A 144,179-nucleotide genomic window follows, 5' to 3' on the forward strand; every position below is an offset into this window, starting at 1 on the left:
AGGGAAACAAATACCGAAGCTTTACCAAATTTACAAAACAATCACATCCATAATCATCCAATTAAACCCCCAAAGACACATATATATTAACTTTTTCTTATTTAAATCGCAAACTCCACACCAGTAATCGGACACAAAATCATAGAATACATTCACATGCTATCCGAAACCCTAACTAAAGCAAATCCATTCAACAGAGAAAGCACCAAAAAACGAAGAAAAAATAAATAAATAAATAAAGATCAAAACTTTATACCTTGGCAGGCCAGGCAGGGAAGCCCTTGACTTTAGCGAGCACAAGATCACCGACCTTCCATTGCCGGCGAGCCGCCGCCGCCGCCGCCGCTTTACTCGAGCCTTTTCTCCTGCTTGGCGCCATCGGACTCGAAAACCTTACCCAATCAAAATCGAATCGGGTAGGCCAAACCAATAGCCAACACAACAATGAAGAAGAAGAAGAAGATTCTAGATTCACGCCCAAACAGCCCTTGGAATTGAGCGGTTCGGCACACTGTACGGAATTCCGGGAATGGATTCCCAGGCATTGAAATCACACAAAGCTCTCAGAGAGAAAGAGAGAGAGATAGAGAGACTCTCAGTCTGTGACGAAACCCTAATTTGTCTCAGAGAGAGAGAGAGTTTTTTTTTTTTTAATGTATTTTTGTGGAAGAAGCGGATTCACAGAGAGAGAGAGAGAGAGAGAGAGAGAAAGGGATATGAGAGAGTTGGTTAGGTAGGGAGCAAGTTAAAGTGCGCTAGGGGGTGTAGGATAATGATTTGAATTGAGGACAGGAATTGTGGGGTTAACGTGCGCACTCCGTGTTGTGTAGATGAATCTATCAATCTACGGCTTTTAGATACTGTATGTGTGTGTGTGTGTCTGTGTTGTGTGCAATGTACGTGTGACCTACTTATCACTTACCTGTCTCTTTTTTTCAAAATCTAAGAGCCCCCCCACCCCTCGTGCTTCTAGTGGAGTGGGCTTTCAAACTCAAAATAACTTACACCTTTGACTCAGCTTTAAATGTTGTATAATTTACTTTTCACATATGTGGGCTTGGTCCTTGGGCCCGATTATAAGGTTCATATGCGTGGGCCAGTGTGTATATTGTGTGGCCTATATGCTCTTCTTTGTTTCACTACTAACATTTGGGCCCTTTGTGTGTGGAAATATGATTCTAGGCTTGCTTTGGAACTTTGGGCCCAATTAAATAGTAGGGGATGGGGGAGATGAGGTTTGAAGTTCGAACCACACATACGATATATCACAAATGAGATTATTAACCCTAGATTATCACTTGGATCTCATTTTTTTCTACTAAGAGCCTAATTCTGGCTATGTGTATTCTTCATAAGGTGTCTAGAAGATAAGGGAACCATGAGTGCTCCTAATAATAGTTGAGTCTTAACCTAATCTCAATTTCACCTAATGATGTGTGAATTATACGTGTGGGTAAGAATCTTAATTCTATAAATGTCACACTTAGAGCATTCACATTAGCCTATGTAAATTTTTTTGTCTATTTTAGTATAAAAATTTATTTTTTCTATTTTACATAATCACTTTTTAAAAACACACATTAAGTCATATATTATATACACTATTTTATTTAAATAATCATTTTTATTCTATATATGGATTTGATGACTTTGGGATCTTACTTTAGGATGTGTTTGACAAAGAAATAGTTAGGGAAGAGGGTAAGCGAAGAGAAAGAACCAGGTGGGAGAAGTGAAGAGAGAATCTGGTGGAAGAGGTGAGAGAAAAAATTATTTAAAAAATAAGATATAAAGCTACAATAACCCTAAAAATATGCACAATTAGAGTATTCACATAAGTTCGTCTAAAGCTTTTCGTTTATTTTACCATAACAACCTACTTTTTCTATTTGATACAACTACTATGTAAAAACACTCACATTAGATTATCTGTTGGACAAAATTTAGTTACAAAATTAATTGTACCCTAAGGTTACAAGTTTACTCAATAAAATAAATATTACTACATATTTTGAAAATCTAACCGTTGAATTGCATGTTCTTTACACTATACGCATGTCAAATTTTGTGTCAATTTTTATGGTTACGTTTGGGATTAGAGGTTAAAGTTAACTTATTTTACTATTTAGCTTATTTTTGCTATTATTCATAGGTCCTATTGCACTTTTTGGTACTATTCATGAGTCCTATTGTACTATTTCAGTTAGTTTTACTTTTATTTACAGTACTTTCAGTAAAAAGTTTTCAGTTTTAGCTAAAAAAGTTTTCAGTTTTAGCTAAATAAGTTGTTCTCAAACGGATCTTATATACTATATGATCTATAAACTTATATTTTATGCATGATTTTAAACTACATAAAATAACAATTTAAACTATTTATTGATGGCATAGCTATTGATTTTTAATTTTTTAGAAATTTTGCAAGTATGGAGGATATAAAAAGAAAATGTAATCCAATGGTGGAATTTTCAAAATTCACATTCAATAAGAAGATATTGAATAAGATTGTAACCTTAGGCTATAACTAATTTTATAATTAAACTTTATCTATTATACACCATTTTTTATTTAAATTATATTTTTCTCACTATTCTTTATTATTTCACACCTACCCCATGAGCCCCACCCACCTTATTAACACACTCCAAGTCCACTCTTTATTTCTCTTAACACTCTCGTTTTCTCATTCTCTCCTTTTCCTTCTTCTTTCTTTGATGAGAGGGTTTGATGAATTTGAGATCTAAATTTAGAATAAGTTTGAAGAATTTGATGATTTGTATAGATTTGTTGTTGGATTCAAGAGAAGAAAGAGGAGAATGAGAGTAGAGGAAGAGAGAGAATTGGATGAGAGAAAATAGAGGAGAGAGAAAAAAAATAGAAAGTTACCGTAATTATGTAAATATACAAGATTACTGTCGCAATTTTGAAAATGAGAGGGACTGGTGCAAGTGCTCTTACTATAGCAGAAATGTATATAAACAGTGCTATAAAGAGATTGATGTGGATAGTTTTTGAATAAAAATATGTAAAACTTACCACTTTATTTATTTTTGCAGTATGATTGCTCTTATGGTGTATCTAAGAGGCCCCGTGCTTGTAGGGGGCTTTTAAACTCAAAAGAACTCACGGCTTTGAATTTAATGAAAATGTTATAGAATATACTTTTTCAGGAGTGTGGGCTTAGTCCTTGGGTTTACTTGGCCCACTTAAGGTTCATAATGGGACCTGCACTTGTGGGCTACGGTGTAGATTGTGTGGCTCAAATGAAACGTGGGTGGCAATTGGCAAAAGAACTTTTGTTTCACTAGCAAGTTTTGGGCCCTTTATGTGTGGCAATGGGAATCTGGGCTTGATTTGGAAAAGTGCTTAATTTTTAAAGTGGGTTGGACCCAATTGAATTTCTCATGTCCATGCGTATTCCTCCTAAGGTGTCTAGACGATGAGGGAGCTACGAGCGCTCCTTTCAGTGGTTGAGCCATAACCTAGTCTCAACCTCACCCAAGGTCCCAAAGGATACACACATATATCCCATAAATAAATAAAAGTGCTACATTTACAATATTTTTACAACAAATTATAAATGTTAAATTGTTATTGGTTCTAATTTAAATTTAGAAATTAAATTACATTTTTATCCATGCTTAGCAACATATGATTTGTTGTAAAAGTATTGTGAAAATATTGTGAACATAACATTTCTTATAAATAAACATATAGCAGAATTTTCATTCCTATAAATGTGTGGCTATAGGAATCTTAGCCTAGGAATAGAAATAGGACTAAGTTAAATGATAATTTGTACAGTATAACAAATTATGTGTGGCAACAAGAATCTTGGTTTGATGATAAAAACTTAAAAACCAACCATTATAAAGTGAATACTATAGATTTAAATTTTATCGTATGACAATGCTATATTTATTTCTTTTAGAATCAATACCCATATTATCTAATCGAGAATGATTTAACAATAAGATAAATTAAGGTTATAAAGATAAATTGAGAAATCTAAAATTTAAATTCTATAAAATTAAGACACATATTTTATACTTAAACTATTAGTATTAACCTCATCACACACGCTTTGCACGTGTAACATGAGGGTAGTTTTTTGGTTGTTACATGGGATAGTGGGAAGTTTTATAGAACATGGGGTAGTTTTCTTTTTTAATCAATTTACGATTTTAACCTCATTTTTATGTTTTAGGAATAAGGATAAATTAATTAAATTATGGGTATTTTTGAAATAAAAAAGATAATAACTAACTTTCTAATTCCTCTTAATATATAGAGAAGATTACTTGCTATTATTGTTTAAATTTGTATTGTTTTATTAAAAAAAAGCAGAAGAACATTTGCATTGTGTGTGTGAAGAAGACTAGTATACTTATTAGCCTCTTGACAAAAAGATTTTATGCAAAGTGAAATCTGGATACAATGACTTTGGAAAATATGTAAATTGTTCTACTTCTTCACGTTTTGCGGTTTTTTTTTTTTTTTTTTTGGTTTGGATGGTTTCCTTCTTTTTTTTCATCTCTTCCGATAACCCCTATATATGGGCTATGCGTAATGGTTGCATGCAGAGGGTGACAGTTCAAATGTTCAATCCTACCAAGTTTTATTCAAACAACAATAACAATCAGATAAAGCCAAAGAATAAGTAGTAAGAGAATGTAAGCCAAGAGAAGTGAGATCAGAGTTTCTAACAATCCAAACACTCATCCTCAACTGATTCAACTCAAAGTCACATGCACTTGCATATATATATAATAATAATAATAATAATAATTGAGAAATATTTTTTTCAAACAAATAAAAATGATAAACTTTAGAGATAAGCAGTAACTGTAATTATTATTTTTTAATGTGAAGGAAAAAAATCCTAAATTTTAGGAATTCGCTTTTTGAATTTAAAATGAAAATTTTTATTTGACATTTATGACTCTATTTCTAAATGAAGTTACCTTTCATTAATGAGGGTATTTTTTAATCACATAAAAGTCCAATTGAAAAAGGGGAATCCTCTTATATATAGTCTAGAGTCATGACACGTGCTTTGCAAGTGCAATAAGGCTCTTTTTTATTTAGAGGATGCTACGTCCACAATATTTTTACAACATTTTGACAACAAATCACTGGTGATTAGTTGTTATTGGTTCAAATTTGAACCTAACACTAAGATTACTTTTTTGCCCAAACAATAATAACCAGTAACAACCTGCCACTTAGGATTTGTTATAAAAATGTTGTGAACATAACATTTCTCTTTTATTTTTTATTTTAGGTTTAGTGAAATAATGTATAAAAGTGAGATAGAAATAATGTCCTAATTTTTAGGATTTTGATAAAAATTTGAAAGCCTAAAAGTTATAAACTCTTTTAAAAATAGTAAATTACTCTTTTAACCAGTTTATGCTTTTAATTTTAAAATTATTTAACTAAAAGATAGGAGTATTGGAGTACTTTAGAGAGTTTAAGAATTTGTGTGAGAATAATTTATTACGTAAAATGTTGAAAACCAAACAATTCACTTGCATAGCTGGTAACATTATTATTATTATTATTATTTAGAAGAACCCTGGTAACATTATTAATTGCACTCAAAACAGAGTGTTTGAAAAAATTGATAATAGGATAATTTTAATTCATTTGAATCAAATTTGCCAAAAACCAAAAAGTCTCCTACCTATATATGAATTGTGTTTGATTAGAGGTTTTGGAAGTCTAAAGTTATATTTTTAAAACTCAAAACTTTATTTTCGCGACAACTCTTTATTACTTTTTTATAGATGTTCATTTAAATATAAAAAAAAATTGTTTTTCAATTATACAAAGTCATACTGAGTCATATATATATATATTTAAGGACATAATTTGAGCCCGAACCCACGGACGGAAGGGGATGGACCTGAAAGACCTTTTACAATAAAATTTGTAGAGAGTGGGCTTGAAATCTAGGTTCTAGTGATGTTAGATAACAAAAATGATAGGCTTTGATCACAATAATACACACAATGAACTGTTTACAAGAAAGAATCCTCTCCTCGGACACCAGCCGAGGATGATTTCTATTATTTCTACTCAAGATAGGATACAGTTATGGATAGTGAGGTATACAGTGTTTTTTCTCTCTTTCTTCCGATCCCTCTTCCTGAAGGTCCCTTTTTCCTTTTATATCCCATCTTTCCTCTCTTCTTCATGCTCCACATAAGGGTTAGATTGCTGATTTAGATACTTGTCTCATCCACCCCCCTCCTGAAGTCTTTGGAGATAAGAGTAAGGCTCAACTCTGACGCTTAGGTCTCACTTTCCCATTAATGCGGCCAGAATAATAGTTTACAGAGCTTTTTATGCAGGGGCGGTGGTAACAGCTTTATCTGAGATATTCCACCGCATTTCTTCTTATCTTCCACGTTTACCATGTTTATCCTTGCCTATAGGATTTTCTAGCATATTGCCTGTGGGTGTTTAACCAGCCCTTCTCCTACCTCGGCTTTACATAGCCGATGACATAATCTTCCTCAGACTATATTCTTGGACATACTTGTTCAAGTATCACCTCTTTATTTATTAGCATTGCTTTATGAGTTGACATTCTTACATCCTTGGACCAGTTAGTGTCCTCGGATTGGGTCTTTAGCCCAAAAAATACTCTTTGGGCCAACCCCACACATATTCTTGGGCCCAATAACCCTATAATATATATATATATATATAGAATTTTTTTCTCATAGGGTGTGAAAGATTATAAAGATCCCTATATTCCCTCTAAACGATTTTTTCTTACCTCCCCCCCCCCCCCAAAATCCTCTAAACGAGGAATCGAGAATGTAGAGGTGTGCATGGGTCGGGTCGGGTTAATGGAATTTTTTGACCTAACCCACCATGGTGGGCTAAAAAAAATTTAACCCAACTCAATCTATCACGTAAGTCCAACCCAACCCAACCCACATGGGTCAGGTTAAACCCATGAGTTGGACAATTTTTTTTATTACTATTATTAATAAATTGAGAAAAAAATATAAATATAAATATATTTAAAAACCCAAATATTAGTATCAATGTAACTATTTAAAGGCAGACAACACTATTGACTAAATAACAATAGTAATTTACTAGGTTTGTGTGAACTAATTAGTTTTTATATAGGATAGGAAGAGCTGGTTATTTTAAAAAAATGATTAATTATATAATATATTTTAAATATATGGGTGAGTCGGGTTAGGTTTAGCGGGTTTGAAATTTTATGACCCAAACCCAACTCAACTCGCTATAAAAAAAATTTTGTGACCCAACCCAACCCAACTCAAAAGCTCTAAAAACCGACTCAACTCGGCGGGTTGGGTTGGGTCGGGTCGGTTTTAGCTGGTGGGTGGGTTGACTGCACACCCTTACGAGAATGTAGATCTCCTTAATTTGAATGCTCTATGAAGGTCATACTTTTAAACGCTTGTAAATAAAGCTCAACTAAACGATATACTATAGTATTTGATTACATATTCGGATATTCCAAAAAGAAATTAATGAACATGATACTATTCAAATTTGTGACTTTGTACCTAACCAAAAAGAAAAAAAAAAAATTTGTGACTTTGTAAAAGGCAACTGGCTCACGAGATTTGCTTTTCATTTAGCAAGGTTTTTTTTGACTGCATGGCTGGGCTGACTGCGTCTACGTACTGTAAGTATGTCTATTTCTATTTCTATTAACTATATAAATAGAGCCAATAGCTCATGAATAGTATTTTTGATTTCTTCAATTAGTGAGATGCACCTTTTTTTTCTTTTTCTTTTTCTTTTTCTTTTTTTCCTTCAAGTACGCTGTTGGTTTGAGCTTTGTTTTTTTGTTTTTTGTTTTTTAAGTATCTTTATAGGTTTACATTGCAGATATACAAAAAGTGACATATTTATACATAGTTAAACAAAAAAAGTAAATATTGTACAAAATTTACAAATGTGTACAAAATTTTCCAATTTTTATATGTCTACAATATAAATTTACATTGTAAATACAATGTATACATAAAGATATTGTGAAAATGTTGTGATGCATATGTTAATTCCTTATGGTCATAATAAAATAATAAAATATCATGCTGAGATCTAACACAACTAAAAATAAAGGTATTGTATTGTGAAAATGTCGTGATATTTTTTTTGTTATTACAATATTTTTACAACTATTGAGGAGTAAGTTCCTTATAGGTCAAAATGAGATAATAAAATATTAGACTAGGACCCAACATGATTGAAAATAGAGGTATTGTAAAAACGTGGTAATATTTTGCTGTATTCATAGACTTTTTTTTTTTTTTTGTTGGTTTAGTCAAATTTAGTAATCTATATATAAAAAAAGTGAATGGAAAAAGTTATTGTAGCTTCGTTACAGTAATTACGGCTTGTTCAATTTTCAATGTTTTGCTGGCCGTTTTTTTTTTGTGAATGCGTAAAGCTATAGTAGATTTGCTACATTATTTTTGGTTTGTCCAATTTGCACTGTTTCACATTATAATAAAATATTAACACAACAAATTGACACAATATTTTCACAATTGTTAAGGTGTTAATTCCTTACAGGCCGAAACAAAATAATAAAATATCATACTACAACTAACCACAACTAAGAATAAAGATATTGTGAAAAAAGAAGTGTTACATCTACAATATTTTTTACAATACTTTAATAACAAAATAAAGGTGGTAAATTATTTTTAGTTCTAATTTAAACCTACTCATGAAACTATTTTTTTACCCACCAATAACAGTACTACTTATGATTTGTTGTAAAAATTTTGTGGACAATGCATTTTTTTTTTTTTGAAAATGTTAAGATATCTTGTTGTCATTACGATATTTTCAAAATTGTTAATCTGTCAATTCTTTATGAGTTAAAATAAAATAGAACAAAATTATAAAGGTATTCCGAAAATGTTATGTCATTCTATTGTGTTTTTATAAATTTTTTGTTGGTTTAATTAGTTTTGTTGAGTCAAAATTCACTGTTTCACATACAATTTTCTTAGGTTAACTTTTTTTTTTAAAAAAATTTTTGCACACCATTTTAAGTAAATCCACATAGTTTTACACATAAAAACAAAAACAAAAACTCAGGATAAAAACATTTTTCATTCTTTATGTTTAGGGTAGTTTACAATTCTTCTTTAAACTTTAAAACCAAGCAATTTTTCCCTTAATATTTTGGAAAAGAGCAAATATGTTATATTGTTATTCTTTCAGCTAAACCTTAATGAAAGCTTATGATTTTTAAAATATTTGATTGTGTAATGTCTAAAATATTCCCATTAAATTTTAATATCCCAAAAAAAAAATTTCACGTATTTTGAGTTTTAGATGATAGTAATTCTTGGAAAATTGGAATGATGATATAAGGTATTTTATTTGCTATCTAAAGAACATTGATTTTCTAGGTTTAAATTTTTGAAACTTATAATTTATTTAATGGAAAATTCAATAACACATGCCTTTTGTTATCTTTTTTATTTTTATTTTTATTTTCTTAACAAAACTCAATTGTTTATTGTTGAAAGATGATAATATTTGTTATCATTCTTAAAAGTTTTTAGTGAGTAGATATATTGACTTTAGCAAATAAGTACTAAAAAACTATTATAGTAAAATAGATATTTATATGTTAAATAGTTATCCTAATTTTGTGGTTGATCAAAATTCTTATACGAATGAAATTAATTATTTATGTCATAATTATTAAAATTAATGTTTCTTTTGATTGATGTAAATCTCTATGTACTATAAAAATTAAATGATTTATATCTTTATTTTGTGATACATGTAAAATCTATAATTGACCTTAATTACTACTTTTTTTTCACAGTAAGCACGTGCCTTGCACGTGATGCCTTCACTAGTTAACTATATAAAAAGAGTCAATAAGCTTAAGAATAGTCTTAGGAATAGTATTTTGTTTTATTCAAGTTTTCGGACTCATTCTAATACTACTAAAAAAAACCTTTCATATTTATCCAAGGCATTTGGCCAATTTGGTGAGATGATTTTTTTTTTTCTCAAGCACACCAGTTTGTTTTTGTTTTATATTATATTATCTATATAGCCTTGAAGTTACCGTATTTTTTGTTTGTTCAATTCGCAATGTTTCTCAAAATAATAAAATATTAACACAACAAATTGGTACAATATTTTTACAATTGTTAAGGTGTTAATTTCTTATAGATCAAAATAAAATAATAAAATATCACATTGGAACCAACCACTACTAAAAATAAAGTTATTGTGCAAATAAATACTACATCTACAACATTTTTCACAATACATTCATAAAAAACTATAGGTGGTAAATTGATATTGGTTCTAATTTAAACTCGCTAATGAAATTACTTAATTATCTACCAATAATAACTTGTAACAACTTACTACTTATAATTATTTTATGAAAATTTCGTGGACATAACATTTCTTTTGTGAAAATGTTAAGACATCTTATTGTTGTCACAACATTTTAAAACTACTGAGCTATAAATTTTTTACAAGTCAAAATTAAATATTACAAAATTATAAAGGTATTATGAAATAGTTGTGCCATTTTGTTGTGTTTCTAGAAATTTTTTATTAGTTTAATCAACATTCTTGAGCCAAAATTCACAATTTTACATACAATTTTCTTGAGTTGACTTTTTGTTTTTTTTTCTTCTTTACACACCATTTTAAGTAAAAACACATAGTTTTACAAAAAAAAAAAAAAAAAAACTTATGATAAAAATACTTTTTATCCTTTATGTTTGGGGCAGTTTACAATTCATCCTTTAACTTTAAAATCAAACAATTTTTCCTTTAATATTTTGGAAAATAGCAAATATGTCACATTGTGATTCTCTCAACTAAACCCTAATGAAAGTTTATGATTTTTAATTTTTTTTTTTGTGTAATGTCTAAAATACTCCCACTAAATTTTAACATCCCAAAAATTTTCTTCACATATTTTGAATTTTATATGGTAGTAATGCTTGGAAAGTTGGAATGATAATATAAGGTGTTTTATTTGTTATCCAAAGAACATTGATTTTCTAGGTTTAAATTTTCGAAACTTTAAATTTATCTAATGGAAAATTCGATGACATGTGCCTTTTGTTTTTTGAATTTCTTAGCAAAAATTAGTTGCTTATTGTTGGAAGATGATAATATTCGTTATCAGTCTTAGAAGTTTTTACTAAGTGGATATATTGCCTTTAGCAAGTAGGTACTAAAAAACTATTATAGTAAAATAGATTTTTATATATTAAAAAGCTACCCTAACTTTGTGTGTGATCAAAATTCTTATACAAATGAGATTAACTTTTTATGACATAATTATCAAAAATTTTAAAATTAATGTCTCTTTTGATTCATGTAAATTTTTGTACGTGCAAGTTAAATTTAAACTTATATGGGAGAGTAAATAAGTTATCTAACAGTACATCTCGATGAGAAAGCTCATGAGTGACAAAAATGCAAACTTTGATATCATAATGTCTAGAGAAAAAGAAAGTGATTGCAAGAATGTAAAGTGGACACAAGATGTATGTGAAAAAACCCTAAGAAATGGATGAAAAACCACAGTTTGAGCAAGAGAGAATTACTCTTGCTTTGTTTCAGCTTTGTATATGTATGGAAAAAAAAGTATCTCTTGTATAATAAGGACGTTCTTTCTTAAAAGAGAAACCTTGTTTTCTTCCTCACATTTTTATCAACTTTCTACTCTTTTATCAAAAGATCTACTTGGGTTCTTCCCTTAAAGTCTAGTTGCATGTTCCTCTTATAATTTGAGGAATATGGTTGAGTACAAAGACAAGTGTCAAATCATCATTTTCTTATTTTAGACTTACTACAGCTGGGGTACTATTTGGTGACTGGAGGAGAGTAAGAGTATGCCAACATTAGCACTGTGGCACGAGGGTAGGTGACTTTGCCACTGCCTGGGGAACAACTCTTGAGCAATGAGAGGGACATCTAGTGATGCACATGTCCCTGAAGTAGTCCAACATGCACTCAGTCAATAAGGGTGTTTCTATAGTTGTTTACCCTAGGAGGTCACTATCTCCTTTTTGTGAGTGCTTCAGTACCCATGTCAGATGTATATCTTACTTTTTTTCCAAGGCAGTCACGCCCTTGGCATGAACTAATGATAAAATCTTGTAGTCAATGTTTTTTCTCCTTTGCTCACATCCACTCCACGTGTAAGGTCCAAATCCAGTCACATTGACACTCTCCTATGCCTTGGTTGGTCTACTGTACAATCTTTATGTACTTTAAAAATCAAATGATTTATTTATTTGTTTTGTGATATAAATAAAATTTAGAATTGACCTTAATCATTGCTCTTATTTCACAGTAAGCTTGTGCCTTGCGCGTGCTATCCTAACTAGTATAACTAAATGGTTCAAATCCATACTACACCAAACAAAAGTACAGAAGTTGTACTAGGTAGTACCCTTTTTTCAACTTTTTTTTTTTTCTATAAAAAGCAGTGTGTAGTGGACTAATTTGGAGCTAAAACAAGATATGCGTTAGATGCATTTACTAATCTATCTTAAGTTGTAATGAACAGTAGTTGGATTAGCCTTTTATTTAGTAATGTTAGGAATGCAATAATTTTTTCATTTATATATTGAAATATTATTTTTATTAGTCACAGACCGTGTGTTGTGCGTGATAATTTTTTAAGTAAAATATTATTTTAGTCTCTAGACTTTATAAAGAGTTTTTTTTTTTTTTTTTATATATAAATATTTTTATCATATTTTTTATAATCTTATCTATAACGTTTTTTTTACCATTATCATATGTTTATTGGTTGATGATTTGCATAATATAGACATTAAACAAGAGGTAGAACTATTCATTAATTTTTTTTTTAAATCATGGTGCATGAAGATGATGATGATGATGATGATTATTATTATTATTATTATTATTATTATTATTATTATTATTATTATTATTATTATTATTATTATTATTAAGGTTAAATGAAATTTTAAAAAATGAGATTATAAAATTTTCCAACTTTATTTTTAATATAATTTCTAAATTACTAAATAACATCTCATTTTTAGCTATGATAGGAAATATAATTTCCCTAATTAGAGTTTGATTAGTTTTAAGGTTAAATTTTTTATTATTAAATTTTTTTTAGAAAGAGTTTCAACCTATTATCATCAGACCTATACACCAACCTATGACGTCCGCTTCTGATGATAACTCTTTATCATCAGACCAATACACCAATCGGGTTTTTGTGTAAGCGGAGATTGAACTCCATATCTCTTATTATATTTCATTGTTGATTATTGATTTAATTAAGTGAATGTAATGGTTGATTTTATTGCGCTATAAAGTTTTCAATGTCCTATGTATAGCCATCCATATTTTATTTCTTAATCCTCTTGGCCACCTTTTTATTTTCCAAATAACGATTATTAATTGATGTTTGATTTCATTTCTTTTTTTCTTCCTTCATATTTTCTTTATTATTTTGTATATTCCTTCGCTAGTTGTAAATTTTATGGTTATCAATAAAAAATAGATATCATGGATGATTTAAATAGTTATAGATGTAGTTATGTTAATGGTATGTCAAAGGTTTTTTTTTTTTTTTTTTTCCTTCTGAATTTTCAAGGAAATATGAAAGATTATATATATATATATATATATATATATATATATATATATATATATATATAGAAAAATGCTAACGAATGCCTTTAGGGCATTGGTTAACAATTCATTTAAAGAAAGTTTTTATGGAAAAAAAAAACAATTAATGTCTTGATAGCTTTTTTCATTTCCCATAAAAGTGATATCAAAACTTTCTTAAAATGATTTTTTTTTTTTGAGAATCTCCTAAAATGAATTGTTAATCATTACCCTAAAGATACTCATTAGCATGACCCATATATATACACATATACACACCGGCGCACATTTGATCATTTTTGTGGTCTAAAAAGTCAGACAATGGACCACTCTTAAAAATCAAAATCCAATGTCCAAACACGTATGTACCCGGTCAACAAACTCAATTAATTTCTTGTATATATATATACACGCGCACACACACACACACATTTGATCATTTTTGTGGTCTAAAAATTCAGACAATGGACCACTCTTAAAAATCAAAATCCAAAGTCCAAACGCGTACATACCCGGTCAACAAACTCAATTAATTTCTTGTGTATATATATATATACCTAGAACCATTTTCTCTTCACAATCACATTAATTCTTCCCCTCCTTTGCATTCAAAAAAAGCTATTGTTCAACTTCAAAAAGTTCAAACCCCTATAATCTCCTCAACTGATTCTGCTCCGCACATTGCATTAGAATTTAAATCAAGAAGTGCCATTGCAAAGAAGTAATTAATTAAAGCAAGTTAATGGCAGTCTTGCCCATGCCATATTCTATCAAGTTGCATCCAAATATGCCAGTTTCCAAGGCTAGTTTGGTCATTACAGGGAGAAGAAGCCTAGCTCATGTCAATGTAGCTTCAACAACCAAAAATCTTCAGCTAGTCAGCAACTCATTTAGAAGCATCACGTTCCAAGAATTCTCTGAGAGGCAAATTAAGTTGGTTGCAAACCCAACTTTGACGAAAGATACCAGTGAGAGTGATTGTCAAAGCTGGTTTTCTGATCCAAATGGTGGGAATGAAAGTCACGAAGGGCTAGAGAAAAAGGTAGGTCACGTAATTCAGAGGTTGGAAACAGTTGTAGAGAGTGTCATGGAATTGGAGATACAAAAGTTCAATAGAAAAATCAAAGGAGATGTAACATGTGAGCAAAGCATATTGGTGGAAAACATGAGCAGGGATATTGTTAGCAAGTTCTTGGAAAAACCCATTAAGTATTTGAGAAGTAATGGTGGAAATTTGGATGAGAAGTTGAAGGAGATGAATTTTCTTGCCGGCGTTCTTGAAGAATAATCATGTTTGACAAAGGACGAATTCAATGCTTAATTAGATTTTTTGTTATTCTTCAATTATTTTTAGGATGAATTAGTACATTTAAGTCCCACATTTTAGAACTAGTTTTAAATTAAATTATTCATTTTCCAAAGTTTCAAACTAAACTTATAGTGCCAAAAAGGCTCATTCAAACTATAAATTAATTTCACATCAAGCTGTTTGTAGAAATGTTTAAACAAAGCGACGTTGTACCGCTTATTGAGTGAAATCATTTTTATATATATATATATATATATATATATATATATATATATATATATATATATATATATATATCCATGTCAGATCATTTTGTTTAAGTATTTTTGGTTAACATATTCTATTACTATGGTAAGGATACAGAAACTGGCCCCCAAGGTAGACCCTTCAAAATTATCTTACAATAATTCACACAATTTAAATATAAGCAAACAACAGGGAATAAATACTCCACAATGGGAAACACAAGTACTGGGTTCCTTCAACCATAAACCTTTCAATTACAATTTCAGATGTGACTCTTAGGAAATTTCTTTATTCCCATGGTGTCACCCTTGACCTCTCTCTCTCTCTCTCTCTCTCTCTCTCTTTCTCTCATTCTATTTCTTTTTCTCCTTTCTTTTCTGCATGCCTTTTCTTTTGCCTCCTCCCCTCTTTTATAGTTTTAGTCCTTGTACTTATCACTACAACTGTCTAGCACCCATCCAGAGTCTCAGAGACATTTTCCCTTACTTTATCGGTTTCCTCTCCTTCTTATCCTGGAATTCTGACTTCCAGGGGTTGGGTGTACTGTTCAAATTGTCTTATGTGCATTCAATGCGACAGAGATTAGGTAAGAACCTCATTAATGCGGGCAAAAATCTTCTCCCTTATTGGGTATTCTAGAAGCTTCCCGTGATTACCAATGTCTTCCAAAAGTCATACATTGATTATCTGTGCTCCACGCCTAGGATAGATTAGTGCTTTCTCTTTTCCATGGGAATTGGTTTATATCTTTTCGAGCATTCCTTTCAGTACACAGGCTAGTATTAGAATTAGTGCTCTTAAATCCTATTGTATGATGTTATGTATGACATTATGTATAACTTAATGTTGTGATTAACAAAATTGTTTTATTATTATCTAAAGTCCAAACGCGTATGTACCCGGTCAACAAACTCAATTAATTTCTTGTATATATATATATACCTAGAACCATTCTCTCTTCACAATGTGAGGGTAAAGAATGCTAAATTTTAGGAGTTCTCATAGTTTTTTATTTTATATTTTTTAAATCTGGGGTGTTTTACTTGTATTCCGATGAAAAATGAATAAAAATGGCTAAATTTTAGGGAACAAAAAATTCATAAATTTTAGGAGTTATTTTTTTGAATTCAAAATGAAATTTGTTTGAGCTTGGTGAGAGAGTGTAATTGTGTGTGTGTGTGTGTGTTTAACAGTTTGTTTCTTAAAAAAAATTGAAAATTTTTATTTGACATCTATGATCCAATTTTTAAGATAAATTACCCTTAATTAATGAAGTTATTTTTTAACCACAAAAAAATCCAGTTCAAAGAGAGGAATTCTCTTATAGATAGTACAGATCTCTAAATAGTACTTATTTTCTCTCTCTCTTTCTCTGTCTTTTAGCATCCTCTTGATTGTCCCCTTCCATTTCTCTTTCATTTTTATTTTATTAATGTTGAAGCCACCTTAATTATATATTAGGAAACCAAAATACATCTAACCTACCTTGCCCTTGACTTGTCTTGCACCTTTTTTTTCCCCCTTTTTTTTTTTGAAAGAAGGGATGGAGCACCCCAAATCCAATCTCCCCCCGCTAATTGAATTTGTGGTTTGAATTTTAAAGATTATTTAATTAAAAACTTTTGAAAATGTGAGGTTTAAGTTTTTTTTTTTTTTTTTTTTTGAGAAAGATGTGAGGTTTAAGTTGAAACAACATCTAAACTATTAATTTTATTTATCTTTGTGTGTGTATATATATATTTTTAATTTAGTTCTATTAATTTTATTTATCTTTGTGTGTGTGTGTGTGTGTATATATATATATATTTAATTTAGTTCTTTTCATAGTTATTAATTGGAAATTTAAACAACATTAAATGTTTTTTTTTGTGTTGTTATTTTTTTAAGTCTCACAATTACTCAACCTGCATTTAGCATCTACTACTGCCTAAATAGTGCCCCCACAAGGTTTTGGTGTCTCTATTAGGAAGATCCAAAGCTTGATTCCCCAATAGAAAATTGTTTTAATTGAATTATATATAGTCGCATTTTGTTAATTTTTTGTTGAGAAAGAAAGTTTTTTTTTTTTGAGAAAGCTTCAACCTATGATGTTCGCTTTTGATGATAGCTCTTTATCATCAGACTAAGACACCAATTGGTTTTTGGTATAGGCGAGGATTGAACCCCAAATTTCTTATTCAACCATTAGAGTCTTTACCAATTGAGTTAATTGAGTTATAAGACTCTTGAAAATAATATGTACAATTAAAACACGTGATTTTCTTATATAATGATTATGCCTTTACCACAATAGAAAGAGAGTTGAGACAACAAAATTGAGAGCAGGGAGACTATTTGCACACATGTAGGAATTGAGGCAAAAATGAATAAGCCCATTTTTTTTTTTTTTTTTTGAGAAAGAAGTTCATGAATATTATTAATAGGCAAATCCGCCTGATAAGCAACAAGAATTTGGATAGGAGCATCTTCCATCTAAATAGAAAAACTAGTGACATGACGTGCATGTCTAGCTAGGTTATGAGCTATAGAATTACCATCCCTACCAACATGTAAAAAGCAAATACAATTAAATAAGCCTGCCAAACTTTGAGCATCTCGAACTAGAAGACCAAAAGAAGCCAGAGATGCTGAGTCATCCTTAAGAGCAGTCAAAGAGTCACCTTCTAGAATTGCTTTGTCCAATCCAAGCTCTAAAGCAAATTCAAGAGCTCTGCAGGCCGCCAATGATTCTAGTTCTTCAACCGAGTTCTGGAAAGGTATATTATGAGAAAGGGATGCCATTACCAAGCCACTGCTATCACGGACAATCATGCCAATACCTGCTATGTTATCTTCATGGAATACAGCTGCATCGAAGTTTATTTTGTAGAATTCATCAGGTGGAGGAGACCACCTAACCCGAGGTCTGACTGGAGCTGAAACTTGGCTGGACTGATCGAAAGTCCATTAGAGATTCAAAGCTCGCTGAGGAACCAAGTTTAAAGGCATAGCTGGTGGAAAGGTTCTGGCCTTGTTTCGTCTATACTATATTGTCCATACCAGCATTGAGAAAAATTTCACATTGCAGTCTGACTCTAGAACATGATGCAGAAGTTGTGAGAAATGTTAAAACCTGATTGTGTTCTTGAAATTCCATTGTGGATCATCATCCCAAACTTGCGCCAGACTTGGACATGACCACAAGGCGTGAAGGACATCTTCTTGATGGTGGGAGCATGGAGAATAGGTTGAATCCTCAATCACACAGCAACGGACCAGGTTGGACTTGGTGGGAATTGCATTTCGGCAGGCCTTCCACAGAAAATTTTGCACCTTGCAAGGCAGTGCTATCTTCCAAATACTTTTCCATAGAGAGTTTGTTAGTCCTATCTGCTGTTGTCTCAGTGTAGTATTATTCCGAGCTTCAGTTTTGAGGAAAAAATAACCTGACTTTGCTGAGCATTGTTCGGATTGAACAAAGGGCCAGGTGAGGACATCTTCACATGTGTTTTAGCTTAGAGGTATTTTCTGAATTTGCTCAGATACTTCTTGGCTGAACACATTAGGCAGAATAGAAATATCCCAAGCACGAGTGAAAGGATTTTTGAGTGAACTTACAGTGGCATTTTGCAATTCAGTTGGCAAAGGGCCTTGCAAACTTGGGGCAGTAAGTGAGGGCAGCCATTTTTCACCCCAAAGCTTAATAGAGCTCCCATTTCCCACTCTCCATTTGACCCCTCATTTGATGACCTCTCCATCCTTCAATATACTCTTCCATGCATAAGATCCCCCATGACCCTCCTTAGCTTCCATAATAGTGTAGTTTGGGAAAAATTTAGCTTTGAAAACTCTATAGAACAAAGAGTTTTTATTGTCTAAGAGTCGCCAAGTCTGTTTTGCAAGAAGTGCGTCATTAAAGAGAGGAAGCTCCTTCAAACCCATACCACCATTAGATTTTGGCTCACACATATCCTCCCATCTAACCCAATGAATCTTCCTTCAATCGCCTCTTTGCCCCCACCAGAATTTGCGAATAAGCCCTTAAATTTCATTGCAAAGACCAAGTAGAAGTTTAAAGCAACACATTATATAGGTTGGAATTGCTCGGACCACCACCTTGATCAAGATTTCTCTTCTAGCTTGTGACAATAATTTTTCTTCCTACCCTTGCAATTTTCTCCAAACTCTTTCTTTGATATAATCAAAGCTTGGTTTTTTGTGCCTCCTTATGAGTGATGGCAAGCCCAAATACTTGTCATAGAGTTTTATTTCTTCCATTCCTAATGCTTCCTTTATTTCTGCCCTGACAATATTTGCGGTGGATTTGCTAAAAAAGATGGAAGTTTTGCCTCAATTAAGTTTTTGGCTCGACATACTTTCATAGGACTCCAGAATTTGCAAAACTTTTTGGCATTCACTCCTGCTAGACCTGCAAATCAGTAAGCTATCATCTACAAATAGCAAATGAGTTAGTTTTGGACTCCTTCTACTTAAGCCAAATCCATGGATAGTCCCCTCCCGTGCTGCCTTAGATATAAGGCTATGAAGACCTTTTGTACAAAGTAAAAAGAGGAAGGGAGATAAGGGGTCTCCTTGGCGAATTCCCTTTGAAGGCCTTATCATCCCCTTTGGTTCACCATTCACTAGAACCGAATATGAGACTGATTTTACACAAATCATCATGAGGGTTATCCATTGTTTATTAAACTCCAATTTTCTCATAACCTCCTCCAAGAAAGACCACTACACCCTATCATATGCTTTACTCATGTTTAATTTCACTGCCATATAACCATATTTGCTAGATTTATGATTGTTCATACTATGAATGGTTCCAAAGGCTACAAGAATATTGTCAAAAATCAACCTAATTTTTGTGAAAGCACTTTGGTGTTCTGAAATAATGGACGGTAAAATATTTATGAGTCTATTAGCTAAAACTTTTGAAAAAATTTTGTAAAGGACATTACAAAGGCTTATAGGTCAGTAGTCAGAAACGGAGGTTGGGTTTTTTATTTTGGGGATTAGGGAGATGAAAGTATGATTCAATGGGTGAGAGAGAGTTGCTGAATTGAGATAAGATAAAATAGTATTTGTCACATCTTCACCAACAAGAGTTCAATAATTTTGATAAAAGAGGGGCGGCATACCATCAGGACTTGGAGCCTTAAGAGGAGGCATTTGTTTAAGCGCTGCTTGCACTTCCCACTCCATAAATTCCTGTGACAATTGGCTGTTCATCTCGGTTGTGACAAGTGTTGGAATTGAGTTTATATCATTGTCTCCAAGAACTAGATTTGATGAGGTAAAGAGATTTTGATAAAACTCAATGAAAGCTTCGGCTATCTCCTCAGAATGATGAACCCATCTTCCAAGTGAATTGTTGATGCCTGTGATTCTACTTTGACGGTGCCTTTGTGTTGCTCTGCTATGAAAATATTTGGAATTCTTGTCGCCCCCAACCAGCCAGAAACTTTTTGCTCTGTCCACATTTTGTTTTCTTTTATCATCAACTCGTTGATCTCCATTGAAAGCTCTCTAACTTTGAAATTGACACTAGATTGGATGGCCTCCTTTTCGGACCTAGCAAGTAGTTTCCTCTTCTTAAGTAACTCTCTTCTTCCATTCCCAAAATCCTTCCGGCTCCATTGAGTTAATTCGAGACCACATTTATCAATTTTTCTCATCACTTTGATGTTGGGATCACATGGAAGTGAGCCTCTCCATACTGCTTCTACAGTTCTTCCACAACCCTTATTCGTTAGCCACATTTCTTCAAAGTGGAAGGGTCTTGAGATTGGAGGGGGTTCAAGACCATCGGGCACTATCTATATTGGGATATGATCCAAAGTAGTACAAGTTAAGTGATGGAGATGGACCTTAGTACCTGCAAAATTTTGGAGCCACTCATTTGTGCAAAAGGCTCTGTCTAACCTCTCCCAAATTGACCTACCATTAGCGAAGTGCTTGCTCCAAGTATATTTTGAACCCAAGTAGCCAAGGTCCATAGAGCCACAGGCATTCAACCGCTTCCCGAAAGTGTTGCATCTGACTATGACTCCTCCTACTCCCCCTCAAATTTTCATCGCTTCTAATTAACTCATTAAAATCACCTGCACATAGCCATGTAATTTAAAACTTCTGATTTAGACTTCGAAGAAGGTTCCAAGACTCAATTCTTTTGAAAGTTTTTGGTTCACCATAAAAGCCAGTGAAACGCCACTCATCTTCCATATCCTTATTGATTATCACATCAATATGACTTTTATCAAACCCCTCAACTGTAACAACTATTAATAATCTCCAAAACAGCACCAAACCGCCGCCTCTATTTGTTCTTGGGACTATAAACATATTCTCTAATTGTATCTTCCTTTTCACATCTTTTAGTCTTGCATCTGCCCATGCTTTTGCTATAAACACGACAGATGGATCTTTTGCCAGCACAATCTCAGCAAGCTCATTTTCTGTACATGGTTTCTCAAGCCCATAACAATTCCATATTAAGCAACTCATTGCGATTGGCGGGGCTGAACCATAGTCTCCACCATTGAATAAGAAAAATTCTCATCATCTTTCGAAACCAATCTACGTTTGCCAGGTAACTCCAGATGATCATCTCAGTTTTGCTTGCCACAAATAGGTATGCTATTGGTGCTGCCAACACTAACCCCTGCACTATTTTGTTTCTTGAATCTCCCTTTAACACTCAAGTTGATGTTGGAGGTAGGGTTAATTTTTGGAGAATCCTTCAGGTTTTTCCCACATGTATTTTCTGATTGTGGCTCACGTGTTACTTGCTTACTCCCCTCACGTGACTTGCTTCCTTCAAGGATTGCATCACGATGAGATTGAAGATTTATTTTCCCACTTATTGATGACAGCGGTTTCATCACCTCACCAGTATGCCGACCATATTTAATCAGGTTGTCGTCAATTTCCTTTGTTTGAATTTCAAATAATTCTGCCGATGTAACTGAAGTAAGGAATGAGGTCTCAGCCTTTGAATGTACCACCGAATTAATTGGAGATAAATTAGGAGTGGATCCATTGAAGATAGAGTCCCTATTTGGAAAGGAATCAATTTTGGGTGGTAACGCATTCTCCAATTTATTGGTTTCAGAATTTTCCAGATCACCAACTTTAATGCCTTCCCCTCCTTCCTCATCGGTTTTAGTTTCCATGTCTAACAGAATCACCTCCAATGGACCACTCATCGGTGTTCCCACCACCGATTCAGATTGTGCCCGAGCTTCCTGTGGTTTATATGTGTTAGTATGGAGTGAATAATAAATTGACTACTATTGTGACCACTTGAACATGATATTAAAGTGGGGAAAATCCTTGAGTCTCACATTGAAAATGATAGAGAATATGAGTTTTGGGCTAGATATTGGGTTGGGCTTTAGGCATGTGTATATTTGGCCCACTTATCCAATTAATAATAATATTTTATTATTTTATTTTTGAGTCAGTAAGTTTATATACAACAGTTAACTCTGAAACAGTGTTTCAGTTTTAAGTTATGTATAATTTTTCATAGTCCCTCATTTATAAATAAACTACCTTTCAGAAAACTCTCTCAGTGAGAATATTTTTGTTCATTTCATTTTGTGTCAAAGAGAGAGAAAGGGACATTGAGTAGTTCGCAGAACACGACCTTGTGTGCTTCGTTTTCATACTATAGATCATTTTATCCTGGGAGGCAGAAGTCCGTGAGTTTCAAAGCACTACAGTGATTGTGCGAGGGCGAAATCTGCTTTAAGGAGATTGTGTCAAACACAAAACTTGATCTGAATCATCCATCCTTCACGCATTTGGTCTGTGAGTTTTTAATTATTTGCAGATTTCTTCTTAAATATATTTAGTATTTGTTTATTGCTTTTGTCTATCACATCTATTTGTGTTATTGTTTTTTTTCTTAGATTTGTGTATTGTTCTTTTTGCTTTATTACAAAAATAAATTGTTGAAATATATCTAACAATCTTAAAGAAAACTTTCTTTAATTTATTTTTGTGTTTTACGGTGAAAGGGATTTTTGTGTTTGTTGAAAAAACGCTAAATCGGCAGTTGTTTGTATTCCTGCGCAAAACTGGGTTTGTGTTTATCTTATCGTGAATATCTATCTTCTTTGTTTTTCTATAAAGTTATTAGTCTTTGTCTTCCATTATGTTTTGGTGTCGGTTTGACCATTGTTATTGTTCGTAGATTTTTGTTTTTGTGGGTTCACTGTAGATATTTGTATAGCTTCATTGGTTTAGTGTTTTTGATATTATTATAAGCATTGGATAAAGTTGATTTCATGCTTGACAGTGTTGGTGGTTTTGATTATATTATATAATATTAAGCTTTTTTGCCTTATTTGCTTGGCTGGGCATTATATAGATTCTGTAGTTTAGTGTGTATGTATTGTGCTGCTCTTTTTCTGCAATTTGGTGTTGAAAAAAAAAAAGAAAAAAAATTTGGCTTGACTTTCTTTTTTGCACAGTAACTTTTGGAAGTTAATTTTTATATTTATTCTTAACCTTGGCTAGTTTTGAGGATTTAATTTGTTTGAATTTTGTTGAACACAAGTGTCAAACAAAATTGTTGTGAATCATGTTGTGGCTTAAACCAACATAAACATTTTTGCGTTGATTTCTGAAGTGAACTTGGTAGGAGGAAATACCAAGGAATGGTGGGTGGGCACTGGGACTACTCGCCATGTATGTTTAAAAAAGAAAATATTTTCTACATATAATCCTGTGGGTCATAAAAAATTTCATGGGAAATTCCTCAAACTCTAAGATTGAAGGAATTGGAAAGGTTGTGCTCAAAATGACTATAGACAAGTTTCTTACTTTGAAAGATGTACTGCATGTGCCAGAAATTCAAAAAAACCTTGTATCTGGCTCATTGTTGAGCAAGAGTGGTTTCAAGTTGGTCTTTGAATCTAATAAATTTTCTCTCTTTAAGAGTGAAATGTATGTGGGCAAAGGATATTTGAGCAATGGCTTGTTTAAGATGAATGTAATAACTGCTATTGATAATAATAAGAGTACATCTTCTGTTTACATGCTTGAGTTATCTAATGTTTGGCATGGTAGATTGTGTCAGGTTAATTATTATATTTTAGATAAATTGATAAATTAAAATTTATTGCCTAAATAAAATTGATTTTAATTATAAGTGTGAAATTTGTGTGGAAGCTAAAATGACTAGAGCATCTTTTAAATCAGTTGAAAGAAGCATTAAACCTCTAGATTTAATACATAGTGATGTATGTGACATGAAATCTATACAAACTAGAGGTGGTAAGAAATATTTCATCACTTTCATAAATGATTGCACTAGATACTGTTATATGTACTTGCTAAGGAGTAAGGATGAGACAATTGAGGCATTTATGCAATATAACAATGAGGTTGAGAATCAACTCAACAAAAAGATTAAGGTTCTAAGGAGTGATGAAGGTGGGGAATATGAATAACTTTTTAGTGAGTTATGTTTATAGCATGATATTGTTCATCAAACCACTGCACATTATTCACCTCAACAAAACGGAGTTGTTGAAAGGAAAAATAGAACCTTGAAGGATATGATGAATGCGATATTGATAAGTTTCGGTTTACCGCAAAACTTGTGGGGGGAAGCTATTCCGCCAATTATATTCTTAATAAATTGCTTAGAAAGAAAACCAAGAAGACACCATATGAATTATGGAAAGATAAAATGCCTTCCTATCAATTCTTAAAGGTGTGGGGGTGTCTGGCAAATGTGGATATCCCTACTCTTAAAAGGATAAAGATAGGATCAAAATCAATGAATTGTGTTTTCATTGGTTATGCTCATAATAGTAGTGCATATCGGTTTCTAATTCATAAATGTGACAATCCTGACATGAATGCGAATATTATTATTGAATCAAGGAATGCAGTATTTTTTGAAGAAACATTTCATTACAAATCCACACAAGTATTAAGTTTTCTTAAGAGAAATTTTGAGTTTACGTCTAGTACCTCTCATGATCAAGAGTTGATGGAAGAGAGGAATGAGGTTGAGTCTAGATGTAGTAAGAGGGCTAAAATATCAAAATCGTTTTGTTCGAATTTTCTAACTTATATGTCAATAGTGAGATTCCATCCTTCAAAATCATACATGGGAACTAGTGGATCTTCCACCAGGTTATACACCTCTAGGATATAAATGGATATTCAAGAGGAAATTAAAGGTTGATGGATCTATTAACAAGTACAAGGCAAGACTTGTTGTAAGGGGTTACAAACAAAAGGAAGGTGTGGATTATTTTGACATATATTCATCTGTTACAAGAATAACGTCCATTCGGATGTTGATAGCTATTGCAGCATTGCATAACCTAGAGATACATCAAATGGATGTAAAAACAACATTCTTGAATGGTGAATTAAATGAGGAGATTTATATAGAACAACTAGAGAGGTTCATTGTTCCTGGTTAAGAAAAGAAAGTGTGCAGGCTTGTTAAATCTCTTTATGGATTAAAGCAAGCTCCAAAGCGATGGCATGAGAAATTTGACAATGCAATGACGTCAAATGGGTTTAGAATCAATAAGTGTGACAAATGTGTGTATATTAAAGATACTACAAATGGCTATGTCATTGTGTGTCTCTATGTTGATGATATGCTCATTATAGGTAGCAATAATAATATCATCAAAGCTACCAAGAGAGTGTTGACTGGTGAATTTGACATGAAAGATTTAGGTGTTGCAGATGTGATACTAGGAATGAAGATTTCTAGAAAATCTGATGGACTTGTCTTATCTCAATCACATTATGTTAAGAAAGTTCTTGAGAGATTCAAGAAATATGATGACAGTCCAGTGAGAATACCTATAGATGTAAATTTACATCTAACTAAGAATAAAGGGCAATGAATATCTCAATTGGAGTATTCGAGAATAATAGGCAGTCTTATGTATATAATGAATTGCACTAGATCAGACATAGCATATTCTGTTAGCAAACTGAATAGATACACTAGTAATCTAGGAGAAGACCACTTGAAGACATTAGTTAGGGTTTTGAGGTATATGAAATACACCCTAAACTATAGGTTGCACTACACTCGGTATCCAGCTGTACTAGAAGGGTATAGTGATGCTAATTGGATATCCGACACAAAAGACATTAAATCCACGAGTGGATATGTCTTTACTCTTGGTGGTGCAGCGGTATTTGGAAGTCTTCTAAACAAACATGTATTGCTAGGTCCACAATGGAATCAGAATTTATTGCATTGTACAAAGCAAGAAAAGAAGCAGAGTGGCTTCGTCATTTCCTGGAGGATATGCCAATGTATAAAACCTGTGCCCTCTATTTGTATATATTGTGATAGCAAATCAGCTATTGGTAGGGCACAGAGTCATATGTACAACGGTAAGTCTCGACATATACGTCGAAGACATAATACCGTGAGACAGTTGCTCTCTAATGGAATTATTTCCATTGACTTCATAAAGTTGAAAGAAAATATAGCGGATCTGTTAACCAAAAGTTTGAGTAGAGAGCAAGTAAACTGCTCATCGAGCGGAATGGGGTTAAAGACTATAACATAAAAGTCTCCGGGATGGCAACCTAACCTAGCTGACTGGAGATCCCAAGATCTAGGTTCAAAGAGACAACCGGATCGTGGAGACTAGTTTTATCACTATGGAGATAACATCTCCCACCTGTTCCTATGATGAAATAGTGATGCCTATAAGCGATGTTTAGGGTAAGTTTTGCTTTTAATGATTCTTATATCTTAGAATTCCAAGTGGGGTATAGCAGAATACTCTTGATTAGAGTCACTTATATGAGTGTAAAGTGGGCTGCTTCCATGAGAATTTCAAGGCTGAATTCTCCAAAGCACTTCATGAATTTACTAGGATATGTTCAGGGCTGAAATGAACACAACTATAAGAATGAAAAATGTTCAAAAATGAATTGCGTGAATTCTATTGTATACATAAACGGCTGACAGTTTAAAAATATCGTGTTCACTGATTAGCTAGTATATCCAATAGTCTTTCACAAAGGAAGGTTCAAAGCTAAAAGCCACCTTTCCCGATACAGTACTCTTTTCTTCTACTCTTTCTATGTCTGCATCATCATTTGCATTGTGCTTTATCAATTTCCATTCATGTGGGGGATTGTTAGTATGGAGTGAATAAGAAATTGACTCCTAAAGTGACAACTTGAACATGATATTAAAGTGGTGAAAATCCTTGAGTCCCACATTAAAAATGATAGAGAATATGAATTTTGGGTTGGATATTGGGTTGGGCTTTAGGTATGTGTGGACTAGGCCTATTTATCCAATTAATAATAATATATTATTATTTTATTTTTGAGTTAGTAAGTCTATATACAGCAATTATCTCTGAAACAGTGTTTCAGTTTTAAGTTACGTATAATTTTTCATAATTCCTCATTCATAAAAAACTACCTTTCAAAAAACTCTCCCAGTGAGAATATTTTTGTGCATTTCATTTTGTGTTAAAGAGAGAGAAAGAGACATTGAGTAGTTCGTAGAGCATGACCTTGTGTGCTTCGTTTTTGTGCTGTAGATCATTTTATCCTATGAGGCAGACGTCCGTGAGTCTCAAAGCACCACAGTGATTGTGTGAGGGGCACTACTTTAAGGAGATTGTGTCAAACACAAGACTTGATCTGAATCATCCATCATTCACGCATTTGGTCTGTGAGTTTTTAATTATTTGCAAATTTCTTCTTAAATATATTTAGTATTTGTTTATTTTTTTTTTCCTATCACATCTATTTGTATTATTGTTTTTTTCTTAGATCTGTGTATTGTTTCTTTTGCTTTATCACAAAAGTAAATTGTTGAAATTTATCCAACAATGTGTACCTGATTTCCTGCCCTTGAAAAAACTAGGGACATAAATGACTGACTTTCCCACTGTCGTATACGGAGTTGCCTTCAAACTAGAGCTAAATTGTTGTTGTTCTGGTAGGAGTGTGCCTTTGCTATCAAGCCACAGATCGCAATTCTTGTCACTGTGAGTCAGATGTCCACACTAGAAGCAAAAATTCGGCAATTGTTCATATTTGAAGCTCACCCAATTCTTGTCTCCATTATCCATTGTGATTACCCTGCCTCTGCAAAGAGGTAGTGTAACATCTATTAGAATTCGAACTCGGATGAAATAACCTCCCTCATCGTCCACTACTTTCGTAGATTTCTGCACTTCACCGACAGCTTCACAGAGACTTTCAGAACCCTGTGATCATTATGGTTGCGAATCTTGAAACCATTCGTGGATTTCCACAACTGTTTGAAGGTTCTTGCCATGGCCTCCATATTTAGAAACCATGGGGTTAGAAATCGTGCAGCTAGAATGAACTCACCAGAGCGTTGAATTTAATAGTTGCTCCTTTTTCTTTTCTTTTTTTGAAAACAATTTAATAGTTGCTCTTGGAACTACATCTGGTGCAATAGACTGTTGCACCATGCAATAGTGATTAAATAGGTGAGATTCTTAACAAAAAAAAAAGGTGGGATTTAAAAGTTCAAATTCTCTGTTAATCTCAGCTCTTGGATAGGGGAAAAAAAAAAAAAAACCTTTCAAATTTTATTTAATTTTTACTTTTTACCTTCCAAAATTTAATATCTCACAATTGCATTGTGTAATTATATTTAGGGCATATTTGGTATATTGAATGGGGATTACAATTGGAATTGTAATCTTTATTACTGGGAAGTAGGAATAAAATGTGTTGTAATAGAATAACTAAAACTATTCATAAGTTTGATTGTGAGTTGTAACATTAGAATAAAACTTAAGATCTATTTTAGAAAATATATTACTCAAACAATTATATTTTCAAGAAAATATGTTTTTAAATTTGAGAGAGATGGTTTATTTTTTGATGATTTATTTTCCATAATTATTATGTGCATATGAAAAATTTGTTTATTAAGAAATATATTAATTTCAGAAATTATTAAACACACTTAAGAAATAGTTTACATCCCTTTTAGAGAGAAATAGTAATTCCTCATTTTAAAAATTAGCAATATAAGGAATGATTATTCCCTATAATAAAAACATAACCAAACTACTGAATAGCTAAAATTATAAAAATAGCTATCATATTACAATATCTATTACAATCTACCAAATATGCTCTTATTCTATAGGATCCCCAAATCCATCCGGACCATCCCCCTCTCTCTCTCTCTCTCTCTCACACACACACACACAACTCTATATCGGCATCACGGAACTTCACTGAGTACACATAACAGTATAAAACTATTGTAGAATCTTGTCACTTAGAAAACATCACGTTTTGTAGTTATATGGCCAAAGCCCTCCTGTATTCATATCTTCTCATCATATCCCCTAAGAGTCAAAATCACAATACTTGATACCAATAACCAATCTTTAAGAGCATTTCCAAATTTTACCAGCTCAAACCTAACCAATGGTAATTTGTATCACCATTTTTTTCCTCTAAAATTGGAAGACTGAACTTTATTCGGCTAACCCATTTATTCGGCTCACTTGATTATTTCAGACCCTTCATCATCATTTTACTTTGTTCAATGTTACATGAACTAGTTTGTTTGGACATTTTTGTTATGAATCGTCATTCACCAAAAACATTGTACAACGTTTAGCTATAATTTAAATATTTATTGGGATCAAACATGGGGTTGCTTGATGATGCATTGCTTGCTTAAGCAATTTTTTTTCGAAATAATGAATTGGGTCTACATTGAAATGTTAATCTAATGAATATTTTTAATCCACTTCCAGAACTTAGAAGATTTTATATCAATATCTTTGTTGTGTTGTGAAAGTGATTATTCATGCCATACCAATAATAATCAGGACACGTGTAGGATACACGTTGTTTTGACCCCACTTTGTAGCCATCGTGATCGCACAAAAGCAACAAAAGGAGTATATGTTTTCCCAACCCCAACAACAATAGGAAAAAAAGCAGAGAATAGAATAAAAAAAGTAGTCCATTGTTAAATTGAAAAATTAGCCACGTGTCCAGACAAAGTCTAGTGGGTAGCTTCGTTGCCCACCACGTGTCCTCCGAACTACAACACACAGTCACTTCAGTCCATAACATCATTACCCAACGAGAAGATGCTGGTGTGCCACGTGCCCCCTAAAGGGTCAATTTTTTGTTCTTGGACACGCGGCCCAATGATGCACGTTTGATTCTATCGCATAATCGAAACGAAAAAGGCCAACATGAGAGTTTAAAAAATCTACAATAGACCAAACTGATCCTCAGGCAGCTTTTTGAGGTCAAGCCCATCCCATATCATGGATTTGGATCAGGTGCAATACCTAGGGTATTGCACCTGGTGCAATTTACCCATTTTTCCTCTCAATTTTTTTACCTTTTTTACTTTTTAATTTTAACTTTTTAACTCTCTTTTAATATATTTTATTTAATGGTTGAGATTGAAAGTTACTTTTTTAACTTTCAATCTCAACCTTTAATTACAATTGCACGAGGTGCAATACTCTAGGTATTGCACCTGATCTGAATCCCCCATATCATGGTCCTGAGTCTCCTGACAAAGTAAACGTTAGTTTTTGCACACCTACCCATTCTCTTGTTTTGTTTACCAAACTCCAAACTCTTTTTGCCCGTTTTTCACTTTTTGGACTTTTCGTTCATTCCCTAACCACGTGATCGACGCTAATAAAATTACCATATGAATGTTTAGGAACATTTCTTTTTTCTTTTTTAGTACTATATTTTTTGCAAAAAAATTGCTACAATATATAATTAAATTAGATTGTTACCTAATAAAATTAGTGTTTACCACGGATTCAAATAACTTGAATCATCGAATATGTCAGAAAATTTAAACATTAGACTCAAAAAATCAAGAATACCTAGTCACCATCCTAAAAATAGAATTTAGCAGCTATGACCTAAAAAATATAGTGAGTAATAACAACACTTTAAAAAAAAACTATTAGAATAATGTTTCTCTATCGTAAAATATCTTACAAAAATATAAGTGTGACTCTCGTATCACTAGTGATTGCAAGTTAGTCATGTGAAGGTAAATTCGTTCTCTCTCCATATGGTGATTAGATCGGCCACCATCTTTGATAGGTAGAAAGCAATAATTGCAAGTTAGTCATATGGAGGTGAATTCGTTCCTTCTCCATTTGGCGACTAGACTGTCACCAACAATAATAATTGAGAATGCAACAATTTTAGCAGTACTTAAACATTTGTATGTCACACTAAATATTTGAAAATTTTTCATCAAAAATGTTTTCAGTGTTACAGCCAAACCAACAAGCTAAATTATATCGTTTTTTTTTTTTGTGCCTCTAAGAGCATTTGCATCAGTTGATGCAAAATTTTTGTAAATTTGCACATTTAAAATTTACTTTTTTTTTATTTTATACACCAATTTTTATAAAACACCCACATCAATTTATTTATTCTACACATTTATTGAATAAAATATTCATTTTTTCGCACTGTCATCTCTCTCACAGACCCAAGACAACTCACATAGGCACCATCATCCAACCACCCAACCACCATCATCAAGCCACACAACAACCCAGCCACCATCCCATTCAACCAAGCTACCATCAATGAAATTCACATACCCATTCAACCGAGCCACCATCATCACCATCATCAACCCCAAATCCAAAGATCCAAAAACTCATTTATCAGAGAGAGTGAGGGACAACGGTAAAGGTCAGAGAGAGTGAGGGACATCGATGACCCAACATGCAGCGAGCGACGACGATGACCCAACACGCAGATTAAAGCGAATGGCGAAGCTGGCGGTGAAGCTGACGGTGAAGCTTGAGTTAGAGCTTGAACCCACTGATCAAATAATGAGATCGACGCCCTAAGCAACAAGATCGATGCCTCTATCTTGAGCACTAAGCATTGATTGACACCTTCGACTTGAAGCTTGAGTTAGAGATTGACGCCTCTAGCGATTTATGAGACGAGAGAAAGAGAGTGAGGTGAGAGTCAGGTACAGAGATGAGAGAGAAAAAGAGAGTTGATCTGAGAGAAACAGAGAGGAGAGAGAAACAAATACTAAAATAATAATGGAAGAACTACAGTAACTATGCATATATGCACAGTTACCATAGCAAATGTGTAAATATGTACACTTTTAAAAGCACTAATGTAAAGTATTTTTGAGATAACATGTGTAAAATTTGTGTTTTTTTCTATTATACAAGGTTTTACATCAACAGATGCAAATGCTCTGAGAAAAAACCAAGAAAAACGTTGTGCACCTAAAAAACACTACCAAAGGTGCAAAACACAATCAACTTCTAAAATAATAAATTTAATCTACGAATTACACGTGTAACCCAACCCTATACCCACGTGTGGAATATTACTAGTAGAGCAAAAAAAAAAAAAAAGCGGATAATTCAAGTGGACTCGTGTCAAAACGCGCAAAAAGAGTCCAACACGTAGAACCTGAGATATTTTTGAGCCACTTAAAAAGATCTTTTTCGAATCAGAGCCCCCAGTGGGACACGTGTCCATGATTCTCCGCCTTCAAATCCAGACCCTGACGTAATTCCTCGATTCTCTATCACAGTGTCTCAGCAATACAATGCCAACACGCGTCCCTAAGCCAATAAACAATCGACACGTTAGTATTTCCTAAACCAGTATCTAAGGCACTGTACGAACCAATCCACGCACGCCACGTTTTCCCAAAAATAACCGTATATATAGGAAGCCCGTTAGGAAAGAAGAAACCGTTGAAAACTTGGATTAGGATTAGGATTAGGATTAGGATGAGTGCCAATGCCAACACGCGACTCAGACCGAGTCAAGGCTCCGAGTCGGACGAGTCAGCCATTATCAACGAGCGAGTACTGGTTTTGATCTTCGAGTCGATCAAATGGGACATACATACTCTGTGTTCGACTTCCTCAGTGAACCGGAAGCTCCGGGCCATAGCGAACCGGCTTCTTTGGCGCGAGCTCTGCGTTCATCGCGCTCCGAGAATGGTATCCACATTGGCGAACGGGTCGACCAACAACCGGATCGGCGGTGGATGGCACGCGCTGGCGAAGCTCCTTTTCTTCTGCTGCGGCAGCGAGTCGACTCGGAATTTCAAGCTGAGTCGGGACTTGCCGGGTCACTTCGTGAAGGCCTCGCGGTTTTCGAAAACTTCGGGTCGGAGTTTTTTGAGCAAGAAATGCCGGGGCGATTTGTTGTACGTTAGTGACCCGTGTGAGCACCCGAACCCGAGTGGCAGTGGCAAGGAAGATGATTTGGGGGTTTATAGAGGGGTATTTAAGGGATTCTTGAAATCGAGGACGAGAGCGTGTTTGATCGGACGGCAGGTAGAGCTCGAGGAAAAGGTGAGGTGTCCTTATTGTGGGGCCCCAGTGTGGAGCATGACTTCGGCTCGGCTTGTTCCTAAAAGCGCGGCTCGGCGGCTCGGCTCCCATCACGGCGGCTTGGAGTATTTTGTCTGTGTTAATGGCCATTTGCATGGTACGTGCTGGCTCGTCCCTCTGTCGTCTGATGAGGATGATCTTGATCTTGATGATGACGTGGACGATGATGATGAGGATGAAACTGGGGCTCATGAGGTTGATCACATGGTGGTTAATGGGAGTGCGAGTTCACGTGAGGAAAATTAACTTCGGTTGCTTCCACGTGGCAAGGGGGGGGGGGGGGCTTCGATTTTGATTCTGTGATTTGGTGGGAAATGATGACATGGGGAGTGGATGATTTGAATTTTGGAGTTAGGTTGACGTGGAATATTGGGTTTTTAGTTTTTTTTTTTTTAGTTTTTTTCCAGTGTCAGTGTGCTACTTTTTTGGGGTTACCTCAACTTTCTCAGATCAATATACATACATGAGTTTCGGATATGGGAAAATTTATGTACAGTAACAAAGGTGTAGTATGCTAGTAGGTTAACAATAGGGTAATTATTGGGTATTTTTAGAGCAATGCTCCAGACTCTTATGATTCGGAAGATTGCTCTGGGACTACCAATAATTTTTCTTAACTAAAGTCAAACGCTTTGTTGCATTAGCCGATGAAATATAAATGGTGTTTGAAACTTTGAATTTAATTGGGAAATTGAATATACTACACTTAAATTACCGTACCTAATTTTGACCCTTCTTTTATATTGTTACATTTCATTTTTTGTATGAGTTGAATCATGCTGTTATGTTTCATGTGATTGGTTCTGCTTCCTTTGTATCCAGTTCTTAATTTTCTTCTGTTTTATAAAGATTTCTTATTATCAAAAAAAAAAAAAAAAAATGTTGTTCATGTGATATCGAAGTGGATTCTAATTTTAAAATTTTGTTTTTCTGATGACAACTTGACATTTGGAGTGTTTCTTTATAATCAGTATTGACAATTACATGGACTCTGTCAGGAGAATATGGGGTTGGATCTTTGGAGGGTTGAGATTTTTATTTTTATTTTTTTAATTTTAAGAAAGTCAGGATATATATAAGCTTATATGATTATTATATGTACCATAATTATTGTAAACAAACAAATGTAAATTTGCTTAGTGCTCAATCCTCAAATATGTGTCATTTGATTTGTCAAGATGTTTCTCTGCTGCTTTGACAGCAGAGATGTGTCTATACTTTAACTTCATTATCAATAAATTTGTTTTTTGGAATATTATCTAGCTAGAAATGATAATAGAAAGGTGGTGATAGAAGATTATGACTCGATTTTGTCCCTCTTTATTCGTCACCGCAAAAAGGTCATATTGAAATTGAAGCTCGAAGAGTATTTCTTAGGAATTATGACAAAGTTGGAAGTCCAGGTTTCATGAGAGACACAAGCTATTGTTATGGAGAATTTCAACCAACATCCTACCCACGAATAATAAGCGAAACAGGTTTTCTAGAGAAGCTGATCCTAGCTGCCCTCTTATGTGATTGTTAAAAAGAGACTGCCTCTCACCTATTCTTGCAATGCCATTTGGTAAGAGCATTATGGTATGGGAACTGGTGAAATATTAAAATTGATGTAGTTCAGGATTCTTCTCTAGATCAATGGATGGATATCCTATTTGACCCCCCTGGATTCCTAATTCTGATAAGGAGCAAAGAAGCAAGCTCTTGTTATTTGGTGCACTAGTTAGTCTTTAAGTGGGTTTGGGAGAGCAAAAACCAGACTGTATTTGAGAATAAAGGCCTGCACTATGAACAGGTTTGCAGAAGTCTTATAAAGATTTTCCAAGAGCATTGAACTATGACAAGGCTAAGCCACAACAAAGTGCAATCAAGCTTCTTTTTATTTTAATTTATTAATTATCAAGTGCAATCAAGCTTAATTGTGATGCAGCAATTGGGGTCTTAAAACTCTTCTAGTGTTGCTGTAGCCAGAGATTGGAGAGCTAGTGTTTGTCATTAGACTCATTACAAAGAAATTGGACACCATCACTCATATCCAACCTGAAGTTAAGGCTATCCTGTGAGAATTAAAACTGGCTTCCTAAGCAAATCTTGGAAGGTTGGTTATATATAGAAGGGGAGCAGTTGTATTGAAGTCTAAGAAGCCATGATTCTTCAGTTTCTTGGACAATTAAAAACTTTGTTGCTGGTGCCAAAATGGTATTGTAAAGTTTTGATGATGCTAATGTGAGCTGGGACAATTGAGAACAATGTTGGTAAAAGCGCGCATAGGCTCTTGGAGCCCAGGTGCAAAATGCAAGCACATACTGGATTGAAGTAAAGAGCACTATTTTCTAATAGAAACATTGGTAACATATAATAAAAATAATAAGAGCTCAAAATTTGTATATTTTACCTATTTGATAGAAGCAATTGTATAATTGTTTCTCAAAAAAATTGTATAATTTTAGTAACTTCAAATTTTACGTAAGTTTTTCAATTCTTAAAATTTTTATATAGTAAATTAATAACAATTATTAGTGGTTAATATCATAATGATCTAATCATAGATAGTTTAAACATATTTTGTATAATTCTCTTGTAATTTAAAAGAATATAACCATGATAATTATAATCAAATAATGTATATGATTCAATCAGCATATATCTAAAATTCAAAGGCCAAAAAACATAAGAAATATAAATTAACCTTGTTTGTATGTTATATGACATGTAAAAAAAAAAAAAATTTGTTTGTGTAATTCAACACCTAAGGATAGTAGTTGTGTAGTAATTCATTGGTCTATATTATTTCTTTCAAGATCAAGCAATTAATTTTGATGATCCATATCTAGGAATGCTTTGTGCTTTTTCAAAAAGCTCCAAAAAAATGTGTCTAAGTGCTACATTAAATGAGTTTTTTTTTTGGCCTAACGAAGTGTTGAGAGCTTGGGGTTTCAAGCTTTGAGGTTAATTACACTTTACTCGCTTTTAACAACATTGATTGAGAAGCAATCATAGTTACTTATACCTTAGCTCAATAGGCGCACTTTTAACAACATTGATTGAGAAGCAAACATAGCTGCTTATACCTTAGCTTGGTGGTCAATGCTTAATACCTTCTTTGACTCTTATAATTTAGGGCATGACTTTTCAGTTCTTGTAAATGTGATTTATGTGGAGGCTAAGCCTGTAAGGTTAATGGAGCTCCTCCATATTTGTTAGTTGGTTCAATAAAGTTTTTCCTTTCATAAAAAAAAAGTTGGGAATTGAACCATAGTGTTGACGAAGATTGTTAACAATAAATGTTAGATCATGTTTAACAAACGTTGTCAAATTATGTTTAATAAACATTGTCAACTTATGTTTGTGTCAACTTATGTTTAACAAACGTTGTCAAATTATGTTTAACAATTCATCAAACATGATTTCACCCATAGGCCTTTTGGTCTATGATTTTTATTGATGTGAGTAGTGAACTAGTGTCCATTTAAGATAATGTATTTTTTAATTACAACCCTTTATTTAAAGGGAAAACCCTTTGATTCCAACCACGTTATCTTTGTACATGACTTTATCTATTTTTATGTTTGAGGGGATATGTGTTTTTATTTATTTGTGGCTGCACCTAATAATTTGTTTAGTTTGCCTACGTACCCTTGGCGGGAATCAAGCCACTTCGTAGTTCTTAATTTGAGGTCTTAGATTTAAAGTCTCAAATATGGTTTTGTCCAATTTTAAATGATGGATCTTTAAGTCAATACTTGGTGTTTAATTAAGTATTAACATAATTTTTGAATTTGGGTGAGACAATTGATTTTAATCTCAAAGATAAGTTATGGACCATATTTTTATGGAAATTGAACCAAGGATTCTATCTTTAAGAAATTAAATTGTCTAAGCAATTTTTTCTTTCTTTCATTTGCTTCTTTGTAGGAATTTTAATGACATTTTGATTGAAATTCCCAAATTTAATTAAGGAAAAGAAAACTCATTTGAAGCAATTTAATCATTGTGAACATATTTGGAATTAGAAAATTTCCTTAAATCAATGTTTATGGTCATTTTATTTTAGGAATTAATAAATCTAATTTTATTTAAGGAATTAATAATCCCAAAGAATTCGTCATAATTAATATGGTGGAGTCTAAGGACTCCACTAAAAAAATATTAGAGTCAAGGACTCCATTGATGGGGTAGAGTCAAGGACTCCATTAATGTGGTAGAGTTAAAGACTCCATTATTTTTGTAGAGTCAACTACTCCATTGATGGGTAGAGTCAATGACTCCATTAATGGGGTAGAGTCAAAGACTCTATTATTTTTGTAGAGTCAAGGACTCCATTGATGGGTAGAGTCAAGGACTCCATTAATGAGATAAAGTCAAAGACTCCATTAGAGAAGAACAGTGCACCACAACTTGAGAGAATTTTTATTTATTAATGTACAAATAGGAGTTACGAGTCAAAAACTCGTATTTAAAGCTTCATACTTGGAGTTAGAAACTCTCCATGAAACTTGATCCTATTTGCATTACCACACAATAATTCATATATGAGAATGAGGGAGAGAGAGATTTAGAAAAGAAAATGACTGATGAAATCCCATATATAAATCTATGTTGCGTATTTCTCCTTTGTTTGAGGTTACTCTCTCTATCTGTGTCTCTCTTTTTTTCTTCCCTCTATGTCTTTTTTGGGTGTGTACTTGCTCTTTTTTTTTTTTTGTGTATTTCACTTCTCTTTCTTTTCCTTACGTTTTCTTTTTTCGTATCTGCCTTTTTTTATCAGCCTGTCTCTGCCCCTTTTTTATTTTTGCAGGTGTTCCGCTCAAATTTATAGAGGAACTGAGAAGCAATTTTCTCCTATTTTTTCTCTAAAACTGACCAGTTCATGGGCCAAAACTACCAAAAAAAAGAAAAAAAGAAAAAAGAAAAATTACAGTATTGCACTAGCTTTCGGTACCGCTGTAGCTAAATTTTAGGTGCATTGCTTTTGGGAACTGTTGAGTGGTGCGTGTGGCAGGAAGTTATCCAGCCACACGTCCCACTTACATTTTTTTTTTTTGAATGAGGGCGTGACATATTGCCATTGTGGCGGTATTGCCACAAACAACCCCCACTCACGTGAGGTGAGTGTGTGTGGGGTTTTGCAATATTATTTTTTTTGCACCATTTTTTTATAATTAATTTTGAAGGGCCTTTTTTTTTTTTTTTTGTCCCATGAACTTGTCCAAAATTTATATTCTTTCATAAATCTTGCTTGAACTTTTTTTTTTTAATTTTATATAAACACATTTTACTTTTAAATTTCATATTTCAACACATAGATTTCTTAAAATTTTAACCATTAATCATTAAATTAAATGTTCATATTTTGTCACATAATTAGTAGTTTGATAGACACCAAAATAGTGTTAAACGATACTTGTTTAAATGTTGATGATATGATAACATTATATTTATTCATTTAATCATGAATTAAGAGATACTAAGAAATCTTTAACAAAATTATCTTCAAATATCTAGATGATCTTAATCAAACAAGAAATTCTATGGTCCATGTCATAGTCCCTTTCTTTCGAGCCAAGAATCCCATTATTGATCGAATCGAACCCTATTTTTTTGCTAAGTATGGTTCTTTTAGGTAGTCAACTTGCTATATAACAAGTAACCAAATTATCATATTAAATGATACCAACATCACATTTGGTATTAACAATATCACATATGATCATACTAATGAAAATCAATAAGAGGTTGGTCACATTAACATTTTGTAAAAATGTTTTTTTTTTTTTTAGAGTGAACACGTCAAACTTTATTAAGAAAATCCAACAATGTCATCTAGTACAGCAGAACGTATGGGTGGTAGAACATCCTCCATCCACACTGAAAAATCTAAGATACAAAGAGCATGTCTTACTAACTTATGTGCAACCTTATTACCCTCTCTCTTTACATGAGAGTAAAGTAATTGATTAAAATAACTAGCATTAAATCTAATATCCTCCATTAACAAACCATCCGTGGAGAGATAGGTGCTGTTATTGATCAACGCCGTAGTCAACACTAGTGAATCTGACTCCAAGATGCCGTTGTGGAATCCCACCTGTGTTGCAAAGGTCAATGCTGTTGAAGGTGCCATGGCCTCTATCTCCAAAGCCGTGTATAGCTGTCGTAAATGCTTAGCCATTGAAGCCAAAACCATACCGTTTTCATCTCGAATCGCCACGCCTATGCCCGATTTTTTTTGGTCTTTGAATGTAGCATCGTCACAATTAATTTTCACCAATCCTTGTGATGGAGGCAGCCATCTGGTCTGAAAGGGTGTGCTTGCAACCCGTGGATATTGTGGCCTAGGAATAGTCAGTGCAAACTCGGCGAGACGCTCTTTTGCCGTTGCAGCAATTTGATGAGAGCTAATGGTGGTTTTGTTCAAACGTAGCAAGTTCCTTTGAGTCCAGATCAGCCAAGCCGAGGTGAAGAAAAACTCCAGGTCTCACTGGTTAGTAATGAGCCATGATAATGACTCCTTGAAGTCCACAAAGGTGTGGTTTCTTCTACATTGCCATTGCATATCATCCTCCCAAACCACATCTAATTCTCGGCAAGACCACATAGCATGGAGTGATGACTCTGAAGCTTGCTTGCAGCGATCACAGGTCAAGTTGTCAATGATTGTTCGACACACCAGATTCTCCTTTGTGGGCAGTGAGTTTCGGCATGCCCTCTACATTAGGTTTTTGATTTTGTTGGGAACTTGGACAGACCAGATTGTCCTCCCCAAATGTCGCTCTTACGCCCTTTGCTCCTCTTCAACCTCGGATTGATCTTCAGCTTTCAAGAACCTATACCCGGACTTGGAAGTATAAATGCCATCGTTTGTGAAAGGCCAAAACAAACTATCCTCTGCCTCATACCGTGAGAGTTGGATGGCTTTGACCAACTTTGCCTCCATAGGAGTGAAGATACCATCTATCATCTCATGGTTCCACTGCCTAGAAGTTTCCTCAATCAAAATTGCCACTTTTGCATCTGCCAAAGAATCAACCATAGGTGAGAGAACCTGCGGTGGATGCTTCCTTGGCAACCAATGGTGTTGCCATATGCTTATTGCCTTGCCATTCCCAATCCTCCAACAGCCCCTAAGTAAGACATCTCTTCCATGTAAGATACTATTCCAAGTGTGTGAACCACCACTAGTGTGTTTAGCCTCCATAATTGTATAATTTGGGAAGAAGCGAGCCTTAAAGACTTTGTTGAATAAGGACTTGGGATTTTTCAAGAGTCTCCAAGCTTTTTTTGCCAACAAGGAATCATTGAACATGGCAATGTCTCTAAATCCCATAACCCCCCTCCGATTTTGATTTAGTTAACTCATCCCACTTCAACCAATGTATCTTCCTTTTATTCCCCCTTTGGCCCCACCAAAATTTCTTAATCATGGTCTCAATTTCATGACAAAGACCCAATGGGAGTTTGAAGCATCCCATAGCATATGTTGGTATGGCTTGAATGACCGCTTTTATGAGGACCTCACGACCGGCTTGAGACAAGAGCTTTCCTTCCCAATCTTGTAACTTATGCCATATATTTTTCTTAATAAAATTGAACCCTTCCTTCTTCCTCCTACCCACCAAAGATGGCAGCCCAAGGTATTGCTCAAAGTGTACAATTTCTTGTAGACCCAAGGCAGCCTTAATTTCTTGTTTGGTAGCTTCGTCGGTTGATTTACTGAAAAATATGGCTGTTTTGTTTTTGTTCACCTTTTGGCCTGATTCTCCTTCATAAGTCTCAAGGATGTCAATAAGTTTCCTGCATTCATCTCTTGTTTCCCTACAAAAAAGGAGGCTATCATCTGCAAACAAAAGATGGGTTAGTGCTGGACCCCTCTAACAAAGAGAAAAACCTTTTATCTCCCCCACACTTGCTGCATGTTGGATGAGACTATGGAGACCTTCCGTGCAAAGAAGGAAGAGGAAAGGAGATAAGGGGTCTCCTTGGTGAATTCCTCTAGTGGGGTGAATTAATCCTTGGGGTTCCCCATTGACCATGATGGAATAAGTGACTGTTTTCACACATACCATAATCAATCCAATCCATCTCTCATTGAAGCCCATTTTTCTCATGACATTTTCAAAGTACCCCCATTCCACCTGGTTCGTATGCCTTGCTCATATCAAGGTTAATGGCCATATAACCTGTTTTTCTTGTACTTATATTTTTCATACTATTTAGTGACTCAAATGCAACAAGTATATTGTTCGAAATCAACCTATTTTTGGCAAAGGCTGATTGGTGTTCAGTGATGATAGTGGGTAAAATTTTCTTAAGTCTATTTGCAAGAACTTTAGAGAAAATTTTATAAAGGACATTGCACAAACTAATGGGGCGGTATTGGGTGACATATTCAGGGTTTTTTGTCTTAGGAATGAGTGTGACGAAGGTACGATTTAGAGGGTATGGAAGAGTAATTGAATTGAGCCATGATAGTATAGAACTCGTTACATCATTGTCAACTATACCCCAAAAGTGTTGGTAGAACAATGGTGGCATGCCATCGGGTCCAAGTGCTTTAAGAGGGTCCATTTGCTTAAGAGCTTCTTTTACTTCATCAACATGAAAAGGTGCAATTAGGGCTGCATTCATGTGTTCGGTAATGACCTTAAGGATATGTGCCAGGGCTACTCCTTGTGTGGTCGGATTGGAGGAGGTGAAGAGTTCTTGGTAGTAGTTGATCAAGTGAGCTGCAATCTCATCCGGTTCCACTCTCCAATTTTTTTCTTCATCCATGATCCCACGAATTAGGTTTTTATTTTATTTAATTTTATTTATTTATAAATCTTTTAGTGGCTCGGCAATGAAAGAATTTGGTGTTGTTGTCTCCATTTTTCAACCAAAGTGTGCGTGATCGTTGGCTCCACATGCGTGCTTCCTTGCCCAAGAGAGAGTTAATCTCCTATTTAAGAGCCCTAACCCGTGCATTCTGCCCATGTACTTATGCCTCATTTTCGGCAATTACCAACGACTTTTTCTTCTTTGTCAATTCCTTCCTCACGTTGCTAAAAACATTGTGGTTCCACCATGCAAGGTCTCTACCACATCTTTCCACTTTTTTAATGATTGCCCCGTCCCCATACCCATGGGAATAGGATGATCATGAAGCCTCCACCAGTTCAGCACACCCTGCATCTGAAAGCCACATCTCCTTGAATCTAAACTCCTTTTTCTGTGGTGGAATTTCGAAACCTGACAGATTAATACAGAGAGGCAGGTGATTTGATGAAGTACAATGAAGATGATGAACAATTGTACTTGGAAATTTAAGGAACCAATTAGCATTAGCCACCCCCGATCAAGTCTCTCCCAAATAGAATGGCCGTCTGCAAAGTGCTTGCTCCATGTGAACCTATTACTCACAAACCCAAGATCAAGGAATCCACACTCATCCAACACATCCCGGAATAATTGCATCTGCCCATGGTGCCGAAGCGCTCCACCAAGTTTTTCTTCCTGTCTAATTATTTCATTGAAATCACCTGCACACATCCATGGCACCTCCGAAATATGGTTTAAAGTTTTCAAACTGTCCCATGCTTCACTCCGTCTTGAAGTTTCTGGTTCGCCATAAAAACCAGTGAACCTCCACTCATTGGAAGTGCCTTTATCAATCCAAGTATCAATGTAATAATTGGATGAGTCCATCATTACCAAATTCACCGACGACCTCCAAAAAAGTACTAATCCACCTCCATGCCCAACCTTTGGTACCACCCACTTGTGTTCAAAGTCTAAATTTGTTTGAACCATGTCTAGCCTTGCATCATCTGCCAGTGTTTCGGCAATGAACACGACAAAGGGATCTTTAGCCCGGATAATATCACCAAGCTCTTTCCCTGTACGTAGGTTCTCAAGCCCACAACAATTCCACACTAAGAAATTCATGGTGACTGGCGGGGCTGAATATCAACCTCCACCAATTCGGTATAATCATCTTCCTCGCTCCTTGAAACCTGGCACCATTTGTTGGGTAACTTGGAGTGATCATCACTGAGTGTAAAGGACCTTTTCCCATAATTCCAATTACCTTGGGGCACTTTCTCCTTTGGTGTTGAAGATACATGGCAAACCCTAGTCCATCGTGGCTTGGATGCAAATGTAGAAGCCCTAGGACTTTGGTTGTCACATGTAGAATTAATTGTCTTGTGCATGTTTAATTCTAAGTGTAAATTTGAATTAAATGATGTTGAGATGTTACCTATTGAGGCTGGGATTGTAGTAATATTCTCCATGGATGCTTGTGGTCTTGATTCCGTAAAAGGAAGGGCTGAAGAGTTACCAATATGGCTGGAATTCTTTTTGGGATCAAACTCATTCAATGCCCTACCAATCTCGTTAAGGTGTAATTCAGTGATTTGTGGATTTAAGGGATCAAAATGAATGCTCTTAGCAGGTTGAAGATCGTTGGACCTTGCTGCCTTTGGATAGTTATTACATGTAACGGACTGCAATGAATTTTGACCCTCCTCCAACGTAATAGTCTCCTCTCAATTTTGCCTCTCCTCCCCAGACTCACGGTTGCTCAGTGGTGGCGAGTGTGGTGCAGCCGCCTGAGTATTGCCATGATCCCTTCTGTCCTCTTCGTTCTTGTTCCCCACTGGCGCCCTCTTCGCTGAATATGGAGCTTAATTCGACCTAGATGTAGACATTCCATTTTACAACTTGCATTTAACCAACCGGTAGATCTTCAGATTTGTGATACAAAACAAATCTTGATGCTCTAGCGATCATAATGGTATGCCATGGGTTTTGATCGGACCACTTGATCAAAAGTTATCATACAAACAACTTTCAATGATCATGGCTCACCTACACGATGGGCCCAATCATGTCCTATGTTAAACACTTAATTTAGATTGGTTCCAACAAGAATTAATTTAAAATTAATTAAGTGTGAATTTTGATTGGATCTCATTTTATTTATTTATTTATGTTTTAAAATAAAAAATGTTTTCCTTTATAGCATCTTATCTACTCTTTTGAAAAAAACAATTTGGAGAGAGAAAGATATGATCCATGAAAATTTTTAAAAAAAAAGAGGAAAAATGCTCAAAAAAAGTTATTATCTTCAGCAGAAACTTGAATCACATTTTTGGCTTGAAAAAAGTTGAAATTTGATTTTCTCTATTTCTAGAAAAGTTGTATAGAATTAAATTTCCTTTCAAAAAAAACCAATCCCGAATCAATTGAAATTTTTAGCTGAAAGTTATGGCCAAAATACGAAACAGGTGCAGAAGATAACACAAATTCAGCATTATCTTCAATTTTCTTTCAAAATTTCAAATGAGGATCAACACCCAATCTGATCAAGCTTATCTAATAGGCTTATTCCCTCCCTCAGCTTCAGAAGAAAGCTTTTGAAAAACAAGTTGGACAGGAAAACAGATACATTCTTTGAAAATTTTCAAAAAAACAGAAAAAAAAGCTCAAAAAAGTTACTATTTTCAGTGGCAACTTAAATCGAATTTTTAGCCTAGAAAACGTTGAAAATTGGTTTTCTCTATTCCGGAAAAGTTGTAGAGAATTGAATTTCCTTTCAGAAAACACCAATTTTGAATCAATTGGAATTTTGAGAAGAAAGTTAGAGCCAAAATACGAAACATGTGTAGAAGATAACACAAGTTCAGCATCATCTTCAACGTCCTCTTTAAATTTCAAATGGGGATCAACACCAAATCCGTTCCAGATCATTTAAACAAGTTTATCTCCTCCATTAGCTTCAGAAGAAAGCTAATAACTTAGCTTTAAAGCTAAGCCATCCCTTCCCCTATAAATAAGAGAAAACTTCTTCCATTTTGGGGACCCCAAAATTCCCTCTGGAGAGCTAGTGAGAAAGCAGAAAATTAAAGCTGTTGTGCAACCATTGTTCTTACTTTGGTTGTAGTTGAGTACTTCCTTGCTTTCTCCCTAGCTCTTTAAGTGATCACTTCCCTCTTTTAATTTATGTTCTATGTTGGTAAATAGTTAATTATGTTCTTAACTTTCTACACATGCTTGAATAAATGTTTAACAAGTGATTATTTGTTTCTTTCATGATATGCTTGGATGAACATGCCCATATGTCTCATTGATATTCCTTTTAAATGCTTAGATGAACACTTCTAGGCTAATACACAAATTTTCTCTTGAATGCTTAGATGAACACTTCTAGGCTAAAACACAACTTTCTCTTGAATACTTAGATGAACATGTCTAGGTAGTTGTTTTACTTTGTTAAATGCTTGAAAAAGCATGCCTAAGTATTTTGATTTTCTCTAGATGAACATGTCTAAGGGATTTTCCTTTACTTCTTTTCATAATTGCTTAAAAATGATCAAATATGTTTAAATGTTTTTTTTTCTTTGCAATTATGTTGATGACAAATAACATGACAACTTTGTTTTTTCTTTTTTTCACATGCTTAGATGAATATGTCTAGGCTAGGAATTCTTTGTTTACATTAATTTCTTGGATGAATATGCCATTACCTTCATGCTTTCTTTACATTAAAATTGTTATCTAACAAATTATTATTATTTTTTTGTTTATATTTATGTCAGATTCCCCTAACACATATTTGCTTACAATTCTTGCAAATTAACATGTTTGTATGACATATTGTTTGTATTTGTTTGACATGATATGATGTTGGCCACCTTAACCTAGGAGACCGGTTTTACCGGGCGAGATGGGTGCTTAATCCCTTCCCATCTCGTAAATTAGCATTCGAACCAAGATCGAGGGTTCTAGACTATGCTATTGTATATGCAATTTTACATTTTTTAGAATGTAACTAGGAAATAAAGCAATGTAATTTATTTTTCTTAGATTGTATCTAGGACAAAAAGCATTGTAAATTTTTGTTACAAAATTGATGTAAATTGTCATATATTAATACAATAGAAGCATTTTTTTTATATTGAAGGTTTTCTTGTTTTTCCATTTAAATTAAATAAGTGGCGACTCTATGTAAAACTCTCGATCTAGGGGGGAGTACATTTTACAGTGAATTTGTTCATTTTGAGCATTACGATCCCACCCGTTCGTGCGGGTTAGACCCAGTTTGAGAAAAAATTGGTGGGCTGGGGTCGCGGTCGCTCACACTAGACTTGTAGAATCCAGGGTCTGCAATGACCTGTTTACGTGAGTGTGAAAAAGGAGCAGCCCTTAGGCTTGGCCCGAACTGCTTCTGTTCCGGAGTGAGTGAGCCTTCGCTATTCAACCAAATCTCGCAATCCTTATCACCATGGTCAAAGCAGCTACACCAATAGCATATATTTGGTAGTCTTTCGTACTTAAAACTTATCCAAGTCTGTTTCTCTTGCCCTACTGACACCAAATGTTCACGACAAAGAGGACCCGTAATATCCATTAAGACATGGACCCGAATAAAATTCCCCCCTTCTGATTCAGTCGACTTTACAGTAGGTATGATTGTCCCTAGAACCTCACAAATCTTTTCTGCTCCCTTCACATTCATGAACTTTATGGGAAGACCGTGCACTTGCACCTAAAAAGTAGTCTTGTCCAATGTGAGGCCGTCAATGGATGAAGTAGTATCATACCTCTCCATTACTATCAAATGCTTATCAAATGTCCATGGTCACTCTAAATCACTTTGTTAGCCTCCGCTTTGTTATCGAATACAAATAGTACTGATCACCTAGATTACGCACCCTGAACCCGTTTTTAGAACGCCAAAGGAGAGTGAACGTTTTTGCAATAGCATCAATGTTCAGTGCTCTCTTTGTAAGGAATTTTGTGGCAATGATAAACTCCGAAGAGCTTAGTTCCTCGTCTAGGGAGCAACCTGGCCCTTCTTTGTCTGACAGAGTAAGACGATTCCAATTAATGGTCAAATCCTCCATGGTGATGAGAGACAAAGAGTAAGAATCGAAAAACCTACACTGTTTCCCAATAACCCTAGAAAAAAACCCAACAAGCCTCAGAATAACAGTGTTATTCCAAGGAATACTATCACTCCTTCCTAAGGAAGGGACCGCTATTCTATTGTATAAGAGAAGCTATAGAGAGAGCTTTCTTAGGTACAAAGAAACTTACATCTTTTGTAAAAATTTTGTAAAATAGTTTGTGGATATAGTATTACTCCATACTAATATCATATTTTGTAGTTTTTTTTTAGTTACATTAAATGGTTCCAACGTCACAACAAAAAAAAAAAAAAAAAAAAAAAAAAAAAAAATATATATATATATATATATATATATATATATATATATATATATATATATATATATATCCACGTAATGAACATTATTGTAATTTTGACATCCCAATCTAACAAAAATTTAATCTTCCCAAGTACTTGGTATATATAGTGCACCAAAAAGCATTTATTCATGCAGTTATAATGGAGGTTTTCCGCATAATGATCATTATTGTAATTTTGATATCCCAATCTAACAAAAATTTAATCTTCCCAAGTACTTGGTATTTATAGTGCACCAAAAAGCATTATTCATGCAGTTATAATGGTTTTATTAAAGAGTGGAGTTTCCCATGGTTCTCATTTTCATTCTCTCTTGTGTGTGTTGTTGTTGTTGTTTTTTTTTTGATAATGATTTACTCAAAAGGAAAAAATAAATTTTTTATAGTCGATAGAAATTCTACGTACTCTAGCTTAATTTAAATATATTTGTGTATGAAACTCTCTCTCCCAGAGACTTGATTATTGGCACTTGCCCCCTACTAACGATCACGTCATGGGTGCATAGTGGTGAAAAAATATGGTAAGTGAATATTGATAAATGAAAAAAATGATAGACTTAATTTTTTATATATAATAAGTTCACATATTCCAATATGATAGACTTAATTTTTTCTTACAAATTTCTAATATGGTAAGTGAATATTGATAAATGAAAAAAATGATATTAGTAGTAGGTCTTGGTGAAAAACAATAAAAATTGGATACAATAATAATTTATAAAAATATTGTAAAATAATTTGTGATTGTAACATTGTTTATTTTAGGAAAATGTTAGGTGCTTGTTAACATTTCCTTTTTTTGTGTTTCACTTAAAAAAAGGAAAAAAAAATTGTTATAAAAATTGCCAAAAACTGAAAAACTGCCAAAAACTGAAAAAGTTATCTAAAAAATTACCCAAAAATGTGTTGTTAAGGGCACCTAACACAACCTTTTATATTATAGTAATAAATAAATTAAGAATTTGGAAAGTGAATTATTCTTCAATGGTCAGATCTGGAGCCCGTAAGAATCGGGATAATGAGTAATTAATTGCAACTTGATTTTTCTGTCATTAATATCATGTTACTAAAAAAGCTTTCAAAAGTAATATTAATACCACCCCATTTTGCTTCTTCCGCATTAACAAGCCCAATCAACCCCTTGCCTTGCCTTTCCTTTGACTCAGTGGCATTCTTTGAACACAGTCATGTTGGGCCTCAGACACATAACAAAATGTTTTGTAGGACTCCTTAGGTATGCTACATTTGCATGTTCATATTCTTTGTTTCTAGTTTTGCATGTGCTTTGGTCAATTTCGAGAGTAACCTCACTTCTTGTTTTCTACGCTTTGTTATAGTCTTATTTATATTAATTTCGTTTTTTTCAATAACTTGATCAGGACCATTTGCAAGCTTGTAACCCAACAAGATGTTTGGTCTAAAGAAGAGAATATCAGTCAGAAACAACACAAAAAAAAGGTGGTAATCATCATGGGAGCAACTGGAACTGGCAAGTCAAAATTGTCTGTTCATCTAGCTAGTCGTTATAAGGCAGAACTCATAAACTCAGACAAAATGCAAGTTTATAAGGGACTTGACATTGTCACCAACAAAGTCACCATGGAAGAGCAATGTGGCGTACCACACCATTTGCTGGGGATACTTGATCCCTACGCTGATTTTACAGTAGACCATTTTCGTGACATGGTTGTACGTGCCATTGAGTCAATTGTGAGTCGTGGTCACCTTCCAATCATTGTTGGAGGGTCTAATACCTATATCGAGGCCCTAATTGATGATGAAGATAACAAGTTCAGATCAAAGTATGATTGTTGCTTCCTTTGGGTGGATGTGCCCAAGTTAGTGCTTGACCCATTTTTATCAAAGCGGGTTGATAAAATGATTGAAAATGGCATGGTAGATGAGTTGAGAAAAATGTTTGATCCCAATGTGGATTATTCACAAGGAATTTTTAGGTCAATTGGGGTTCCTGAATTTGACCAATATTTTAGAAATGAATCTTCTTTGGACAAAGAAACCAATGCAATGTTAATCCAAAAGGCCATAAATAAAATGAAGGAAAATACATACAAATTAGCATGTCGTCAAGTGGAGAAAATTTACAGGCTCAGAGATATAAAGGGATGGAATATTCACCGCCTTGATGCAACACAAGTGATTAAGAAAAGTGGCAAAGAATCTGATGAGGCTTGGAATGAGCTCGTGGCTGGACCAAGTGTGGCGATCGTTGGTCAGTTTCTTCGCAAAACCTATTAGGTTTTGTAGGATGCATTGTACTTTACTTGAATGTTTGATCAATCTATTTTAATGGGGTGGTTTTGATTTCAAATATTTGAACATAGCTTGGATTTTATGACTTGCATGGATATCTGAACTCCCCCGATTATGCATTTTACTTAATTATGTAATGCCCCTATCATCCGTGTTATGTCCCCCCATGACAAAAATAAACGTGCATGTCTTTCTCTTTTAAAAATTTATAGAAGATTTGGATTTTCTAATCACATTTCTGTTTGTTTTGACATTAACATTTTGAGAAAAATAAATCATTTCTCAAAAAGTATTTTCAAGAAAACTATCTCATTTTCTTTGTTTGATAGCAACTTTAAAATGAGTTGGAAAACTATTTCTTGACTTTTCTTGAGATGGAGTTATTTTCCCTATTTAGTTTGCATGAGATATATATTGTCATTTTCCAAAAAATGTTAGTAGAAAACAACTATATCTCATGTAATTAAGTTAGAATAAGAGAAGTTCAGAGATAATTTCCTTTAACCCATTTTTTTTACTAAATACAAGAAAATGAGAAAAAATATATTCACATAAGGTTTTCCATTGAAACAAATGGAGCATTAATGTTAAATTGAAAAAAATTAAAAAAATGAAAGTGGAAGTAAAGTGTTGTTAGATGAATAACTACTATAATTATCAAATTTCATATTTTGAAAAAATTTAAATTAAAGAATGTATAATTATACAAACACAGTCATAGAAATTGCTCATTGATAATTGTCATAAGTATCAAATTTCATATTTAGAAAAAAAGAAAAAGAAAACAGAGAATTTCTTATTTGTAAAAATTTCTAGTATATTGTATGGGCTACTGACTTAAACATATATAAAATTGAAAATGTTTAACTTTTGGTTAACCCAGTGATGCTTTACAATTTTTATGCCTACTAGCCTCTGAGCACTCGCTCACTCGTGTGCTCAGAGGCTCTTCTATTTTTTGGGTAAGGGTTAATTTGGAGCATTTATTATAATTTGGAATTACTACATTTTCCAATCACAAAAAAACCTAAGGGTATGATGAGTATTATGTGTGGTTAAATACATGTGGTGACCTTTACAAAAGCTATTATGAAAAGTTGATGGATTAATGTAGAAAAGTGAAATATTTACATCAGGTAAAACTGTAAAATAATTCACTGCATCTGAAACATGGAATATGTGAACTTATTAATATTATGCTGGCTACGATGGAGAAGTTGGTGGAGCAATGTTATTTGTTCCACATTCTAATTTCTTTCTAGTAGCATTTGCCATGAACCTATGATACAAAATGTGTGTGTTTGTGTTATTAATAGAGACTTTAAAACGTACACAATAATGATAAGTACAATAAACATGAAGCATAAACTTGTGAAATGAAATATTTGAACTGACCTTGTGATGATATTGCTTAGCTCCATGTATGTGAAATGGTCTACTTCAGCTTGGGATTTAAAGAACTATCATTTAATTACCAAAATTCTAAAAAAAAAAAAATTTATATCCAAACTATGTAATTAAGTATTTTTCTTTATTTAAAAAAGTAGATGTGGTAATGATTTGTACCTGCTTTATCATTGCATCGTCCTTCACTCTCATTTTCCGTTTGTCTTTATTGTTTTGGATGTTGAAAATTGCATTGTCCTTGGTTTTTTTGGTTTGTTTTTTTTTCTTTTTTTTTTTTTCTCATGGATGTTGGAAACCACATTATCCTTGATTTTAATTCTCCGTTTGTCTCTATTGGCATGAGTGTTAGAGATCACATTGTCCTTCATTTTTCCTTTGTCTTTATTCTTATGGATGTTGGAAACCTCATTGCTCTTGACATTGATTTGTTGTTTGTCTTCGTTCTTGGAACTTCAAAATGAAGAAAAAAAAATTGTTTGTAATTAAGACTATCAATTAGTTATTTTCCTATTTTAAAAAATAGCGTAACAAACCTTTCCAATTCTTGTGACTCTAAAACTCGTTTCACTTCTTTCCAAAGCTCTTTCGTGTCAGCTCGAATAGTGAATCCCCAACCAGGTGAATAAATTTCCAATTTGCGAACCTAACCCATACGCAGCATGACATTTTTAACATTAATTTATATAAAACAATAGAAAGGGATGCTGATTAAAGATATCATTAAAAAGAAATATACCTTGTTATCAATAGCCTCCATGTTTAATATTGATTGATCATCCTTTTGATTCTCCCAATGAGCAGCAGGAACAGCATGCTCTCCATTATTTTGCATAGTGGACTCGATCCTCACATTTGAGTTAGGCATCCTTCTTGTTACCTATTAATTGTATACATAAAAAATATCAAGAAATAAAATATTAAAACGTAGACTACATAACCATTCAAATTAATTTGTAAATTATTAAAATAAATCTATATGTAAGACTGTTATTTCCAATTGTTAATTAATACCTATGATGAAGGGAACAAAATATCTTTATACACAATATTTCTTGTGTGAACACCTTCCTCCTCAGGTATTGTTCCTTTTTACACCAATAGTTTTGTGGTAGATTGGGAGACTCCCCTTGATAACGCCACATATAATTGGCCATGACTGAAAATATGACCAGGACGATAAATTCCAACAGTTGGAATTGTCTGACCTTGTGCTTTGTTTATTGTAATTGCAAAGCTCATATGTACAGGAAATTATTGTCTGATCATTACAAATGGTAGGTGTACATTTTTAGTTGTCTTCAAAGGGATTCTTGGCAAGAAAACGCATGTACCTACATATTGTCCAGTCAAAATTTCAGCGTCAATTACGTTGTTAAAACATCCACGGCATATCAATCTTGTACCATTACATAATCTTGCTTTTGGATCTATATTGCCCAACAACATAATTGGAGCACCCTTTTTCAGCCTTAATATATGTGGTGGTAAACCCCTTGGAGATATAGAATTTATGAATTTTTGTTGATATAGATGTTGCGTATCTCCTTCAACCTCATCAAAAGAATGTAACGTAAACTCATCTCTTGGGAATTGAGAAATTATCTTTGCATTAAGCTATTCAACACCATCATTTATAGGTGTTAGCAAAGCCCTATCAACCATATATTTTGCATTATTGACATGTTCTTGCAAACTTGGAAAAACTTGATCAATCAAGTTGTATATAGAATGTTGACCCTCCCATTGCATTGCCATTGAAAAGGAGTAGTTTAATCAAATCATCCATTATAAATAGTTTATTCCCATCACCGATGCGTTGTATATACTTAGCAAACTCTTCATCGTTGATAGACCTCGTATTCTGCTTCAAATGTAATACTTTGACGTCTTTCCATAATGGGGACTTCACTATGCATGCATTAATCATTTTTGCCTTTGTACCCTTTGGAACAACTGGAAGTACTAGACGAAAATCTCCCCCCAAAATTAGCACCGTCCCACTAAAAGGTAAATTTACTTCCATAATATCTTTAAATGTTCTATCTAAAGATTCAAGTGCACATCGATTTATCATTGGGGCTTCATCCCAAATAATTATGGTGGCACGTCTAATAAATTCAGCCAAGTCTGATTGTTTACTTATTGAGCAAGTAGATGAAGTATCGAGAGTTAAAGGAATCTTAAACCTGAAATGCGCTGTTCTTCCACCAGGGAGTAATGTTGCTGCTATGCCAGATGTAGCTGTGACAATTGCAATGTGACCGGCTTTTCTTAAGGTTGCCAATATTGTGCGATACAAAAATGTTTTCCTAGTTCCTCCTGGCCCATCGACAAAGAATATCATGTTTTCCTTACGATCAATAACTGTCATGATTGTCTCATATGCAACTCTCTGGTCATTATTCAACTTCTCAATTAAAGTGAGTTCTTCATCTACATTAGGAATAGTTAGCTCATCATGTATGAGTCTTGGTACAGTTGAATCATTGTCACATTCTATAGTTGAAATTGGCAAATCATACTCCGTGATGTGTTTTCCATGTTGCAAGAGCAACGCCTCTAAATCATTGAGAAGTTTATTTGTACAACGTGTCTTTGTTGTAACAGATGTTAATGGGTAATCTTCTACCATATATGGGTAGAACTCATTCCACAATTCTCTTACTCCAGTTGGCAGACAAAATACCAATATTGTTGCAAACAATCTTCTTAAAGCTAAAGGCATTCGAATGTCTCTTACCTCAAGAAGACACTATTGTATGCTGTTATCGTTCTCTAGTAAACCCCTTTGTTCAACTGCTTGCTTAAAAGTTGGATAGGTTATCCCATTGATAGTCAATAAATCGTAAAATCTTGTTAGCCACTTGAAATGGTTGGATAGGTTATCCCTCCATCAAATGGTGAAACAGTGTAAACCCTGCCCACTACTTTTTTTTATAAGATCTTCTTTGTATCCATGTTTTGTTTTTATAATCCTAACAATAATGCTCAGGAAACTCTCTATATAGATAATTTCATGCATCATGATCAATCATATTTATATAAAAAAATTCAATGAGCACTGTCTTTTTACTTCGCTCCAAAACATTAGCAATAGGCTCATGTGGTCTAAAGCGTAATTGTTGTCTATCTGGAAGATGAATTTGCAAATGAAAAACTATAGGGTACATTCAATACATAAGAAAAGCAAATATCTTCCAACATGCCTCTAGAGCACATACCCATCTTGCATCAATGTACTGTTGGACCTCATCATGATTTGGGCCTAGTCTAACTTCCATAGAGACATGACCTGGGCCTTTATACACATATTTTATATAAGTATTTTACACTTTTGATACTGCAACATATTTCAACATTAATATGACAATTATATTTCAACAGTAACCAAGGATTATATGGAACAACCTAAGTGTTATCTACCATAATCCTGCAATGATCATTCAATGGCACGGGATTATTAGTATCAAATCGTTTGTAAACAGGATATGAGTCATTTCCTTGGTAGGTTTTTGGTGAGAAAGGCTTTGGGTATCCTTTTTTACATTGTACATGGTGATCTTGGATTTTGTATTCCGTAAGGACCATGTATCATATGCTTCAATACAGCTTTATGTAATTGAGGTTGTTCTTCTTTATACGGTATTTCTCCTTTAACAACCTGATCATAATCCTCTGGATTATGCAATTTATCATCTTCATCGAGAATTATAAGCATGTGTGCATGTGATAAACCCCTTTTTTGGAACTCAAAGACTGGCACATATACAATAACTCTTCCGAGAACCCCCTTAACCACGATATCATCTTTCAATTCTTCAAATTTCGATTCGAAAACTCTTGCAAGCAAGTCTGGACGATCTTGAGCGGTTTGTGCAGGTAAAAGCTCATTTTGGATTTCTTCCCATCCTGGATTGCACGTCATTATGATGAATAAATCTGGTTTTCCAAACTTTTGAATCAATGACATTTCATCTTGAAATCGTTGGATCATATCGCGTGGGCTTCCCACAAATGATGATGGTAAAATGGTTCTATGTCCAACATTTCCTATATATAAGATGACAAAGTTCAGCCATTAATAAATATTGATGTAAATTCACTATTAATGAAGTAATGTAAATTTTAAGTGTGAAGTTTACATTACCAGTATCACACTCTCCTTCATGGAAAGCATCTTGTAGGCTTTGGTACAGATCCGCCTTAATAGAATCTTGATTGTGCTCAAACCACCTAAGCTTGTGTGTTTCAATTTTGACATAATTATCAACAGCATACTGTTGTGAAAGGCGTCCTCCATACTAGATCATTGATAGATCATCAAGGCGAATCTTCGACAATAGTAAAAATAGATTTAGGTTCAGTTATTTCATAGTGTAAGCGGCATTTTGAAGTAATAGATTGAAAATTATAAAACTGTTACCTAAAGGACGTATGTAAAATAATTGCGACATGACACTTTATTTCTATTAGCGTCGTGTATGTTAATATCCCATCCATATGTTCCAAATGGAAAAAGTATTGGGTACTGAAATGGATCATAATATCCTGCTGTATCTTGAACATTGATCAAATTATTACCAAATGTTTGAACCAAAATTTCTCTGCCACTTAAACGCCCAGCTTCTTCACCTCTTACAATAATAGCTGCCACTTGGGAAGTGCTAAGAAGGCAATATTGAGGTTGGTTTAGAGGTTGTTCTTTAATGAGGAGTTTACATTGATGTAAATTTGGAGTTCGAGATAGTTGACGAAATCTCTCCACAAATAGGTTATGCATGTCTAAGATCCTTTGAATAAGCCGCACAGTATCTTCGTGAGCTTCTACAGATTGAGACATTATGCGTTGTATTTCAAGATCGGTGTCGTAGATATAAAATTGTATATGCCGCACATTTAGAGGTGTATGTGGTAAAAGATTACCGATTCTATGATCGATGGCACCTTGGGCACGAAATGTATATATTCCTCGACTATTCGAGGCCACGCTTTCATCCATGTGCACACTCATTGAGGTAAATGCAAACATGTTGTTGTAAAGCCATATATATTGCCTGAAATGTCTGCCTCGTGGTGTTTGCTCACAAATGAACTCCATAAATTCAGGACAAACTGGGGTGTTGGGTAGGGATATTTTTCCATCCTTGCAACACATCGAAGATGTCTCTTGATGGAACAAACGGGCATTACAAAAGCGACATGTCTTTGGTTGTAATGGGTGAAGACGAATTATGTGCTGATTTCTCTGCTTTTAACCGGGCAAAAGGAACTCTTTTTGATGGAGAAACTAGGCTGTTCCACCGCGGTAGTTGTAATTATGTAAATTGCTCATTCTTCTTTGGTATGTTTGATTCTTAATTTTTTTGTCTGAGATATATGCAATGTTCACTACATATTAGCTTTATAAATGTACTGTTCAATTTCTAGATATCATAATGAAGTGAACCCCATGTTCAGTTTTATAGGAACATTAATGTGAATTGTTTTGTTCCACTATGGTGATTCTAAATCAAAATCATATATACTTTTCCAGGATAAGATTCAGTCTTTCATTTGGGATTACTAGAGAATCTTTCTTCCTCATAGTGTATATATATACACATACAAAATTGATATGTTGGCTTGGATCTTCAACAGTGCAGCATTTGACTTCTTTCTATATGTAGATAGTACATAGAACTCTAGGGGAATTTGGTTAGTTAAAGACAGTTTGGGTAAGCTTCTACAATGTTTTGTGCTTTCAGCGATGTTGATCAAGTGTGTTGTGATGGGGTTGTAATGTTTGGGTATATGCTGAGTGTGAGAATATTTCCAGCAAGCTTTTCAAGGTGTGCTTAATACACTTGATTTATGAATTGTGATGTTAATTTCTGTTCCTGTCATATATGTGTTTATTCACTGACTTGTGTATGGTTTAAAGGATCTAGAGAATGTAGATTACTATTACACGGATTGTAAAGCTTCAAAAAAATACCAGCCAAATGTGAAGTATGTTTGTCCTATTTTTGTGTGTGTGCAATTCTTTTCCCTCTAGTTGATTTTTGGGGCAATTGTATATTTGACTTTATAGACTAAGGAGTTTATCATCAGGTTTTAAGCCTAATTTTGTGACAATTTTTGAAGTCGGTCTTTAGAAAATAGTGGACAAAATGTTCTACTTGAGAAGTTAGCTGTGGAGTGCAATGGCATGGAAGGAACATATATTCCAAACCTTCATATGTAAGCCTTGAACTCATTTTTAAATATTACATGTACGTTGACATATTTTTCTTTAATATTCTTGTAGGACCTTTATGCACTCCTTTCTCACCACTACATTCATTTTCTTCTTATGCAATCCTTACAGCAACTTTCTGTTTGTTTTGTTGAAAGATTCATTAAGATGCTTCTTTATTATTTTATTTTCCCCCCATCTTAGAGTTATGTGCAAGTGCAGTTCATGTGGGTCAAAGAAGTATACACCTACAAGATCAAATTCTACTTGGATTGTTATTAGGAATTTTCATTTTCTGGGTTTTGTTACTTTTTTATTTTCAATTAGGTGGCACTCTCCATATCTATGTAAAGAGGTCAGTATTTTCTTTTAAGTCCTTGTGTTTTTGTCAATCTTTACACCAACCTGGACAATTCCATTGAGACAAAGAAACCAATGATGTTTCGTAGTTATCAGAAGGACAAGATCAAGGACTGATGTTGAAGGTCGAGTAAGTTTGGATTGTAGCTATTGACTCAAGCAGAGAGGTAGAGTATCAGAACAGAGCAATGGAAGAATTGTAGTCGTGACTATATAAACGACAGTGTTTATATTTAAAACAACTATACTACCTGTACTTTAGGATTAATTCATAGTTATTATTTATATACACGTTTATTAATCTGATTGGTTGTAGAGGCTAGATTTGTATATTGTGGAGTTAGTAAGAAGTTAGTTACTCTCAGACTTTGTGTAAATACTTGATGTACTTTCATTTTCTTTCAATGCAATATAGAATTTTTTCATCAAATTCTCATAATAGTTACTTTGTTGTCTCAAATGACATAGTTCCTCAATGAAAGAGCTAGCAAGATGCTCTAAAATATTGGCCCCTGAAAAGCTCAAAATTCCATTTTTGACAATTTTGAGTCCAACCTTAGGAACAAACTCTGGTAGCCATGGTACGACTTCACTGTGCAAGTTAACCCTATAAGAACTTTCCCGTGCATTGCACTGGTTAGCGACTAGTTATTATTATTATTATTATTATTATTATTATTATTATTATTATTATACAAATAGTGCTTGGACAAACTAAAATTGAGAATTTAATAGATAACAATTTAAATGATTTTTTTTTTTTTTCAAATGAACTTATATTTATTTTATAACTAACTAATTTATATTTTCAAATATACAAGCATTATATATAAATTTGGTAAAAAGTTAATACGTATTTAGTTATGCTCATTTGTTAATGTATCACATGCATATGTATGAGTTACAAGCTTATTTTAAATTTATTGATTCCAAATCCAAATTCAAATCTAAATCCAAATTTAAGTTCCCAAACACAACCTAAGTACTTTGATTGAAGTGGCAGTCTAAAATCTAAATACTTTTACAATAATTTTTCCCCGCATGACATGCCATATAGAAGCCTCAATGACCAAATCAATATAATTAGCAGGTTCCCTCTTCCTGCATTAGTAAATGACTAAAACTGCTTTCTTCTAAGGATTATAATTTTTTTTAAATGCCATTTGCATAAGAACCTGATATTGTTATTGACTTATATAAACTTGCACGATCTACCATATGAGTTGTAAAACAACGTTGTTTGATTCTTGTAATTTTTATTTGGTTAAATATCAAATTCACTAATAAGCAAGCCTGTTCTTACTCCTAATACATTAATTTTTTCTTGGATTTCACTTCTATGCATTCCAGTATTTTCATTTCCATGTTGATGCATTTGTAGAAGTCCTGTTCCATTTCTCTTAACTCAGATAATTGTTCTCAAGTATTAGACATTAACGCATACAAAGTGGGCTGAGCGTCACTTGAGTTTTGTGTCTTTAGCTTTCCTTGAGTTCCATCAATATATGGATTCCACGTGTTGTGAGATCTCTCTCTCTCTCTCTCTCTCTCTCTCACACACACACACACACACACACACACACTCTGATTACCTGTTGGTGAGAAAATATGGATTGATCAATGAGAGTCTGGACTTTGGAGCATAGATATCACTCTCAAAAAGTCTCATAGATAATAGAAAAAAGAAAGGAGTCCATGCTAAATGCATCATTCAAACATATAATAGATGGGAAGAAATGTTAATCACAACATGTATTAGAATATATGTCAAGAAAAGATTTGATCAACATCTTAGAACATATGTCAAGAAAAGGTCAGATAATTTTATCAAAAAAAGAAAAAGAAAAGGTCAGATAATTTTATCTTAAATACTTTACAAAACTTTGTGATTGAGGTCGATATATAGCAGATTGCCTAATAGACATTGTCAAGACCTCCATTCCTAAGATTGCAAAAGATCTTTATTGTTTAATTGCAAACCTAACATGCCATTATTTCTACCCCACAAAAAGGATACTAATGGTGAGATGAATGGATTTGAGGACTGTGTTTTGTTCTAAAAAGGCCAACAACAGTATTTCTCAGCTGGCATGTTCTAGTGTTTTTAACAAAAATGGCAAGGGTTTAAATACGTCATTTCTAACTATTGAATTATTATAAAAAAAAAAGCCAATAAGGAGCAACATAATATAAACAAGGTCAAAATAAATATATACCCCAAACATTATTGAAATCCTAAAATTTTTAACAAAAAAAGTTGTCAATAGTTTATCGAGTAAGATCGTTTAGTGGATTAATTATAAACAATAGTGAAAATATGTTAATAAAACCTAAATTAAAAAAACTTAATTAATAATTTTACACTGTTAAATCAAGAACATATTTTAGACAAAGAATATATAATAGAATTAAATAAATAATATTAAATTGATATTTAAATATTTTAAAAAATTCACTTAAATTTATCGTTAACCCTGAAAATGTATTTATAGAGTATATAGCAGAAAACGACCGTCGTTTACAAACAAAATCAAAGTGTGCGCAGGATAAGTGATGGACACGCAATCAGCGCATCTTTTAGCAAACGCCCAAGCAACAAAGCCCTGTCACTCACTCTTTCTCCACTTTACTCCTCGCATCCAATTCTCTCTCTCTCTCTCTCTCTCTCTCTCTCTCTAAATTTTCCCGAGAAACAAACAGAAAACCAAAAAAAAAAAAAACGAAAAGAATTTTCTTAATAGCTACTCTGTGCGTTTATTTTGCGGTGAAATGAATAAGTTTTGGTGAAAGTGCGGTGAAATTAGGGTTTTGTTTGATTGAAGATGATGATTCCATGGGGTGGAATCAGTTGCTGTTTGAGTGCAGCTGCTCTGTACCTTCTTGGAAGAAGCAGTGGAAGGTACATGCTTAATTGTAGCCCTAATTGTTTTATCTGTTTATTCAAATTTGAAAATAATTAGAGTCAATAATTAGTTTAGGTTTTGCTAATTTGTTCACATACATTGCTTAACCTGGCAATTGCTTGTAATGGGTGTTCTTTATTTCTATTTTTTTTTTTAAATGTGGTTTTGATGCATTTGTTTTTGGAATTTTATGATAGGGATGCAGTGCTTCTAAAGTCAGTGGCTCGTGTGAATCAGTTGAGGGAATTGGGTATGCGCCTTTTTGGAAACTGGAGGGTTCAATTTTTTATATTGTTTTTGTTGTTACAATGTGTTTTGAATTATACAAATGATTCTTGTGGATGTTAAATTTACATTTGTTTAGGTTGTGTTTGAGTTTTGAGGATTGAAAATCAATAGTTTTGAAGTATAGTTGTTAGTGTAAATTGGTTGATATAACTAAACAACATGATGATTCGGGTTTTGGTGATATTATCAATTTGAATTGTTATCTAACATCTAATCATTTTATATCCACTTGTTAATGAAAATTAAGTCTGAAGATAACATATTTCACAATTGCTGGGTTGGTAGGTTGTGATTGGTGTACAATAAAAGTGATGTTATTGGTAGTCAAGTGAAAATGATTTTGCATTAATCACAATGTGCCATCTTAACAAGTGGTGAAGATTGTTGTGTTTGTAGTTTTGTCATATTAATAAAGCTCAAATTCATAAATAAATTTCGATAGTAGAAATAGAAGAAGAAGATTTGTCATTTCATATTCTATTCAAGTCATTTAAAGTAAAATTTGAAATTCAAATCCTTCACCTTAAATAGAAATATCTAAACAAACTGCTAGTGTGTTAGATTGATGTATTTTGGGTTTTCAAACCTTCAATGAGAATAGAATTTGTTTCCAAGCTACCAGTGAGCTCTAACTCCAATGGCATTTCCTCCCTCCATATGAGTGGGTTCAGAAAAAAATTATTCATTTTAATGTCATGTTTGTGGATTTGCTCATTTGTTCTTTTTGATTTGTTGTGAAGTATACTTGTCAAGTTTACTCATAGAATCTGTTGCCCAATTAGTTTCTGTAAGGATTATATAACGTTGGAACTTTGCTCATGATATGCAGATAGCGCGTCTTTGTGATAAAATATGAGAACTTAGTTGTGTCTATACAAGTTCTGTTGGTACTTTATGTCTTTCTACAGTGAAATGTGATCAGTGCCATTTTCATGTATGTATAAGTTTATATATGATGCAAAATTTTAAAAATAAATAAACTTCTTGTAGAAGTGATCTCTTGATTGAGATTATCAATCTTTTGGTAATATTACTCACTGATGTTTTAGGCACATTAGACCTTCAAAGTATTTTTGGAATTGCTCCAATCACACTCTTTCTCCCACTTTATTTATGTGCTGGGCTGCAGTATGATGTCTTTTAGTGAAGAACATGAAAAGGCGATTATTAGTTATGCTTTTTGGGTAAGTGATTACTGGTTATATTAACAAGTCATCTTAGAATAAGTTTGTTGTCCTTGAGAAAGAATTACTGAGATTGCTTGGTGATGTTTAATTGTAGTATAATAATATTATGATTCTTTCGTAATTTTAACCATATCATTTGTGACTTGTTCCAACTATCTTTGCCAATATGCTCTAGCCCAAATTGCACTTCCTTCTCCCTTAAGAATGTGTGGAGGGTGAGGTCTTGGGTTCAAAACCCACTACATGCATGGGCGCCTTTAATTTTATAAATAAATAAGAAAATATGAGAATTTTCTTGCTGTCTTCTTAGGGTGCTGAGGACTTAAGATATAGGCTTCTAAATGTGCTCTGGTTTTGAACTTCTATTGCGGTTGATTTATTTCATAACTAATGTGATTAGTATGCTTTGATATGTTCCTTAATGATGAGTTTTCTTGCCATCTTCTTAGGGTGCTGAAGAATTAAGATATAGGCTTTTAAATGTACTCTGGTTTTGAACTTCTATTGGGGTTGATTTATTTCATAACTAATGTGATTAGGCTGGTTTGATATGTTCCTTAATGATGAGTTTTGTGTTCTTACGCTTTTCAGCTCAGTTATTGGATGCTGAGTGTATATTACCTTTGGTTGTCACAATTTCTGGAAGAGTTGGCTCTGAAACCCCGGTCAGCTGTGAGTTCAGTGGTTTACGGGGTGTTATAGTAGAGGAAACGGTACACATTTATTAATTCAAAGATCATAACATACGTATATATATATTTATAAGAAAATTAAGGTTTGTCTCTCAATTTGTAATCCATATGTAACAATCATATTGATATCTATTTCAGGCAGAACAACATTTTTTGAAACACAATGATGCTGGGTCATGGATACAGGATTCTGCTTTGATGCTGTCCATGAGTAAAGAGGTTCCATGGTATCTGGTAATAGACTCTCTTTCTCTCTCTCTCTCTCCCCCCCCCCCCCCCCCCGCCCCGAAGTTGCATCTTTGTGTGTGGTTTGGTCTCCTAAGTTTATTTTTCCTTAATTGCTCTGTTGAAGGATGTTGACTTTCATTTAAAATTTAAGTTTTGACTTACTTTATTTCTTGGTGGCTCCTTGGTTCATCTGTCAGGATGATGGAACTGGTCGTGTATTTGTGGTGGGAGCTCGAAATGCATCAGGTTTTGTACTACCAGTTGGAAGTGAGGTTTTTGAAGAGTCAGGAAGATCCCTGGTACGTGGAACATTAGACTATCTCCAAGGCCTAAAGGTATGCCTTGTTCACCAATTTATCCCTTTGTGATTGAGGACACCGGCAAAATTTTGGGTCAATTAATGTGATGAAGTTTACATTTTTTAGATGCTTGGAGTCAAGCGAATTGAACGAGTACTTCCAACTGGTACTTCCTTGACTGTTGTTGGTGAGGTATGAGCACTAGAATATAATTATGAATTCTTACATACTCTCTTTGATTGGAGTGTGGCTCTGTCGCATTTTTCTTGTTTTTCCCTTCCTATTTTGCTTGATCATTGTAATTTTGGTTCTTGATTTTTGCCCCCATAGTACATTCTCAATGTACTCGGGTTGGCTATTTTTTATTAATGAAATTTTTCGTTATCTATCAAAAAAAAAAAAAAACTGAAGGAGAAAAGCACTGTCAACTTAGGGTTCAGTTGTTTTATGCATTGTATTACCATGTCTGATTTTTTAACTTATGTTAGCTCTTCTCTTTGATTTTGGTTGTATTCGTTTCAAGTGCAATGGGTTTACTATCGTAAACACAATGTACTTTTCTTATCAATAAAACTTCGATTACATATAAAAAAAATGGATTATATTATATCATCATGTACTCAAGAACTAGATGAATAGATTAAGCCTTTTTCTCTCCTCTTTTTTTTTTTTTTTTTTTTTTTTTCAATTAGAATTTTGTCTATTTTTTGTGTGTGATAAAATTGCATTATTTGTTTCTTCTAAGTTGTGTTTTCAGTTTAACTCAATCTGCTTCAATTTGGTGGCTCTTATAGATTGCTTAGTCAACACATGGCTATACAATAATGCATGTATTATTAATTCTTTGATATTAAAGAAACATTGTCTTGTTTTCACAAATGGCTAAATAATGGTTCCATGCATGAGCTAGCACTTGGCAAAGTGATCATTTATATGGTAAACTTGGGTCTTTCATTCCCTTTGTGGTGAACTATTTTGTAATCTTATCAGAAAAACATGCAGCAGAATACTTTGTTTCTCATGAGTCTGATCCTCTAGGAAAAAGGGAAAAAAAAAATGAAAAAGAGAAGTGAAAAACTCATGAATCTTAGATTCTAACACATTAGAGCATGAAATTTAAATCAAATAGGAACAGACCTAAACAATACACTAAATCTTGTGCAAAGAAAAGATCTACAAATCATAGATGAGAACCCATTTTATACATCTTGTGGTCTTTGATGGATTTGATTTTATGCTGCTATATTTATTTATTTGTTGTTTTAATTGATTTTCAGGCTGTAAAAGATGATGTTGGAACAATACGCATTCAACGACCCCATAAAGGGCCATTTTATGTTTCTCCCAAATCTATTGACCAGCTCATAGCTAATCTTGGGAAGTGGGCAAGGTGGTGTTTCTGTCTGTATATACCTGCACACTTTTCCCCCATTCTTTTAATTATTTTAATCTAATTAATTTACTTAACAGGTGGTATAAGTATGCATCTATGGGTTTGACGGTGTTTGGTTTCTATCTCATTGCTAAGCGCACTATCCAATATTTCATGGAAAGAAGGCGACGTTCTGAATTGCAGAGAAGGTATTTTGTACTAGTATTTATAATTTTTATTGGGAAACTGAAAACAACTTAGAGTGACTGATCAATTCATGTCCAATGGGAATGTTATAACATGCAGGGTTCTTGCTGCCGCTGCCAAGAGATCAGGGCAAGAAAATGAAGGTAAAAGTGTTGCATGTCTAAACTATGTAACTTACTCATATTCTGTTCTTGTTTCAATATGGTACTGAAAGTTGCAACTCATTTCAGGTTTAAATGAAAAGGCTGACAATGAGTCAGATGGTGCTAAAAGAGACCGTCTAATGCCAGATATATGTGTCATATGTCTCGAGCAGGAGTACAATGCTGTTTTTGTTCCGTAAGAAAACCAAATATTTTTTTTCCTTATTTTAGGCAAAAAGGAATTATTTAGATGTCAATCTTGTGAGCCACTGCCATTTATATTTTTCTTTCTATCCTATAATCTTTTATTGATGGATGTGGTGATGTTGAGAATAAAAGGAAGTTCCCTCTTTTCTTTGCAAGCTTTTGCATCAATTTATGAACAATTTCTTGATTCATTGCTAATTCATCACTTTCATATCCCAGTTAAGTCTGATTGACTAGGTGGACCATTAGCCATGCATGACTGTATGGGTTTGTCTAAAACATGATTACCTATGCTTGTTCTGTCCCTGTGACCACTCACCACAGATGCTGTGGGAGGATGGATACCACACACATTTTCTTAGTATGTTGAGCTGACTGCCTTTTTTTTTTTTTTTGTGGGGTTGGGGATGGGGGGTGGTACTTTTGACTTGATTATATTTCACACAATATGGTCTCCATAATCTATATAATTATTTATATAACAAAAGATTAAATTTTTACTATTTTTGAAGAAAAAGCAAGGTTGCCAAGAATATAAAAAGCACATGGCTCTCAACAAACTGATTGCCTCTAGAATGTGAATGTGTGATGTATAGTGCATCAAATGATCTAGACTCATATATAAAGACATGACCAAATCAACATTTAGCTTTGCTATCTTGAAAATTCTTATGTTCATCCTTATTTAGTGTTGTTTCACTTGCTTGACAGTTCAAAAATCAAATTTAACAAATGACCTATTGCTTATAATTTCCAGGTGCGGTCATATGTGCTGTTGTATAACATGCTCTTCACACTTGACCAACTGTCCTCTTTGCCGGCGGCGAATTGAGCAGGTAGTGAAGACATTCCGCCATTGAGGTTCTAGCAACCATGCCAGATGCTCAGATTTGAGTGATAGTAGTTCACATGTAGGAATCTCAAGGCCTAAAGTTTCCTTCATCATGAGAGTTTTTTGCTAAATGGGGTAAAAATTGTAATAAGCCTTCTCTACAGCTTTCTGTTAGCAAGTTTGAAATCTACACCAGTTCGGAGAAATGGTCCCCACGTGATTACAATGTAGATTATTCATCGATAAGCATATTGTTAGGCTCTTCTGAATTGTAAATAATTTACAGCTAGACAACCCTGTAAATTGATGTGATTCATAGAATTTTTTATGCCTTGACTATTGTCTCTGTTTTGGGCTGCCAATGGAGATGCCTTAGTTACTTTGTGCCTCTCTTTTTTGCGGCCACCTTACCATGATGCCCAAGTACATGATACTCTGTCTGGGATTTTTATTATTTTTATAATATATACGATTGAAGCATGGTCTAACTATAGGAGTAAAGTAATATACCAAAATTGTATGTCTTTGTCACAAAGAGTATTTTTTGGGGGGGGGGGGGGATAAAAATTGTCACCAAGTGGATGGATGTTGCTAACAGCATGAGATTTATCAAGAACATAAATATAGGGTAATTACATAATACACCTAAAGTTTGACCATAGTTTTAAATTTATCTTGAAGTTCTCATTGCAGAAATGTATACTTTATAGTTTCAAAATCATTTCAATTTAGATTCTCAGTGAGTTTTATTAACTAAAACAACTGAAACAAACCTAATTTGGACTTTGGGAGTTGGGACTTATCTTGACACTGAAAAATCCTTCTGCCAGACAGTTTTAGATGCCAAGAGAATAATCCACAAGGTAATTGCTTCATCGTTGTTTATTTGTAATGATTCTTCGTGCTTGTATTAAGCTGATTTGTGAGCCTGAACAATTCAGATTTAGATCTTTTTATGCAATTGAAATTTCAGGACTAAATGTAAAACTAAGGTCAAGCATGATAATCATAACTTCTAAGATGAAGGAAATTTGGTGATGTGGTGGTTAAATTTGAATAAACTGCAAACTAATAACAGAATGAAAAATTCTCAAACCCAACCTATTGACATCCTAGCTAAAAGGAAAAATTATACAATGTTTTGGGTGTATAATGATATTATACTCCCCCATCTCATATAAATAATGGGTCTCACCATGAATTTAATAAATTAATGTGATTACTCCCGAAAGATTATATAACTATCTGTTTATGAAGTGTTTAAGGATCAGTATAATATCTTGATATATTGCAAATAAGGAATAGAATAAAATAAATGAAAAATCAACTTAAACTTCGTCAAAATGAATTAGAGTGTTTATAATCTGTATAAGATTTCACTTTGTAGTTGTGGAACTTCTGCTTTAGTTGTGTCGGCTCTAACAATTTTATATTATGTGATTTCTAAGAAGCATATTGCTTTGAGCTAGAAAGTTTTCAAGCGAGTTCCAGTTAAAGTACCTTTTCCCTTCCTCTCCAGACCATACGCTACTTACAGAGAGGTGCATTTTGACAAATAGGTTTCTTGATTCTTTTCAGATTTCAATAATAATTTGTGGAATCAGGATTTTGGTGTAGTAGCATAACAAACAAAGAAGATTACTGCAGCAAAGCTTTGTTTATTCGTCAAACTTCAATAGTAATGGAATCCAATTCCAGTATCACTGGATCCAAACCAATTTTTTTACCATATTAAGTTGTGGTTGTGACTTTGTGTAACAGCTAGAGATTTTCGAATCACGTAATGGCTTGTGCTGTATTAGTTGTACTCGTAAGATTCCTGTTTATGGAGAAAATGAGAGCAACAAAAAGGTTGGGAATATGATCCCAAACATCACATCAGTTGGAAAATATGGGATTTCTCACTGAATAGGAATCTTAGCCAAACTTCCTCAATCACTCTAGCTACTAATGAAAGTTAGTTTCACACAAGGATCAAGCAAAGGTGCTCCCTTAATTTTAATAGCACCATCCTTACTATATTGTTTTTATGGTCTCTTCAATCTCCCTAGTTGTCAAATAAATAGAGGCTTCCCAAGCCCTCACAGAGCACTGCTTTCCACTGTCAACCAAAGCTAACACCAAACTCATTCAATTTTTCCATAAACATCTATGGAGAACAATCAAGATAGCTCAAAATCTCCGGGTATGTGTGAGAAAATCCGTGGTGCAATGAGTGATTGTCCAATTCGTCGCTTCTTAAGTCGCCAAAGAGATTCTAGTCCTGCCTCCTCTATTCCAAATTCTTCTCTCCCAATCCATAATCATCACGGGAGAACCATTGATATCCAAACCACACTGGCTGCTCATGAACATCCCAAGTTGGTAGATGGTTCCCAACACCTCAAATCTCATGAAAGGACCAAAGCAGATGAGGTTCCTATTGAGTTTGATTATTCTGGCCTGCATTCTCCAATTGTGAAAGGGAGGTCAGCAACACCATATTTGCCTATGCAAAACATCAGTCCAGTGAGAAAAATTTCTCCAATGAAAGAGGATAACTTTAAACCACCCCTTGTTCCAGTGCAAGAGAACCCCATGCTTAAGAGACAAAATAATGGCCAAGGAGTCAAGGGTGCTTCAGAAGTTGAGGAGAAGCAAAAGCCCAAGTTAGAGGCACCTGCAAAAGCACTGAATGGTGAGGGGAAACATCATGGTGTGAACATGGAGCAGCAAGTTAAAAAAGAAGTCAAGGCTACTTCAGTAGTTGAGGAGAAGCACAAGCCCAAGTTAGAGGCACCTGCAAAAGCACTCGATGGTGAGGGGCAACATCATTTTGTGAACATGGAGAAACAAGTTAAACAAGAAGGTGAGAATCCGGGAGTAGATAATAAAACTTTTTCTGATTACATTAATCGAGCAAAGAAGATCATCAGGACTGTCACAAATGTTGGTGGCAGGCACAATACCTCTGGACAAGATGATGCTTATGATACAAAGAAAAAGGATCATGCTAATGATCATTTTTCGGAATATATTAATCGTGCCAAGATGAAGATCAGAACTACATCAGGTATTGGAAATGGAAGGAATTAATGTCTCCTTCAAACTAGAGTAAGACCATTTCAAATGAACCGAAGAGCCTCTACTATTACTACATAAAGGCCTTGGACTCTTGGTGAATGATGTGGGTGTCGGTTTTCTTCCCGGTTGCTTTCTTGTGCTTGGGCTTAAGCCTACTCTGTCTATGGTTCTGTCTTTCTCTCATGTTAAATCTTCTTGGAAGCATATTATGTTAAATAATTTGGTTTGGTTCTTCCTATTTGTATGCCTTTTTTTATTGCTTTATCAGTGTATTGTACTGAATCCTTGATAATTTGTTACATATATTTGGATCTGCCAAGATATTATAAATCGTGTTCTTCCATGTGGTTGTGTATTTCTGTTTCATTGGTTTTCATAAACCCAAAATATATTATTTTTAGATAATGTGAGCATGGGAGGTATAAGAGTGAGGGCCGATTGAAGAACAATCAATTAAGATCTATGGTCGGAGGGAAAATGTATTGAAGATAAAGCTGCAATGTAAAAGTAGATTATTTTGAAACTGCTCAAATTTGAGCATGATTCATCAACCTAAGGGACATGATGACTACAACAGAGAACCTTCCTCCAAATAATAGCTTCCTGCAGAATTAAGCCAAGGATATACAACAGCAGGAATTTCTTTTTTATTTCTTTTTTTATAATTCTTACTATTAAGTAGTGCTCATAAATCTCATGATAAGTACCCAAAGATTCATAGTGAACTTCGATAGGAGCTTCTCTTGAAGCAATAACGCGTTGGTCTAGTTGCCACCGGAGCCATAAAGTACTATCTAAATTGATTCTTTTCTGACGATAAGCTCCAATTGCATCATAGGAATTACAAAAAAAGGGTTCTTTTTCTTTCGTATACTTATAGCTATTGGCATCCATTTTTTCATTTTGATAATTTATGCGATTACATGGATTATACCTATTTGCACAAATACCTCGGCGATTCCCGCTCGTTAATACATAGAGCCCAATAAGCATATCTTGGGTTGGTAGGGAAATGGGATTCCCAATAGCTGGAGACAATAGATCGCACACGCTCCCTTTACCAAAAAAATCAATAGGCCGAGCACTCTACTTAGATTTACTGGATTTGTTGCTAAAATATCAGTATTAAACCTGAAACAAAGAAACTCATATATGTTTCCCCTTCAGAATTTTAGAACCCGGGCAAAGGATAATATTGCCAGTCCATTACATGATATGTAGCATTGTTGAACCAATAAAGTACAGGATCCAAAACCTTGGGACATAGTTTTCTACTTTCTTTCAATTCACTTGACAACATAAAACAAATAGACACTTTTTATCTCCATAAAACAAAACAAAACAAAACAGATATAAAAAAAAGATACTTATTGCTCACAAAAATGATCAATCTAATCAGATCAGGTAATCAATAAGTAATATCAATTAGGAATTGTCCTTCAACGCAACTAAAATTGATCCATGATTGGAAAAAAAAATGGAAGACAACATATAATGATCAGAACAAGCTAAAACACAAATAAATTTGAGATCAAAATGAAAACTAAGGCACCTTATAGCGACACATTGGACACATATTACTCTTCTCTAGCCACTTAACAATGCAGTATTGATGATAGGTATGTGAGCATGGTATTTTTCTAGCGCTTCCGACCCGACACAAAACTCATCCAAACACACTGCACACACCTCACCAGCCAAGCCCACCATCCCTTTGTCAATCTTCACCACCTCCAATCCCATTTTTGATTCTTTACTTGCTGGCCTCACTCCCTCTTCATCATCATCATCATCATCAGAATCTTCCATTATCATGAAATAAGTATGACGGTTAGTAAAACGACCGTCATGAAAACGATTGCGATGAGCACTAAAACGAGGGTCATAATCCATATCCATGAAAACAGAACAAACAACACCATCATCATCATCATCTTGTTCTTGTTCTTCCACTGCAGCAATATTGTTTGAAATGGTTTCATTGGGTGGTGGTGTTGTCTCTAACGGCAAGTCAGAGAGAACCGAATTTGAACGTGGCGAGGAGTTTTGGACTTCAAGAGACGAAAAAAGCTCTTCTCCTTGTGCATTCAAGGCAAATAACGACATGTTATATTGCCAATTTGGCGGCGGCGGTGGTGGCAATTCTTGCACCAAATCCAATGCATTAACATTCTTGTCATCGGCTTGTGCTTCAGTAGTAGTAGTTGTAGTACTACTGGACATGTTTTTGAAGAATATACTGATATAAAAGAGAGACTGATCAACAAAAATGAATTGAAGAACGAGAAAAACTAGAAAAAAGACGGAGATCTAGACTTGGGAGAGTGAGAAAGTCGGCTTATATATGGAGAGAGAGAGAGAGCAAACGAAATTGGTGTGGGCACTACAAAAAAAAGGTTCTATAGCCGCGTTTTTAAAACGTGGCTATAGGTCAGAAAAATGTGGCTATAAGACGATTTGGTCTATGGCCGCGTTTTTTTAGGCCGCGTTTTTACCCATGGCCTAAAATGCGTAACTATAGCCTTGAGGAGTCTATGGCCACGTTTTTTTAGCCGTGGCTCTAGGCCGGGACCAATGGCCACGTTTTTTTAGCCGTGGCCATAGGTCAAATATTGATTGCCTGGAAAAGAGATTAGCCGCGTTTCGAACGCGGCCATAGTTGTGAGCTGAAGCCACGTTTTTAAAAACGCGGCTTCAGCCCATTACTATGGCCCCATTTTAAAAACGCGGCTATAGCCTTGTTTTTTCCTGCTCTCCCTTTGGCCATGAATCTTCAACCCCATTCTTTTCCAGAATGAAAGACACATAGCCAAAGGATGTTCTGATTTTTAACACACAGCACCACAACTTCTAAACAACTAGATTTCCAATTAAACCAAAATTTGATTGTAACAAACTCAATTGGAATCTACTTATTTATAGTGATAAGAAAAAGGGTATAGCAAATAAAAAAAGGCAAAAGGGTTCATGTTTTTAGTGTTGCAAAGACAATGAGAGACCCAAAAGGTACTAATAATAGCATTGGCTGTAGGAGAAACTATACTAGCACTGGCAATCACAATATTATCAGATTATCCAACATGCAAAAATACATTACCTCAATAATATCAAATTGCTTGTCAGCTTCAATGTAAATACAACCCTTTATATGATCAAGAACAAATGCAGATATTATCTGAAGTTTGGTACCTAATGATTTCAAGTCTACATACTTCTGCATAAGACAAAAAGCTGAATTCCTCTCACGTCCAACCTACAGTCAACGAGTTTCAATCAAACACAACACAATGGAAAGCTGAACACAAGGGAAAGATAAGTTTTAAAATAGGCATTGTGAATTATCAAAACAATACTCCGAGTACCACACCATGCATTTAACTTTCTAGATGGTTGGATCTCTGGCAGAAGGTATAATATTATTTCTATCAATTGCTCTTTTGTTCTCAAAATCATCCTCGCCATATCTGACGAAATTAGAACCATCCTTGTAGCGTTCTTCCATCATTTTATCAAATTCTTCCTCATTCATCTCCTCCTCTTTGGGAAAAAGGGGAAGGCTCTGGGCTTTTCCTGGTTCCTTGTCAATTTTTGACTCTATCAAAATCTTCTTCAGCAAAATCTGTTCCCAATGATTAAGAGAGATGCGGAAGATAAATTAAACATGCCCACATTGATCAAATTGCAACGTTTGAAAAAAAAAAAATTTATTATTATTTTTTGGGTGGGGTGGGAGGGGTATTAATGAACAATAAACCCAAGTAAAATTGATCAAATTACATTGTGCCATCAGCACTACTGTTCTGGCCAGAAATCAAAATCCAGACTGAATAACCAGCAAGAAGACCATGCTCTTATTTATTTTTTTTGGTAAGTCACACATGCTCCTGGTGGGTCTTGAACCCAAGCCCTCCACCCCAACCCCCCCCCCCCCCCCAAAAAAAAAAAAACCTTGCTCTAACAAGTGGAGGTAACATTTGAGCTAGACCTCGTTGGAAAATCATGCTCCTTTGTCAACAAGTGTTTTTAAGTTTTTAACATCAAGTGGAGCAAAGCATTTATCTTCGCATCAAAATCTTTTGGTGGCACCCTAAATTTATATATAAAACAATATGACACAGTTGTAGACTAAATGCAATAAAACAGTGTGATAGAGTTGTACTCTTAACGCATGTAATGTGCAATCAATAAGCGAATTCACTCGTGATGGCACATGCCAGGCCAAAAGGATTGAGCACAAGAAACCTTATTTCAATTCAAGTTGTACACTAAAATCATAGATCATGACCCATCTTGGTATAAGTTACGTAGAACAAAAAAGCCTCCAAATTCAACTCCATTAACTATATGTTACATAATCATTTTGGTTTCAACCAAAGTACTAAAATGTACATCAATATGCAGAGACTAAAGTGTACTAAAATGTACATCAATATGTGTGTCCTGCACAGCCTTTTGAGAGGGCTTGTGTTTTTTGTTAGTTTATGAGCAGACAAATTAAAGCAGAAGCTTCTCATACTCCCTCTAGGTTTCACACAATACCTTACACATAGAATCTCACCTAAAGCTTCTCATACTCCCTTGAGCATACTTTGCAATAGCTCCACCCTTCCAAAAAATTCACCCTATGTTTGGATGGGCCAGTTCCAAACATACCCTAAAGGATGTGGGCCAATCAAATTAAGGTCCTAGCAATTAAGGTCCCAATGAAAACTGATTCTGGAAAAATAGCTCAAGCAATTGTACTAATTTAAGGAGCACGCACTTTCAACAAGATGCAAGGGTTGAATAAGGTGAAAAGGCAGATGTCCTAGCATTAATTAAATAAAATAAGTAAAGCTTTCATAATAAAATCCTTATGACTTACTTATCACCACCATTCTCTGCACTGCGCTCTATTTCAAACTTTTTAAACCAAGGTAAAATGAGGTACTTCACATACTCCAAGCAAGGATTCCCTTCCACAATACCTGGAAGACAGTATGCTTTCTTTATCTTCAAATTCACTTCAGCCTACAACATGATGGCAGAATAAATCTAAGGTTAACCTAGTTTGATAATTGACTATATCCTTATGCTATGTGCAACTAATAAAAAAACACAATGCAACCCCCTAAATGGCAATTTGATACCAATTTACATGCACCCTACCACACAACTATACACAAAATGTTACAGGATACAAAAATAAATAGAGAAATAGCCAGTATAAAGAAATAGGAATATACGGTGTGACAAAATAATAGGCTTGTTTTTCCTCTTGATGTCATCACAGTACTCTCTCGCAAGTACATTCACTTTTCGCTGATCCATTCCCAGTTGGCAAATGTCGGCCTATTTATTTTTAAAAAAAAAAATCATATAGTTCAAAAAAAATTATGTTTTTCCACAAAATCAACATAGGATCCCCCACCCCCTATCTTTCCCTCTTTCAAGACCACATATATTATGGCTGGAACCCACGCACAATCAATTGAAAGTTATCAAAATCATATGTCCATAGCAATCAAACAAATGTAAATCAGATCAACATTGATCACAAAATGACATACGAATTATGTAGTTCACTGAAACCCTAATGTCAATCTGTTTCTCAATTTTCTTTGTCTATTTACCCTCTGCTTTCACTCCTCAAGTCCAATAGATTGATGATTTCACTAATAATATGCAAAATTTCCCTTTGCTTAATTTAATTCAACACTCCCCCCGGGGTGGATTTTCAACTAGCTAGCATGATTGATTGTAGACACATGGATAGGATGAGAACCAATAATTAAGCTACTTTTTTTTCCTAAGCACCAAAAAATAACCTTTTTTTTTCTCCTTTTGGCTGGGGAATTATTTGCTAAGTTGTTCTAACTCATCAGAGCCAAGTGTCTGAGTAGTTGATGAAATCATGGCATATGGCCCAAAAATAATGAAAAAGTACACACTTAGTAATGCAAATACCTAACAATATAGCTGCTTGTTTATGGACCACGCAAAGTCTAGTTCAAAATTCATAGCGCGCGTGATCATCATTAGGTATAACTGATATGGTATCACAACATGAATTTGATATCACTGAATAAACGTGCCCATCTCCAAATGAATATAAATGATAAGTTTTGATTGTACTCTAACAACGATAAAAGAATAATTCTAAATATAGTTATTAGGGACTATATATATGATTGCTTATATTGCAAACAATCTTCAACAAACATTCTCATGTCTAACATGAAGAATTGCCACTTATCAATAATTATTGAGTGTTTTGATTGGATGGTAAAGAGCAATTACTATAAAAACAGATATTATAGATTTTAAATTCTATCGTATTAATCAAAATTATAATTATTAGGCTTCCTATGATGTGTGGTCCAATTTATAGTCGGTTAAATAACATTGATATGAAATTGTGTCCAGGAAAACTAATTTTGATACATGTATTTGAACAATAAATGAAAATATAGGTTTTAGTTAGTTCAACTTATAAATGACTCAAATTTAAATTCCTCTTTCACCAACAAAAATTAATTGGTATCTTAATTTAATGGTAAATGTATCATCATGTAGTAGGTTTCATAGGTTTCAAATCTTATAGTATCTAAAAATAAAATAAAATAACTTTTTCATAAATTCTGAAAAATAAGGACTAAAAAGCACATAAAAATAATAAAAAAATAAAAAAAAAAGGAGAGAGATGGTAAACTAGAAAGAATTTCCAAGGTGATTACGAAACTTTTTGAAATCATTTTCTAAAGTCTCCAATGTCCACTTGCTAAGAGATCTTCTTGAGTTATATGAGACCTACAGATCCAATGTGGGTCATGGAATTCTAGGCAAATTATATTATATCTATTGGAAAAAAGTAGTGCCTCATATGTGCTTTCCTAATTAGCCCACATTGCAAGAACTCCGAAGCACTCGATCTCGGTGCTTAGTGAAAAATCACATTTAGGATCTTAAAGTGTAAGTTAAAAACCAACTTTTACATAATGCTGGTCTATCATGGTTTGTTCTTATATATTGATTTGTTTCACTTAAAAAAAATATGTTGGAAAAAAATTTAATTCTATCTAAAAAAATAAAGTTTTTAAAAGCTCTATACCAACCAAATAAGTTGAATAAGCTGCTAAAGAAAATTAATGAAAAAGAGTATAAAGTTTACCCTTTCCAAAAACTATTCCCTTTAACTTAAACTCAAAATTTTAATTAAAAAGAGTATTAAATTTTCAAATAAAATAAATAATAAGTTAAAATTTATTAACATGGTCTCCATTGATTTCTCTCCTTCTTCTTTTTTTTCAAAATAGAATAAAAGAGCAATAATATGAGAAGGAGAAGGAGAGAGCATTTTAGTTAACATGTGCTGTTTTAAAACAGCCATTGATAATAATAGGCCTATCTATGGAGATACTTTATCATAATATAGGGATTCATATTGAACTACATTCTCTATGGACATACTTTATCATAAAATGTATAGAAATAGCCTATTTAATCTGTAGAAGTTACTCAGAAAGTGGCAAAGAAATAAATCAATGAACAAAGATATAAAAATGCTATTAAAAAATAAAAACTTAGCGAGAATGGTTTCTAATATGTCAATCAACAAACATAGACATTTCTTTTCACAGAATCTCTCATACCAGAATTTTGGGAGTCTCTGGGCTTGCTCCATAGGTTACTCCAGTATGATTCACTTTTATCAGAATTTTTCTGCTTCCTCATTCTCTTTTTAGCTTTTGCCTGCAATAAATTTTGGATTAATATTTGTTATACTTATTAACTAACAAAAATTTTAAAGTGCCCATTTATCTACCTACAAAGTCTATATGAAAATATAGAAGAGAGAGTATTAATTAGATGTTCAAACCACCCAAATTTCAAAAATTTACTTCCAAGAAAAAAGAGCAGTGAAGATGCCAATCCATAGAGAGAATTTTCCAAACAGAGAATATCAGTGGAAACCATTGCTTCTTCTTCTTTTTTTCTTTTTCTTTTTTAAAGTTATGGATCTTTATCTCAAAACACTGTAGGCCAAGTCTTAGTACCTAATGCTTAGGGGACAGTCCCCGTAATCTTGGCCTACATTTATCCTTCCCCTTTTAGTGTTCATAGTAAGTCCAACATATTTAAAAGTAACTTTTAATTGTTAAGTATCAAAAGCCTTTGGCTATATCTTTTTTCTAATAAGTAAAAATAATTTTATTCAAAATAGGAAATGGTTCACATAAACAGAATGTACATCAAACCACCCCTAAAGAATAACAATGTCATATTCAAAAACTCTAGAAATCAAGAAAAGATAATGGGGGAATGCTGCCAAAGCAGACATGATGAAACCATTCAAAAACTGTAAATGCATCTGCATAGGACCTTCAATGATTTAACTGAACTTTTGCATTGTGAGTGCCATATGCAACACAATCATTTTAAAAAGCAAGTTTCTGGCATTTTAACAAATGATAAAAATGCATTCAAATGGACATAGGGAAATCTATCCCATGTAGCCCAACAACACATGATTCATGAAAGTTAAATTAGATAACAACTGCACAGAACATACTATAAGAAAAACTAAGCACATACACATACAAAGATAATGCTTCATAAAACATTAGTTTAAAATAGATGAAGATTTCCTTTCAAGAAGAAAGAAAGAGGAAAAAAAATTTAAGAGTTCGTACCAAAACTTTTGCTTGCCTCTTTTCCCACCGAGTATTTGCCTGCCACATTAGCAAGTGTAAATAAAATAAAATGAACAAAGACAGTAAAACAGGGCAGCAACTGAAACTTTGTCAACTCAATGATCTTTTAAGAAGCAGAAGATCAAAAGAAGAGTTAACTGGGGAAAAAAGTACAAAAATATAAGATAAAAACTAATTCTTATCTCACCATAGATTCAACCCCTACAATGAAAACCCTAAACCAAAATCGAAACACTAAACCCAAAATCGAAACCCTAAACCTAAAATCAAAACCCTAAACCTAAAATCGAAACCCTACAATCACAAAATTGAAACCCTACAATCACAAAATAGAAACCCTAAACCTAAAATCAAAACCCTAAACCAAAAATCGGAACCCTAAAACAAAAATGGAAACCCTAAAACAAAAATCAAAACAATCAATTTTAAAAACTTACTGTCAGTGTCAATCAATTTTAAAATCTAAGTCGGCCCTATCAGTGTCTTGAGTGAGATTGAGAGTTGGAGAGAGAGAGGGAGAGACCCAAGGCAGTGAGGGTGGAGGCGGTGCCGCGGCGCTTGGTCTAGAGGTCAGTGACGATGCGGGCGAGGTGGACTTGAGTTTGGGTCTCGCCGATTTTGCCGCCGGTGAAGGAGAGGACTGGGATTGGTTTGGGTTGGGTTTTGAGGGATTTGGGTTCGAAGAGCTCAGAGGTGAAGGGATTTTTTTTGGTAAATAGATTTCTTCTTTCTTATTTATACTTAGGTTTTTAGCCGCGTTTATTAAAACGCAGCTTCAGGCGTAACTGTGGCCGCGTTTTTTAATAAACGCGGCTTTAGGACAGAACTAGAGCCGCGTTTTTAAAACGCGGCTTCAAGACATGTATTAAAAAAAAAAAAAAAATTTCAGATGGGTCTGAAGCCGCGTTTTTAAAACGCGGCTTCAGCCCATTCCAGAAAAACGCGGCCATTGGTCCAAAAAACGCGGCTACAGAGTTGGGCTTGGGCTGCGTTCGTCACACGCGGCCTGAACTACAAGCTGTGGGTGCGTTTTTTAGAAACGCAGCCCAAGTAGGGTCTTAGGCCGCGTTTTTGCAAACGCGGCTAAAAAAAACGCGGCCTAAGACCCGCGTTTTTTGTAGTGAGGGTAAAAACAGTTCTATCCTAGCTAGGGTTTATTTATTCTTTGGCTCCAAGAATACTGAAATATCCACATTTTTTTTTTGGTATCGTTTGTTAAAGTCAAAAATCAAAATAGGCAATTGCTTGAGATCCCAAGTGGAAAAAAAAGACATGGATTCCAGTTAGCTCAATTGATAAAATCTCTGATAGTTGTATAAGAGATCTGGAGTTCAATTCCCGCTTACACCAAAAACTGATTGATGTATTGGTCTGATGATAAAGAGCTAGGCAAAATTTGGGAAACAGTACAGGTAAGGAAAAATTTTAGGACGAAAGCATGCGTTCAAAGTTAATTAGTAAGTTGGACTCTTTTTGGAAGTCGAGTTTAGTATACTCGACTTCCCACTAAAATGAGTTCTGACGTGGATTAAAAAAAAGAGGAAAAAAGCCAGGTAGACACCACTAAAATCGAGTATAGGATACTCGACTTCTATGAAAAGTCGAGTATCTTATACTCGAGTTTTATTGCAGTTTAAACCATAAAATCGAGTACACGGTACTCGACTTACATTGCAGTTAAAAAAAATTTTACAACTGCAATCCGAGTACCGTATAATCGATTTACAGCCCTTCTCCCTCTCTACGCCGTTCTTCTCTCTCTCTCTCTCTCTCCGGCGTCTCTGAACTTTAGATGAACCACGCTGCTTCCCGAAATTTTCCCTGTTTCTACGCCGTTCTTCTCTCTCCGGTGTCTCTCTCTTCCTACGCCGTTTTCTCCGTCCATCATCAACCAGCAGGTTCATTTTCTCTCTCTCTCTCTCTCTCTCTAATGTGATTTGCTTCTCTTTATTTATTGGCTGAAATGGGTTTTGATTTGGTTTTTAGGTTTAGTGATTTGGAGATTTGGGTTTAGTTTTTATTTGTTCTTGAATCTATATAATCTATATAATCTGCCCAAATCATGATTGCTTTTCTATGAGTTTAATAATATCTTAGTTAATTTGTGTACATTGCTAATGGTTGACTGAAAATATGTTAGGAACGATTCAATTTTTGAGATGGTGGACACAGGAAGTTTACAACTTTCTTATGTACTAATGGTTGACTGATGTGCTAACTTTAGGAATGATTGTTTTTTTTTTTCTGATGTGCTAACTTTTATTCAATGGTGGGTAGAGGAATGATTCAGTTGTTTGTTCACCTTTTATTTAATTTTTTCAACACCTACAGAGGAATGATTCAATTTTTGTGTTGGTGGGCACACGAATGTGGTAGTTCAAGCCAATTCATTTGTATTGTTTCCCTTTGTTCTAGTAGAGCATAGCTCTTCTTTATCCATCTTATGCTTGAGCTTGACTTTTTGATCTCCTTTTCTTGTTATGCCTTAAGTCTTCTAATTATTTCTTTCTCCCTATTATTTATAGCTGATATGACACATAAACCTTTTACAGCATGACGATAGATCCTGGACCCATTGATCATAGTGTATTGACGGAACAAGTTAAACATTGATCTGAGTTACTGTGGAACCCTGGGGGACAGGTAATTGCATGAGTTTTTTGTTACTATGCATTCATGTCACAACTCTAAGTAGCCATAAATACTAAATATTTGCGTAAGATTTTCATCTATTGTTATAGTATTTGTAGGATCCTCCTGGCACATTGGATTGTCGAAGTCGCCATGAAGAATTGAGACTTCGAGATCCTATGGTAGATGATCGTGTCCTTGCCATTGTGAGGTTGCTTGGTCTAGAGGGTCTGCACTTGGTCCCATCCATACAGCTAGACCATGCACTGATCACTGCATTTGTAGAGCGATGGTGCCCAGAGACCCATACATTCCACCTACCACATGGTGAGATGACGATCACATTGCAAGATGTGGAAGTTATCATGGGGTTGCCCATCGAGGGTGAGGCAATGGTTGGGCCTTCTAAAAGAATTTGGGAAGACGTGTGTGCTGAAATGCTTGGAATTCAAATTCCAAATGGCCCTTAAACTGTGCTAAAAGGTCAAAGGATTCTAATACCCGCACTTGTTGAAAGAATCAGACAACCACTGCCTCCGAATGCCAATGAGATTCAAGTTCATCAGTATGCTCGCTGTTATATACTAGCCCTACTAGGGGATATGGCATTTCTTGACAAGTCCGGAGATAGGGTCCATCTCATGTGGTTAGAGTTCATGCAGAACCTTCGTAATCCACGCAAGTATAGTTGGGGTAGTGCAGCCTTATCATGGTTGTATAGACAGTTGTGCAATGCAACCGACAAGAAGGCAAAGCAGATTGGCGGACCATTGATTTTAGTCCAATTGTGGATATATGTCAGGTTCCCACATATGTCCCCACAGATGGTGCGCCAACCCGAGGGTGTTTATGGTCCACCACTACCACCAATTCCTCTTGCTATGCAGTAAGTATCTATTGCATAATTAGTAAAACCCATGTACTATGCCACATTTTTATACTTAAACGGCTAATGCTAATGACCATGCGATGTTACTTGCTTGTAGGTGGGCAGGGGCGATGTGTACAAAGAATGCTCCCACGCACGTGCTTTCCGCATATCGCAATCAAATTGCCACAACACGGCCCGACCAGGTATAATATTTATACGTCCATAACATCTTATGTCCTTGAAAAAGTTTTTCATTACCAACTATTGTGGTACTTGTTATGCAAATTATGGGAAATTAGCTAAATGTGGTTGCTTTACTTGGTGGCTTTTGTAGGTTAAGTGGGAGCCATACGGAAATGACTTGAGCCACCTTCCTCCTAGTTTTAGCATTGAGGGAAGTAACGTGTGGAGGTCAACCGTTCCACTTATATGTTTCTGGCTTGTAGAGTTCCACCTACCCGATCGTGTCCTGCGACAGTTTGGGCTAAAGCAGGAACAACCCATAGATGCTAATACCAATCGTGCTTTGCACAAAATAGATGCGAGGGGCAAGGTAGAGAAAAATTGGTCGGTGGAACATGCAGTCCATATTCAGAAGTGGAATGATCGTGGCGAGTACGTTTGTAATGCACCTAGGATGGAGGAGGTGATGTCACGTCATCATCCATATATGGTGTGGTAACGTAGAATCACTCGACTGTATATCGACCGCGCTAGTGCTAAGATGGACATTTTGGTAATGTGCATTAATTAATTTTTCACTTAGATTATGTGTTTGATGTTATGTATGTGTTGTACTTAATATATGCCCGTGATTTAATGACAGCTTGCAACCCAACTGGCTATCCTCAACTGGTTCAATGAAGAATCTTATGAATATAAGTTCATTAAAAAGGCCCTTGAGGATGTGGATGAGGTTGATCGTATCGATGTGCCAGACAATGATGAATCAGCAAACCAGACTGAAATACCAAATGTAGGGCCCAGTACGAGCTCAGCTACTCCAATGACACGTCATCGACCTGCCCCTAGCCCTCCTCTGGCCACTGTGACCCCTGTTCCACCTGTGTCCACCCCTGAGGACACAACCAGCCCTCCCATGCCACCCATCCCTCCCATTGACACTGGATCTCACTCGCTATTTACCCATGTTGAATTTGAGTCCTCACCACACACCACCACCATTGACCACAACTCACCTACAGCCCCATCCTATAGCTCCCCCCAGATAGTTATACCCACCCCTAGCCTTCAAACACCCCATGTTGAGCTCATGTCTGCCAGCCCAAGTCAGATGCAATCACCTCCTACCTCCTCTACCTTGTGCTTACCTACTTTCCCTTCCTATGTGGAAAGTTATTCTTCTCTTTTTTAACTCTTTTCAAGTTTTCTGTTTGTTTTTCCCTATGCCAAATTAAATTTTGTTCCCTCATCTGTGCTTCTTTTTTTTTTTTTTTTTTTTTTTGCCTTTTCCAAATAATTAGGTGCCCAAATTTGAGGACTCTTAAAGCATAAAAAAAAAAAAAAATAGATGTCCTGTTTAGAATTTAGAATTCAATTTAGCTTCTTTAAGGATGACACAGTGTGCCAATTGTCAGTCAAAAAAGCGAAGCAAAATATTTCCTTGGCAAATGTAAAACTTGGAATTTTACAACAGGCACTTCATCTCTAATCTTTTGGTGAATACATAACATTTAAACCTTTTTAAATGTAAAATCTATGTTTTAGATTCAGACATTTAGCAACTCAATTTTGATTGATCCTAGGGAATGGAACTCTACTAAATTACTATTTGCTGGTTCTCTTGTTAGTTTTAGAAGTGAGATGGGGAGAGTATTAATTTTGTTGTCCCTTGAGCTTGCAATTGAAGAGTCATGGGCTTGATTAATAAGGATGAGAAAGGATGTAAATTTTATTAGTACTAAATAAAATTCATTCGTTTACAGGGACAAAAAACTGAAACTATTTTTTAAGTCTGAGACTTTTATACACAATTATTGATGTAATTTTCTCTGTTCAGGTCCAGGTTGTTCTTCTATTGGGGGAGGTGCCTTTACAGAGTTGGGTCCATTTTATCCTAGAGGTGACGGTCGAAGCCTTCGAAAAAATTCAATGTCATGGAGTAGAGGTAAGTCACTTAGCATATTATGTGGAACTTTGTTTTCATTTGGCTGGATCATGTAGTATGGACTAAAGTTCCCTTTGTTTAAAATTTTTAAATTGTGATACTAATGCATCCATCAAATTGTTCCTATTCTTTTCATTTTGTAGCATCAAATCTCCTTTTTGTTGAGTCACCGGCTGGAGTAGGATGGTCATACTCGAACACAAGTTCAGATTATACTTGGGGAGCTTCCTAACGATTACAACCAAAGACAAATGATCCATAAAATCAACTAATGAAGTAGGAAAACGCAAGAAAAAGGCCTAAAGATCAACCACAAATCTCTCCACACCTTCAAAAGTGTGACTATTATGTTCCATCCAAAGTATCCAGATAACACAATGAGAAGTCTCACAGCATTGTTCCTATGGCAATGACATGATTTGTGACAATGACATGATTTGGCTGTTACAATAGGTTCTATTTGTTTAATTTTAAAGAAGACTTTTGTAGTTTCCTTAGCCTTTTTTTTTCTAAAATATTTTTTGTTATAGCTTATATTATGTTTTTTAGTTGAGCGAAATTTTTTTTTTTCTGTTTCAAGTTGGCTAAAGATGAATTTGTGGTCATTCTTCTAGGTACAATGTAAATTATTGAACAAAGCTTTTAATTTTTTATTGTTTCTCTGTTTTTAGGAAACAATTAGTTCATCTACCAAAGGAAACCTAAGACTGATGGAAAAGAACAGCCACAATTAACAAAACTTGCAAATTTGCAGTAATCCATTTAACATGATCTGCCTTATAGGAACACGCTGCAAATTACATTTAATGTAGTTTTGTGGCTCCTCACAAACATAAACTTTTAATAGATAATGCAGTATTGTTTTATGGTAAGTAACAAATAACAACACAGTGCTACTTTATGAGGATATATGTGCAAAGATGTGAATGAAAAGAAATTGATTTTTTTCAAGATCATAGCTATTGATTTTAGTTGAATTGCATGCGTTGCTTACCTAGTTTGGAACATGGCTGCTTGTTGATGCGCGAATCACATTCGGACATCTCCTGCGGTTATGGCCCTCTTCGTGACACACTCCACATTTCGGCTTGGGTTGACTCTCCCTCCAATCCATCTCGTTTCTTATTCTTGTTGACGTAGGTCGACCTTTGTCTCGCAACATTTCAAGGTCAGGGTACAACTTTGGGCCGGCAACCTCCCGCCATAATGACTTATCCTTGGGCACACAAAACTCATGTGAATAGGTGGCAAGTCGCTTTTGTAAAGTATAACATGGGTCAATATACCTCATTGCATTGACATGTTCCACCGATACAACCGCAATCACATGTGAACAAGGGATCTTATAGATTTCCCATTTGCCACAAGTACATGTGTTCTCCAGCAATCTTACTTCATGACTATGGTCTCCCCCATTAGAGCTGTGTGGATTATGTGTTGTGCAAACCTGATATACACCGTTCTGCTGGTTAAATGGCCTCACATAGTGTCTTGTCCCTTTTTCGTAATTTGCTTCATATTTCTCCATGGCATGCTTGCTGAACTTCTGACCATGTTGAATATCACCCAATATTTTAGTGCGTCGATCATTGAAATAGGCGACAAGTTTGCACCAAATGTAGTCAACCAATGCAGATATGGGTAGTCCACGTGCACCTTTTAGAACTCCATTGAAACACTCAGACATATTGGTAGTCATTGCCCCATAGCGGTGTCCACCATCATGTGACAGTGTCCACTTATCTAGACCCTCCTTCGTTAGATAGGAGTACGGCTTCTTTTTTGCTATATTGGGATTGGGATCCTTCCTGAATTTGAGTTCACATTCCTTAAGGCAATCCAATATTTTTTCAAGTTTGCGATCTTGATGCTCGTATCCTGCTTTCAAGGCCAAAGACTTTAAGAATTTGTCATTAAATTGGGTGTTGAAGTTGCTGGCCACATGTCTAATGCAATATCTATGATATACCGGAACATAATTATTGGGCCACTGGGCAATGGATGATATTATACCTTTATGTCGGTCTGATATTATGCAAATGCCAGAATTGGGTACCACATCCCGTATTGCAGTCCGCAAGCATTCTAAAAACCATCCCCAACTGGCCCCCGTCTCTTCATCCACAACCGCAAAGGCAAGCGGAAAAATCTCATTATTAGCATCGGTAGCCATTGCAATCAACAACTTTCCTTTATATTTTCCATAAAGATGAGTTCCATCAATACTAATCACTGGCCTACAATGTGCGAATCCAGCAATGGAAGGAGCAAAAGCCCAGAACACATACTTGAATATAATAGTACCCGGTATGTCCCCGTTGATCGACCGAAACTTTACTTGTGTACCTGGATCGCTATCCTTATATGCCAACAACAACTTCTGCAACTTTTGGTACGACTCTTCCCAATTCCCATGTATGTTTGCAATAGCCTTTTGTTTCGCATCCCATATCTTGTAGTATGATATATCGTGGTTAAACCTTTCCTTCATCAGATTTTGGAGATCCTTTATTTTGCTGGTGTGATCGTCAAGTATATATTTATGCAGTTCTTTGGCAAGAAAATTCGAATCCATCATTCTGCCATCTTTGTTCACCCCAACTGATGGACAAGTGTGAGGACCGCCAAATACTTTGACAGCCCATAATCCGTTAAGCTTCGGTTGCGAGAATGCTCGGACTTTCCATGCACATGACTCATTTGCGCACTTCACACACAATCTTTTCTGGTTGGACCACTCAGTTATATAATTCTTGTTGTTATCCAGAGAGTAAACTATTAATGCCGTTTCTGACCTCTTTATTAGGGAAAATCAACCCTTTGCTAAAATTCATTCCCTGCCCCCAACTTGATGAAAATGGTATCTCAACACTTGAAGGATCAATAACATTATCCCAAGTGTTTGCATGGAATGACAGGCCATGAGCTTCATATGTAGGGACTGTAGCATGATCACCATCGCCTATATCATCTTGAAACTCTATAGCATCATCATCATGATCATCCACGACATCATCACAAACATTGTCAACATTTTCATAGTTTATAGTATTCTCGTGAAAGTCATCTCTCCCAATCATCTCTTCATACTCATCTCTACCATGATCAACATCATCTTCGTCTTCGTCTTCACCTTCCCCCCCTAGAGATTGAAGAAGTTCTTGTTGATAACTAGATCTGCAAGCCTCCATTGGAGTTGGTGTCTCTTGACATGGTAGTGTATAACCCTCAACTATAGTGGACGGGGTAAGAATCAGATGACTATCTGCATGTAATGATTGGAATTCTTCCCCGCCACCACCCTCCAAAGTTGTTTGTTGCACATCTTCACCGCCAACTTCTATACGAGGCTCCACACTTATATACAACTCAGCAGCTTTTAATTGGGGCGTAGAGTTTATCCTGTCAAACATAATCTTAACATGCTTGTCTCCTTTTATTTCAATAGGTGTGAAGACAATACGGTCACTGAACACTGCAAGAGGAGCACGATATGTAATTTTTATGTCCTGCAACTGACGGTCCAAATTCAGCTCTTTCATAATTTTCTTTTTCAACTTCTTCAAATTGATCTCCCGCCGTTTTTTTAGCTGAATAATTTCTAACTTTGTACCAGGCCCTTCATATGTCACTCCATAAGTCACATCATTGCAGACCTCCCCACCATAATATAGATATAAATCAATTGAACTCATTACAAGCCTACAAGTCAAATAAGTTTACTGAAAGTTAGTGACAAATATAACACCTTTATTTGATATGAACTACAAATATTGCCTCAAGGAAAATATAAAGATAACATGGTCGCTAACATTAAAAAAAAATTTAAACAACTATAAACAAATTTTTATAAAATTAATACGTTACACCTTACAACTAACAAGAGAAGTTTGTGTTTCTTGAATCACTATAATTTACAATGTTTTATTAAGAGAGCTGAAAATTTTCTTTGCTGGGATCAAAAAAAAAAAACAGCACATCATTATAATATAACAGCCCATCAAGTTCATGTTTCTTGAATCACTATAATTTACAATGTTTTATTAAGAGAGGTGAAACTTTTCTTTGCTGGGATCAAAAAAAAAAAAAAAAAAAACAGCACATCATAATAATATAACAGCCCATCAAGTTCATGTTTCTTGAATCACTATAATTTACAATGTTTTATTAAGAGAGGTGAAACTTTTCTTTGCTGGGATCAAAAAAAAAATAAAAAAAATAACAGCACATCATAATAATATAACAGCCCATCAAGTTCATGTTTCTTGAATCACTATAATTTACAATGTAATATTAAGAGAGGTGAAACTTTTCTTTGCTGGGATCAAAAAAAAAAAAAAAAACAAAAAAACAGCACATCATAATAATATTACAGCCCATCAAGTTCATGTTTCTTGAATCACTATAACAGAGCTGAAACTTTTCTTTGCTGGGATAAAAAAAAAAAAAAAAATACAGCACCTCATAATAATATAACAGCCCATCATAATAATAAACTACCATTAAAAACAACACATCATCAACTGAAAAAGTTAGTAATTTATTATAATAAAAAAATTTGAACAAGGTTGAATAACCAGGTATAACAAAAAAAAATAATATATATATATATATTTAAAATGTTTGAATAATTTACCTCCCTTATTGAAGAAGAAGAAAACAACCTTTTTAATTTGTAGAATGTGATGTGTGGTGAAAGGGAGAAATTTGGACGTGGGAGAGAGCTGGGAGAAGTGAGAGTTGTGGGAGAAGTGAGAGTAAAGGATTAAGAGTCATCAGACTAATAATCTGAGGCAGTTGAGGTAGTTGTAGAATTAATTGGAAATCGAGTACAGTATACTCGATTTCCATTTAAAATTTTTTTACCGTCACTGGGTGGGATTAATGCCCAGAAGTCGAGTACACGGTACTCGACTTTAACTAAAAATCGAGTACCCTATACTCGACTTTAACTGAAAGTCGAGTACCCTGTACTCGATTTTATGTGTTCATGGCACCCTTAAAGTGCAGTTCTCGGGGTATTTTTGGCGCCCTTGAAGTCGAGTTCACTATAATCGACTTATAAAAGTCGAGTTTTTTGAACTCGACTTCAACGGGGTCTTTTTTTACCCCTTTTAATCCACGTCAGACAGAGAAAATATGTGGGAAGTTACCCGGAAGTCGAGTTTACTAAACTCGACTTCCAAAAAGAGTCCAACTTACTAATTAACTTTGAACGCATGCTTTCGTCCTAAAATTTTTCCTTACCTGTACTGTTTCCCAAATTTTGCCTAAAGAGCTATCATCGAGAGTAGACGCTATAGGTTAAAACTCTCTAAAAAAACAATGGAAAAAAAGACCCAATTTTTTTAAATGAAAAAATATTATATTTTTATAGCAATTCAAAATAAGATAGATCTCACATGCATCTATTGCTTTTTTTTTTGAAAAAGTTGCAGACGTGGAAGGATGAAGCCAGGGTTTTTATCTTCAAGTATGTACAAAAAAAAAAAAATTATCCTTTAAAAAATGAGAGTTATACAAAGATATAAATTAATACATACATAAATAAATATATATATATAATATTTATGTTTATTTAGTGTTAAAAAATATAAATAAAAAGATAATAATTATTTACTAATCCCTTTCAAGTTAATCATCTTTTAATTAAGATGTACCAATTTTTTTTAGAAATATCCCTTATATTATTAATAAAATTGTGTTGTTTATACTTTATATCCTATTTGGCGTCTAATTTTAAAAACAATTTTTTTTAATAAAAAAAAGCCTTTGAGGAAAAAAAAAAATCAAACTTGAGAACCATAAAAAAAAAGAAAAAAAGAGAAGAAGTTAAATTAATGACTATGATGATGAGAGAAAAGTATAACTTTAAGAAGACACAAAAATGAAAAATCAAACACTATTTTGATATGAAAATAGCACATTTAATTTGATGCTATTAGAATTACTCAACTTTATGTTATACTAACAAAATTACATAATTTGTTATTTATTCTCTTAATCATATCCACTCAAACATATGTGTGTGTATATATTTATATATATTTTGGATACAAGATATAATTTCTACTCTAACTTAATCTAAGTGTATATGCGTGTAAAGCCCCTTCTTAGAAACTTGAATCCCGATCATTGCTCATTTACACCTCACAAGCACTTATACCAAAGGTGCGCGGTGGTATATGTGCATATTTTCTTAAGTATGTGTGCAATATGTGTGTGTGTATATATATATATATATATATATATTTTTATTTTTTTTTTTTGTGTTAAAGATAACGTGTGGGTTCCATATCAATTAGAGTTAAACATCTTTTTTCTTAAGAAAAATTGACCACGCCAGCACTCTTCGCTACATCTATGAAAGGCTCCTCGAATGTGTCATGGATGCCCCCTCATGAGATGCATAGCAAGTTAAAATAAGACCTTTTCCAAAGCTTCATTTACTTATGCAACTTTCCAATTTCCTCCAATTTTTTGGACCAAGAAATTAAGCATCAGCAAAATCTCAACTGGTCTAGGAAACTTTGGGGCAGAGAACCAAAGCCACCATATTTTGAATCATAAATTCCAGAGAGCTATGATAGAACATGAGATATAACGTTAATGATCAAAGAAGGGAATAATAATATTATAAAATTTGTTAGCCAAAAAATTGGATTTTGTGCTTATGATTTAAAGAGGGACTAAAGAACAAGTTTCTCCCTTTTAAACCAAAAAAAAAATATGGACGATGATGATTGAATGCAGAAAAACTTATAATTTTCAATTCGGCAAACCCACAATAAAAGATAAGCCTGCCTATGCAATCACACTCTTAGACCACAAAGTAATAGTAAGATAAGCCCCACCTATGCAACTAACACCTTGGTAATAGAATAAAAAATAAAAAAGCAGATCTCATTATGATAAAACCTTACTTGCTCTTTAATGACAGGGCAATCTGGCAAATATTCATGCCATTTTTCAGTGAATATACTTAAATATTATTACCCTTCGTCAACATTGAAAATAGTCTGAAAGCCATGTAATATAAACAAGGAATTAAAAGAGCAAAACTAGCATCACATATTTAATTAGGGGCTACTTTTCTATAGGTGTTATCGGCACTGGTATGCGGGGGCATTAAATTCTTTCTAATCTTTGCGTGTTGTGCAAAATCCACACTACGTAAAACTTAGATGAACTATGATCTAATACTTCAAAAAGAAAAAAGGTAGTCTTAGATGACAATATACAATGCTTTCAGTGAGACTAATGTAGTCATAATTTTCTACTTTCTTTCAATTCACTTTGACAACATTAAGAGAAAAAAAAAAATTATATCTCGATCTGTAAAACAAAACAAATATAAGAAACATACCTTTTTCTCACAGAAAGATGAATCCAATTAATCAGATCAGGTAAGGTTAACTACAAATTTTCCTCATACACAACTAAGAAGCCTTAAAAGGCATACAAGTTGATCCTTGTTTGTACCAAAAAAAAAAAAAAAAAACAATAGAAGACTGCATAAATGATCAGAAGAAGAAGCTAGAAGCACAAATTAATTTCTGATCAAACTCAAACCTAAGGCAACCTGTAGCGACACATTGGACACATGTTGCTCCTCCCTAACCACTGAACAATGCAGTCTTGATGATAGGTATGTGAGCATGGCATAAGCCTAGCTTCAGAGCCAATAGAAAACTCATTCAAACACACTGCACAAGCCTCACCAGCAAAATCCACCGACCCTTCTTCAATCCTCACTACCTCCAATCCCATTATTGATTCTTCACTCGCTGGCCTCATTGCCTCTTCATCACCCTCCTCCTCCTCATCATCATAATCTTCATCATCCATGTAATCCAACCAACCAGCATCATCATATTCTTGTTCTTCCCCAACAGCATTGTCTGACATGGTTTCAATGAGTGTTATTGCTAATGTCTCCGTCTCCGTCTCTGTCATGGTGTGTGACTCTTCTGTAGTAATGTGAAACACGAAGTCAGAGAGTCTTGAAGACGAGGATACAAGAAATTCAAAAACAACCTCTTCTCCCTGTGAATTTGGACCAATGAGAGGCACGTAAACTTGCAAATCTGATGGTGGTACCAATTGTTGCATCGATGCATTAACGTTCTTGCCATTGGGTTGTGCTTCAGTAGTACTACTAGACATGTTGTTGAAGAATACTAAATTACTAATAAAGAGAGACTGATAAACTTGAAGAACGAGAAAACTAGAAAAGCGAAACCGTGAAATAACAACGACGGAGTTTCAGACTTGGGACTTGGGAGTATGACTGTGAGAGAAAGTGGGCTAATGGGGAGCGATATATATATATAGAGAGAGTGAGGGTTAAGAAATTGCTGTAGCGTTTTTCCTTTCCGAATTTGAAACGGTGAAACCAGTTCTATCCTAGTCCTAGTAGTAGTAGGGTTGTATGCACCTGCAAAAACGTTTTAAAAAAAAGTTTTGCATAATAATAATAACTAGTCGCTAATTCATGCGATGCACGGATTAGTTGAACAAAAATTTCAAATTTTAAATTAGCTTAAAGTTATGATCACTTGAAAAAATAAGTTACAATTTAAGAGGGAAAAAAAGTACTAACACCAATAATGTTAGGCATACCATGTCTATTATCAATGGCATCCTTTCTTTAATGAAAATTAAAGTCTCGATCATTTTTTTAATATAATATAATCCCTCCCATTGCTCAATTTGTTTGCAAAATCCTAGGTTTTTTCTTGCCATATAAAATGCAACCAAAAAACCCAAAAATAAGAAAATAAAAACTATAGAAGTTTTTATATAAAAAACAGTAATTATTTACACTCAGAAATGAATAACAAAATAGATTATTCACACACCAAAAAACTTCAATATATCCAAGTTATAAATAAAATACCAGTATGAATTGTGCTACGGTAGAAAATTGTACTATCTTTTGCCATATATAAATACAACATGCCATATATAATATTTTAACATGTAAAAAAACAACATCATAAAGGCATATCAAATAAATAAATTGATTTTGTTAGAGAATGAAGACAAATAAATGCATTGGAAAGAATAGATTTTAGAATATATTAATGTAAAAAGAAGAAGAAGGATGTACCAGTTGAAAGGCCGTAGAGTTTTAATCGAGATAGAAGATGACCAATCTAAGAAGCACTTGGAATGCTCCTAATAATAGAAAAAATATAAGAGAAAAATAGGTTACCTCAAAAGAACAATACATGACTATAGCAATTGAAATTTGTCAAGACAATTTCATATATTGCAAAACATGAACCTAAAATTTAGATGTTAAAACTTCTAAAAAGCCCAAAGAAAGAGTAAAGAATCAGTGCCTAGAAATTATTGAAAAAAAAATATGACTACATAATAGAAACAAAAATATATTATTGCAAAAATTGAATCAAAAAATTAAGTTGTTAAACTTCTTAAAGGCTTAAAAATTTGAAGAATCAACAAAAAAACATATGACTACATAATAAAAAAAATATAAGAGAAAGATAGTATTACCTCAAAAGAATAATCCATGATTATAGCAATTGAAATTTGTCAAAACAGTTTCATATATTGCAAAATATAAACCCAAAATTTAGATGTTAAAACTTCTAAAAAGCCTAAAAGAAAGAGTAAAGAATTTAGATAAATTGTTGGGTGCAAAACAAATATTTGCACCATTGATGCCCTTAATAAGATGCTTGGTAATCGTAGAAACCAAATATCAATCAAATGATTTCTTTTGCCACACCATACAAAAAAGTAAAAGCTATGAAAAACATCATAAGAAAGTGCAAAAATAAAGCAATCCTATATTCAAGTGTGGTAGATATGAACTTTATTGATTATTCCATACCATCTTGACAAATCCGTAGAACGTTTTGTTTTATATTACAATGCATTGATAGCTATTTTCATGCTGTTTGTACAATGCCCCAGAAAGCTGCAAATAAAAAAAAAAGTAAAAAGTAAAAAAAATATGACTACATAACAGAAAAAATTGACAATTCTTATTAACAAAAACACAGTAAAATTATAATTAAAAAACCCTAATAGTAATCTAGTGACCGGCGAAGAGTAAAAAAAAAAAAATAAAAAAAAGAGAGAGGAGGTGTTTGCATTTGAATACATCTTAAAAGTCCTAAATCAAATTAAAAATATATAAATAAAAAATGCTGATGTGGAAAATTGTTTGTGAAAGAATTAACAAAATTCATAAGGCTTTCGAGGTGAAAGGGAATTCAAATGAAACTTACCAACATAGACTTTGCAATCTGAGTTTCCTGACATGGTGAATGCACTTGGATTTGAATATGATGCGAAAACCTTCAAAAAACCACTTAGTCCACAAAATAATGATGCCTAAAAATCAAATAATTCTCAATATAAAAGAACTGTGAATAAGTTTATATATATACATATATATATATATATACACACACACAAATAAGAGTTCACCTGCACAAATCAACCAATAATCCAAAATTGAATGAGGTTTTTTTTCTTTAGAGAGAATTAATTACAACTTCCATGTCCCATGCTCTCAACTTGGTCAATCCTAAAAAGGTTCTTAAGTCGTCTAGGCTAGAAAAATACTGGTTGGAATTCAAGCAGTAACTGGAATTGTATCAAAATACTTAATCTTCAATTCCATGGTCAAAAGTAATATCTCGCTTTTTGCTTATGCGTAGCTGTTGAAAAAATAGGAACTCCATAGACAGCAAGCAAAATCTTCACTCCTAGAAATAACAACCCTAAAGTTCCTCAAAAAAATAAAAATAAAATAACAACCTTAACATCCACAACAGTCAGGGGAAAACGATTATGAAGACTGCTTTGTGGTTTGGTGTGGGCCGTGTGGCAATTGTGGTATTTGAGGAGTGAGCGTGAGTCTATTGTGTGGTAGCATTCAATTTAATTCTTAATAAACCTTAATAGTGATGTAGTGACCAGAGAATTAGAGAAGGAGATAAGGAAGAGTCCAAAACAAAATAGAAAATTATATGAGAGAGGAGGTGTTTGAGTTTGAATATATCTTAAAAGTCCTAAATCAAATTAAAAAATATAATTAAAAATGCCGATGTGAAAAATTGTGGAAATTTTAGAGGTTTCGGTTTTCTCTATATATATAGATAATAATTATAATAATAATTCTTTTTTTAAAGACTGGTCAATAGAATATCTTGTTTATTTGTCCTTACAATATAAAAAAATTACTCAATTTTTTTCTATCCAAATTAAAATTAGAATTAATAGTTTTTAGAAAATTATATTATTAAAATCTATTGTTCATACCTAAAATCCTACATATGGCCAAAAGAGACTTCGAATATCTCAAACTGTGTATCCACATATTTGTGCAATATGTTTTTCCCTATTAAGAAAGATAAATAGAGGTTACATCATGCAAAAGAGACGGAAGAAGAAAATTGGGGTGGTTGATGAACAGAAAAATATATGATTTTTTTTCCTCCTCATTATACAGAAGGATCTCTTATCAACTAATCATTATCAAACCCTTTATCAAAAAATCACTATCAAAGCCACCCTTTTTTTTCTTTTACTCCTAAATTTATTTTTAAGAGTGACATTTAGAGAAAATAAGTTTATTCTATATTTTATGATTTGTATATAATTGGTATGAAGAGTTTTTTTTTGTATATAAAATAAGTTTAAATTTTATATTTGCCTTTGAAGTTTAAGGATGATATATTTGGTTTTTTTTTTTTTTTTTTGTTAAGTGAAGTTGTAATAGTGCTTTGATAAATTAGGTCTAATAGATGAGGAGAAATTTTATAAAAATAATAGACCATTTTTCAAATGTATGTATCATCACTTCTTGAAGATTATTTACAATACTTGTTACCGTTGTTTTATGGAAATAATTTTCTAATAAAAAATTAAAATTAATTAAATCCTATATAAGATTGACTAAGTTGGAAGAAAAATTAAATAATTCGTCATATTATCAATTACAAAAGAGAATTTATCACACAATTATGAAGAGTAGGAATATATGGGTGATCGAACATATTCAAAGTTAGAAAAATAAATGGATCCAATTACCTACTACTTATAAGGTGGTCTCACCAAGAGGGATGTGTGCACGTGCTCTCATTGATTTGGGTACGGAAAGTTAGAACCATGAACTTATTGATGAGATTTTTCTCGTGTGTGATGTTTTTATTATAAAGAGTATTCCGTTTTACAAATAAACTCATCACCTCCTTCCCTCGTGATGAAGCTAGTGAAGGCCTAAGGATGTGCTAATCTGGAATAGAAATGTTAGGGGGAGTTCTTGGGGGAAAAAATGCCTATTATACATTGCAACAAATACTATATGATAATGCACGAAAATCAATAGGCTGAAATGTTTCGAGTTATGGTGATGACTTGGTGACCTGTAGAGAAAGAAAGGATTATCAGGGGTGACTGGTGTGAATCGGTCAAGGACCCTCTAACGGTTAAATCAGTTTTTTCTCTAAAACACAAGCATAAGAAACGGTGAATAATTGAGCTTACTTTGGTTGAATGTGACTTGATCCTTTTATAGAGAGTTAGGAATGAGTCTATTTGCTTGGATCCATTATCATCATGGAGAATGTGTGGAGTTAATGGAGAGACTAGAGAAAGTGAAGCGGATTATGGGGAATCCTCCCCACGTTCTTAGAATGGTGAATCATGCTCTGATCATATCAAACATTAGAAAGTTTTCTTTAAAATTAACCCAGTGTTGTTTGGTCGTCCATGCCCTTGCAACATGGACAACTATTCTTTCTTGGATGAGTGTGCTCTCGCTTCACGGGTTTTACCCATGCTTACAAAGCTTCTCTTGTTTTAAAGGCTTGTGGCCGTGGTCTGGTTATAGATAACTACTATGAATGATCTTTACTTGATTTAGACCCATCACAATATATAGCTAAGTTGGGGGAGTCTTCAAATGCTATTGAATGATTAGGCAAATGTCCAAAGGGCAAACAGAGTTCCTCAAAAAAATAAAAGAGCTTGTTAATCATTGGGAAAGACCAATCTCTACTCTTCAAAAGAAAAGGTGCCGAAAAATTACAACAACACAACAAAATTTCACAAAATTTTCATAATTCTCTTGTTGTGAATTGTGGTGGATCTCGATATAATTTTTTATTTTATTTTATTTTGACTTATAATGAATTGATGAAATAATTTATTATGGAAATATAACGAGAGATCAATCAAATTTCATTATTAAATAAAAGAAGCGGTCTTTTTTTCCCCTTGGGCTGAGCTTAAAAAACTTCAAAATTCAAATGATAGATGGTGTGTAAATTGGTTAATTTCCAAATTGCTCCTCCTGTTTGATCAAACAATTAAACAAAGAAAGAATACAGAGGGGTAGTTTGGTAATCATATAAGATTCAAAATATAGTATTTGTTAGTCGTTATGGAGTTACATAAAAGATAAAACAACCAAACCATAGACCCGCTTCCGAGCTTGTTGCCGCCATTCCAACCGCTACTGCTCTCTCTCTCTCTCTCTCTCCCAAAAAAAGATAACCAAAAAAATATCCTATTTATGCATCGAAATCCAATCCCTCTCAAGAAATCAAGTCTCACCCACCCCATTAAAAAAAAAGCTTTCACAGGGGTGGCCAAATCTCCAGGTATTTCTGTTTCCTGAGAATCTCCTCTGTTTTTTTTTTTTTTAACATTCTGTTTGTTTCCAGGGAAAATATGGGAAAGTGAATGAAAATACGATATGGGTTTTCTTTGGGGGGGGGGGGGGGCACGAATATGATAAGAACGAGAAAGATTAGTCTGCTGAGACTTACAAGTTGGGAGGTTTTCATGTTTTGGAAACTAGGGCTATATCTAATAAAACAGAGGGACCAAAGTTTTCTGATTTTATTTTCTTTTATTATCAAGCTAGTTTTTTTTTTTTCCATTGATTCTGGTCAATTTTCTTAAGTAAGTGGTATATTCATATTTTTGTGTTAAAAGATAGTATCTTTACAAGTATGTAACATATGCTATTACCCATAATTTTATTTTCAGGAATTAGAGAACCAGTGGTTGAATTCTTAATCATGTTTTGTGCGTGTTTATCTCAAAAAAAAAAAAAAAAGCTTTGTGCGTGTGGGGTTAAACTTAGGCATAGTTGCTTAGGTGATATATCTTAGATTCTCTGATTAAATTTAACGAGATGGTTGTATTGATTAATACAGAAAAAAAAAATGGTATCTACTCAAAGGACAATTAAATTCAACCATGTAATTTGTTGGTCAATGCAAACACAATGCTGAAAGGGCCCATTTGGATTGAGAGGGGATGGAGGGAGAGTAGAGTAGGGTTCGTTAAAAATAGACTAATTTTGGGCCAATTTAACTCTACTGTACTTTACTCCCCTCCCACCCTGTCAATCCAAATGGACTATAAGATACAATACCTAAGAAATTGTACCTAATTTTTTTCCTGTATATATATATAGCCATGACCTGCCATAAATTTGAGAAGTCACATTACAAAGCTATGACTACAAGAATTTTACAACTATCATTCAGTGACTATGAAAAATTTACCCACAATCCATCACATGATATTTCTTCCAAAGATTTGAACCAACCATATAATACACACACACATATGAAGGAAGAATGATGGTCGTATTACTATAGTTCTGCTTCTCTGGTGCAAAATTTCTAATATGTCCTCGTAGTTATAAGCGTATGGAATGACAAAGATAGTTTATATTCTCCGACTGTAGATTGCAAATTTGTAACTTATGTCCCTTCTATTCCAGCCAAAGAAAGAGGATTTCTTGTAACGTGGCACCTTTTTGTTGTTGTTGATTTTCTTGTTTCTGTGTTACCTCGTACAGCAATTTTCCTATACTGAGCATTAATCCAAAAATTGGTGAAATAAGCTAGAGTAACTGGTTGTTGTGGGAAAAATGAGCTTTGAAAAATTTTAATTTGGAGTTTGGATAGTAACTCTTGCATAATTACTTGAGTAATATACCCTGGAGGATATCAACTCTTACATAATAACTTTTGGTATCAAAGTAAAAACTCACTGAAACATGCATTGTGGCATTGGGGTTGAATAAATTTTAGATAGGAAAATCTAATATGTGGTATCTTAGTACCATATGTCTCACAACTATAGCTCCTTGGTAGTTAGCAACTGAGATGTTCCTTTTTTGTTTATGCAGAATCTAGCAGATCAATAATTTTCAAGGAAACAGATGGCCACCCTTCAAGATATTTGTGTTGCAGCTGCTATTAATATTCTGTCTGCATTTGCATTTCTTGTGGCGTTTGCAATATTGCGACTACAACCTGTCAATGATAGGGTTTACTTCCCAAAATGGTATCTCAAGGGTTTAAGAAGCAGCCCAAAGAGCTCTGCGGCTTTAGGCAGATTCGTCAACTTGGACTTAAAAATGTACATGAGGTTTTTGAATTGGATGCCTGCCGCATTGAAGATGCCAGAACCTGAGCTTATTGAACATGCAGGGCTTGATTCTGCTGTATATATTAGGATCTACCTTCTTGGGTGAGTTTATAGTTTACAGTTCCTGTGAATTTGTATTTCTGTATTTTCCATTGTGCATGGTATCCTAATCCTTGTGACTACTCTTTTTTTCCTGTTAATTATGTTATCACTTTTCTTTGCTAGCTGATATTGAGACATCAATCAAGATTTTTGAAAGGTTTCGGAACTGCAACAAATAGAGACACATATATCAACATATTACATCCACTGAAACAGAGTTGACTTAGTTGTGTGTGTGTGTTTAAATTCTTGATGGGTTATGCATTTTAAAGCAGACACATATTAACAAATGATTGCGCTATTACATATTGATTTTTTTTCTTTCTTTTGATGGATCAACTAATTTGAAGGCTCCTTTTTTTTTTTTTGCAGTTTGAAAATTCTTTTCCCTATAACCATTCTCACTCTTGTGGTTTTGGTACCTGTAAACTGGACTGGGAAGACACTAGAATTAGCACAGTTTAAGAATCTTACATTTAGCAATATTGACAAGCTTTCAATATCCAATATTCCTACAGGATCGAAAAGGTGAGAAATGATTTGGTTCCACAAACATGTATATATTCAGTTTAGATTCTCAATTTGTATATTTTTTTCTTATAGGCTTATAAGCTTTTTTCAGTTATTTTGTAAAGCTGTGTAACAATTCTCTCTCTCGCAGATTTTCTATTTTCTTATTTTTGATAAGTAAATTTTTTGACATTATTTTTCTTCAAGTACAACGGGCTAAAAGTGATAATTTCATTATGGTTTAGTGGAATGAAGGTGCATAATTCTTTTCACTATTAAATCTAAATTGAATGGAATTATATGATTTAGAATGCTATTTCTACTAAGTTTGACATAGTTTGAAATATCTCAAACTTTACACCTACATTACTTGTACTACTTGTCGTCACTACTGATGGAAAAACTTATTGAAGATTGAAATCTCAGATTTGTTCATAATTTAAGTTTCCATATTGAAATATGGTACCCTGGAGGAACCTTCTTGAATGTTGATTTCTCATGAATGGTACAAAACACTATTAACAGCTCTTATCCTAATTTTTAGCATAATCTTGGGTTTTCTCAATTTAGTGAGTGAGTACTTGAGTTTGTCTCGTTGATTTCTTTGAAAAAGATGTTCTTCTGTTTTTTTTGTTTTTGTTTTTTTTTTTTTTTTTACGTAGTCCAATTTGGAAATGTTGGTCCGTACTGTTAAGAAATTTTGTGTTATTCTCTTCCAGGTTTTGGGCTCATCTTGTAATGTCGTATGTCTGCTCATTTTGGACATTCTATGTTCTTTACATGGAATACAAGAAAATAGCTACTATGAGGTTGGAATTTCTGGCATCTGAATGTCGTCGTCCAGATCAATTCACTGTAAATTTTTAGAAACTTGTCTTACATTATGGTTTATCTGTTTCTTCAGGCTTGTAGACATATTCTATAAGGAGCAAATTATGACTAATCGAATAATCAAGTACTTTGATTCATAGAATAATTACATGTATGGAAATACTAATTAATAGGAGAGATACTATACCCTCTTATCATAGATGAGTATTAGGAAATGCTAAACCTTCAATCCAAGTTCAATCTTTATCTGATTATGGGACTTATCCATGTTGATTAATTGTGGAAAACGTAGAATTTTATAGAGAAACATTCACTTATGCACAATGATATCAGATAAACTAATCTCTTGCTTTTTATTAATAGTTCTTTAAATTACCCTTATAATGCTTCAAAAGTTGAGGGCTTATCTGAAACCTACACTCCAACACATTAAAAAAAAGTGCCAGTCTTTAAAAAGTGAAATACCATATTATTCAAATGGAGTTATTCACAAGTGGTTAGAATGTTTTTCTGCTTTCCTGTATCATATTATCTCTCCATGAATTTATACCATCTATTTAAAAAAAAAAAAATTTATTCAGTCAAACAGTAAAAAATTCCACATAAGACTACTGACTACTAATAACGCATCTAAAGATTTAAAGGAAAAAATTATTTGTCATCATTGTTCTGGTTCTAGATATCAATCTTCTGCATGTATGGCATATAACTCCCTTTTAATGACAGGATTAAAAAGTAATAATAATAATTTTTCCTGGTTTAATTCAGTGGTCCATTTGAATTAGAATTCATGAAAACTTGCAAACACTTACATAACTCTCTCTCATGTATGTGCGCATACTTGTTCATTAATTTGTAGCATATAACCCTTGTTTTACCTGTATTAAACCATACCTTGTGAAATTTTGTTTAATGCAATCTCAACTATCAAAGAGTTTCATTAACATGTTGCATTTGTATACCATACACTTCAAAACTTGTTGTGAAAACTTCATCATATACCTTCACATATAGCTGGCCAACCAATTTATTTATTGGTGACAAAGATGCTCCTAATTTGGTATCTATTAGAATAATGGTTAAATGATTAAATTCACTATTTCGTAATAGTTTAAGGTTTTGGGACAATTGAGAATTTCTCATGTATCAAAGAAAGTGGCATAAGTTTAAACCCTGTCTCCACTCTACCTCCCAATATAAAAGTTAAAAATTCCATTTTTTGGGGCCCATTTATTTAGGGAGAGTCTGGGCCCATACGTGAAGGGGAGAGTTAGAATAATGTTTAAATGATTAACTTCATAATTTCCTAATAGCTTAAACTTTTGGAAGAATTGGTAATTTAATAGTCATTCTATATTCTTGCCACTAGCATATCTGAAGAAAAATGTGTATGTGTGTCCATTTGTTGCTCCCATTAGCATTTTCTTATATACGAATTTCATTATGGCCTTCTGTTTGTAATATTGACTCTTAAGTCCTTTTGCAGGTTCTCGTGAGAAATGTTCCCCCAGATTCGGATGAATCAGTCAGTGAGCACATTGAACATTTCTTTTGTGTAAATCATCCTGATCATTATCTGTCACATCAAGTGAGTAACTGTATCAAATTCTGTCAATAGTTTGACTGGTGCAGGCAATAACATATAGTTATGTGAAGCTCCATGTATTTTAAATTTTGTAGGTTGTACACAATGCAGTTGAGCTTGCAAAATTGGTTGAAAAAAAGAATAGCTTTCAAAACTGGCTTGTCTACTACCAAAATAAGTACGAGAGAAATCCTGTGAATAAGCCTACTATAAAGGTACTTCTCTCCAAATGGTAAAATTTGGCTTTTGTTCTTGTTGAATTAGATACCTTTCTAATTGAGCCCCTTGTCTTACTTGCATAAAATGAAAATGATAATAAATTTTATAGTGATTTAAGACTCTTGAGTTCATCTCACATCCATATATATATAGACAGGTTTCTGGGGACTTTGGGGAAGTAGAGTGGATGCTATTGACCATTACACTGACGAGATTGCAAAGTTGAGTGAAGAAGTAAGTCTTGATTTTGCACTGGCAAATGAGGTTTAGTGTCATCTTTCTAGATTCTTTTTTAACATTTAGCGTCCTATTTCTTGTAGGCTTGTTATTTTTCTGTAAGTACTTTATTCTTTTTTACTGTTATTATTGTTGTTACTGTGGCTTTGCTATTACTTGTTTTATGTCCTTTGCTTTGCCACCTCATTATTTGCTCATGTGATTGTGTTTACATGGTTAATGGTCTGTCTCATTCTCCATGTTGATGGTAGAAAGTACAGCCTTTTTTCAAACTCAGCTAGTATGTTTGTCATTATGAAGTACATGATGAGGCCTGATAACATTTTATGAGAACATGTAAGAAAATTTAAGAGTAAATTAAAGAGTTGCTAGCATGACGCAGGACAACCAGAACAAAATTGAAACAACAATAAAATAAAGACATATGACCTAGGAGTCAGCACCAAGCGGGAAACCACTAGGAGTCAGCACTTAAAGTAGACCTGGAGTCAGTACCAAACCAAGAAAAGACCAAATGACCATTTTTTCATTCATCAAAATATCAACTATCTCTTCAAGGAGTACAATAGGTTGCTTATAAAGGATTACTAAACCCTAGTTCTAATTGGCTAGGAAACCCTAATTGCCTTATTACGAAAATAACCTTGCTTGCGAATTAAAATATTAATAGCCTAATAAACTACTAGGGCCTAAAATATATAAATACAATTGACTTGCAAACATAAATAATACTAAATAAAAATCTTCCTGCGTCTCCTGCATCATAGCATCATACAATATAATATGGACAAATTTTGTTTTCTTACTAGTTTGGTTTATATTATTGGAACTACAAATTTTTTTTTTTGGTGGGGGGGGGGGGATTGGGAATGGCTAGGTGTTAAGAATGTTTGAGTAATGTCCCTGTTAACACAGAGTAGAGATTTGCAATTTTTCTTTAGTGGAAGAGTGTTACTCAGGCTATATTATGTTTGCTATTGGAAAACAGTCTTTGGAGAAGGATGATATATAAGAAGTGATAAAATAATGTTAAACCTTCTTAATACCTGTACACTTTCTTGACATATAATGATATAACAGAATGTGCTAATAATTAGCTATTATTATACATTGTTTATATTAGGCAATGCAGTCCTCATATCGATGCCTCTAGATCTTCTCTTCTTTTCTGAAAAATGAAACTGATTCATAAGGATGTTTTGCTTTTTCCTCCTTTAGATGTTTAACAATGTTACTTTCATTCAGGAAGATGCAGAAAGAGAAAGGGTAATTATTGATCCAAAGGCTATAGTTCCAGCAGCATTTGTTTCATTCAAAACACGATGGGGAGCAGCTGTCTGTGCTCAAACTCAGCAATCAAAAGACCCTACAATTTGGTTGACAGATTGGGCTCCCGAGCCACGTGATGTCTTTTGGGACAATCTTGCAATTCCATATTTTGAACTCACTATTCGTAGATTGCTTATGGCTGTTGGTCTATTTTTCCTTATTTTCTTCTTTATGATACCAATAGCATTCGTTCAATCTCTGGCCAACATTGAGGGCATTGAGAAGGTTCTTCCTTTCTTGAAGCCACTAATAGAAAAGTAGGAACCTTTTCCTTCTATTATTAAATGCCTTCTTTCAGTATGTCAAACCCATTCTATTCTTGAATTGAATGAATCAATTTTTTTAAAATGCTATACTGAACCTCTTGGCTTTTATTGTGCTATTTTCTTGGTTTCATTATCAAACAAAATTGGGAGCTTTCCAAGCTAAAAGGAGAATTATGATATTATTATTATACTAATATTAGGGGGCACACTGCAACTATAAGCTAACAATATTGACAAATTCATGCTCATGTTTGAACTGGCTTTCTTATGGAAAGAATGTGGTAGGATGCAGACAAGGAGAAAGTGCATATTACTTAATGATTTCAATGTCTATATGTTTTATTCCTATTCATATGCTGAAATTTAGGAAAAATATACTTCTTTTATCTTCTTATTTCCTACAGTATAAAAGCACATCAAATTCTATTGTCGTGTGTATCAATTATAACTGAGGCTTGAAATCTTTGTGCAGGAAAGTTGTCAAGTCTGTAATCCAAGGATTTCTCCCAGGCATTGCATTAAAGATATTTCTTATTGTACTTCCAAAAATTCTTATGACTATGTCCAAAATAGAAGGATTTACATCACTCTCATCATTGGAGAGGAGATCTGCTCAAAAATATCATCTATTCATACTAGTTAATGTGTTTCTTGGAAGTGTTGTCACAGGAACAGCGCTTCAGCAACTTCATCAGTTTATCGACGCCCCCGCTGGAGAGTATGTTGTTCCTGTATTTGCTCATTTGTAAAAATGGTCTAAGAACAAGTACATCATATGTTACTTTTTAGTCTTTTCCATCAACGCAATAGGAAAAGGACAGAATATAATATTTTGTTTGGCAAAGCATAGTTGAGATCAATATTTTGTGTCAAGAAGATCCCTTCAATCCTCAATTTCCATTTGAAATATTTTCAGAGAAATAAATCATACACTACCCTGAATTAATGTGATTGATTATACTTTCCAAAGAGCTAAACTCAGGACCTGCTCTCTCCAAACTGCAGAGCATGCTTGTGTTCATAATATTCATATCTGAATCAATTTATGATGCAATGTGTAAATTACAATAAAGAATATTTATTGAAAAATATGAGTACTTTATGCTCGCATTTTGAAGTCCGGGGATTCTTTCTAGTGTTCCTTTTCTTGTGCCATATCATTACAGATTGTCCTACTGAAAATGAGAATATCTAACATCAAAGGTTCTGCTGCTCATGCAGGTTTGCCAAAACCATTGGCATGTCTGTCCCAATGAAAGCGACGTTCTTCATCACCTATATAATGGTCGATGGATGGGCTGGGATTGCTGCAGAGATCCTCAGAATGGTTCCATTAGTTATATTCCACCTTAAGAACACATTTTTGGTTAAGACAGAGCAAGATAGGGAGCAGGCAATGGATCCTGGCTTTTTAAGCTTTGCTACTTCTGAACCTCGGATACAGTTGTACATCTTGCTGGGGCTTGTTTATTCTGTCATCACACCCGTACTTCTTCCATTCATAGTTGCCTTCTTTGCCTTTTCCTTTTTGATATTCCGTCATCAGGTACATCAAGAAATAGGGTTGGCTGTCATCTTTAAACATTTTAACACTTGTATAAATGAATCAGATAGAAGCTAGGATGTGAAGAACATAAAAGAGATAAAAAAAATATATATATATATATATATATATATTGAATGAGTGTGTATTGAGAGTTAGTGCACTATGTTCACAGTTAAGAGTTCATTTTTATTTTCACTTAACCCCTGGCAACTGACATGCCTCTCTTGCGGTTTCAAGCTATAACATAAATTTCTATATTTATTCTAATTAATCAACATTATACCTAATAGAATAATTTGTTATATGTTATGAGTTCTAACATACTATTAAAAAAAAAAACAGAAAATGTCGTGGCTCCCTATGTGGCAGTGCCACATTAGTCAAGTTGTAAGTGTAACCCTCAAATTATGCATTCCACGCACCTTGAAATGAGTGATACACATGCAATGACAACTTAGCCAAGAAATTTTCATTCAGTTCTGTAAATTTTCTTTAGCACATTTTCACTATTTATATTTAATTTTCTTGGACCTTGAGTTGGTAAAATTCAATGGACAAAATGTCCTGCAGAAACCTCATTATCTGATTGGTGTTACGGCTTTTGTTTTCTTTTTGCAAGATTATCAATGTGTATGACCAGAAGTATGAAAGTGGGGCGTCCTTTTGGCCAGATGTTCATCGGCGCATAATTATTGGCTTGATAATAGCTCAAATTATTCATATGGGATTGTTGGGTGCTTCAGGTGCTGACAAATCAACAACACCATGTCTCATTGCACAGCCGATTTTGACACTCTGGTTTTATATATTTTGCAAGGGGCGTTTTGAATCTGCTTTTGTGAGATTTCCATTGCAGGTTAGTGAGGAACACATTTGGTGAAGAGCTACTTTTATATGTTAAGCTGTATTTTGAGGAAAGCCCAATCCTCCTATGAACTGTTTTGTATTCCAAACTTCTTCTGTACTTTATCAGATAGTGATAACACAGAACATAGATGGAAGATTGCCACATGTTGTGACCTCCTATTCACAACTACCCATAAAAGAGTTCATTGTGTTCTAAATACAAGACTATTTATGCTACACAACTTCTTAGACAATTCTACACGGTATTACAGGCATAAACTACCCCAACTCAAATAAACTTTAATTTATACAAATAGCACATGGCTTGTGTCCAGTGCATTACTGCACTGGACAGGTTGGGATATGGACACTTGTCCAAAACTGGACACGTGTCCTCATCCTAACGTGTCCAGAGCAACTGATGCACTAGACACAATCCCAACACATACAAATAACCCTTACATGTCGAGACACATCACACATGGACATAGAAACTTCTGCATTGTACCTAGGGGAAACATATATGTACTTTCAATACTAAATAGAATGGGTGGTATGAGTTCCAAAATCACTATATTTCTTATGAATGCCATTTACCCTGATACACCTGACGGTTTGCCCATGGAGTCCTCATAAAGAGAATGTCTCTTGAACAATGTACAGCCTACCACCTTAGTATGAGCTACTGATGAAAAATGTACAGGAAGTCGACTCTTGTTCTTTTTCCTTGGCCATAATTTTTTGAAAAGAATTCTGTTTAACATTTTTTTACAGGAGGCTATGGTGAAGGATACGCTTGAAAGGGCTACTGAACCAAACCTGAACCTGAAAACCTATCTTCAGGATGCTTACATACACCCAGTTTTCAAGGGCAGCAAATTGGATATACCAGTAGCCATTGATGAAGAAGAGAACAATCCACTTGTTCCTACAAAGAGGACTTCTCGTCAGAGTAGTATTCATAGTTTTGATGTCAGTTCTGAAGCTGATCTTTGAGATATTTGGAAAGAATCATATAGTCATTCCATAAGCACAGGGATTCTAATAATCTTTTTTCAATAACTGAATAGGTACATGATAAAAGTCACTCCTCATGAATGTTCATAAAGTGCGAAGTGACAGACAACTTTATAGAAAGCACAGTGGTATTGCCTCTTGAGAATTCCTGTAACCTCTTGACCAAAAACTTTCCCTTTTTTAAATTTCAATGATATCATTTCTAGCAGAAAATGTGTTGAGTTTTTGGCATGCTAGAAAGCTAACTTCCCTGTGACAGCTTTGTTTTTACCAGGGAAATTATTTGCTGGCTTGAATTATTGTTTCTTCCAAGAAACCTGTGTGTAAGAAGACTGTTTGAGGTTGTGCAATCTCTCAATTGGCATTCTGGTGGAATAGAACGAGTAATTTGCATTTCAATCAGACTTGGTGAACTTTTTGGATTGCCAGGAAATGAAATATGCAGATGCACATGACATGGAGGGCCTAAAGAAAACTTTGTTCAGTGTACATCAAAGCAGCTTGGGGGTCATTTAAGGTCATTGTGCACAAACAAATAGAAACCTCAGATTTTTCTACTCTCTTTCTATAGATCACTCGTCTTTTGCCAAACTCATGTCTGCAATTCTTACATTAAGTGATGTCTTTAATTTAGAATGTGAAGCATGTCAGTTTCCATAGCTCTTTTTTAACTAGTGGTCATAGTCATCAGTCTTGATCCTTCAATGTTGACACATGGAAATATATGTTCATTCCCACTCTTCTACGTTGAGTTTCCTTATTTGTATTATATTTGTTGACAATTATTCTCAAATGACACGTTTGTTTTTATTGAAAGAAGGACCCAAGTTATCTCATATTGTTTCTAAATTTTATTGAGAAATCTTTATTCAATTTGATAATCCCATTAAGATTCTCCAATTTGGTAATGTATTATGATCAATCACAATCTGTTATAAATTCTTTTTTGGCTGATTGTCAGAGACTTTTAAATACAATGATGTTGCTGAACGAAAGTAGTGCTATTTGTTAGAAGTTTGCACCTTGTTCAATAGAATCAATACCCAGGTTCTCAATCGACTTTGGGGTGATGTTCTCACTGCATGCCATTTCATTAATCGTATGCCTTCCGCTATTCTGAATTATAAGTTTTCATTTTCTCTTTTATATCTTGATTACCACCCACTTGCTCATTTTGTGTTTTACAGTATTTCACCTTACCTGCACTCCTTTGTTGGTATTATATCCTCTATTTCTATTCCATCATCTTATAAGCAAGTCTTATGTTTGTCCAGATTACATGTTATGGAAGAGGAAACGAGTGCTATTTATATGAATTGAACCTAGGAGTTTCTTCCCTGTTGGGTTTACACTGTTAAGTACTTTTCTGATGGATCTGTTGAACACCTTAAGACACAATTGGTTGTCAAAGGGCACACACTAACATATGGTGTTGACCATCTAGAGACCTCTCTAGTAGCCAGTCTCAATTTTGTTCAGATTTGCTTTCTGTTGGCATTTCTCTGACTCAAAGGAAATATGTCCTTGATCTTTTGTTTGAAATTGATCAGCTCTTGGGTTCTTATGTTGTTGATAATCCTATGGGCTCTACTGTTAAACTTGATTTTGAGCAAGTACAACTATATATTGATGTCAGTTGATACCAGTGCTTGGTTAGGAAGTTGATTTATCTTATTGTTACTTGTACTGAAATAATTTATGACGTTGGTGTGGCTAGTCAATATATACATGCTCCCTGTCAGCCTCATTATGAAATCCTTTTCATAACTTGTGTTACCTGACGGGTGCTTTTGGCCATGGATTGCTATATGGGCCTTCTTCTTCTTGTGACTGGTTTTAATACTGCCTGGACTGGTATTCTCTTTGATAAGCTTTCTATCTCAGGTTATTTGATCCTTTAATTGAGGTAACCTTATTATTTGTCATGGTGAAAAGTATAATGTTATTGAGCGCTTTAATGTTGATACTGAGTATAGAGCTATAGTTCATACTAGTTCAGAAATATTATGGGTTCATTCCCTCATTCAGGACATTGATGTTGATGTTCCTACTCTTATGTGGATGTGTTATGATAATAAAGGAACCATTTTTATTGTGAATGGTCTTATTTTGCATGAGTGCATTAAACATATCAAGATTGACTACATATCATGATATCAAGATTGACTATCATTCAATTCAGAATTTATTTATGAGGAGACACATTGTCACTCCCCTTGTTCGCTGGAATGATCAATTAGGTGATATTCTTATAAAGCTGTTAATTTTTGCCTCCCAGTATTTGTTTTTCAAGCTGGGCAGGGGTGTGCTTGATTTGTATGCTCCAGGTTGAGAGGAACAGTTAACAGTTAACAATATTATTTTATATTTATTTGTATCTTAGTTTAACGGTATTCTTATAATGAGATCATTCACTCCAATATAAATATATAGGCTATGGTGAAGGGGCTAATTAATTAAGCCCTAAACTTATTTTCTAATCTCTCTTTTTGTTCATTTTCTTCCCACCAAACTCTAATCTTCCATATTTTTCTATTCAACTTACAAAATACAAGCCAAAACTTGTTTAATTGTACATGATGATCCAACTCAAAAGCATTTTTTGGTGATATCATAAATAATACAACGGAAAAGCAATGTTGTTGGGGGGACACCTCAAGCTCAAAGAGCCAAGCCATCGCAGATGATCATGCAGTGGGATGCTTCACATATTTTGAAACACACTTTCCAAAGATCCTATATATATACGCACACAGCGTGAGGGAGGATGAATGTTGAAATTGAAAAGGAAAGTCCAAAGCATCATAGCAAAGTTCAAGTTACAGAGGAGAGGAGCAATGATCAAGCAGTAGTGGCAGAGTCAATTTGGGCTAGCAAGGAGTTCTTAGAATTGATTGAAGCAGTGCCATACCTTGAAAAGTTCATCCATTCCTTTGAAGAGCTGATGCCACGTGGTTTAGGAAGTTAGAAGGCAGTTAGTGATTGAGCTCCACATGTAATAGGGAAGTTAGTTTTTCTGTTTTCTTCGCTTGCTTAGACAGTATATATATATAGAGGATTAGATGCTATGTATTATAATTCATTTTCTCTAATCAATAGAATCTGAGTTTCATTTAGAGAGAGTGTTCTAGAAGTTTTTACAATGGAAAATGAAGCATGGAAAAGCAAATCACTATATTCATTTTTTCAATTTTGCAGATTTATACCTCCTGCACCCCCAGACCTCCCTGTTGTCAGTTCAATATCTTTACCACCTCAACTTCATCCACCTAAATAAAGAATTAGCATAAGCTCGAAGGATATATATAGTTAAATAAATAGACATCAAGGAGAGAAAATAAAATACAAGACAAACAGCATTAACAACATCACAGCCACAAGAACAAGCATCCGGATTCTGTAACAGCCTTAGACTAATGTTTTCTAAAGCCGTCAGCAACTATGGATCCAAGCATGAAGTATCAACGTTATGGGGGCATTGTTAAGGATTTGCAATTCATTTCAACAAAGAGCAATTGCATGCAAAATTTTCAAGTAGAAAATTTCTTCCTTCCCCTAGACCAGACAATAAAAACCCAGAAAAACTTTGATTCCCTCCCACTACTTCCTGACAGTGAAGATTCTAGTTTGAAATTTAAAATATTTGACATGAATATTATTCAAAACCCCAGATGTAAATGGCACACCAAATGCACTCTACCTCTGACATTATGGCTACAGTTGCAGTAGACACATGCACACGACCGTGTTTCTGTCTAAGGAACGTTGAACCCAATATTGAACACCATTTTCAGCCTTAAGAATAGAGAAATAAATACATAAATAAAGATTCATCAAGTCACATAGAAACTACAATTCTGATGGAAAGTTAGGAAAACAAAGATCTGAGCTTGATAAGGGAATGAAAGGAGCATTAGAATGCAATGCAGAAGCAATTTCCGAAAGAAAACATAAAGGATGAAACGTAGTACAGAAGCATGTAACTAATTCATATAAAAGTCCAGGAAATCTGTAACGAAACAAGTACTAATATTCTATATATTCTGTAAGCTAGACCCACTAATCTCCTGTCAAAGGTTACAACTATGACTACATTGGCTGGCATTTTTCCGCATATGTCAAATAGTGTGTGTGTGTGTATATATTTCTGTTTTCCAATGATGTGTGCCAATAGAAATGAGTCTGTGGCATAGATTTGGAAGCATAGAAGAAGCATGTACCTACAAGAGACGGTGTCATACTCTTTTGCTAAAGCTGAAGTGAGAAACTAGCGAGAGAGACGAGAGATAAGAATCAGAAAAGAAAGAATGAAATTTTACACGGTAACCAGACTTTCTGATATCAAGTACCATGTAAATTTTTATTTTTTATTTTTATCCTCAATAAAAAATTACCTACTTTCAATTAAAAAAAAAAAAACTAGTCAGTGATCCTTGATTTTCCCATTTTAGAGCTACAAATTTTTTTTTTTTACAAACTATTGATGTTGTAAGTAATTATTAGTAAGTAATATTGATATTAATAATGTGCTTAAATAAAAATAAGAATTTGTCATATTAATAGTTTGTAAAAAATTTGCAACTCTAACATTACTTAAATATTTGGAAAGTTTTCCAAATTTATATTTCACATGTTTGGGTTCTAGGATACAATCAATTAATCAAGGACATAGCCTCATTGTGATCCTCACTTATGCTGATAACATTATCTTAACATGAAACAATCTAGAACAAATTGAGGAGATTAAAAAATTTTGGAAGAACAATTCCAACTTACAGACTTTGGGAATTTGAATATTTCTTGGGCACACAGGTTTCTTGATTGAAGAAGGGAAGGGAATCTTCTTATCATACCGCAAGCTTAAAAAACAAGACGATTTTATTTCAAAGCTTACATAAATTAATGGGTCTAAACTCTAAACCCCGTAACCGTGTTATAAGGTATTTAGATTGCTTCAGAAACTCCAAATACTTCACTAGGTTCCCTTTTTCTTCTCTCTTAGCTTTTTATATTGTTGGAGAAACTTTATTATATTTAATTAAAAAATTTAGGTGAAACTATTCTTTTGATCCTTTAATTATGTGTCATAACTCAATTTTTTCCTGGCCTCTTTCTTCCTGTCAAAACTAACTGTAACTACTCAATTTTTAAATAAAAAAAATTAATAATAAGAACCAAAGATATTTACATGTCTTTTTTTTCCTTTTTTGCTCAAAAAAAGATATTTATAGGTCGAACTACTCAAATTTATAAAACAATCTTACTGACATCACTTAATTTTTGAAAAGAAATGGAACTAGAAACAACATTAAACTTTATCTCCAAAAAAAAAAGTTCCGAAATTGTATAAAATGAATTAATGCAAAATAAACACTTAACAAATAATTTTGGGACTAAATTTGTGTGAGGGGTTATACAAAATGCATTGTCACAAAGAGTAAACAGAATAGAAGCCTCGCCTAGAGGGCACTAGTTAGAGACGGAACCAAGTGATATTAAAGAAGTCTATTTGGCACTGATGTCATCACCTAATGAGTAATGTCATCAATTGAGATCTGGTGCAATAGTTATTGCACCATGCAATACCTTGTTAATGGTTCAGATTTAAAGTTAAAAAGTTAACTTTTGATGCCAACCATTGGATCAAGGAAGTTAAAAAGGTAAAAAAGTTGAGAGTTTAAAAAAAGTTAAAATTTTTGAAAAAGTATAAATGATGTGAGAAGTATTGCATGGTGCAATAGCTATTGCCCTATCTATTACACCATATTAGAATCATATTTATTGTGCGGATTGAGATTATGTGCAATACTTAGAGAATTGCACTTGATGCAATTCATTAACTTTCTCTCACAAATTTTTTTAATATTTTATTACTTTTTAACTTTATCTTTTTAACTTTCCTTTAATATATTTTATTTATTGGTTAAGATTGAAAGTTACTTTTTCAACTTTCAATCTCAACTATAGATTATAATTACATCAAGTGCAATGCCCTAGGTATTGCACCTAATCCTTAACATCACATTTAATATGCTTTGGTATGTCCGAATGTCCCTTCTAGGGGCAAACCAATAGCTGCCATTTGTATCCTATTGACCCACATGTTTAATGACAAGCATCAAATTAACTGAAAAACCTGACTTTAGGGAATACTTTAGTTTTGGGTGAAAAAAAAAAAAAAAGAATAACTAGCTTGTATAAATAGGGTTGAACGATACAAGTATGAAAATGTAATCTCAAAAACTTAATAGTAACTCATAACTTAAGTTTTCATTTATTGACTTTATCATCGGAGTGATATTGATAATTCTTTCTGGATAGGGCCAAACTCACCCAAATATTTAGTATTTGTGTAAAAGACATTATCAATGGATCATTCCCAATCAATTTTCCCTTCTCTAAAGAATTCCACCTCACAAAATTTGTAAAGTCTATCCTAAGATTTATACGGGGAAAGTATGTCACACTATTGAGAATTTGTGAAGGGGTGGTCGACCGTTCAACTGAAGATTCGGAGAGTGATGGGGGAAGCTACATCCAAGTAAGGGTGATTCTGGATGCTTTCCAAACTCTTTGCCAAGGAAGGATAATCAAGCTTGATGAAAGAGAGAAAATTTGGGTCAATTTCAAGTATAAACGATTACCAAATATCTACTATTGGTGTGGCTGTCTTGATCATGGAGACAAGGAGTGTGATCTCTAGATTCAGAGTAAGGGTACTCTCTAGACTACTTCCTAACTATTTGGGTCATGGATTTAGGCGATTTCGACTGGTTCATCAAGGAAGAATGTGGTTCAGCGTTTTGGGGTATTATGAAGACAGGAGGGAAAATATCTCGACACAGTAGCGAAGGGCAAGCAAGTCAGCTCTGACTCCGGTGCCACCACTAGAAATGGTGAATCAAACAGATAAGGAAAATTCTGATATAGGGGTGGATTTTGTGGAAGTTCCAAATTTAAAATCCCACGAGTCCACGGTTTAAAAATACAATTTACCTATTGTTTTCCAGGATCTCGGAAATAAAGAAGTTTCTTTTTCTTAGCAACTAAAGGATATTGATGATGATCTTGGGATTTATGAGGATCCCTTGAATTTAGCATATACTGCGGTTACCAAAACGCATAAGGAAACATCTCCACCGTTTGATTTGGGCACGTTAAGGGATGACCAGGATGCAACTCAGAGTATGTCACGTGCTCCAACTCTAGTTCCTCCACTCCATCAAAATCATGCTACACCCCTTCACGATATTTCCAACACTTTGCAAGTATCTAATACCCTTGATGGCACTGCCCAGGCCAAATGGAAGCACTACTGTCACACAGTTGGTGGCACCCATCTCATCATTGATGATTCTATTGGTTCCAAATGGCCCATAGACATGGTTATTGATCATAGTAAGTTACCAAGCAAGAAATTTCTAGTTTCACACTATGACAAAGAAAATTACTTTGTATTGGCAGAGGCTGGCTTCCAACCCTGCCAAGAGGTATAAGTTGCGTAGTTTGCAACTGCAGGGGGCTTGGGAACCAACTGGAAATTCAAGAACTTGTAGAATTGGTGAAGGCAAAAGCTCCCTCTGTCATGTTCTTAGCCGAAACATTGGTAGATGAAGCAAGGCTAGACTATGTAAAAGATTAGATTCGTTTTGATAAGAAGTTTTTTGTTCTAAGAATTAATAAAGGTGGGGGTTTGGTGTTGTTTTGGAAAGATGATATCAACATTGATGTAAAGTCCTCATCACTGAATCATATTGATGTTACGGTCAATAAAAATTCCAGGAAAGACATAAATCATAGGATCTTCTTTGTCATTTACACGATCAAAACTTCTTACCCTAGCTTTGCACTAGAGATTTTAATGAGATTACCAAGCAATCTAAGAAGTTAGGAGGAATGTGAATTTATGGATTTGGAGTTCAAAGGCTTCCCTTACACTTGGAGTAAACATTATTGTAGTGGGGTGTAAATTTGGGAAAGATTGGATAGAGCAGTTGCTTCGCATGAGTGGCTTATAGAATTTTTAGGTACTCGAGTGCATCATATTGACAGCATGACCTCTGATCATAAACTTTTATGGGTTGATTTATTAGACATGGAATTTTAGCAAAAGAAAAAATTGTTTAGGTTCGAAGAAATGTGGCTAGTTGATAAAGGCTGTGGTGAAGTAGTTGAAGGGGTATGGCAAGCCAACTATGATGGGGCTGAAAATACAAAGGTAATTCGGAAATTGGAAAATTGTGAAAATGAATTGACTAAATGGAACATAAATTATTTTGGCAATATTCAAAGGAAGCTAGAGAAAAAAAAAATAAAAGAAGAGAAAAGAACTAACACGGGTTGAGAGATCGGCTTTACAAGGAGGAGGTTCATTTCGGGTTGTGCAATTGCAGAAGGACAAAAAATTGCTTATGGACAAAGAAGAGAGGATGTGGAGGCAGAGATCACATACACTCTATATTAAAAATGGGGACCAAAATACTTGCTTTGTTCATTGCCGAGCCACTCAAAGAAAACAAAAAACCTGCATTGTTGGAATCCAAAACCAGGCCAATGAATGGTGCACCCAGCAAGATCAAATTTCAGCAAGTTTCTTGGAGTATTATCATTAGTTATTTACTTCATCAAATCCAGAAGACTTGACGATAGATTTAGATTCCATTCCTTAGATTGTAACTGATGACATGAACGATATTCTAACAAGTTAATTTCAAGCATGGGAGGTTGAGGCCGCTTTGAAACAGATGGCTCCACTTAAAGCTCCAGGACCGGACGGAATGCCTACCCTATTTTATTAGAATTTCTAGGACTTGGTAAGAGGTGATGTTATCAACACTGTTTTGAATTTTTTGAATTCAGGTTCTTTTCCTAATCCATTAAATCATATATTCATTACCTTGATTCCAAAAACAAAAAATCTGAAAAGGGTTACTGACTTTAGACCCATCAGCCTTTACAACGTACTTTACAAAAAATTTTCAAAAGTATAAGCAAGCAGATTGAAGAAAGTGTTACCCCATATCATTTCCGAACATCAAATTGCCTTTTTGAAGGATCGCTTGATTACTGATAATATCCTCGTAGCTTTTGAAACATTGCATTATATGAAAAATATAACTCAGAGAGTTTGTGTTTTATGGCTCTCAAGATAGATATGAGTAAAGCCTATGATCGGGTTGAATGGTCTTTTTTGAAAGATGTCATATTGCAGATGTCATATTCCAGATGGGGTTTAATGATCGGTGAGTGGCTCTAGTCATGGAATGCATCACTTCTGTGACATATTCCATTTTGATTAATAGGAACCCAATGGAAACATTAAACCAAGTAGAGGGATTCGCAACATTAAACCAAGTAGAGGTATTCGCCAAGGAGATCCACTTTTCCCATACCTTTTCTTGTTGTGCTCGGAGGGCCTACATAGATTGATACAAAAAGCAGCTTGTAATGGTGATATCAAATGTGTATCTATTTGTCATAATGACCAAAACTAACACACTTGCTCTTTGAAGACGATAGTCTTCTTTTTTTTTTTTTTTTGCATGGCAACCACCCATGACTGTCAAAAGGTTGGAGATTCTTTCTTCCTATGAACAGGTCTCGGGGTAAAGACTGAATAGAGACAAGACAGCTCTCTTTTTTAGTAAATCCACTCCTATTGATATGCAAAATCAGATTATGGGTGATCTTGGAGTTACAGAATTGAAGCAATATGAAGATTATTTGGGCTTGCTCACCATGGTGGGGAGGAATAAAAGAGCAAGTTTTGATCAATTGAAATAACTAGTATGGAAGAGATTACAGGGATGGGAAGGAAAACTTTTGTCTCAAACCGGAAGAGAAGTTCTCATTAAAGTGATTCAAGCAATCCCCACGTACACCATGAGTTTTTTTAAGCTTCCTAACACTTTGTGTTATGAAATTGAATCGCTCATTTGGAAATTCTGGTGGGGGCGAAGGGGGAATAGAAGAAAAATCTAATGGGTGAAATGGGATGATATGTGAAAACTTAAAGATCAAGGAGGAATGGGTTTCAAGGATCTCACAATGTTTAATGAGGCAATGCTAGCCAAATTACCTTGGAGACTCCTTCATGATGTCAATCGCCTCTTTTATAGAGTTTTTAAAGCAAGATTTTTTCCTAGAGGGTCTATTCTTGAGGCAAAAGATTCATCCTCAGCCTTCTATGCATGGAGAAGTATACTCAAGGGAAGAGATGTTATCTCTAAAGGTGAACTTTGGAGAGTGGGTGATGGGAAACAAATCAAAATATGGGGAGATAATTAATTACCATATAAAAATAAGGCCAAAACCACCTCACATGTGTTGTATGGATAAGAAAACTCTTCAATGGCAGTTTTGATCAACCAATCTACAAAAAGATAGCAAACTGATGTTATTGACCATGTGCTTGGAGTGGCAGAGGTAGAAGTTTTAAAAAGCATCCCCCTGAGTTCATCCAGTCAACAAGACATGCTAATATGGCCTTTTACCCCAACAGGCCAATACTCTGTCAAATCGGGTTATCGTTTCCTACATGAGGGTGCTGCACTGGATCAATTGACAACCCAAGAATCAGTTTTCTAGAAAAAAAATGTATGGGGATTGGAGGTTCCTAACAAAGTAAAAAACTTTATCTGGCGAGCTTGTAGGGAAGCTCTTCCAACAAAAGCCAACTTGTGTTGCAAGAAAATTGTTCAAGATGCCCTGTGTGAAAACTGTAAGTTGAGGAATGAGGATGGTTCACATGCTGTTCTCTTTTGTTCTGATGTGCAAGAGGTATGGAAATCAAACCCACAATGAAGCTGGATCTCGGCATTGGAAGGGAAACCTATGATGGATACTTTACACATGCTTTCTTAGAGAACAAAGACACAACATTGCTGGTATTCACGGGGTGGGCAGTATGGAACCGCATAAATCAGATTTGGATCAAGGAAGCTACATGTCCTTTGAACCAAATCCTCAACTTGGAAAAAGAAAGGAAGGCTGAGTTTCAACACACTCATCCAGCCATCCCGAAACTGCTGCACAGAAAGCACACCAAGTGAAAGCTGCTAAACTTAGGTAGTTTTAAAATGAACTATGACGGAGTTATTTTCTCAGAGCAAGGAAGAGCTGGAATTGGAGTAGTGATTTGCAACTCAAAAGGAGCTATTATGGCATCTTTGTCACATCAAATTCCCCTTCCAGCAACCGTGGCTCAGGTAGAGGCTATGGCAGCGAGAAGAGCAGTTGAATTTGCTTTGGAGCTTAACATCACTACTACAACTATAGAAGGAGACTCGGACACCATTTACAAGGAGCTGATCAACTTAGATTTATCTTTAGCTTTACACGGACGTTTGATTCAAGATGTAAAACTGTTAGTCTAATAGTCTTTTCTTTTGATTGTATTAGCTTTACCCATATTTGTTGACAAGGAAATAATGTAGCCCATGGGTTAGTTAGATGGGCAATTAATTTATCTGATTTAACTATCTGAATAGAAGATGTACCACCATACATTTTTCATGTTCTTGAGGTTGATTTAGCCTTTTTAATTAACTAGCCTCTGACCATGCGCTCACGTGCATGCTCAGAGGCTCTTCTATTTTATTATTATTGTTATTATTATTATTTGTAAAAGTTAATAATTTGAATCCATTATAATTTGATATTACTATATTTTTTAATCACAAAAAAATCTAGGGGTGTGATGCAAATTATTAATCTTTACCAAAAAAGAAGAAGAGCAATTTGAAAACCATCTAGAGAGTGGTCATGTTTTGTAGGTAACGTTTTAATGGGAATTAAAGATGTATCTACTTATAAAATAATAAAAAAAGTGTATATATCTATTTAGTTTAGTTTTTTTTTTTTGATATTTAGTTTTTTTTTTTTTTGTATAAACATGGGGTGTTTTTTTTTAAGGAAAAAAACAGCAGCAATGTGGGTTGTTTAACTTAACTTATTTTTCTATTTAAAAAAAAAAAAAAACGTATAGTTACTTTGAAGAAGTGGGTGAGTGGAAGAGTGTTTTTATTTTGTAAGCAATGTTTTAATGCAAGTTAGACATGTATTTTTATCAGACTATCCTGATGCAAATCAAGGAGCTGGTCATGCTGATCATACACATGGAAATGGAGTTGAATTTGCACATGACCCTTTGTCACTTCCTAGTGGCCCAATTACAAGACTTAGAGCTAAACGCTTCAAGGAAGCACTAAATGGGCTAGTCCAAGAGAATTGGACTGATTCTGAAAAGACCAAGGTGGGCTCAGATAATAATCAAGGCTTAGTCCATGTCATCAAAGCACTTGAAGAGGCAAATTAATCTAGTCATTTAGCTTGTTTGACTACCTTTAAAAGTCCAAGAATCCAAAAAAACGTGGGAACTTGTTTTGCTTAATTTTTGTGCTGTTTTCAAAGCTGTAATTATGACTTGCCTATTCTTGGAGGGTTGTTCCAGGTATTAGATGGGTAGTACGAATTATAAAGATCAATTTTGGTTTTCAGAAAAACTATTCTCCTTGTGAGGTCTTATGTTCCTCTTGGTTCTTAAAAGAACTCTTGAACTTATCAAGTTAATCTTGTGGCGTTCAAACAACCAAACTTATCACCTTGATTCTTGAGAGTTTCTTAGGAATTCTTGGTGTGGCGTTTTCAATCCAACGTAGTCTTGGTGTTTCATCTGATTAGATGACGGGTCAAGGCTCAACAAATCTTATCTAATGATCTTGGGGTTCCAAACCATTATTGTTATCGGGTTTCATCACAATTGTTGGTGGAGTTCATATCATATCCTTTAGTTTTGTCTTTACTTAAATCTAGGGGTGTAAGGGTATTTTGGAGCCAAAAAAAAAAAAATCCAGTCCAAACAGGGAAAGCCCTTAAATAATAACTAGAGCACGTAAAGGTTAATTTAAAGCATCCATTATAATTTCAGATTGCTACATTTTTCCAATAACAAAAAAAAAAAAAACTTAGGGGTGTGATGAGTATTATGTGGTGAAATAATTTTTCATCACAAATAATTTTGCATCTCCTATAAGAGAAATACATATATGATTAATTGGTTAAAATATTATCTAACTTGAATGATAGATAAATAATAAAACTTTAGTAAATTTTTTCCATCCTATTTTTTAGCAAGAAAATACAGCTTCTCAAGTTTAGACTACATCAGTAACATCTATGTGATTCGGGCTACTATATTAGAAACAAATGCAAAAGAATCCTATGAAGACCATTCGATACCATTTCTGGCCTTTGTAATGCATCTTCTAGTGAAAGAAGATACAACAACTGCCCATTGAAATGAACCTTGCTCATAATGTTTTGAAATCCACTACTCTAATGTCCTGTCTAGTCATCAAAACATTTTCGAATAACTTTCCCCAAGATTTCATCAATCACCACAAAACACTGAACATGCCTAAAAAAAAAAAATAACCAAACATAAGTTCAAACCACACACATAAAGGAAAACTTAAACTGCGATTTAAATATTACTTAAATTCATTGAAAATACATACCTCCAGTCCTGAGCAATATACCCCTTTTCACACTTGAAAGTTTTCCACTATTGTCAAAATTGAAAATGAATTTAATATAGAAGTTGGGCAATAAGTGTTGTGCTTTTGGTTAACCGCTTTGTTGTGGTTGATTTATCAAATTGTCCTTTAACCAGATAAAGCTATTTGAAAACCAATAGGAAAGTGGTAGGCAATATTTTAGTGGGAGTTAGAAATGTATTTTTACCAAGTTGTCTTTCAATTTTGTCTCTACTTAAACTTAGGAGTGTTGGGGTATTTTGGAACGAAAAAAAGTTTAGTCCAAACAGAGGAAGCCCCTTAAATAATAGTATAGACTAGTATCTCAACACGCGCTCATGCGCGTGGTCAGAGGCTCTTTTATTTTTTATTTTTGTAAAAATTAATAATTTGAATCTATTATAATTTGGGATTACTACATTTTTCAATAAAAAAAACCTACGGGTGTGATGAGTAAATTATTTTATCCAAAACGCAGAACACTCATTGCACTCCTAGGTATTTTCTGTAATTGAAAAATATAGTAATTTCAAATTATAATGGATACAAATTATTAACCTTTACAAAAAAAAAAAATAGAAGAGTGATCTTGTTTTGTACGCAATATTTTAGTGAGAGTTAAAGATGTATCTACTTATTAAAAAAAAAATGTGTATATATATATATATATCTGTTTAGTTTAGAGTTTTTTTTTTAATAAACATGGGGTGTTTTTTTTAAGAAAAAAAATAGTAACAGTGTGGGTTGTTTAACTTATTTTTCTATTTTAAAAAAAATAATAAACATATAGTTACTTTGAAAAAGTGGGTTAGTGAAAGAAGATTCTTATTTTGTAGGTAATGTTTTAGTGCAAGTTAGACATGTATTTTTATGAGACTATCTTTTAATGCTGTCTCTACTTAAACCTAGAAGTGTAGGGGTATTCTAGAACAAAAAAAATTCAGTACAAGCAAGAGAAGCTGCTTAAATATAGATATAGATTAAAGTACCATCGGAAAAAAAAAATGTTGATCCACCAATAATCCATCACTTATCAAAAAGAAAAACAAAAGTACAATATTGACCGTTAAAGGAAAAACTGTTTCTCAACATGTCAGATCTAGTGGTGAGGATTGAATAACCTATAAAAAAGCGAAGTACCATTAACGAACACTCGTGACTCGTGCGCTAGTTTCATCCAAATCTTTATCACTAGTATCAGCTTTAGCTCCGTTGTGCGGTGACAACGCAAACTCTCTCTCTCTCTCTCTCTCTCTGACTCTCTTTCTCATCTAATGGAAAATTTCAGCTTCTTACACTGAGGAAACCCCATGATGTAAGTTCCATTGCCTCTCTCGTTTGAATGTAAAGTTTGGTTTTGGCTTCTGGGTATCATTGTTTTGATGATTTGAAGTATTTGTTCTGTACTTTTAGCTGTTTTTTCCTCAACTGGGTGTAATTCAATTTTAGTGTTTACGAGCTTATTTATTTTGTATGTCTATCTAGTCTCGATAATCTGATGATGGTCCAGTTCATTGTCAAATAAATTTTATGCCTTTTCTCGGCATCTTGTTGGCATTGAATAGGTTAATTGCATTATGTGGAATTTAAAAATGATTACTTTGTGTTCATTGATAGCATTTAAAATGAGTCTATACATTGTTGTGAATGACTATTTTACATAAGCACATCTTAGGGAAATCGATATCTTGTTTGGAAACAATTTTGGTGATCTGTTGATACAATTTTCTCCCGTGTTTTGCTTTAACTATATGTGAAGTTATCTTCTGTTAATGCATGTAATTGAAGCTTTTCAGTCAGGCTTATTTCTGCAACACTACAGTTTAATTTTGGTCCTGCAGCTAAGTCATGCAAGTCAAACATGATTTCTTTAGTCTGTTTCTTGGTATAAACTAATATTAGGGAAAATGGCCACAATTCTAAATGTTCTGTTTGATCTATTTATTCAATAAACTAATTTTTTACTATTTTGAAATTTGAACAGAAAAAACTTTCAAATTTAGGAGGATAATCTTCTTCACGCTAGCAAACATCTTACCCTCTTTCTTGTTTGGGATATGCTTTTTGGACAATAGATGGCAACTCTTCCACCATCACTTGCAATACAGTCCTGCTATTTGAAGTGTGGAATCAGTGATGTTTCTAAATCGTCACCTGCCTGTCATTATATGTATAGAAACAGCATCAGATATGGCTTTGAAAAAATGGATTTGGAAAGAAGGCTAATTTGTGATGAAGTTTCACAGAATGTGGTGAAATCTTCTTGCCGGCATCTTAATTCAAGAGTGTTTGCTACATCACGAGCTTTGGTTGAGGAAATTGAACAGAAAGTCAGTACAATTACTGAAGCTGATAATCGGGAAAAGGCATTAACCTATCTATTTTGGACAGAAGTTGGTGGTCAGGTGAAAGTTTTTGTTAGAAAGACAAGTGTCAAATATGCTGTGAATATTGAAGTTTCATCTTTACAACTACAAAGCAGCAATGATAGACTGACATCAAGTTGGGGCAGGTACAGAGCTGATTCGTCAAGTTTCATACCTCTGGATGTTCAAAGTTCAGTTCCAGATTCTAGAACCTCGACCAGTGAAACCCCATTCATACAGACCTCTGCTGGCAGGTTTGCACTTGAGTTAGAGTTTGAAGCAAAACAAATTCCCTTCTATCTCTCATTTATTTTAAAATTACCATCAGATTCTAGCTCCGGTGGCTCAGAAATTAGAAGTCATAGGAAGACAAACTTTTGTGTGCCAGTTGGTTTTCGTACAGGTTATCCAGCTCCATTGGGTCTCTCCTTTTCACCTGATGGTTCCATGAACTTTGCAATTTTTTCAAGAAATGTAGAAGGTGTAATTTTATGCTTCTATGATGATGCGAAAGCAAATGAACCTGCTTTAGAGCTTGATCTAGATCCATACATCAATCGATCTGGTGACATCTGGCATGCCTCATTGGAAAGTTCACGGACTTTTGTGAGCTATGGTTATCGGTGCAAAGGGTCTCTACTTCAGAGAAACAATAATAAGTTTGATGCAGGGAAAATTATTTTGGATCCATATGCTAAGATTATTGTAAATTCTATTCCTAGTAGTGATGGATCTCTTAAGTATCTTGGACGACCATGCAAGGAACCTGGTTTTGACTGGGGTGATGATACTCATCCTTACTTACCAATGGAAAAACTAGTTGTGTACCGGTTAAATGTGAGGCACTTTACTGAGCACAAATCTAGCCAGCTAGCTACTGATGTAGCTGGGACCTTCATTGGTTTGACAGAGAAGTTGCAGCATTTTAAAGATCTGGGCATGAATGCTGTTTTACTGGAGCCAATTTTCTCGTTTGATGAGAAAAATGGACCATATTTTCCTTGTCATTTCTTTTCACCCATGAATCTGTATGGACCTTCTGGTGATTCTGTATCTGCTATTAACTCAATGAAGGAGATGGTAAAAAAATTGCATGCCAACGGGATAGAAGTTTTGTTGGAAGTTGTTTTTACTCATACTGCTATGGCTGGATCACTGCAAGGCATTGATGATTTATCCTATTATCATGTGAATGAAGGTGAGGATTTGGAAGCAACAAATGATTTAAATTGTAATTATCCTATTGTGTCACAATTGATTTTGGATAGTCTGCAACATTGGGTGACTGAGTTTCATATTGATGGATTTTGTTTCGTAAATGCTTCATCTTTGTTGAGAGGGTTTCATGGAGAATACTTGTCTCGCCCTCCCTTGGTTGAAGCAATTGCTTTTGATCCACTACTCTCAAAGACCAAAATCATTGCAGATTGCTGGGATCCACATGACATGCTACCAAAGGAAACTCGTTTTCCTCATTGGAAGAGATGGGCAGAAATTGATACAAAATTTTGTAACGATGTGAGAAATTTTTGGAGGGGTGAGGGTCTTCTAAGTGACCTTGCGACACGGCTTTGTGGGAGTGGGGACATCTTTTCAGATGGACGAGGCCCAGCATTCTCTTTCAATTTCATTGCTAGAAATTTTGGATTAACTCTTGTGGACTTAGTCAGCTTCAGTAATGATGCATTAGCTTCACAATTAAGTTGGAATTGTGGGGAAGAAGGACCTACAGATAGCACCACTGTCCTTGAAAGACGGCTTAAACAAATCCGTAATTTTCTCTTTGTCCTGTATGTTTCATTGGGTGTTCCTATTCTTAACATGGGAGATGAGTGTGGCCAATCTTGTGGTGGTTCCCCTGCATATAGTGATAGAAAACCTCTTGATTGGAATACTCTAAAAACGGGTTTTAGTATTCAAACCTCACAATTCATCTCATTTTTGAGTTCGTTGAGAATGAGGCGAAGTGATCTTCTTCAGAAAAGGAATTTCCTGAAAGAAGAAAATATTGAGTGGCATGGAAGTGACCAGTCTCCTCCTAAATGGGAAGATCCATCCTGCAGATTCCTGGCCATGACGTTGAGGGCTGACGAAGTGGAGAGCCCATTGAACTCTGAATCTTCTTCCCATGTAAGGAGGGGTGATTTATTTATTGCTTTCAATGCGGCTGACCATTCAGAGAGTGTTATTCTACCCCAACCTCCAGAAGGGATGTCATGGTGCTGCTTGGTTGACACAGCTCTTCCATTTCCAGGGTTTTTTTCAACCAGTGGTGAACCCCTTCCTGAGCAGATGGCAGAATCAGTTGCTTATGAGATGAAGTCTCACAGTTGTGCTCTATTTGAAGCTAGCAGCAGCCTAAAAAGTAACTGAAAATTTCCTATACCTACTCTTCCCCTTCCACAATGCAACGTTAGTAACTGTGAGAAGTTGAACCCCTTTTGTTGTATAATAATTTAATAATAAAATTGAAGTGCAGCAGATCATAATGTTCTTTTAGTAGTCAATAGCTGCTGAAAAAACCTGTGTAAATTCATTAATAAGATTATTATTTTTATCTTTACCAAAGGATGTGACAATTATATTAATCCCATTTAGTTTTATATTAAAGATATAATTATTTAAGCTGCTTCAAGTGATTATGTCTAGAAATTAAGCATGGATATGCTTGGGTTAAAGTGCTCTCACCAATGTACACAGTTCCAACACATGTTCACAATCACACATGGTTGTATGTTATGTGGAAAAACCGATTCAGTCAACATTTCAAGGTTTAGTCATGCAAACCAGTACTTTGGAGGCAAAACTTCTATTCTATGCAGCAGCAGACCTTTCTTTGTTCAATTTCTTTTCCTTTAAAGAATTGTCAGCCAAAAGAATTGAATATTGGTTGCCTGTCTGGTATGCTTGGGTTCAGTACACACCAGGTGAACCCATACATATTTTCTCAATAGGCCCAATGAACGGCAGTGCCCTCACCAATGGGTTTTGTTTTTCATTCCATGTTTAAATTGGTTTTAGCAGAACTGTGCTTAGTTTAGTGTATGAGGATGTGTTCGGTTGTGTGATTAAATAAAGCCCAAAGTGCTGAACTAGGTGATGTTTGTGCTAAAGTGAATGATTGATTTGGCATGAACATAAACTGCATGGTGAATGCCCCTAGATTAGCTGGCAAATGGTTTTGTCAGGTGGATTTAGCTGTCAGTTGGTTTTATTGGTTAGAGGAGCTCTTCTTTAGAAAGGTTCCAATAAATGAATAAAAGTGAATTTGATAGGAGAGGATGATTTAGAAAATCTCTTCACTTTTACATAATTAATCATTAGGCAATTGAAGCTTATTTATTAGATGAAGCTTGAAAAATGAACTACAATATAAAAATTGCAGATGATGATTTAGAAGTTTTGATTCATTACATGCTCCTTGTTAATCATGATACAGTAAGCACTCAAACATAATTTGTTACTAGCATTTGTGTTGTAGAGATGGTGTAACATCACGGAACCAGTTCAACTTTTATTGTGGGGGAGTTCGGGATAGGCCATTGATTGCCACATCCACTAAACTCTGTGAACTCTTTAAGAAGTGTAGTAGAAGTGACCACAGCTTTATTCCTTTAGGCTTATAACAGAATTTCAAATAATGAAGAGATTTACAGCTGAACAATGCTGTTTCTGTTTAACTTTACCACGCCGCCACGTGTCTTACTTAACTAATGTTCAACTGAAATGGTCCCATTTAAGTCTGTTACAGAACTCTTCTCTTACAGAACAGAACAGAGAATTTGCTCTGTTTAAAGTACAAAAACAGAGCATTGCAATGCTTTAATACATGGACGACAATTTTGACTACTATGTCAAATAACAATAATAACATAGTACCATAACTGACAGATAATACATCATAACTTAAGTAAACAAACTAGAAAATTAAACATAACAAGGAAACTCTTCTCACATGAACCCATTAGACTACACTACATAAAGCTAGCTTTAATTCACTACTAAAATTCACTTTTCTTCAGCTTTGTCTTCTTCTTCTTCTTCATGGATAGGCACAGCTTGAAGAATGAGGCGGCCACCTTTTCGATGAGGCACAATACACAGCACAGCACTTGAGCTCAACGGTGGTGGGAAACTACTACTCCTACATTCTTCATCATTCTTCTTTGATGATGAAGATGAAACTTGCTGCTTTTTTTTTAGAATTCTTTTCAGTACTAATTTTTTTGTTTTCAGAGACAACCACACCTGTATCATCACCTAAGATTTCTGCGGTAGCGTGGGAATTGTTGTCAGTTTTAGCTTGGAGGAAGCTCCAGCCGCCCAAGTTTGTCTCACTTGAGGGCATGTTTTCACAATGGAGATGTGGAGAATGCAAAGAAGAAGATGGGTGAGTTGAGACTTGAGAGAGAGAGAAACAGAGGCCTGAAATTTGTAGTGAAATTTGCTAATCTTTCCTACCTTGAGGCTTTGATTGCATAACAATAATAGTCAAATTGCCTCAATTCTCTCAAGATTGGGGGGCTTTGTTTGCATGAACAATAATAGTAATTACCCACTAACTCAGTATTCTTCTTTAGTTTGGTTCATTGAATCTTTAACTTGATGTTAGATGATCATGTTATATAAGTTGTGTTCAATTTAATACACACCCTTGCACTTGTTACTTCGATTAAAACCGTCATTTTGTTTTTGTTTTTGTTTTTTTGAAGTAGTAAGTTTTATTGGACCTCTCTGGTTGATGCTATGCCTTCTAAAGTTAAAAGAGAGATTCTATTCCAAAAGGAAAGAAAAAAATTATATTGCAAAAGGAAAGAAAAAAAAATTATAGATTATAATTTTTTATTATACCTTTTTCTTGATGTAAAATATTTTCTTGTCTTTGTTGGTCATTACTTAATTTCTATTGCAACTTCCTAAGTTCGATGTTTAACATCCATCTGGAATCAAAGCATGATGTAGCCTTAATTTCAGAACCTCTGAAATTAAGATTATAAAAACAATTCTTGTTATGTTAAATCTTAAGTCCTAACGCTGTAGAAACATTTGTGTAAACTATAGTAAGCAGTTCAAAATTCAATTACTTAAAAACATTTTTATTTTAAAATTTAACTGAATGATAGAAATTTTTTATATGGATTCATCTCACATGCATGTCCATCTGAGCTTGAAGGCATCAAAGCACTGTTTTCATAGTTTAGTGATGTGCATATTTTCAATCTTGCTTGGACTATCAATTTTCTGGTTACATTCATACAGACAATCTTTCTTAGATAGAGGCTTTATTGCATAACAATAATAGCAAGTTTTAACTCTCTATTATCGTAACCCATTAACTAAAAGCAATGACCAGCCATTGCTATATATTGCCTCAATTTTCACAAGGTTGGGGCTTTGTTTGCATGAACGACAATAGTAATGAACCACTAACTCAAACATTCGTCTTGAGTTTAGTTCATTGAATCTTAACTTTTGGATGATCATGTTATATAAGTATTGTTAAATTTAATTCACACCCATGCACTTGTCCTAATTTGCTTGGTGATGGGAGAATTTGATGTCAGTGTAACGATGCAAGTTGCAATATGGTTTTGAGAAGGGTAGCTTTTGTGATTGGAAGACTGTTTAACAGCTAAGAAGATGGTGATAATATTCTTATATGTGGATGTGGTGTATTACTATTATTTTTGCTTGCATAACAATAATAGCAGGTTTTAACTCTCTATTATTGTAACCCATTAACTAAATCAGCCATAGCTATAAATTGCCTCAATTTCTCAAGATTGGGGCTTTGTTTGCATGAAAGATAATAGTAATTAACCACTAACTCAATTATTCATCTTTAGTTTGGTTCATTTATTCTCAACTATAAGTTGTGTTCAATTTAAGGAATACAAACTCATGCACTTGTCTTTATTTTGCTCGGTGAAGGAAGAATTTGATTTCAGTTAGAGATGCAAGAAGCAATCTTGGTTATTGGTTTTGAGAAGGGTAGCTTTTGTGAATTAATCTTTGGACAATTTGGATAATTTACAGACAGGAAAATACCCTTTTAGCCTCAAGTTATAGGCCTCATTTTTGGTCAACCACTAGTAAGTTCAATATTAGATGGACTTAAGCCCAGTCAAGAGAGGGAATTGGGATTGTTTTTATTTTTAATGGGCAAAAGATAAGTCCACTCGATACTTCTTTCATTTCCCCTACCCCACCCCCCCACCCCTTATTTTTGTCATGTTGATATTGCTTGCTTCTTCATATGTTAATACTGGAGAGATAGGCATTGTCTTAGTTGCTTTGGGTGCCACTACAAATTTTAGCATGAGTTGGCAGCGTTCTTATAGCAGTGTAGAAGTAACCACTACTTGAGTTCATTGTATCACGGTACGTTCTTTAACTGCATGAGATTTCCACAGCTGGAAGCTTTCATGTATTTTTCCAGTTTGGTTGAGGGATACTTATATTCATTGAAAAAAGAAGAAAAGGAAAGGAGAAGAAATCTCCAATTTGAAATTGTGCACAAAAAAACATAATTTCTTTTATAGATCAACTGTAATATAAGCGCACAAAGGTCCTAATATAAATACAAATGCTACAATAAACCCGGGCACAACATACAAATGTGGCAAACTGGGATTCCAAAACCCCATATTAGCAATAAAAGGGACAAAGTATGGCTACCATTTCAAATTTATGGCCAGGTCCAGCAGTGATTCTACTTGGCGTATGGCTCTTTGTTTCTCCTGTTGCTTCAACCTACTCGCAACAGATTCGGGATCAAACGAATCTTGTCCATGCTGTGCTTCAGTTTGTTGATACCGTACCTCTTGTAGCAATGCATTAACCTCTCTGACAAAGTCTACCCTTAAAAGTGTATCATCAGCTTCAAGTGGAGGTCGAAGTGGCCCTTGATGCTGTGGGGGAAAAAGTAAGCTGTTATGAAGTTAAATCAAACACAAATTAATGTGACCAATAGGATATAGTGTTTATATTAGATCTAGTTGTGACATATATCATCTGCTCCAACGTTGAATGAAGCAATCCCAGACTGGTTAGTTTTATTTTGAACATTAAATGATCTCCCATTAGAAAAATATTCCATTGTCTTGGATATAATAGAGCCATGCTTTTATGTTACCGCCCAAGAAGGAGAAATGTGAATGTTCCTCTAATTAGTCTAGGTACTTCCTACAATCAATACCAACTCCTATAATTTTTCATTTTGTGCCTTCACGAAAACAATGGTTATCCGCTTGTCCCTACATGCAGAGATTGTCTTGGTGGCCTGATGCCACTCCTGATTCCTTGAATTTGTGCATGCAAGAGAGGTTTCTATGAGAATGACCAATATGTCATTCTATACCCTTATAGATTTCTTCGGTACAACTAAAAGAAAAGGCACCATCATACAGATGAAAAAGAAAAAAAGAAAAGATCCGTGAGTTCTACAAGAAACACGCTAGTTGTGGCTATCATGTAGTTTGATCAAAGCCATAGGAAATATAATGTGTATATTTGCAGCATACCTTATCAATGTCAAATCCTGCTGGAACAAGAATGCTAAATGGATCCTCTCTTGGAAAGGTGTCAACCATGCGTTTTTTGCATTCCTTCATCCAGCCTTCATCATCAAACCCATCATGCATATTCAAAAGATCGTTGAGCAGTCTCATGGCAGGAGTAGCCTCCCGTTTCAAAATCTCAGTCTAAAATATTAAATAAAATTCAAAGCTTATAAATCTATTTTCTCCCAAGGCAATGAAGAAAGGAAACTACAAAATGAAAAGGGCCTAAAGGAGTGTCACGGTGCAAGATGTGCTAGGCTGGAATAATTATGTAAGGATTCTACTAAAAGTCAGCACAATTTCGGACAAGATTTAACAATGTTCAGCATTTGGTTTTGAAAGTTAAAACCCATCTGTGCAGGGGCGTGGGCGTAGCCAGGATTTTCCACTTGGGAGGGGGGGGGGGCGAATTATGTATTTATATGCTAGTCATAACTATAATTATTACAATAATTATATTTTATATATAATAGTCAAATTTAACATATCAATGTTGGTACAACTTATAAGGCACTTGGATTCAAAAGGAAAACAAAAAATCAACTAAAAATATATAAAAATGAGATGATGATAATGAGAGAAAAACATATGAGATAAAAAATTGGAAATATGAGAAAAGGATCAAATTTTGTGAAAAAATGACGATGATGGGACCTGAATCAATGAATTTGAAGGCTAAGAATGAAAAGAAAAACACACAAATTCGAGCAACGCTCATTGCATTTAAAAATTGAAAACAATAGGAACAACGTCATTTTTCTATTCTTAGAAAAAATAAAAAGAAAGACACTTGGAGATTAGGGATTTATAAGATTTTGGTAGAAGTGTGTATTGTTTGGGTGCAGTCCACTTGAGAAACTAACTAAATATTGAAATCGTAAATGGCTAAATGCAATTATTGTTATATTTTAAAGGGAAATAACATAAACACTAACAATGAACAGATCTCCATGACATTTTTTTTAAAGGAAAGTCATTATCCAAAATTAGAGTAAAGAGAAAACTAAGCAAAACAACAGTAAAAAAAAAATAGCATGAATTGTGAAGATGATGAATATTCATAGCTAATTGGAACTCTAAAACTAAAGACTATCTACTGTTCAATAGTTTGGAAACTCCATGTTCTTGGAATGTTCTGCAAGTAGGTGGGCCACTTGGTTACTTTCTCTTTTATTATAATTTAAATTGAGTTAAGAGTAGTCTAGACTCATGTATTAGGTAGCCTATCCAACTATACTAGACCAATTTTCTTCCATTGACAGCAAGAAAATTCTGTGAAATTTTTTGAAGGTGCCAATCATTATAATTTGTAGGGGCCCAATTTATTTTTATATAGCACTATATGAGGATTTCAAAAGTTTTGGCAAGACTATTTGTACCTCTGCCCCTGCACCTGTGTATTGAAACAAATGAATTTAAGCATGGCACTATTATATGAAAAGTAGTGTATACCTCAACCCTTCTATATAACAGATCAAGACTTCTTATAGCATCCTTTTCTTCCTGGAAAATGAGATAAATATCTAAATCAACATTAGAGAGAGAGAGATAAGAGACTGCATTATATTAAGTTCTACTGAACTCATACTATTAAGATTTACAAGGAACAAAAAAAAAAAAAAAAAAAAAGGACAATTCAAAGCCTTATGCTAAAAAGGACAAATAAGTTCCCAATTCTTGCCTTAAAACAAAAATACAAATTAAGAGGACTTGAGCAAATTTATTTGTTAGACATATGTAGTAAAACCTATGAATAGTCAGCAAACAACCAACTGCTTTACCATTAAGTTGTTGAGGAACAATGAGAAATTAGATATTGATTTAAATTCCCTTTCTCAACCCATGACCAGTATGAGCTTGATTTTCCTTAAGTTACAGGTATTGTGTTGGATATCAGATTGACATCGAAAGTTCAATGGTATTTAATTTCTCTATTTGTTTGATACCTTATTCTTTTCTAAGTAAGAGAAACCGCCTAAAAGAAGACCTTGAACTCTCTTTTTCTCCAAATAATCATAAGTAATATGCAATTTAGAGTAACTTTGTCATCAGAGTCCTTAAACAACATGGATGCCTTGCTTATAAGAAATAGCTAATCATAGTAACTTCATCACTTTTCCTTCATGAGAAATATTAGTTGAGAATTTGATACTCATAAATTCCAGATTCTAATCTATGATACATATTATTTTCTTCAAACTCGTGTAAAAACAAACTTTCTTTTAAATAAAAAAATAAGAAAAATAAAAACAAAAATTGGTTCTATAAGTATTTACATATCTTTGAGACTTATGAAACTAATGCTGAAAAGCCATAAACACTCCTACACCTATAGAGAAATTAATAAAGGCAGCCATCAAGTTTGAACATTACAATAATCAGTGATTGCAAACATTTACATTGGCACACTAAAAAATGTTCGCAAAACATTACACTACAACAACATTGCACTAAAAGAAAAGATGCCACACAAAATTTAGTGACAACAAAAGACTAACTTACGTCACGTCTAGCAAGATCAAGGCGATTCCATATGACCATTAGAACAAGTTCATTGAGTTCTCCTTTCTCAGCAGCTTTCTCAATTTCCTGCATATAAGGAAGTTAATCAATAGTCACAATTATCCTACATGAATAGTTTGACTCAACTTCCCACTTATGAAAATGCTACAAGCTACAAAGGATGTATGAGTATGGACAGCAACGAAATGAGATGTCCTTAGATATAAGACATAAATATTTCCTTCATAATGAAAACAAAAGCAGCCAAAAAAGGAAAAAGGAAAGAGCTTTTACTTTTCAGTTGGACTTCTATCGACCCATGTGTATGCAGAAAGCACTCTTTAGAAATGAACACATTCTCATAATTTTAAAGTCTTAATCTCTTGACAGATTAACCCATTTGTGAGGCTTGAATACTGTAATTAAGGATTACCTCTTCAACTTCTTCAGCAGCTCTGATCAAGCTTGAAACCAATCTCCGTGCTTTTCTGACATCTTCTTCTGGATACCCTTTCAAGCGTGTGCCAATTTCACGATACTCTTCAATCTTTCTTTCCTCTTCTTCTTCTTCCTGTTGACGTCTTCGATGAAGCTCCTTTGTCTTTTCCCGTTGCCGTGCTTGCCATTCCTAACCTAGAGTAGGTTAATGCAACTTTCCAAATAGTGCATATCTTAGAGGTTACATGAGTTCAACATAATAAGAATGTGGGTTTTACATTTAGGCAACATATTGTTATATACAGAATGCACACGATGCCCCAAAACCCATCAATCAGGACCAGTTATCCATTCAATTGAGGGAGTGATCATAATCTGAACAAAATATTTGAAGAATTAAGAAAATTATAACATTGGATTAAGCTATATATGAAAGTAATAAAATGGGAAACAGTAATGCTATAAATCAAATTTAATTCTGGAGGACATGGACATTGCAATATAATTCAAAATCAATTTTTCTTAACTAGTAATAGGCAACTGTGAAAAGAGGTTTGTCTTTTAACTTGCATGTCAATTGTAATTTCACAAACAATAAACTCAGATTGCTCAATTTGTAAGCCATGAAGGCATTCCATTAAAGCTGTTATAGAAAAGCACTTCAAATTGACTGAGATTGAGTCAAGCCTAACTTCTTAAGCTATTCTAATATTTTTCATAGTAATAGAGGCTCAAGTGTAACATGACCCTGCTTGATGTAATTTTGCACACATAAATCTCAAATATGTGATCACTGTCAAAATATACCAAACCATTTATTGGTGTGGTGCCAAATTATTCCAACACACTCTTTTACTGTATTTAATTTGTATTAAAAATTCCAAAACCCTCTAGTCAGGACTAAGTGTAGCAGAATCAGTGGGCCTTTTAGTTGTCAGCTCGAAAACGAATCAATAAGACCCACTCTAATAAATTCCTTTAGCAAAGTTACACACAGAGACTGCCATTAACCATTTCACAAACACTATACCTATATATATATATATATATATATATATATATATATAAATTAATGATTTAGTGGCATATATGGCAAATCTACCATTGACCCATCTCAGGAAATCAATAAATTTGAATACCCAATAATAAAAAACGAAAAATCATCCAGTCAACATAGCAAAACAAGAAAAATAAGAGACACCCATTTAAGAAAGGGTGCAAAGAATGCCACAGCTGATACATATTAACAACTACATACATACATCATCATAATACTCCTTTGGAAGCCCATCTATAAGCGGCTCGTCCTTGTTCATACACCGCCTCAGAACTGGTTATCAAATCCCAGCCAAAGAACCCAAAAAAACAAAAACAAAAATTTTAAAATTAGCAAAGACTAAAACTTTTGAAAGAGCAAATGGTGTTTGTGGTGGTGGGGACTAACCTGATCGGTGTGAGTACTTGGGCTTGAAGGGAGAAGAATGAGGAAGTATTGTAAGCCTTGCGAGGGCTATCGAGAAAGTTGGTAATGGCGGGGGAGCTAAGCACGTTAGTGCAAACACCTTTGCCTCCATTTTCTGTTGAGATAGCTAGAAGGAGCTCAGAGAGTTAGAGATGTTAATATGGAGAATTTATTTAGGCATGTACTTAGCCCAAGACTTTCATCAAACAGAATAGGCCCAAGCACTTAGGCATGTACTTGGCCCAAGACTAAAATAGAGTCAATATATTCACATTTTAATCATAAAAGTAATATGGCCATTGCTTACATAGTTTTTTTTTTTTTTTTTAAATAAGATAGAAATTCTATTCTAACATAATCTAAATGTATGTGTATAAATTTTTTTTTCTAGAGACTTAAATTTCAACTCTTACCCCCACACTCCACAAGTACTTATATCATTGCTTACGCTATTTTTATTATGCAATGATCACAATAAAACATGACGATAGATATCAAAATTAAAAAAGTGTTGTATCCTTAAACTTATATTGTATTAGTAGTAAGTAAAAGAAAGAGAGATGTTTTAATTTTAAAGAAGTGTTATGTTATCAAAAAACAAAAATGTGATATGTACACAATATTTTCACAATGAATGTTAAGTAGCAAGTTATTATTAGTTTTAATTATAATTCATCACTGAAATTACTTTTTTACTTACCAGTAACAACAAATAACAACATGTCACTTGAAATTTATTGTGAAAATTGTACAGCATACGGAAAGAGGCCCATTTCCCTCGAGCCCAAGTTAGAATAGGCCTATGAACAATACTGACTATGGGCCCATCCTGTAGTAATTGGCCCATGAGCGGCCCAAAGACATTGGCCCATCCCTTATGAGCTTAGTATACGAACACACCTCGAGTGTATCATGGTCGGTAGACACACCAATGATGATTGGCTGTACCTTGACAGATCAGGAGTGCCTTAGAAGATTACGTTGTCGAGCAATTTTAGGTGGCTAGCACCAATTCCAACGTCCCAACCCCCATTCCCAACGTAGCATATTCCTTGCCAGGAATAATTAAGTTGGGCCCCACCCACACGAGTGGAACCAAAGAGTAATCATGATTCTACTACTATCCTCAAGCTATAAATAGTAGAAAGTACAAGGAAAGGGGGTCAAACAATTGAGAGAAAAAATTAAGAGAACAACAAAGCATGCAATAGAGTTTTAAGAGAGAAAAAGAGAGGTTGGTTTCAGAGTTAATCCTTCCAACGAACCTGCCCAGGAACTACCCATAATAAGATACCCAATACCCACTACATAAGTAAATAGTAAGCCCAAACACAAGGACTAGCCAGGTCTGGGATATCGAGCACGCACAAAAATGTTATGGATATAATATTTCTCCTAATTTTATCAATGTTGGATGCTCAAGATTATCATTGTTCATCTACATGAAATGATTTAGTAGAATAAATCGAAATTTACATTAAAAAATTATATATGATATATATATATATATATATATATATATATATATATATATATATATAATTATGTATTAATAAATAAAAAGCCAAATTAGACAATTTTTAGAAAGAAAAAAATATGCATAATTCAAATAAAATTTGTTTAGAGAAGATAAAACAAGAAAATTATTGAATACTTCGAGAGTACCATAAATGCGTACTCTTCCCTCTCACATGAATTGTGGGTTTCACTATAAATTTAATTAGTGGGACTCACAGTTATGTGAGAAAGGGAATTATACATTTGTGGTACTCTAAGAGTACTCAATAATTACCAGATAAAGCAAGGGGTCGGATTTGGGATTTCTCTAATAAACAAAGAAACAAAACAAACAAAGAAAGAAATCCTTTAAATATTTCACATACCAAAACCTATAAAATTTTCAAAATTTCATCACAAATACATCCTACTTCTTTGCCTATAAGTTCGGATTTTGTGGGCTCTAGTTAGTTGCCAAACAACATATTTGTTCTTTTAGATTGTATACATACATACATACATATATATATATATATATATATATATATATATACATATATATTAATTTTCTTTTTGTGCCAATTGCTATTTCCAAACGAGAACAAGATTAAGAAAAAAAGAAGAAAAAAAAAGCGAGTTAGAAATTGTTATTGATGTAGCTATGTTTTATTTTTTATGCCTTGTTGCCATTTTCTCGCTAGCCAAATAGAGAACAGGATTTGAAAAAAAAGAGAGTTAGAAATTGGATGAATTATAAAGAAGATTACAAGGAATATTGTTGACATGAATAACTTGTTTTTTCAACTAAACCTGTGTATTGCGGCATGTTTTAATTTAAATCCTAAGCCTGCGTGTTGATTTAATAGTTTCTATGTGATATTGTGATTAAGATTATTGATATTTAGATAATTGATAATACTCAAAGCTAAATTGTTGATTTCTTTAAGTTTTGATTTTATTTATATAGAACTATTAGGTTATGACGTTAAAAGTAAAGGTCTGTGAATAAATAGGCTATGAAGTTGGAAATTCACTTTTTGGTCTAAGTAGTTTATAATTTCATCAGGTTTTGCCACAAATTCATTGATTATGTATGACTTTTGCTGTTGTGCATTATTGTTGTTTTTGTACATGCTTTTATGCATTATGCTTTTGTTGAACTTAGTATTGCTTATATGCATTATGCTTTTATGCTTATATTCATTATGCTTTTGTTGAACTTAGTGTTAGCTGAATTATGGTAGTTAGTTATTGTTAGCATCGTTCTAAGATCCAACTATATATCAAAATTTGCATGTTATCTATTTATGTTTCATCCATCAAAACATATGTACTAGATATTCCTCTCCCTCCCTTCGTTTGAACTATTATTTTCTAAAAGTATAGTAGTGTTACAATTTAAAAAAATAGAAGCAAGATAGAATTATACAAGTAATGTGAGCTTCAATTGTAGGAGTAGATTGAAACTGTTGTAGCTATTTATTTATTTTCGTTTTGTGCCAATTGCTATTTCCAAACGAGAACGACATTAGGAAAAAAAGAGAGAGTTAGAAATTGTTATTGATGTAGATGCTCTGTTGTTATTTTCTCGGTAGTCAAATAAAGAATAGGATTTGGAAAAAAAAAAGTTTGAAATTGGACGAATTATAAGGAAGATTGTGGCAAACACAAGGAATATTGTTGATAACTTGATATGAATTACTTGTTTCTTCAACTAAACCTGTGTATTGTGGCATGTTTTAATTTAAGTCCAAAGTCTGCAGGTTGATTTAATAGTTTCAATGTGATATTGTGATTAAAATTATTGATATTTAGGTAATCGATAATACTCAAAGCTAAATTGTGATATGTTTTCAACATTAGATTCTTTATAGGTCTTTGTTGATTTCTTTAAGTTTTGATTTTATTTATGTAGAACTGTTAAGTTATTGCTTTAAAAGTAAAGGTTTGTGAATAAATAGACTATGAAGTTGGAAATTCACTTTTTGACCCAAGTAATTTATAATTTCATCATGTTTTGCTACAAATTCATTGATTATGTATGACCTTTGTTGTTTGTGCATTATTGTTGTTTTTGTACATGCATATATGTTTATGTGCATTATGCTTTTATCGAACTTAGTGTTGCTTATATGCATTATGCTTTTGTTAAACTTAGTGTTACCTATATTGTGATGGATGTTGTTAGCATCGTTCTAAAATCCAACTATTTACCAAATTTTGTATGTTATCTATTAACGTTTCATCTATCAAAACATATGTACTATATATTCCTCCCCTTCCGTTTGAATTATTGTTTACTAGAAGTATAGTAGTGTTACAATTTACAAAAATAGAGGGAAGATAAAACTATACTAGTAATGTGAGCTTCAATTGTATGAGTATTCCAGAGTCCCTTAGTGGAAGGATTAGATCAATCAAGTGTCACAACATCCTTATGATTCAAGACATCATTTGCAGATATTCTTTGACTTGGATTGGTGCACATCGTTTTCTGAATAATGGAATAACAAGTTAAAATTAATTTAACAATAATTATGGTAAATTATGTAGAGATCTTAATTTCAACATTTAATCAAGAGAAAGCCAAGCTTAACATAATCCAATTTTGGGACCAAAGTTGTGATATCCTGTATACAGGTGGTAAGGTAATTCTAAGTAAAACATAAATGTAATGCAAGGATTTTAGTATGATGATGCCAAGAAAATCAGTAGGCTGGATGCTTCGGACTTGAAAGGACTACTGGTTCTTTCTACGGCCTGAAAAAGAAAGAAAAGCGTATCAAAGGCGACCGGGGCTGCCGGCCAAAAATCCTCCGATGGCAAAGTTAGTTTTTTCCTCTAAGTTATTCGAATTCCAACTTTTTTGGAGTAAAAACTGAACATACCTTGGCCTTGTCTGAAGCAGCCTTTATATAGTGTTCTTATAGACGGTTATTAAGACAGGAACCTCTCCTGGATTCAAGGAGGCTTAACGTAACTGCCATAACCGTTTAGGAGTTACACTTCTATTCCACAACGGGTACATGACCGTTATGCGTGGGATAAGGGATTGTCACATTATATTCGGAGATTCTCCTAAGTATGATACCCTCGTCCTGGAATTCCTTCATCGAGCGCGCCTGTTAATTCTAAGTGTAACATCCTAGTCCACGAATCTTTATATGGACGAGTCCTCATAAGGTAGGCTGTGCGCATCCCATGGACGAGGGATGTAGCTTCGCTATCACCCTCTGGACGTCCTTGTCCGTTACTCTCGTCTTGAGGATAACTTCTGGACGGCAGCGAAGGTGGTGACCGTCCAAGGACGGGTTGAGTGTCTTCATTCGATCTTCTTTGACATCACACATCCCATTTACTTGGTTAATGACCAGTTGAGAGTCTCCTCTGATTGTTAACGACTCCGCCCCTAAGGACTTGGCCAATTCCAACCCCTTGAGTAGAGCCTCGTACTCAGCTTTGTTGTTGGTAGTTGGATACTGCAGACGGACCGCATACTCCAGCTTGTCACCCTCAGGGGACTTCAGTACAATTCCAACCCCTCCTGCATACAATGTGGACGATCCGTCTACATTCACCACCCACATCTCATTTCCTTCGTCCTTGATCAGGTCGTCCTGACTGGGGGTGAATTCTGCAATGAAATCTGCCAATGCTTGCGCTTTTATTGTGCTCCTCGGGAGGTACCTGACATCGAACTCGCTGAGCTCAACGGCCCACTATACTAACCGTCCAGCGGCTTCCAACCTGCTCATCGCCTTTTTTATGGGGTGGTCTGTCAGGACGTTGGTGACGTGTGCCTGAAAATAATGTCTCAGCTTCCTGGAAGCCGTGACTAATGCGAAGGCTAGTTTCTCCATCATCGGGTATCGTCCTTCTGCCCCTCTCATCGCGTGGCTTGTGTAATAGACCGGCTTCTGGACTCTTCTCTCTTCTCTGACCAACGCTGAGCTTACTGCGTGTGGGGACACTGCCAAGTACAAGTACAACTCTTCTCCAGGTACAGACGGACTCAACAACGGAGTCATCATGAGATACGTCTTCAAGTCTTGGAAGGCCTTCTGACACTCGTCCGTCCATTCAAAAGCCTTCCTAAGGACTTTAAAGAAAGGTAAACATTTGTCAGTAGCTTTCGATACAAACCTATTGAGGGCGGCGACTCGTCCGGTAAGAGACTGGACTTCCTTGATATTTCTTGGTGGCTCCATGTTCAGTATCGCCTGGATTTTATCTGGATTCACCTCAATTCCTCTGTGTGACACCATAAACCCTAAGAATTTACCCGATGAAACCCCGAAGGCACACTTGCTCGGATTTAACTTCATGTGGTACTGTCGCAACGTATCAAAAGTCTCTTGAAGGTCATCAAGATGTTTATCCTCGTCCTGGCTCTTCACCAGCATGTCGTCCACATAAACTTCCACATTTTGCCCGATTTGAGGACGGAACATATGGTTAACCAGCCTTTGGTAAGTTGCCCCTGCGTTCTTCAAACCGAAGGGCATAACCTTGTAGCAATACAACCCTTGGCTCGTGACGAATGAGGTCTTCTCCTGATCCGCTTCATTCATCTGAATCTGGTTATACCCTGAGAAAGCATCTATGAAGCTAAGTATCCTGTGACCTGCCGTTGAGTCCACTAACTGGTCAATGCGCGGCAATGGATAGCTATCCTTGGGGCAAGTTTTGTTGAGATCAGTGAAGTCCACGCACATCCGCCACTTGCCATTGGCTTTTTTGACCATGACTACGTTCGCCAACCAGTCTAGGTAATGAACTTCTCGGATAAACTTCGCGGCGACCAACTTCTGCACTTCTTCCTTGATGGCATTGTCTCGTTCGGGAGCAAAAACTCTTCTCTTCTGACGCAATAGTTTCGAATAGGGACACACGTTCAGGCTGTGGGTAATGACGCTCGGATCAATGCCAGGCATGTCCTCATGACTCCACGCAAAGACATCGAGATTTTTCTTCAGAAATCGAACCAAAGCGTGCTTTGCCCCCTCTTCCATGCTTGCCCCAACTCTGGTAGACTTCTCGGGTTGGTCATCGTCCAAAGGGACATCCTCTAATGCTTCAGTGGGCTCAGCCACAACCCTTCTTCCGTCTATATTCATCGCTTGCATGTGTTCGTCCATGGCCAGCATGGCTAAGTAGCATTCTCTGGCAGCTGGCTGGTCTCCTTGTACCTGGCCTACTCCGTGCTCGGTCGGGAATTTGACGGACAGGTGGTAGGTGGAGGTTATCGCCTTCCAGCTGTTCAAAGTTGGCCTTCCAATAATTGCATTGTATGACGATGCACAATCAACAACAAGGAAATTCACCTCCTTGGTTATCTGCTGTGGATACGTCCCGACAACCACCGACAACGTGATGGTGCCCACAGGTTGCACCTTCATCCCTCCGAATCCCACCAACGGCGAGTTCACTGGTCGAAGCCGATCTTGTCTTAGCTTCATTTGTTGGAACGCGGGGTAGTAGAGAATGTCTACAGAGCTACCATTGTCAATCAATACCCTCCTGGTTGTGTAGTCAGAGATGAGTAAGGTAATGACTATCGCGTCATCGTGTGGGTGGTGAATTCGTCCTGCCTCCTCGTCCGTGAAAGTAACAGCCTATTGGTCTACCTCCTTCGTCCTAGGAGGTCGTCCAGACTGTTGGATGTTCTGCACCACCCTCAGGTATGTCTTCCTTGATTTGGACGACCGTGCCGCCGAGCTTCCTCCTATAATTACCCTTATTTCTCCTAGTGGGGGGCGTGATGATTCTTCCACCTTGGCCTTCATTTTCTCATCTCTCTGGTCTCGTCCAAGGAAGTTCCTCAATTTTCCCTGTCTAATGAGATTTTCTATCTGCTGCTTCAAGTCAAAGCACTCGTCCGTATCATGCCCATAGTCCCTATGAAAACGACAGTACTTGCTCCTATTACGCTTATTGGGGTCTCCCTTCAATTTGTCCGGCCACTTCAAGGACGGATCGTCCTTGATCTGCATAAGAACCTGCTCTAATGGCATGGTCAGGGGCGTGTATTGCTGATTCCTTGCAGAGGAACTGGCCTTCTTACCATCCTTATCTTTTCTCTCGTCTACCCGAACTTTCTTCGGACAAGGTCCTTGGTCCTGGTAGCGATGGTGGCCCCCTTCCGAGCGCTCTGCCCTTTTTCTTTTCTTGGCTATGATGGCGTCTTCAGCATTCATAAAATTCTGGGCCGAATGGACAAGCTCGGCCATAGTCTGTGGTTCCTGCTCGTAGAGCTTATGAATAAACAAGTCAGAATTGACCCCATTGTGGAAAGCGGCCAGCAATAGCTTGTCATCCATCTCGTCCACCGTTAAGGCTTCTCTGTTAAACCGGGTGATAAAAGATCGCAAACTCTCATTGTCCCCTTGCTCTATGGTCAGTAGGCTAGAGGAGGATCGCTTGTGACGCTGTCCTCCAATGAAGTTGTTGACAAACAGCTTACTCAGTTCTTCAAATGATCCCACTGAGTTTGGGGGAATCTTGCTGAACCACACTCGCGCTGGTCCCTTGAGTGTGGTGGGAAAAGCTCTGCACATGATCTCGTCTGGGACCCCCTGCAAGTGCATGGTCGTCTTGAAAGTTGCAATGTGATCGCAGGGGTCGCGATTTCCATCGTACGAGTCTAGAGAAGGCATTTTGAACTTCGGGGGTAGAGGGTGACTGTTGATGGAGGCTGTAAAAGGGGAGTCTGTTCGGTGGACCATATCATCTACTGGGTTTGCTCGCCTCATGTTTTCCCTCATTTCATCCATGGCTTTTCTCATCTGATCCATTTCTTTTTCCAAGTGCGGCACCCTTCTTGAAGCGGTACCCCTTGTTTGATCTTCGGACTCTACATTCTCCCCTCCTCCTTCTTGACTTGGGGCCCTTCCCTCAATGTGTCCTTGACGCTGCCTCCTGAAGTTGATCTCCTTATTCAATTCCTGGTTCTGACGTGTCAGTTCTGCCATAGCAGCCGCCATGGATTGTATGTGCTGCATAGAAGGCGGTTGCATTACAGGTGCTGATCTGCGAT

General features: G+C 34.6%; 14 protein-coding genes and 1 long non-coding RNA gene across 17 annotated transcripts in view; 7 read left to right on the forward strand and 8 right to left on the reverse strand.

The window, feature by feature from the left end:
• Positions 1 to 736, reverse strand: part of LOC142611587 (protein HUA2-LIKE 3-like) — a 16,792-nt gene extending 16,056 nt beyond the window's left edge. The window contains exon 1 of the mRNA XM_075783661.1: positions 257 to 736. Within this exon, the coding sequence (XP_075639776.1) occupies positions 257 to 379 (123 nt within the window). The 5' untranslated portion in view covers positions 380 to 736. The remainder of the gene's footprint in view (positions 1 to 256) is intronic.
• Positions 737 to 17,695: 16,959 nt separating this feature from the next.
• LOC142612203 (uncharacterized) lies at positions 17,696 to 20,443 on the reverse strand. Its single transcript, XM_075784318.1, has 3 exons — positions 20,353 to 20,443; positions 19,579 to 19,631; positions 17,696 to 18,154 (listed from the first exon to the last, which is right to left on the reverse strand). The coding sequence occupies exons 1-3, from the start codon at positions 20,441 to 20,443 to the stop codon at positions 17,696 to 17,698; spliced, it is 603 nt and encodes a 200-aa protein (XP_075640433.1).
• Positions 20,444 to 32,885: 12,442 nt separating this feature from the next.
• Positions 32,886 to 34,435, forward strand: LOC142612771 (EID1-like F-box protein 3). Its single transcript, XM_075784924.1, has one exon. It carries the CDS (start codon positions 33,007 to 33,009, stop codon positions 33,862 to 33,864), a length of 858 nt encoding a protein of 285 aa, XP_075641039.1. The 5' UTR covers positions 32,886 to 33,006; the 3' UTR covers positions 33,865 to 34,435.
• A 4,980-nt stretch (positions 34,436 to 39,415) lies between these two features.
• LOC142612204 (uncharacterized) lies at positions 39,416 to 40,942 on the reverse strand. The gene is made up of 2 exons (XM_075784319.1): positions 40,395 to 40,942; positions 39,416 to 40,046 (listed from the first exon to the last, which is right to left on the reverse strand). Exons 1-2 carry the CDS (start codon positions 40,940 to 40,942, stop codon positions 39,416 to 39,418), a joined length of 1,179 nt encoding a protein of 392 aa, XP_075640434.1.
• Positions 40,943 to 42,751: 1,809 nt separating this feature from the next.
• On the reverse strand, positions 42,752 to 43,539 carry LOC142612205 (uncharacterized). Its single transcript, XM_075784320.1, has 2 exons — positions 42,927 to 43,539; positions 42,752 to 42,843 (listed from the first exon to the last, which is right to left on the reverse strand). The coding sequence occupies exons 1-2, from the start codon at positions 43,537 to 43,539 to the stop codon at positions 42,752 to 42,754; spliced, it is 705 nt and encodes a 234-aa protein (XP_075640435.1).
• Positions 43,538 to 50,118, forward strand: LOC142612206 (adenylate isopentenyltransferase 3, chloroplastic-like). Its single transcript, XM_075784321.1, has 3 exons — positions 43,538 to 43,624; positions 43,819 to 43,994; positions 49,242 to 50,118. Exons 1-3 carry the CDS (start codon positions 43,538 to 43,540, stop codon positions 50,116 to 50,118), a joined length of 1,140 nt encoding a protein of 379 aa, XP_075640436.1.
• Positions 50,119 to 53,248: 3,130 nt separating this feature from the next.
• Positions 53,249 to 54,265, reverse strand: LOC142612207 (ATP-dependent DNA helicase PIF1-like). Its single transcript, XM_075784322.1, has one exon. It carries the CDS (start codon positions 54,263 to 54,265, stop codon positions 53,249 to 53,251), a length of 1,017 nt encoding a protein of 338 aa, XP_075640437.1.
• Positions 54,266 to 55,081: 816 nt separating this feature from the next.
• LOC142612209 (uncharacterized) lies at positions 55,082 to 56,695 on the reverse strand. The gene is made up of 3 exons (XM_075784323.1): positions 56,000 to 56,695; positions 55,688 to 55,841; positions 55,082 to 55,590 (listed from the first exon to the last, which is right to left on the reverse strand). The coding sequence occupies exons 1-3, from the start codon at positions 56,693 to 56,695 to the stop codon at positions 55,082 to 55,084; spliced, it is 1,359 nt and encodes a 452-aa protein (XP_075640438.1).
• A 4,024-nt stretch (positions 56,696 to 60,719) lies between these two features.
• Positions 60,720 to 66,965, forward strand: LOC142614237 (E3 ubiquitin-protein ligase SP1). Its single transcript, XM_075786805.1, has 11 exons — positions 60,720 to 61,013; positions 61,215 to 61,267; positions 63,084 to 63,205; positions 63,323 to 63,418; positions 63,610 to 63,747; positions 63,838 to 63,903; positions 64,989 to 65,101; positions 65,182 to 65,292; positions 65,390 to 65,433; positions 65,521 to 65,629; positions 66,398 to 66,965. The coding sequence occupies exons 1-11, from the start codon at positions 60,937 to 60,939 to the stop codon at positions 66,498 to 66,500; spliced, it is 1,032 nt and encodes a 343-aa protein (XP_075642920.1). The 5' UTR covers positions 60,720 to 60,936; the 3' UTR covers positions 66,501 to 66,965.
• A 1,500-nt stretch (positions 66,966 to 68,465) lies between these two features.
• LOC142612757 (uncharacterized) lies at positions 68,466 to 69,865 on the forward strand. Its single transcript, XM_075784907.1, has one exon. The coding sequence runs from the start codon at positions 68,624 to 68,626 to the stop codon at positions 69,545 to 69,547; it is 924 nt and encodes a 307-aa protein (XP_075641022.1). The 5' UTR covers positions 68,466 to 68,623; the 3' UTR covers positions 69,548 to 69,865.
• Positions 69,866 to 80,778: 10,913 nt separating this feature from the next.
• LOC142611647 (uncharacterized) lies at positions 80,779 to 81,935 on the forward strand. Its single transcript, XR_012840083.1, has 3 exons — positions 80,779 to 80,871; positions 80,979 to 81,745; positions 81,846 to 81,935. It is a non-coding gene; the product is annotated as an uncharacterized LOC142611647 (long non-coding RNA).
• A 2,917-nt stretch (positions 81,936 to 84,852) lies between these two features.
• Positions 84,853 to 86,433, reverse strand: LOC142612210 (uncharacterized). Its single transcript, XM_075784324.1, has one exon. The coding sequence runs from the start codon at positions 86,431 to 86,433 to the stop codon at positions 84,853 to 84,855; it is 1,581 nt and encodes a 526-aa protein (XP_075640439.1).
• A 12,651-nt stretch (positions 86,434 to 99,084) lies between these two features.
• LOC142614127 (hyperosmolality-gated Ca2+ permeable channel 1.7) lies at positions 99,085 to 107,777 on the forward strand. 2 transcript variants are annotated; one of them, XM_075786671.1, is made up of 11 exons: positions 99,085 to 99,395; positions 99,768 to 99,923; positions 100,625 to 100,760; positions 102,223 to 102,324; positions 102,417 to 102,536; positions 102,694 to 102,778; positions 104,027 to 104,363; positions 104,845 to 105,090; positions 105,594 to 105,918; positions 106,538 to 106,774; positions 107,539 to 107,777. In XM_075786671.1, exons 1-11 carry the CDS (start codon positions 99,085 to 99,087, stop codon positions 107,758 to 107,760), a joined length of 2,277 nt encoding a protein of 758 aa, XP_075642786.1. In that variant the 3' UTR covers positions 107,761 to 107,777. The 2 variants fall into 2 exon arrangements, with proteins under 2 accessions (XP_075642786.1, XP_075642787.1); XM_075786672.1 differs by having other exon boundaries at positions 102,694 to 102,774; positions 104,023 to 104,363.
• A 14,691-nt stretch (positions 107,778 to 122,468) lies between these two features.
• Positions 122,469 to 126,267, forward strand: LOC142613963 (isoamylase 2, chloroplastic). 2 transcript variants are annotated; one of them, XM_075786486.1, is made up of 2 exons: positions 122,469 to 122,631; positions 123,301 to 126,267. In XM_075786486.1, the coding sequence occupies exon 2, from the start codon at positions 123,392 to 123,394 to the stop codon at positions 126,053 to 126,055; it is 2,664 nt and encodes an 887-aa protein (XP_075642601.1). In that variant the 5' UTR covers positions 122,469 to 122,631; positions 123,301 to 123,391; the 3' UTR covers positions 126,056 to 126,267. The 2 variants fall into 2 exon arrangements, with proteins under 2 accessions (XP_075642601.1, XP_075642602.1); XM_075786487.1 differs by having other exon boundaries at positions 123,392 to 126,267.
• Positions 126,268 to 130,192: 3,925 nt separating this feature from the next.
• On the reverse strand, positions 130,193 to 135,869 carry LOC142611770 (protein PALE CRESS, chloroplastic). Its single transcript, XM_075783901.1, has 7 exons — positions 135,629 to 135,869; positions 135,447 to 135,514; positions 134,180 to 134,374; positions 133,747 to 133,833; positions 132,697 to 132,747; positions 131,206 to 131,385; positions 130,193 to 130,593 (listed from the first exon to the last, which is right to left on the reverse strand). The coding sequence occupies exons 1-7, from the start codon at positions 135,756 to 135,758 to the stop codon at positions 130,357 to 130,359; spliced, it is 948 nt and encodes a 315-aa protein (XP_075640016.1). The 5' UTR covers positions 135,759 to 135,869; the 3' UTR covers positions 130,193 to 130,356.
• Between the last annotated feature and the right edge of the window lie 8,310 nt (positions 135,870 to 144,179).

The sequence above is a fragment of the Castanea sativa genome, chromosome 10 (assembly GCF_040712315.1).
Source record: "Castanea sativa cultivar Marrone di Chiusa Pesio chromosome 10, ASM4071231v1".
Lineage (NCBI taxonomy): Eukaryota > Viridiplantae > Streptophyta > Magnoliopsida > Fagales > Fagaceae > Castanea > Castanea sativa.

Coding starts and splice junctions, on each gene's coding strand:
- LOC142612203 (XM_075784318.1), bottom strand. CDS start 20,443: ATGAACAGCCAATTGTCACAGGAATTTATGGAGTGGGAAGTGCAAGCA. Junction 19,632..20,352: donor TAAGGCTCCAAGTCCTGATG/GTATGCCGCCCC, acceptor ACTGATTTGCAG/GTCTAGCAGGAGTGAATGCC. Junction 18,155..19,578: donor AATTCTGGAGTCCTATGAAA/GTATGTCGAGCC, acceptor ACTTTCGATCAG/TCCAGCCAAGTTTCAGCTCC.
- LOC142612771 (XM_075784924.1), top strand. CDS start 33,007: ATGAGTGCCAATGCCAACACGCGACTCAGACCGAGTCAAGGCTCCGAG.
- LOC142612204 (XM_075784319.1), bottom strand. CDS start 40,942: ATGGGATTTAGAGACATTGCCATGTTCAATGATTCCTTGTTGGCAAAA. Junction 40,047..40,394: donor GTTGAAGAGGAGCAAAGGGC/GTAAGAGCGACA, acceptor CTGGACTCAAAG/GAACTTGCTACGTTTGAACA.
- LOC142612206 (XM_075784321.1), top strand. CDS start 43,538: ATGGTGACTGGCGGGGCTGAATATCAACCTCCACCAATTCGGTATAAT. Junction 43,625..43,818: donor AACCTGGCACCATTTGTTGG/GTAACTTGGAGT, acceptor TTTAATTCTAAG/TGTAAATTTGAATTAAATGA. Junction 43,995..49,241: donor GCCCTACCAATCTCGTTAAG/GTGTAATTCAGT, acceptor TAACTTGATCAG/GACCATTTGCAAGCTTGTAA.
- LOC142612205 (XM_075784320.1), bottom strand. CDS start 43,539: ATGAATTTCTTAGTGTGGAATTGTTGTGGGCTTGAGAACCTACGTACA. Junction 42,844..42,926: donor GGGGTGGCTAATGCTAATTG/GTTCCTTAAATT, acceptor TTAATCTGTCAG/GTTTCGAAATTCCACCACAG.
- LOC142612207 (XM_075784322.1), bottom strand. CDS start 54,265: ATGCCTTTAGCTTTAAGAAGATTGTTTGCAACAATATTGGTATTTTGT.
- LOC142612209 (XM_075784323.1), bottom strand. CDS start 56,695: ATGTGTTGCAAGGATGGAAAAATATCCCTACCCAACACCCCAGTTTGT. Junction 55,842..55,999: donor ACGACGCTAATAGAAATAAA/GTGTCATGTCGC, acceptor TCAATGATCTAG/TATGGAGGACGCCTTTCACA. Junction 55,591..55,687: donor TGAAGGAGAGTGTGATACTG/GTAATGTAAACT, acceptor TCTTATATATAG/GAAATGTTGGACATAGAACC.
- LOC142614237 (XM_075786805.1), top strand. CDS start 60,937: ATGATGATTCCATGGGGTGGAATCAGTTGCTGTTTGAGTGCAGCTGCT. Junction 61,268..63,083: donor GAATCAGTTGAGGGAATTGG/GTATGCGCCTTT, acceptor TACGCTTTTCAG/CTCAGTTATTGGATGCTGAG. Junction 63,904..64,988: donor CCTTGACTGTTGTTGGTGAG/GTATGAGCACTA, acceptor ATTGATTTTCAG/GCTGTAAAAGATGATGTTGG.
- LOC142612757 (XM_075784907.1), top strand. CDS start 68,624: ATGGAGAACAATCAAGATAGCTCAAAATCTCCGGGTATGTGTGAGAAA.
- LOC142612210 (XM_075784324.1), bottom strand. CDS start 86,433: ATGGATTCGAATTTTCTTGCCAAAGAACTGCATAAATATATACTTGAC.
- LOC142614127 (XM_075786671.1), top strand. CDS start 99,085: ATGGCCACCCTTCAAGATATTTGTGTTGCAGCTGCTATTAATATTCTG. Junction 99,924..100,624: donor ATTCCTACAGGATCGAAAAG/GTGAGAAATGAT, acceptor ATTCTCTTCCAG/GTTTTGGGCTCATCTTGTAA. Junction 105,919..106,537: donor TTTTGATATTCCGTCATCAG/GTACATCAAGAA, acceptor TCTTTTTGCAAG/ATTATCAATGTGTATGACCA.
- LOC142613963 (XM_075786486.1), top strand. CDS start 123,392: ATGGCAACTCTTCCACCATCACTTGCAATACAGTCCTGCTATTTGAAG.
- LOC142611770 (XM_075783901.1), bottom strand. CDS start 135,758: ATGGAGGCAAAGGTGTTTGCACTAACGTGCTTAGCTCCCCCGCCATTA. Junction 135,515..135,628: donor CAAGTACTCACACCGATCAG/GTTAGTCCCCAC, acceptor TTTGATAACCAG/TTCTGAGGCGGTGTATGAAC. Junction 130,594..131,205: donor CAGGATTTGACATTGATAAG/GTATGCTGCAAA, acceptor TTTCCCCCACAG/CATCAAGGGCCACTTCGACC.